General features: G+C 42.6%; 1 protein-coding gene across 1 annotated transcript; it reads left to right on the forward strand.

Annotated features, from left to right (window-relative positions):
- Positions 1-59,682: 59,682 nt before the first annotated feature.
- Positions 59,683-120,251, forward strand: vwc2l (von Willebrand factor C domain containing 2 like; the record flags this gene model as incomplete). Its single annotated transcript, XM_080752707.1, has 3 exons — positions 59,683-60,078; positions 98,622-98,751; positions 120,100-120,251. 3 exons carry the CDS (start codon positions 59,683-59,685, stop codon positions 120,249-120,251), a joined length of 678 nt encoding a protein of 225 aa, XP_080608833.1.
- Positions 120,252-121,896: the final 1,645 nt, after the last annotated feature.

A 121,896-nucleotide genomic window follows, 5' to 3' on the forward strand; every position in this document is an offset into this window, starting at 1 on the left:
TGCTGAGGAGAACGTTAGACAAAATTATCAGATCTACAAGTTCATAACGCATCGCGCTGCGAGGTGCTGTGAGGTTGTAGATCAATTTTTGACAAAGAAGTTTGAAGTAAAGGATGAAAAAGAAAATGGGTGTCGCTCTCCATTCCGACATGTCGCCACTCCGAAAGTGACTTCTTATTGTCGGATTGGCGACACTTCCATAGAGGTTAAGTTTAGGGTAAGGGTTAGAGATAGGGTTAGTGTCGGAATGGAGACATGTCGGAAAGGAGACATGTCGGAGTGTAACCAAAAAAAATAGCAGACTGTAAGTACAGAGTATTGATAGTTTAAGTGGTTAAATGTAATTTACATGAAACATAGTCTCGCGTAGCCAGACAACTATTCCACAATCTCTGAATGCTATATAGAGTCTGGAACAGCAGCTCTCTAACGGCGAGTAATGGAAACGGGCATTACCGTTCAAGAAAATATATTTTAAAATGTCATTTCTGCTAAGCAGCAAGCTAAACATGCTTATATGATTTTTATTTATATAACGATAAATGTGTGCGATGTGAGACTGAAACGGAAGTGACGAGGGGGCTTCACTTCCGCTTCATCTCGCACTCATCGTTTCCATTTCCCTTTACTAGACTGTATGCCGGGAGCATTTGACCACATCGCGGAGGCAACAGTTTGGCCACGCGAGACTACATGAAACATGAATACAACACTGATAGCAGTGCTGTCAAATTAAATCCATTAAAAAGTTTCTGTTTAAAAGTTTCATCTCCAATGCAATTTCATACGATATGTAGTGGGAGTCCCTGCTGCATCTCTCTTTAAGCTAAGGGGTCCTCCTTGGCCTTAAAAACGTTGGAAATCATTCGGAAGAGGAGCCAGCCTCTGTTCCTCACTACTGTCATTTTGATCAGTCTGTTGCTCATATTATGGACAGATGTCTGTTCTGTTCCTGCAGACCACCTCTCCAGGACCATGTGTTTGATCTTCTCTGCACCCCTTTTAGGCCTGAACACATTATGACGCAATATTTTATGCTTTAAATATAAAAAAAATAGCAGATATACAAGCTCACAGCGCGGCACCGAGTGCCGCGCTGCGAGCTTGTAGATCTGCTATTTTTGAAAAATCGTGAAAATTAGAATTTTGACCCGATTCTATGAGTGTCTTTTGAATCCTTCTAAGATTTTTGGAAAGAACCTATGTTTCTATGTCAGCAATCTGGCCAGCCATCTTCAAAGAAAAGGTCCTTTTCACATAACTGGAGCTCAGTTAGTCTGTTCTTGAGAGACTACTATGTCAGTGGTTCTCAATCCTTTTCATGTGAAGGACCCCCAAAATGATATTTATTTGGCCACGGACCCCCATTTCAAAATATCTAGTTCCAGGGACCACCCAGAAGCAAAATTTGAGTTACAAACGTTCGCTTTGAAAATACATATATTCAAAGATTTGCACACATTTTCACGACTTTTTCAAAAATAGCAGATCTACAAGCTCGCAGCGCGGCACTCGGTGCCGCGCTGTGAGCTTGTATATCTGCTATTTTTCACTGGTTAAAGCATTCAATAATTCTAGGCCTAAATGGGTTAATCAGCAAAAGGACCAGAACATGATTCAGACCATCCTCAAACATAAAAAATGGGCCCTATTTTCGCCAAGCTAAACCCTAATCCCTTAAACTTCTTTGCCTTTTTTTTACTGTTTTGAAAAACATTTTTAAATAGTTCAAATAGTTGATCTACAAGCTCACAACATATCGATGTAGATCGGCTATTTGAAGTATTTAATTTTGTATTTTTTTTTTATAGTAAAAAAGGCAAAGAAGTTTAGGGGTTCATGGTTTAGCACGGACGAAAATAAGGCCCACTGTGTCAATTTACAATTTAGGCATTTAGCAGACACTCTTAACCCTGCAAGACCCGAATTAATTTCTACTGGCCAAAAAATAAATACAAAAAATCAGATGGTGTAAGGTTTTATAGCCATAAATCATAAATCATGCTCTAATTTGCATATTGGGGATATTTTTCACAATATTAACATATGCACGTTTTCTAGACATTCTAATGATCACGAAAAAAAAATATTACAGGCATTTTACTTATGTTTTAGTGAGGAATAGCTTCAGTTAAAAAGTGAATGTTGTTCGTCCAGACGCTGGAATTTCAACTTCTCTGGGAGGTGTGAATGTCAGCCTCTGTGGGGGGTATTTATATGCAGATATCGTGGCCAATGGCAATGTAATACTAAACAATAGGATTAAATGGTGATGTTGATGTGAAAAAAGAACAGGAAAACTAATTATAACATTTTTTTTAAATGATTTAAAAAATGTTGCCAAAAAGCAACGCTGGGCCTTGCAGGGTTAATCCAGAGCGATTTACAATAAGCAAGGTAATATATCAATATATCAACATCAATACATCAAATGTATAGAAATAGTAATCTAAGAAAAAACATATACAGTAGGTAGACCAAGCACCTATCAGTAAAATACATTATACAATCAAAAATGCTCTCTAAAGTGTATGTATGGTCATTGAGGGTAGGCAAGTGTTATGGTAAGTGCTATGGGCTAAGGTGGAGTCTGAAGAGGTGAGTCTTCAGACCACAGCGGAAATTAGGGAGTGAGTCTACAGTTCTAATTGCAATGGAGAGTTTATTCCACAGTTTGGGGGCCAGGAGGGGCGAAGAGTCTAGGAGGACATGTCACGTGTGAGATCAGTGGCGTCAGTTCAGGTATATGGCAGGGACGTGCTGGGCCCCTGATTCAGCCCGGGGAAAAGAGTTGGAGAGGCCCTCATTGCGCGCTATAGAGAGAGATCTCTCTCCATAGCGCTGCTGCTAAGATTTGCCATTTCAGATCATGACAACTGACAAGCCAGTGGGCCAATTACATGAGTTATATGTCGTCATTGTCGGGTGGAAACCTTGTATGTCCAAAACTGTTTGTTTTGTATTTATCATTTAAAAAAATAATTAAACTAGTGAAAACAGCCGATCTACAAGCACACAACGCCTCGCGGTGCGAGGCGTTGTGTGCTTGTAGATCTGCTGTTTTCACTACATTTGTGCGACGGCCTCGTATGATGAAGCAGGGCTTTGCTTTGCGAAAAAAATTACACATCTGAAACTTGGAGATACGAGGTTTCTGCCCGACAGTGACGATTTACTTTGTTGGCAAAAATGGAACGAAGGCCGACATTTTATTTTTATTTTTTTCCTAATGGCCGGCCTGGAACGGCCGGGAATGAACCGGCCGTTCGGGAGTTGTCCCGCTTTTCCCAATGGCCAGCACGTCCCTGGTATATGATGGCAAAGATGGGAGTCCTCATGGATAAGAGGCATTACATTTTGTATAACACGGTTACATTGTGAAAATAGCAGATCTACATGCTCACAACACCTCGCAGATGTCTGAAAAAATACAGAATTTTGGCAGTTTTCTCGTTTTTTTACACGGGTTTCTACGGTTTCTGGATTGGCAGTTGGTCTGGATATGGCAGCCTGGAACGGTTGTTCAAGTGCAGCTAAACTTGGCATGTTAGTAAATGTGCCACATAAAATGCATTGCACCTGTGCAGCTGACCTGCAGAACCTGAGAATATACCATTTTGTCAAGATGGGGAGAAGTGTGGAGAATAGTTAAAGTGACCATTCTGTTACATTTTGCATTTGTAGTTATTTTACTGTAATTTAACAACATAATAACCAGCGCAGATAGACAAAGAGACAGTCATGGATTTATATTTAAAAGTAACTTTTATTTTCCCCCCTGGACCCAGGGTATGGCAGCTGCATACCGCTGCCATTCCCAATTGACGCCCCTGTGTGAGATGTACAAATCCAACAGCACACGTATGCCTCTGAAGTAATATTTGATCATCTGAAGTTCAATCATTGTTTAGATGGTGAATTGAGTCTATTTGCAAGTCTGTTGAATAGAGGCATGAGCCTTGTTGTTGTTTATTGTGAGTTTTTTGGTTTTTCATTGTGATGATAAGGAGGATGTGAATAATTAAGTGGCAACGCTGGCTTTTTTTTCTACACAGGGACTGATTTCAATTTCCTTCAGTATCCCTGTGCTCCGACAGACCTTATATTAGAATTCTGTAAATGGTTTGGCATCAAATTATTCTGTGCAAACACAAGAGACGTAGAAGGCCAAAACAGTTATTAAGAATTAATTTGCAGGTTCTCATTTTGATATGCAAATTAAAAGCAGAAATCCACCTGAAAGCTGAATTTGCATTTGGGCAGTCCTAGGCAGTCAGTCTACCATGATTTGCCGATGGAAAATTACTCTTAATATTGAACCGTTGTTCTTTGATTTATTGCTTTGGGTGAGAGCTTTTTCACGCGCAAAATAAATTCAAAGGGCTGTAATCAAAACACTAAAGTGTGTTAATTTGGATCCAGAGATCTTGAAGTTGTGAGAATATCAGCCTCTGTGGGGGGTATTTATATGCAAATATCCTGACCAATGGCATTGTAATACTAAACAATAGGATCCAATGGTGATGTTAATGTGAAAAAAGAACAGGAAAACTAATTATTTAAACTTTTTTTTTTGATAAAACACAAACAAAGGTTAAGACAAAGGCACTGTGCCCCATTGTATATGGCATACTGTTTATACAAGATTATGGCTACTTCTCTGCATTGCCATAATGCAATACCAGGGCTGTTTATAGTAACAGTACGTACGTTTGATTTTGTGTACCTTTGGGGGTGAGAAAGAACGTGTGGTAATTACGTCAATAGTTCCGTATGGTCTCTGTGTTACATACGGTTCAATAAAGCCTATACCGTATCCAATAGATGGCAGTAGGTAGGGAGAGATATGTTGATCTCCCGCAATGAGCAAACGCTACATCGCCTACATTGTTGACAGACGTTTATAGGCATCGGCGCTAGTCGCTGTGCTGTGCTGTCTGGGTATGATATAAAAAAGACTTTACTGGAGAATGGATGAGTGTGGACACGTCCCCTGGCCTGTTCACTGTTCAGCGTGTTGGTGACTTTGTGATTTCTTTTTTTTTTGTTTATGCCCACGGCAATGCGTGACGGCACGTCACTTCCACCTACGAAATGGAGAGTGGAGACCAGAAAAAAGAAAAAAAAGACGAAACATTTCTCCCTCACTACTGCCCCCCATGGTTGACAAAAGTTCGCCACGGGTTGTTATCATGCATACGTACGTTTTTATTGGTTTTAATCCGCCGGGTTGCGTGTTGTCCGTAGGGTACGGACAGAGAGAAAAACGGACAGTCCAACGGACCAAACGGATTAAATCACTCTCTCCCTCCGTTTCTAGTGTAGACTTGCGGTCCTTATGTACTACTTTGCATGGTACTTAACACTCTGCCTGTGTCCTCATTCAGGCTGCCAGCATAAAGTACAGGACATGTGATATTTTTGATATGTGTTGATGCATTGTTAGGCATGGAGACAACCTGCCGCAGATGCCACTAATGTGATATGACTCACATAAGTCACAGTGCACGGTGTCCCTGTTAATTATGTAGATCACTATGCTGCACCTGGGTAAAAGCCATTTGTCACGGCCCCGTTGTCTAGGTTTCATTGTGGGATGCACTCACCAAGAATTAGCCGGCAAGTCTGCAGGAGTAGGTGGGTGTGTGTGTGTGTGTGTACGTTGAAGAAAGCTACTCGCATAAATGGACATGGACATGAATATTAATGGCATCGCAGATGCCAGAAGTGTTGGGCCCTCCACATGAACGCACACACACACACACACACACACACACACACACACACACACACACACACACACACACACACACACACACACACACACACACACACACACACACACACACACACACACACACACACACACACACACACACACACTTTGCTTTTAAACGGGTTTGCATTTCACTTTCAAATGCCGAGCGTTTCTCCTGGAGGTTTGTGTTGCACTGCGGCACACACACACACACACACACACACACACACACACACACACACACACACACACACACACACACACACACACACACACACACACACACACACACACACACACACACACACACACACACACACACACACACACACACACACACACACACACACACACACACACACACACACACACACACACACACAGCCTGCCATGTGCCATAGCAATGTCAGCTCCACCACCTGTGATGACTCCCTCCTCCTCTCCACCTCTTTTAGGCGTTGTGAATATTGGATGAAGGGAAAGAGGGGCGACAAGAAAAGGAATCAGCAGCGCTGAGGCTGATAGAGAAGATGAGAGTCCCCGTGGCAGAGGGGGCTTGTTTCTGCAGTAGTCCCTGTAAGAGAGAAAAATACAGAAGAAGGATGCTTTAGGTCAGTGGTTCTCAACCTGTGGGTCGGGACCCCCCAAATTATTTTGATGGGTCCCCAGATGATTTGCTTAATGTGAAACACCGTTTTCTCACTCAACAGTAAACAAACCGACATACAGTGTAAGTGTATATAGAGGGTATCTGCACATTTCTAAAGTGACAATTTAAGGACTTTTAAGACTCTTTTAATACCTCTAAAATGAAAAAAATATCATTGGCCAATGGCCATATTGTCAAATATTGGAGGCAGAAATTGTGAAAATAGCCAATCTACATGTAGATCTGCTATTTTCACAATAGAACCGTGTTGTATAAAATGTAATGCCTCAACTTTGGTCTTTTTTAAGCGGACCAAAGAACCCTGGTGTGAACACGTCCCCAGTTAAAATATGATTATTTTGGGGGTCATGTCCTGAAAAGGTTGAGATCTACTGCTTTAGGTGAGAGAGAGAGGGTGGGCGGCCACGTGCACCTCAGCCCGCAGTGCTTCTGGCTAACTATCAGTAACAAATAGAGGCACCCAGATGTTCATAATATGAACCTATGAATATTATTCATAGGTATTTTAGCAAGAGGAAAGTTGGCCTATAGCCTACCACAGACATCTGGCATTTGATTTGACAATACAGTATGTTTCATGTAGGGTAAGCTTATGGAATCTGATGTTGACCTTTTTCATCCTTTTCGGTGTCGGGCTAAACACGTACTGTATGTCCAAAACCGTTACTTTTCAGGAAAAGGAAAAGATTACCCGCGTTCCAACGTGGTTATTTTGAAAAATATTTGGAAATAGCAGATCTAACAGGCTCATAATGATACCAGGCTCATAATGAGTCCTGATCAGCATTCTTTACTATACTTTTGCGTGACATTGTCGTACGACCAACCATGTGTAAAAAATATGGTGCCACGTCCATCGTTGACATAATGCATGGATTACTGATTGCAAGGCGATAGGGTTCCAGGAGTGACTGATCCAAATGTTTTTTTTTTTTTTAATAGTTCTTTCACTCAATAGGGACAACTCCCATCAAAAGCAGATGATGTAATTTGTCCATCTGTGGTCCAGCCCTATGGAATGTATGGAATGCATGTGCTAATACAAAAGTATTTAAAGTGTTGTTTTGATGCTCATATTACACTTAATATCCTATATTATAGGAAGAATGAAGTAGTTTTTTAGGTAACACATGCAGGTAGCACATGCATTCCATACTCCATGGGTGGTCGGACCAAATGTGGACATATCAACTTTTTTATGACATAAATGCAATATTTAAGGTGTTTTTAATTTCACATTTTTGTTATATAGGTCAGGGCAAGTATAATGTCCTTAAGTTACTGTATGCGTCTTATTAGCCAAGGATCCTTTTAAACACCATACGCCTGCAAAAGCTGCTTTCCTAACTGGGACTTCCCTTAACTCATTTCTAGCCGATCCCGAGTATACTCGTGAAAAATACTCAAGTATTTAGAGTGCCGATCCCGAGTATACTCGCGAAAAATACTGTATATAGAGTAACGCCGGTTCTCCTACCCAATAGCCTGGCGGAAGGTCCTGGCACGATCGGCCTCGCCGATTCATCATCATCACGGATCCACGTGCACAAAATAGTAATCCCATAACATGGAGGCCGACGGGGAATCTCATCTTTAATGTCCATTTTCTCCAAACAACACTTTTAAAGCCAATTAAAAGGCATTAGATTCTCGCTACAAAAACATAACAACAAAGGCATCGATCGGCCATTTTAGAAACCACATGGTGTGACGACCGCTCCCGTTGTATGACGCCATGACGTCAACCCGGAAGTATTTACGCAATGGACTTCTGGCCTTCAAAATAAGACAATGGAGCGTAATGGAGCCCTGCGAGCGGCACGCTACACATTTAACCCGTTCATGTCTGGAGCACTAAATGGGTTAAAAAAATATATTAAAAAAAATGTGCCCAGTGCCAGCAGCTGCATGCACTGTTTACAGTAGTGTACTGCATGCTCAGCACGTACACAGCTTAGGAAGAATTTGTGTTACCAGTCCAGGAAGAAAAAAAGTGATAAACTAGGCCAGGCCATTTTTGTCCTGGAAAGATGTGCTACAGCCACAGGTACAGGGCATCAGGGGCGTCACACCAAATTCTGTACCCTGGGTACAAGGATTCACTGCGGGCCCCCCATGAATGTTAACTATTGAAAAAAACAGCAGATATACAAGCTCACAGCGCGGCACCGAGTGCCGCACTGCGAGCTTGTAGATCTGCTATTTTTGAAAAATCGTGAAAATGTGTGCCAAGAAACCTATGTTTCCATGTCAGTGATGCTCAAACTTTTTCATGTGAAGGACCCCCCCATCTCAAAATATTTAGTTCCAGGGACCCCCCAGAAGCAACATTTTTGTAACAAATGTTCACAAAAAAAATACATATATTCAAAGATTTGCGCACATTTTCACGACGAAAATAGCAGATATACAAGCTCACAGCGCGGCACTCGGTGCCGCGCTGTGAGCTTGTATATCTGCTATTTTTCAATAGCTAAAGTTACTAGGGCCCCTCCACCTTGGGCCCTAGTAACTCAGTCCCACTTTCCTACCCCTTGTGACGCCCCTGCAGGGCATGCTTACATTTACCTGCTTGTGCATTATTGTCACCCAGTCTACAGTTCCTCCACTTCCATCTCAAAGCTTTTTTCCCCCTTTCTGTAGTACATTGTTGTGAAATGAGCACACTGTGATTTACAACCCCTTTGCACACTATGTACTGTCCATTTGTCTATGTTCATGTAGCTCAGCATGTTTTGTGTTTCCATGAGAAATGTTTTTATTCTTTTTGTGAAGAAGCAGGTCTAACGCCCCAATTTAGGTGATATACTGTGTTGTATGTATTGTATGGCACACATTGGTGCAGCATGGTCTAAAACAGTGGTTCTCAACCTTTTCCACTTGTGACCCCCAAAATAGTCATATTTTAACTGGGGACCCCACCCCCCCCCCCACCACCCTGACGAGCACTAAGAGTTGAGGCATTACATTTTGTATAACACCATTCTATTGTGAAAATAGCAGATCTACATGCTCACAACGCCTCGCGTTGCGAGGCGGTCTGAGCATGTAGATCGGCTATTTTCACAATTTCTTCCTAATATTTGACATTTTGGCTAATGTTTAATTTGTCATTGTAGAGGTATTAAAAAGTCCTTAAATTATCACTTTAGAAACGTGCAGATACCCTCTATACACTTAAACTTTATGTTGGTTTGTTTACTGTTGAGTGAGAAAACAATGTTGCACATTAAGCCAATCATCTGGGGACCCCCCAAAATAATTTGGGGACCCCCCTGGGGGTCCCGACCCACAGGTTGAGAACCACTGGTCTAAAACACAGGATGCAATTGCATTGGGAATGGGAGTGTCTGGGATTGTCGGTATAGGTAAATATAAATTAGACCAATCAGAGCAGCTTCTCCCTTTGGGAAGTCAGAGGAGGCCCGGGCAAGATCGTCTGCTGAGGAAAAGTGAAAGTGTGCAACCACCTAGTAGTAGTAATGATGCGATGTGACTTCAGGAGATGGTGGAATCAAGGAAGTTAAAATATAAGGAAGGGAAACCACGTGACCGCCGGGACCGGCCATGACGCTCCTATGGGTGCCAGAATGATGGAGCCGGCTAGATCAGCTCATGAACAAACCTGGAAGAAACACTATTTGTCATATTATCTGTTCAGGAATATAAAAGAAAATATATCAAAGGTATTTTTACAATCACTTGCTTTTCGATGTGCACAGTGCATCATTAAATAATAATAATAATAATAGTAAATAATAATCGTTCCTGTCTCCGAAGTATTGCGAGATTTGGTTCACAGACAGGAAACGGTGGATAGTCTCGCAATACTGGCACCCATGGTGAGCTTCATGGCTGGACATGGCGTATACCCGTTGTCACGTGATGTCCCTACCTCCTATTTACCTTGGGTGGAATGTGGAAACAAAGAATGCAAAGAATCACACCTTCCTCCAGCAATCTCTCCTTATTTATGTTCAATCAGCTAAATATGGTGAGCTAGCTTTGAAAGCATCTTACCAAGTTGCATTATAAGGCTTTCTCAAAGAAAGAAAGAAAGAAAGAAAGAAAGAAGTTCTAATAGCCATTGAGATACACACTTGTTTGGGACCAAAGAGCTGGAAGGACAAGGTCCATGGCATTCTGCCCCTTTGTTTACAAGTTGTTTGTTTAGTTGCTTGTTCATAATTTTGTCCCCTTTAGTTGTTTTTAATGTGAACTCTGAGGTATCTTGTCTGTGGACATTTTGCCCTACAGGTGGTGCTAGAGGAGAGGCCATAAACGTGTCACCAAAGTCTGCAGGGTTCAACCTCTGGGAATTAAGCATGAAGGTGCACTGAAAGTTCAGTGGGGATTGTCTGGATGATGCAAGCCATATTTATGACCAGTTAAAAAAATATGGTTTCTTCCTGTCAAATCAAATTATATTTTGCCACCTCTAACATTTATGTCTAGTATTTGGGGCTTCTGTAGCAGGCATCTGATCTGTAGCATAATTTGTAGGATATTAAAAAAGAGAATAGATTAAGGAAATATCTGGGAGAGCTCAGTGTGTATTGCATTGATATCGGAACATCACAAGAACTCAATTTAAACCAATTACAAGAATTAAAGGATAATGAACTGAGGAGACATCAAAGGCAGATACAGTAGGCCGTGTAGCAGATACGGTTCATGATATATTTATGACATACTACCAAGAAGATAACTGCTTTAGATGCTTGTCATGGAATCAGTCTGTGTTGTCTATTCAGGAGAATAAAACAAGAATTTGCAAATAAATAAATAAATACATAAAAAACATTTATTTTATATGAATATTTGCCCCGATTACATTTTTATACAGGTTTAAGCCTAAACTACCACTCCGATATTGAATGTTCATGTTCTGTCTGTCTGTCATTCCAAGCCTTTTCAGCTGCAATACCAATCCCCACCCTCCTCAGGTGAAGGGGAGAGTGTTTTTTGCAGGTCTTTCAGTCCGAGGGTATCAAAAATACACATTAAGGTGGAGACAACCTCCCGTTGGTCTGACCAGGTTAACATTCACCAGGTTAGAGTCAGCAGGTTAGCATTCACCAGCGTCGGCAGATTAGCATTTCACTGTGACCAGGCCTGTTCAGACACTCCCATTCAGAAAACCCCTGAAATTAAGGTGAAAGACAAAAAATATATCCACGAGTTTCCAACGCCCCATAGTGCATTGCGCAGACGCTGTACCGAGCTTCCGGCGCCTCAGCCGAGTGTGATTTACAAGCTCACAACAGGCTGCATCTGTGACGCGACGTGAGCTTGTATGTCTGCTGTTAAACCGGAAGTGTGGTGCAATTTTGCAAATAATCTCCAGTCGCCTCCAGCAAACTCCCGTGGAAACAGGTGGATATATATATATATATATTGGGGGTAGAAGGCACAACGGGGAGAACAAAAAAAGTTGTGAGCTTGTTGATGTGCTATTTTCTGCAACTGCTTCCCCTCAGAACAGGGACGCTAGGGTAAGCTGTGACACAAGGTATATCTGTACCTGTATTATACTTATACCTCTTCTCAGGAAATAATGTATTTTTGGAATGAACGATGACATTTGGTTTTTGGTCTTTCGCTCATTTGCAGGTCATATAATTCTTTTAGCTCAATTAACCTGCTGCCCTGGCTGATTGTATACAGTAGGTTGTAAATTTGACAGGTTACTGAATGGGACAGTCTCCTACTCAGAAATATAAGGAGCGGGTGGAGGTTGGTTAAGTGTCAATTACAACCCAACTAGCACATTATTGACATACAGTAATTAACTTTGACAAAGTTGTTATAGCTTAAAGGAGTAGTTCACCCCTTTTTCCTATTGATTACTCACGCCATGGAGACATGAGTTCAATAATATTTTGTGTTTTTTTGTCGCATTCCTAAGACAATAATTTGATTACAATAAATGTACCCCCATTGATTCCAGATGGGGGTCCCCATCCGGAATCAATGCGGGTACATTTACTATAATACATTTTTTGTCTTAGGAATGCAACAAATACAAATGTTGTATTATCGAACTCATGTCTCCATGGCATGAGCAATCAATAGGAAAAAAGTCGTTATGGGGTGAACTACTCCTTTAAGGGGAATTTCCAAATCTTTTGTGATATACTTGTATTGAATCTTGAGTCTGACTGAGCCAATGGAGGTCGTATGCTTACTCTGGTCCCCATTCTGAATGTTTGATAAATAGTGCACAAAGTCATGTATAGCCTATTGTGCAAGCTGTAACCTGTCCTGGCGGCTAGTGGCTATTCTCCCTGATGTCCTGAAGCCAATCTCGCTGGCCTGGCCCCACTGCCCCCCCCCCCCCCCCCCCCCCGTTCCAAGCCCTCAAAGTCATTCCATGTGGCAGTGATGAGAAGAAGGAAGGGGAAGGGTGGGTGGGCCGTGGGAGGCAGTGGCATGTTAGCTGTGGTGTCAAAGGCCATAAAGCTACTCATGCATGATAGCATCGTGTACCTCTAGTGAGCCCACAAAGAGCAAGGTCTTCTCTGCGTCGGCCCATTTTGTGGTCAATCACTCACACGGTAACCGCTGTGGCATCATCCCATTAGTTTGTTACTGTAGCCGACAGCCCCTGCCTGTTGGCTACTACAACACACACACGCCAATCAACATCCATTACATGTCCCGTGGCACCCGGGGTGTCGCACCAAATTCTGGGCCCTGGGTACAAGGATCCACTGCGGGGCCCTTGTGCTTTAACTATTGAAAAATAGCAGATATACAAGCTCACAGCGCGGCACCGAGTGCCGCGCTGCGAGCATGTAGATCTGCTATTTTCTGCTATCATGAAAACCTTTGAATATTTCAAATCCTTCTGAGGTTTTTTGAAAAACCTATGTTTCTATGTCAGTGGAGCTCAAACCTTTTCATGTGAAGGACCCCCCAAAATGGTATGTATTTTGCCACGGAACCCCATCTCAAAATATTGAGTTCCAGGGACACCCCCAGAAGCAAAATTTGAGTTACAGATGTTCGCTTAAAAAATACATATATTCAAAGACTTGCACACATTTTCACGACTTTTAAAAAATAGCAGATCTAAAAGCTCGCAGCGCGGCACTCGGTGCCGCGCTGTGAGCTTGTATATCTGCTATTTTTCAATAGCTAAAGTATAAAATAATTAAGGCCCCTCCACCACCTTGGGCCCCTAGTAACTCAGTCCCACTTTCCTACCCCTTGTGACGCCCCTGCGTGGCACCACCACCCTATCCAGGCCCGGCGCTAGGGGGGCCTGCTGGGGCATTGCACCCTCAGTTGCAAGTTGTGCCCCCTCAGTTTATATTCTATATTTAAAGTCAAGAAAATATCAAAAACAACACAAATATTGTCTGAATATTATTATTGTCATAGAGATTACAATAACAGTATTGAAATACAGTTGCCCCCTATAATCATCTGATTATTATTACTCCTGTCGAATCCGCAATTTAAAATCACCTAAACCACAGCGCAGTAGCATGCGGCTGTTATTTCAGGTCCCAAAAACTGGCATCTGTTGTAGGTATTATAGATGATAAAAAGAAAATTCATTATTACTAGCCTATATAAAAATATATGCCCCCTCGCAATTTTCAACAACCCCCTTAGTCATTTCATCCTGCAGCCGGCCCTGACCCTATCTTACAGTTTCTACAAGAAGGAATCATTATCTCAAACGTGATCAAAGCAAGAAAATCTATGATGAAACAAGGGTATTTTGGATGGATGGATGGATGGATGGATGGATGGATGGATGGATGGATGGTAAGTCTATTCCAAATTCGAAGCACATCACATGTGTGTCTTGGAGTTTCATCCCACATCAAACATATAATTTTCCGAATGTCTGTCTGTCTGTCTGTCTGAGTGTCTGTCTGTCTGTCTGTCTGTCTGAAACAGCGTTTCTCCTCAGTGGCTGGAGCAATTGATCTGAAATCGCATCACCATTAGCATATGAACACACCTAACATAACTGTGAAGCCCGTTTGTCACTTTCTGGCCCTGTTACAGATGTTGTCCAAAAATCATGCAGATCGGTACACAGTATCTCTGTAGCCATTAAACTAAACGGGTATTTCTTACATTGATGCTCCTACATATTATCATGCAAGCACCAGTTAAAGTTACTTTCTATCCCTCATATACTGTGTGCACAGTGCACACCCCATAACCCACACACTGCACATCATTTCGGAGCTCATATCTTTGAACGGGTAAGGGCTAGTCTCTACTAAAAGCCAGAACTGGAGAAAGGCAAATGATCATATGGCTCTATGTTGAGTTGAAATGTGTAATAACTTGCATTTTCATGAAAACCCCAAACACCAGAGGCGTAATCTGAAACAGGACATAAGGATGTAAGGTACCCCAGAGCTTTACCAGCTGAATCAGTTAAAAACACATACACATGCGTTCCTTGAAGGTCATACAGTATGATCAAGGGCAGGTTAGAATATGTATAGCCTACTGCTTTCTACACATACAGCATAACATATTACTGTCGTCTGAAATGTAAATATAAACTCCTTAAAAGAATATTCAGCACATTTAGCTGATCTTATAAATATATTCAGCATATTTGGCTGATCTTGTTCAGTTGTTTAATTACGGTACATCATATGCATACTATTATTGTGGCTACAATCATATTGGTTACTTTAACCCGCAATTCACCATACATGGAGAAAATGTTGGTGACAAAATATAAAGTCATTTACCTGAACACAAAAATAAATTGTGCTCATATAGAGTGCCTTAACGGAGTCATGAAATCTCCCCTTTATTAATCTGTATTCAAGGAGCTCTCTATTTACCAAGTCGAAGGCCTTTGGAAAATCAATATCGGCATGCATATGTTGATTTATTTTCTTGAGGTCTTGGTGGAACAACAGAAGTGACTCAGTAAATAATGGTCAATACAAGAGGATAATAAAGTATCATATGGACATTGCAAAGAGAGGAAAGGAAATAAGGTGCTTCCTCAATTGGTATCTTACTAACAGCTGCTAATTTATTGATGATAATATATGAACCTAGAGCCTTAATGTTGTGTAATCAATATGGCCTCAGACACACGGGTTACTTACCCGGTTAATTGTGAAGACATTGAGCAAAAAAACAGATGAAAAATCTATTTTGAAAACGTGTAATGATTCTCTGACAAGTCAGGGCCGTATCAAGACTCAAGTACAGCTCAATTATCCTGCAGCTGAATATGGAAATGTGATGACTGCATTGGAAGCACTCAATCAATACTGTACAGCGAAGAAGATGCGTTTTAACAACTGTCACCCTGGCGTCCTTAATTTAGGCACGTCATTAAAAGGCTAAGTGTTCGATGTGCGTAAGTCATGCGTCAAACGTGAGGTATTCGCTGGAGGATTATTCTTTTTTTTTTGCCTTCTCCTGTTTGTGGCCCTTGAGGCTGGAGCAGGGAGTAAGTCCACTGCATTTAACCCTGTCTAATTATGGAAGCTTTTTTTCCTGCTCCTGTTATGACTGCTGCACCGTTGCCACGGCAGCAGCCCGATATTCCCCTCCTCTGTGACAGGCTTTAATGAGGTCTGCAGGTCTCCCCCCTCAGTATGCAGAGCGACGTTTCCATTCAATCCGCTCAATGCTCCTAACACCACATCAAATCCTCTCTTGCCACAGGGCTCCCAGGATTATCACGCTGCCTACCTGTGCCATCAGAGACCCTCGAAACAACATGACACGGATATCATCAGGGGGCACTGGTAGCGATGGCGGGAGGCATGGGGAGGCAGGGGGGGAGGGGGGGGGGGGGGGTGGCGTAGTCGATGGGGGTCAACGATTACAGAAGTGGACAGACCCTGATCATTATTATCCGAGGGTTTTCCAGGAATGAGAGAGTGGTTAGGAGAGGGATTTAAAACTCGCTGTTGCAGTGCTAACAGCACCGTCGATATCAGCAGAAGCCTGGGCCTGCTTTTCAGATCATTCCCATTAGGCTGTACTCTTTTACTGTGGAGGAAGCCATGTAGCAACTCCTACAAATGAGTGTACAGTAGCTGCAACTAGAAAAATATTGTTCCTTCGAAACAATTGTGGGCTCGCTTCAAGCCAGAAAACAATGGCTATAAAAGCACAAAATGTCAAGATCGCAGGCAGTGCTCTCTTTGACGTTACTGACGTCAAAGATTGGTCCATTTTGTTCCAAAAATGTGTTGTGCAAAAGTTGACCCGCTGGTGGCGCTATAACAGGCCAATGTGAGAAGGTTGGTATCTGTTCCTTGACCTATTGGGAATGTGCTTGCAAGATTTCACGCACATCCCAGGCTGTGTTCATGATTTGAGGTGTTTTTGGCTTTGGCCACTTTATCGCTGCTTGCAGCTATATTTATTATTATTATTTTATAATTTTTTTGTGTGCACTTCATAGGCATGTTAGATAAAGGTCCTTAGATTGCGTGTAGAATGTTTCATGCAAATTGCAAAAAAAATCCTAGAATAAAAACGGGTTTAAGCGTTTTACAAACTGCTCAAAATTATATAGCGCCCCCCTTTGGCCATTTGGGGTAAGATTGGTTTCAGTGATATTTGAACTAACCCTCTACACTATTTTGTCATGAAAATGTGACTTTGCATGTATGTTTTAGAGGCAGAAGAATAATTTGCATAAAAATGCAATATTGTTTGAATTATTTAAAAAAGCATGTTTCAATGTTAAAGAAATCCGATCTGACAGATCTTTAGATATCGGTCCAAAGTTCACGTAAAAAAAGTTTTGTGCACGTGACGCGAAAATTCCAGAATAAAAGCGGGTTTACGCGTTTTACAAACTGCTCAAAATGGCGGAAAATTGAAGGGCGGAGCTTACTTAACAACGACACATATGTCTTCCGCTTGAGTCAAAGCACGCGTGTAACAAGTTGCATGTCTTCAAACGAAACGAGTCATGACTTATGCCCGTTTGAAGTTTGAATTTTCAGACGCTTCGTATAGCGCCCCCCTTTGGCCGATTGGAATAAAATTGGTTTCAGTGATACTTTGACTAACCCTCCACATCTTTGCCAAATGCCATGAACGTGTAACTTTGCATGTATGATTTAGAGGCCGAAGAATAATTTGCATAAAACCGCAATATTGATTAAATTATTAAAAAATTATATTTCACTTTAAAAAAAATCTGGTTGATCAATCTGACCGTATTGGTCCAAAGTTCATGTGAAAAAAGTTTCGTGCGCGTAACGAAAAAAACCCAGGAGGAGATAGATTTTTACTGTTTTTCATATAATTCCGAATTGTGGGAGACCTAAAGTTCAGAGGTCAAAAGTCAGAGGCTAAAAGTTGTTCGGCATGAGGAGACGCATACGTGTATACAGGTTTCATGCCTGTACCTCAAACACAGCATGAGCTATACCTGTTCAAAGTTCGCACTTTCGAAGGCTTCCTACAGCGCCACCATTTGGCCGATTGCTATAGAAAATAATAGCACACTTCGCCACTGTAAACTGAACACATTGATGTTTTTATTTTCATTTTCTCACTAAGTATGTAGGAGTAGAAAGGAACCGAAGTTCCCGTCTACTGATTGCCTGCCTGATAGATAAATAAACTAGAAAATGTGCAATTTGTGAAATTGCGAGTGTGGTTGCCCGACCCGCCCCAGTTTCACAAGGCGATTATGTTGTCACGTCGCTCCCGAGATCATTTGTGTTTCGTTTTGAGAGGGTCGTTCCCCCTGAAAAACGCGTTTTGGCCTGAAACGGTTACGTTTTGCGCATTTGTGGCGCCCCCTTAGGGTCGAAGTGGAAATGCTTCTTGGGATTTGTTGAATATCCCACCCGCGACTTGTGGTTAAAATTTGGTGTTGACTGGATATTTCGTTCGTGAGTTATGGCTATTTTGTGCGAAACGGGCCCCTCCCGCTAACTTTGGAAGCCTGTTACGGACGAACGGTATGGACTATCCAAATATCGCTTGAATATGTTTATCGCATGGGTCCAGAGATCTTGTGTACCGATTTTTGTGCCATTTGGAGAAAATATGTGGGAAAAGGAGCAAAAAGTGTGTTTTGAAGAAAATTCAAAATGGCGGAAAATCTATCCTGACGCAAATGGGCGTGGCCTATATGGGGAGATGCGTCATAACCCAAGGAATCCAGGGAAAAAATATTTTAAATTTTCCGACCTACGGTTCAAGAGTTACAGGCCAAAACGTAAAGTGGGCTGTTATAGCGCCACCATGAGGCCGAGTGATGTATTTATAATTGGATTAATTCTTGCAATAATTATGAAAATCCTCTCCAAGTTTTGAAACTGTAGCTCCTATGGTTTGCGAGAGAAAAATAATCTAATGTGAGTTTTTGCATTTTCCCATTCAAGTCAATGGGGAAAATTAATTCACTAATAAATTAATATCAATTAAACTATACAACTTTTCTCTTATCGCAATAATAGCACACGATTCCCGATGAAGCCGGTCGATTTGACATATGGCGCGAGTGTCTGGCGCAAAAACTGTGGGCGGTGAAACGCGTCAAAATAAAGTTTATCCGGAAGAAGAAAAAAATAAAGTTTCCCTAGAACTATAGTGTGTTGCCCTGTTAGGGCAACCACACTAACTAGAAAATGTGCAATTTGTGAAATTGCGAGTGTGGTTGCCAGCCCCGCCCCGGCGCGAGCGGCGGGGACGCGCCTCCGGGACCCCGAGGAAAACGCCGGGGCCCGAGGGAGAGGACGTCGGGACGGATACCGTCAGGGCCTATTCTAAAAGGTGCTGTTCGGATCCTGCGTTTGTGATGTAAGGATACGGCGTCTTGTTTTTAAGAAATAGGCTCCTCCCACATGTTTCGCCAAGCAATTACGTTGTCCTGTCGCTCCCGAGATCCTTTGTGTTTCGTTTTGAGAGGGACGTTCCCCCTGAAAAACGCGTTTTGGACCGAAACGGTTACGTTTTGCATGGTTGTGGCGCCCCCTATGGGTCGAAGTGGAAATGCTTTTGGGGATTTGTTGAATATCCCACCCGTGACTTGTGGTTAAAATTTGGTGTTGACTGGATGTTTCGTTTCTGATTTATGGCTATTTTTTGCTAAACGGGCCCCTCCCGCTAACTTTGGAAGGCTGTTACGGACGAACGGTATGGACTATCGAAATATCGTTTGAATATGTTTATCGCATGAGTCCATAGATCATGTGTACCGATTTTTGTGACATTTGGAGAAAATATGTAGGAAAAGGAGCAAAAAGTGTGTTTTGAAGAAAATTCAAAATGGCGGAAAATCTATCCTGACGCAAATGGGCGTGGCCTATATCAGGAGATGCGTCATGACCCAAGGAATCCAGGGAAAAAGGAATTTTAATTTTCCGACCTACGGTTCAAGAGTTACAGGCCGAAACGTAAAGTGGGCTGTTATAGCGCCACCATGAGGCCGAATTATGTAATTATTTTTCAGTTAATCCTTGCCTGCATTATGAACCTCCTCTCCAAGTTTTGAAACTGTAGCCCCAATGGTTTGTGAGAGAAAAATAATTGAATGTGAGTTTTTGTGATTCCCATTATAAGTCAATGGGGAAAATTAATTCACTAATAAATTCATATCAATTAAAGGATACAACCTTTCTCTTAGCAAAATGATAGCACACGATTCCCGATGAAGCCGGTCGATTTGACATATGGCGCGAGTGTGTGGCGCAAAAACTGTGGGCCGTGAAAGGCGTCAAAATAAAGTTTATCCCCCAAAGAAAGAAGAACTAGAAAATGTGCAATTTGGGAAATTGCGAGTGTGGTTGCCGCCCCGCCCCGGCGCGAGCGGCGGGTGACGCGCCTCCCTGAGAACGTTTGTGTTTCGTTTTGAGAGGGTCGTCCACCCTGAAAAACGCGTTTTGGCATGAAATGGTTACGTTTTGCGCGTTTGTGGCGCCCCCTATGGGTCGAAGAGGAAATGCTTTTGGGGATTCGTTGAATATCCCACCCGTGACTTGTGGTTAAAATTTGGTGTTGACTGGATGTTTCGTTTATGATTTATGGCTATTTTTGGAAAAACGGGCCCCTCTCGCTAACTTCGGAAGCGTGTTCCGGACGAACGGTATGGACTATCGAAATATCGCTTGGTTATGTTTATCGCGTGGGTTCAGAGATCTTGTGTACCGTTTTTTGTGACGTTTGGAGAAAATATGTGGGAAAAGGAGCAAAAAGTGTGTTTTGAAGAAAATTCAAAATGGCGGAAAATCTATCCTGACGCAAATGGGCGTGGCCTATATGGGGAGATGCGTCATGACCCAAGGAATCCAGGGAAAAAATAATTTTAATTTTCCGACCTACGGTTCAAGAGTTATAGGGCAAAACGTAAAGTGGGGTGTTATAGCGCCACCATGTGGCCGAATGATGTAATTATTTTTTAATTAATTCTTAAAATTATTATGAATCTCCTCTCCAAGTTTTGAAACTTTAGACCCTATGGTTTAAGAGAGAGAAAATAATTGAATGTGAGTTTTTGCTATTCCCATTATAAGTCAATGGGGGAAATTAATTCACTAATAAATTCATATCAATTAAACGATACAACCTTTCTCTTAGAAAAATGATAGCACACGATTCCCGATGAAGCCGGTCGATTTGACATATGGCGCGAGTGTGTGGCGCAAAAACTGTGGGCGGTGAAACGCGCCGAAAAAAAGTTTATCCCCCAAAGAATAATAACTAGAAAATGTGCAATTTGGGAAATTGCGAGTGTGGTTGCCTGCCCCGCCCCGGCGCGAGTCGTGGGGATGCGCCGCCGGGACCCTGAGCAAAACGCGGGGGTCCGAGGGAGACGACGTCGGGACGGATAGCGCGGGGGCCGTGCGACGCGCGATTAGAAAAGGTGCCGGTCGGATCCTGCGTTCCTGAAGTAAGGATATGGTTTATTGTTTTTAAGAAATAGGCTCCTCCCACGAGTTCCGCAAGGCGATTACGTTGTCGCGTCGCTCCCGAGATCGTTTGTGTTTCGTTTTGAGAGGGTCGTTCCCCCTGAAAAACGCGTTTTGGCATGAAATGGTTACGTTTTGCGCGTTTGTGGCGCCCCCTATGGGTCGAAGAGGAAATGCTTTTGGGGATTCGTTGAATATCCCACCCGTGACTTGTGGTTAAAATTTGGTGTTGACTGGATGTTTCGTTTATGATTTATGGCTATTTTTGGAAAAACGGGCCCCTCTCGCTAACTTCGGAAGCGTGTTCCGGACGAACGGTATGGACTATCGAAATATCGCTTGGTTATGTTTATCGCGTGGGTTCAGAGATCTTGTGTACCGTTTTTTGTGACGTTTGGAGAAAATATGTGGGAAAAGGAGCAAAAAGTGTGTTTTGAAGAAAATTCAAAATGGCGGAAAATCTATCCTGACGCAAATGGGCGTGGCCTATATGGGGAGATGCGTCATGACCCAAGGAATCCAGGGAAAAAATAATTTAAATTTTCCGACCTACGGTTCAAGAGTTATAGGGCAAAACGTAAAGTGGGGTGTTATAGCGCCACCATGTGGCCGAATGATGTAATTATTTTTTAATTAATTCTTAAAATTATTATGAATCTCCTCTCCAAGTTTTGAAACTTTAGACCCTATGGTTTAAGAGAGAGAAAATAATTGAATGTGAGTTTTTGCTATTCCCATTATAAGTCAATGGGGGAAATTAATTCACTAATAAATTCATATCAATTAAACGATACAACCTTTCTCTTAGAAAAATGATAGCACACGATTCCCGATGAAGCCGGTCGATTTGACATATGGCGCGAGTGTGTGGCGCAAAAACTGTGGGCGGTGAAACGCGCCGAAAAAAAGTTTATCCCCCAAAGAATAATAATAATAATAAATAAAGTTTCCCTAGAACTATAGTGTGTTGCCCTGTAAGGGCAACCACACTAACTAGAAAATGTGCAATTTGGGAAATTGCGAGTGTGGTTGCCTGCCCCGCCCCGGCGCGAGTCGTGGGGATGCGCCGCCGGGACCCTGAGCAAAACGCGGGGGTCCGAGGGAGACGACGTCGGGACGGATAGCGCGGGGGCCGTGCGACGCGCGATTAGAAAAGGTGCCGGTCGGATCCTGCGTTCCTGAAGTAAGGATATGGTTTATTGTTTTTAAGAAATAGGCTCCTCCCACGAGTTCCGCAAGGCGATTACGTTGTCGCGTCGCTCCCGAGATCGTTTGTGTTTCGTTTTGAGAGGGTCGTTCCCCCTGAAAAACGCGTTTTGGCATGAAATGGTTACGTTTTGCGCGTTTGTGGCGCCCCCTATGGGTCGAAGAGGAAATGCTTTTGGGGATTCGTTGAATATCCCACCCGTGACTTGTGGTTAAAATTTGGTGTTGACTGGATGTTTCGTTTATGATTTATGGCTATTTTTGGAAAAACGGGCCCCTCTCGCTAACTTCGGAAGCGTGTTCCGGACGAACGGTATGGACTATCGAAATATCGCTTGGTTATGTTTATCGCGTGGGTTCAGAGATCTTGTGTACCGTTTTTTGTGACGTTTGGAGAAAATATGTGGGAAAAGGAGCAAAAAGTGTGTTTTGAAGAAAATTCAAAATGGCGGAAAATCTATCCTGACGCAAATGGGCGTGGCCTATATGGGGAGATGCGTCATGACCCAAGGAATCCAGGGAAAAAATAATTTTAATTTTCCGACCTACGGTTCAAGAGTTATAGGGCAAAACGTAAAGTGGGGTGTTATAGCGCCACCATGTGGCCGAATGATGTAATTATTTTTTAATTAATTCTTAAAATTATTATGAATCTCCTCTCCAAGTTTTGAAACTTTAGACCCTATGGTTTAAGAGAGAGAAAATAATTGAATGTGAGTTTTTGCTATTCCCATTATAAGTCAATGGGGGAAATTAATTCACTAATAAATTCATATCAATTAAACGATACAACCTTTCTCTTAGAAAAATGATAGCACACGATTCCCGATGAAGCCGGTCGATTTGACATATGGCGCGAGTGTGTGGCGCAAAAACTGTGGGCGGTGAAACGCGCCGAAAAAAAGTTTATCCCCCAAAGAATAATAATAATAATAAATAAAGTTTCCCTAGAACTATAGTGTGTTGCCCTGTTAGGGCAACCACACTAACTAGAAAATGTGCAATTTGGGAAATTGCGAGTGTGGTTGCCCGCTCCTCCCACAAATTTTCCAAGGTGATTACGTTCTCATGTCACTCCCGAGATTGTTTGTGTTTCGTTTTCAGAGGGTCGTTCCCCCTGAAAAACACATTTTGGCATGAAACAGTTATGTTTTGCGCGTTTGTGGCGCCCCCTATGGGTCGAGGTGGAAATGCTTTTGGGGATCTGTTGAGTATACCACCCACGATTTGTGGTTAAAATTTGGTGCTGACTGGATGTTTCGTTTGTGATTCATGGCTATTTTTCGCTAACCGGGCCTCTCCCGCGAACTTCGTAAGACTGTTACGGGCGAACGGTATGGACTATCGAAATATCGCTTGAATATGTTTATCGCATGGGTCCAGAGATCTTGTGTACCGATTTTTGTGCCATTTGGAGAAAATATATGGGAAAAGGAGCAAAAAGTGCGTTTTGAAGAAAATTCAAAATGGCGGAAAATCTATCCTGACGCAAATGGGCGTGGCCTATATGGGGAGGTGCGTCATGACCCAAGGAATGCAGGGAAAAAATATTTTTAATTTTCCGACGTACGGTTCAAGAGTTACAGGCCAAAACGTAAAGTGGGCTGTTATAGCGCCACCATGAGGCCGAATGACGTAATTATTTTTCAGTTAATCCTTGCCTGCATTATGAACCTCCTCTCCAAGTTTTGAAACTGTAGCCCCAATGGTTTGTGAGAGAAAAATAATTCAATGTGAGTTTTTGTGATTCCCATTATAAGTCAATGGGGAAAATTAATTCACTAATAAATTCATATCAATTAAAGGATACAACCTTTCTCTTAGCAAAATGATAGCACACGATTCCCGATGAAGCCGGTCGATTTGACATATGGCGCGAGTGTGTGGTGCAAAAACTGTGGGCGGTGAAACGCGCCGAAAAAAAGTTATCCCCCAAAGAATAATAATAATAATAAATAAAGTTTCCCTAGAACTATAGTGTGTTGCCCTGTTAGGGCAACCACACTAATAATAAATAAAGTTTCCCTAGAACTATAGTGTGTTGCCCTGTTAGGGCAACCACACTAACTAGAAAATGTGCAATTTGTGAAATTGCGAGTGTGGTTGCCCGCTCCACCCCGGCGCGAGCGGCGGGGATGCGCTCCTGAGATCGATGTAAGGATATGGTTTCTTGTTTTTTAAGAAATGGGCTCCTCCCACAAATTTTGCAAGGCGATTTTACGTTGTCACGTCGCTCCCGAGATCATTTGTGTTTCGTTTTGAGAGGGTTGTTCCCCCTGAAAAACGCGTTTTGGCCTGAAACGGTTACGTTTTGTGCGTTTGTGGCGCCCCCTAAGGGTCGAAGTGGAAATGCTTTTGGGGATTTGTTGAATATCCCACCCGCAACTTGTGGTTAAAATTTGGTGTTGACTGGATGTTTCGTTTTTGATTTATGGCTATTTTTGGCAAAACGGGCCCCTCTCGCTAACTTCGGAAGCGTGTTCCGGACGAACGGTATGGACTATCGAAATATCGCTTGAATATGTTTATCGCGTGGGTTCAGAGATCTTGTGTACCGATTTTTGTGACATTTGGAGAAAATATGTGGGAAAAGGAGCAAAAAGTGTGTTTTGAAGAAAATTCAAAATGGCGGAAAATCTATCCTGACGCAAATGGGCGTGGCCTATATGGGGAGATGCGTCATGACCCAAGGAATCCAGGGAAAAAGGAATTTTAATTTTCCGACCTACGGTTCAAGAGTTACAGGCCGAAACGTAAAGTGGGCTGTTATAGCGCCACCATGAGGCCGAATTATGTAATTATTTTTCAGTTAATCCTTGCCTGCATTATGAACCTCCTCTCCAAGTTTTGAAACTGTAGCCCCAATGGTTTGTGAGAGAAAAATAATTGAATGTGAGTTTTTGTGATTCCCATTATAAGTCAATGGGGAAAATTAATTCACTAATAAATTCATATCAATTAAAGGATACAACCTTTCTCTTAGCAAAATGATAGCACACGATTCCCGATGAAGCCGGTCGATTTGACATATGGCGCGAGTGTGTGGCGCAAAAACTGTGGGCCGTGAAAGGCGTCAAAATAAAGTTTATCCCCCAAAGAAAGAAGAACTAGAATTGACAGAGTCAATTTTGACAAGTGTGCCTGCAGCTCGCTAAACGCGCGACCTCGTGCGGCGGTTCGGACCGTGAGACCGTCCGCCGAGTCGTCCGCGTTTCGTCGTGAGAGGGTCGGTCCCCGTGAAAAACGCGTTCTGGCACGAAACGGTTACCTTTTGCGCGTTTGTGACGCCCCCTAGGGGTCGAAGTGGAAATGCTTTTGGGGATCTGTTGAGTATGCCACCCGCGACCTGTGGTTGAAATTTAGTGTTGACTCGACCTTTTGTTTGTGAGTTAGGGCAATTTTTTGCCAAACGGGCCCCTCCCGCTAACTTTGGAAGCGCGTTACGAACGAACGGTATTGACTATCGAAATATCCTTTGACTATGTTTATCGCGTGGCTTCATAGATCATGTGTACCGGTTTTTAAGACATTTGAAGAAAATATGTAGGAAAAGGAGCAAAAAGTGTGTTTTGGAGAAAATTCAAGATGGCGGAAAATCTATCCTGGCGCAAATGGGCGTGGCCTATATGGGGAGATGCGTCTTGACCCAAGGAATCCAGGGAAAAAAGAATTTTAATTTTCCGACCTACGGTTCAACAGTTACAGGCCAAAAGGTAAAGTGGGCTGTTATAGCGCCACCATGAGGCCAAACGACACTATTATTTTTTATTTAATCCTTGAAATCATTATGAACCTCCTCTCCAAGTCTTGAAACTGTAGCCCCTATGGTTTGCGAGCGAAAAATAATTGAATGTGAGTTTTGGCAATTCCCATTATAAGTCAATGGGGGAAATTAATTCACTAATAAATTCATATCAATTAAACTATAGAACCTTTCTCTTAGCAAGTTACTAGCACACCATTCCCGAGTAAGCCGGTCGATTTGACATATGGCGCGAGTGTGTGGTGCGAAAACTGTGGGAGGAGTAGCGTGCCAAACTTTGGGGAAAAGCATGGACATACATACATACATACATACATAAATATGAGCGATTGCAATAAGTTGCCAATGCTATGCATAGGCACACTTAACTAGAATTGACAGAGTCAATTTTGACAAGTGTGCCTGCAGTGCAGCTCGCTAAATGCGCGACCTCGTGCAGCGGTTCGGACCGTGAGACCATCCGCCGAGTCGTCTGCGTTTCATTGTGAGAGGGTCGTTCCCCGTGAAAAACGCGTTTTGGCCCGAAAGGGTTACGTTTAGCGCGCTTGTGACGCCCCCTACGGGTCGAAGTGGAAATGCTTTACGGGATACGTAGAGTATGCCACCCCCGACCTTTAAGTGAAATTCGGTGTTGACCCGACCTTTTGTTTGTTATTTATGGCTATTGTTTGCGAAACGGGCCCCTCCCGCTAACTTTGGAATCGCGTTACGGACGAACGGTAAGGACTATCGAAATATCCCTTGAATAGGTTCATCGGGTGGGTTCATAGATCATGTGTACCGCTTTTTGTGACATTTGAAGAAAATATGTGGGAAAAGGAGCAAAAAGTGTGTTTTGGAGAAAATTCAAAATGGCGGAAAATCTAGCCCTACGCAAATGGGCGGGGCCTATATGGGGAGATGCGTCTTGACCCAAGGAATCCAGGGAAAAAATAATTTTCATTTTCCGATCTACGGTTCAAGAGTTACGAGGCAAGTGGTCCGTTATAGCGCCACCATGTGGCCGAGTGGAAATGCTTTTGGGGATTCGTTGAGTATGCCACCCCTGACCTTTGGTTGAAATTCAGTGTTGACTCGACGTTTTGTTTGTGATTTATGGCTATTGTTTGCGAAACGGGCTCCTCCCACTAACTTTAGAAGCGCGTTACGAACGAACGATATGGACTATCAAAATATCCCTTGAGTATGTTCATTGTAAGGGTTCATAGATCATGTGTACCGCTTTTTGTGCCATTTGAAGAAAATATGTTGTAAAAGGAGCAAAAAGTGTGTTTTGGAGAAAATGCAAGATGGCGGAAAATCTATCCTGGCGCAAATGGGCGTGGCCTATATGGGGAGATGCGTCATGACCCAAGGAATCCAGGGAAAAAAGATTTTTAATTTTCCGACCTATGGTTCAAGAGTTACAGGCCAAAAGGTAAAGTGGGCTGTTATAGCGCCACCATGAGGCCAAAAGACACTATTATTTTTTATTTAATCCTTGACATCATTATGAACCTCCTCTCCAAGTCTTGAAACTGTAGCCCCTATGGTTTGCGAGAGAAAAATAATTGAATGCGATTCCCATTATAAGTCAATGGGGAAAATTAATTCACTAATAAATTCATATCAATTAAACTATAGTACCTTTCTCTTAGCAAGTTGATAGCACACGATTCCCGCGTAAGCCGGTCGATTTGACATATGGCGCGAGTGTGTGGTGCAAAAACTGTGGGAGGAGTAGCGTGCCAAACTTTGGGGAAAAGTATGGACAGACTTAAGTAAATATGAGCGATAACAATAAGTCTGCCCATGCTATGCATAGGCACACTTAACTAGAAAATGTGCAATTTGTGAAATTGCGAGTGTGGTTGCCCGCTCCACCCCGGCGCGAGCGGCGGGGATGCGCTCCTGAGATCGATGTAAGGATATGGTTTCTTGTTTTTTAAGAAATGGGCTCCTCCCACAAATTTTGCAAGGCGATTTTACGTTGTCACGTCGCTCCCGAGATCATTTATGTTTCGTTTTGAGAGGGTTGTTCCCCCTGAAAAACGCGTTTTGGCCTGAAACGGTTACGTTTTGTGCGTTTGTGGCGCCCCCTAAGGGTCGAAGTGGAAATGCTTTTGGGGATTTGTTGAATATCCCACCCGCAACTTGTGGTTAAAATTTGGTGTTGACTGGATGTTTCGTTTTTGATTTATGGCTATTTTTGGCAAAACGGGCCCCTCTCGCTAACTTCGGAAGCGTGTTCCGGACGAACGGTATGGACTATCGAAATATCGCTTGAATATGTTTATCGCGTGGGTTCAGAGATCTTGTGTACCGATTTTTGTGACATTTGGAGAAAATATGTGGGAAAAGGAGCAAAAAGTGTGTTTTGAAGAAAATTCAAAATGGCGGAAAATCTATCCTGACGCAAATGGGCGTGGCCTATATGGGGAGATGCGTCATGACCCAAGGAATCCAGGGAAAAAATAATTTTAATTTTCCGACCTACGGTTCAAGAGTTACAGGCCAAAACGTAAAGTGGGCTGTTATAGCGCCACCATGTGGCCGACTGATGTAATTTTTTTAAAATTAATTCTTACAATTATTATGAATCTCCTCTCCAAGTTTTGAAACTGTAGACCCTATGGTTTGCGAGGGAAAAATAATTGAATGTGAGTTTTTTCGATTCCCATTATAAGTCAATGGGGAAAATTAATTCACTAATAAATTCATATCAATTAAACGATACAACCTTTCTCTTAGAAAAGTAATAGCACACGATTCCCGATTAACCCGGTCAATTTGACATATGGCGCGAGTGTGTGGCGCAAAAACTGTGGGAGGAGATTCGCGCCAAACTTTTGGTTACACTATAAATAAACCGATCTACAAAAATAACCGATCTACAAGCTCACAACGCCTCGCAGTGCGAGACGTTGTGAGGTCTGCTATTTGTGGCTAAAGTTCTCAGAATATGGATGCTAGGGTTCAAGTGGTTGATATAGAAATGGAGAAAAAAAGCAGGCTCTATGTGCCTTGTCCCACCCTGGTTCTGCCTTTTTATGTTGAATTTGCTAAAACATAATTTTTGAAGAAGAAATAAAAACATAAAAACATGCTGACTTGCTGAGTCACTATACTGCCACTGAGCAGCTTCTGCCTTTTTATGTTTAATTTGCTAAAACATAATTTTTGAAGAAGAAATAAAAACATAAAAATATGCCGAGTCACTATACTGCCACTGAGCAGCTCCATTTTACTGAAACTGAGTTTGAAATTAGAATTGAACACACAGAATAACAATACGAGCAACTGAATTAAAATGTCCACTACCAGTGGATGGAGTGTCCCACCAAGACACAGCAACCAATGGGTGTGAAGAGGGGCGGACTCGGTGGGACTTGACAAAGATTGAATTACAATTTAGGCATTAAGCAGTTTCTTATGTACAATTAGCAAGGTAAACACATGCTGTTTAAAGAATGCTGAGTGACAGTAGTGCATCTAAAAACTATGATCCCAGGCAAACAACACATCAAAACCTATAGACTTTAAAAATTACACTACACACACACACACACACACACACACACACACACACACACACACACACACACACACACACACACACACACACACACACACACCACACACACACACACACACACACACACACACACACACACACACACACACACACACACACACACACGATGGGACAATTACAGCTTGGTGTCCTGAACATATCAGTAGGAGTTTTAAAAAAAAAACATGATATTCTGGTGGTGCTCTAAGGCAGTGGTTCTCAACCTGTGGGCCGGGACCCCCAGGGGGGTCCCCAAATGATTTTGCGGGGTCCCCAGATGATATAAGGCAGACACCTCTAATGTACCGTCATGAAACTGTACCTTTTCCTATGCAAACTTCTAATAAAGTCTTCAATCAATCAATCAATCAATCAATCAGACAGACAGACAGACAGACAGACAGACAGACAGACAGACAGACAGACAGACAGACAGACAGACATTGTGAAAATAGCCGATCTACATGCTCACATTATCAAATATTATCTAATATTAAGGCAGAAATTGTGAAAATAGCAGATCTACATGCTCACAAAACATGAAGCGTTGTGAGCATGTAGATCTGCTAGATCTGCTATTTTCACATACATGTGTTAGACAAAATGTAATGCCTCAACTCTTAGTTCTCGTCATGGCGGGGGGGTCCCCAGTTAAAATATGAATATTTTGGGGGTCGCAGCCTGAAAAGGTTGAGAACCAATGCTCTAAGGGGCCCATGTGAAACATTTAAAAATTACACTACACACACACACACACACACACACACACACACACACACACACACACACACACACACACACACACACACACACACACACACACACACACACACACACACACACACACACACACACACACACACACACACACGATGGGACAATTGTAGTCAATGTTTGTTTACCCTGCAGCTTGGTGTCCTGAACATATCAGTAGGAGTTATGTAAAAAAAACATGATATTCTGGTGGTGCTCTAAGGCAGTGGTTCTCAACCTGTGGGCCGGGACCCCCAGGGGGGTCCCCAAATGATTTTGGGGGGTCCCCAGATGATATAAGGCAGACACCTCTAATGTACCGTCATGAAACTGTACCTTTTCCTATGCAAACTTCTAATAAAGTCTTCAATCAATCAGACAGACAGACAGACAGACAGACAGACAGACAGACAGACAGACAGACAGACAGACAGACAGACAGACAGACAGACAGACAGACAGACAGACAGACAGACAGACAGACAGACATTGTGAAAATAGCCGATCTACATGCTCACATTATCAAATATTATCTAATATTAAGGCAGAAATTGTGAAAATAGCAGATCTACATGCTCACAAAACGTGAAGCGTTGTGAGCATGTAGATCTGCTAGATCTGCTATTTTCACATACATGTGTTATACAAAATGTAATGCCTCAACTCTTAGTTCTCGTCATGGTGGGGGGGTCCCCAGTTAAAATATGAATATTTTGGGGGTCGCAGCCTGAAAAGGTTGAGAACCAATGCTCTAAGGGGCCCATGTGAAACATTTGGGGCAGTGGTTCTGCTGTAGCATCCATGGAGTGTGTGTGCACTGTCATTGATCAGTGACAGAGATTAGCGGTTTAAAGAATGCTGAGTGACAGTAGTGCATCAAGAAACTGATCCCAGGCAAACAAATCAAAACATATAGTTGAGTACTGGAGTAATTTTTCAAAGTGTATGCTTTAAAAATTACACAAGTATTATATAGGCTACATAGAAATATTTGCCAAATATTTGTAGCTGCCATAAAATGTGTACAATGCATTTTTATCACCTGGCTGCAGTGTACCTTTTCCTATGCAAACTTCTAATAAAGTCTTCAATCAATCAATCAATCAATCAGACAGACAGACAGACAGACAGACAGACATTGTGAAAATAGCCGATCTACATGCTCACATTATCAAATATTATCTAATATTAAGGCAGAAATTGTGAAAATAGCAGATCTACATGCTCACAAAACGTGAAGCGTTGTGAGCATGTAGATCTGCTAGATCTGCTATTTTCACATACATGTGTTATACAAAATGTAATGCCTCAACTCTTAGTTCTCGTCATGGTGGGGGGGTCCCCAGTTAAAATATGAATATTTTGGGGGTCGCAGCCTGAAAAGGTTGAGAACCAATGCTCTAAGGGGCCCATGTGAAACATTTGGGGCAGTGGTTCTGCTGTAGCATCCATGGAGTGTGTGTGCACTGTCATTGATCAGTGACAGAGATTAGCGGTTTAAAGAATGCTGAGTGACAGTAGTGCATCAAGAAACTGATCCCAGGCAAACAAATCAAAACATATAGTTGAGTACTGGAGTAATTTTTCAAAGTGTATGCTTTAAAAATTACACAAGTATTATATAGGCTACATAGAAATATTTGCCAAATATTTGTAGCTGCCATAAAATGTATACAATGCATTTTTATCACATGGCTGCAGTGTGCCAGATATTTTGGAAATAGCAGATCTACAAGCTCACATTAAGTGGTTAAACTTTAACTTGGAACCAGGGTTCTTGATGCCAAATACCAGCAAATAATAATACATTTTATTTATATCACACTTTACATTTGAAGCAAATCTCAAAGTGCTACATTAAAAGGCAAAATGGAAGAATATTAAGAAAATAGTCTAAAGGGCCATTCTCACTGGTCCAGATAACAGATAAAAAAATGTCTTTTCTCCAGATATTTTTCCATTCAAAGTGGATGGTAGATACAGATACAAAAAATGTCTACCACAGATATTTGCCACAGATACTTTGATCTGTGGCCAATATTTTTTTTATCTGTATCTACCTTCCACTTTGAATGGGAAAATATCTGGAGAAGGATTTTTTTTATCTGTTATCTGGCCCAGTGGGAATGGGCCTTAAGAAATAAAAACAAGAAACAAAGAAATGAATAAGGTCAGAACGTTGTTCACCTATACAAAGCTAAGAAAAGGTTTAAAACACATGGGGCATCTAACAGACTTGTTAGGGCAAACGCCTTGTTAAATTGAAATGTCTTTAGTCCCCGCAACAAACACACACGCGCGATGAGAACACGCATACATAGCGATATATACCAACTCTGACATACGCACGTGTTTTTGTTTGCATAGTCAGAGTATTTTAATTTGAAAGTTGAACGGGATGTTCAATGTGTTTTTTAGCCCCATATAGAACCTCACCCGTCGCTGCGTCCTGTTGTGCTCCGAGATGAGGTCCTAGAAACATGGCCACCGGAATCTTGCGACAGCCTCCACATCACAGTTGGAAAACACACAAACCGAAATTTTGTCCAAAAAGTAACGGCAGTTCCGAGCTCCCAGGTTGTGAAAACCTAACAGCGGTACATAAAACTTGAACCGCGGCATGAAACAACCCCTTAAAATCGCTAGTTTTGTCAGCCGGTAATGTTTACAAGCCTGGAAGTTGCAGCCGGAATGGCAGCATTAGCGGCCCCTCTGGTCGAATGTCTGTTCGAATGCAGCGACGGTTGGGGCTACGTTTGACCAGAGAGGCCGCTAATGCTGCCATTCCGGCTGCAACTTCCAGGCTTGTAAACATTACCGGCTGACAAAACTAGCGATTTTAAGGGGTTGTTTCATGCCGCGGTTCAAGTTTTATGTACCGCTGTTAGGTTTTCACAACCTGGGAGCTCGGAACTGCCGTTACTTTTTGGACAAAATTTCGTTTTGTGTGTTTTCCAACTGTGATGTGGAGGCTGTCGCAAGATTCCGGTGGCCATGTTTCTAGGACCTCATCTCGGAGCACAACAGGACGCAGCGACGGGTGAGGTTCTATATGGGGCTATGTGTTTTTGTGTGTTAAGAACACTGACCAGCACGCCGTGTCGCTGTGTTAAGTTACACAGGTTTGTTTGGGCGGAAACGGTGCCGTCTTCCACAATAAGGCACACCGGCGTTTAATTCAGTTAACCCGTAGCCGTCAAAAAGTACCTTTTCAGTCGTTTTCAACGCTAAACGCGGGTACGCAGCCCAGTGCATGACTCAACTTCGTAACAAACAAGAAAACTAAGCTAACGTTAGCATCGATCATACGACAACAAGCCATGTTGCTTTCACTAATGGCCGGTAGCTAACGATAGCTTAAACACGACAGCGTCGTAGAAAACAAAGGATCGTGTTACGTAAAGTTAATTACCTGAGTGTTGCGAGGTCCTGCAGGGGGGAAAAAGATGAGATAAAAAGTGTAACAATGTCAAAATAAATCAATGGAATCGCTGGAAAATAGCAGCTACAGCTCTCGAGTATTGTTGTCTCAGCTCACAAGCGTACACAACCAGTCACCAGGGTGCCGTAAAGCAGACTGAGGGGGCGGTGCCAGGCGTGCTATTGGACATGCCCAGAGACATGTCCTGACAAGCCTCCTAAAGCTAGGGCTGTAATTGGACAGAACACCAGAAGCCGCCTACTGTTTCCTGGAAAACACACACACATGTGCACTGTTTAAAACATGAAAAAGTATTTGTACTTTATTTGTCCAATTTCCAATACTTTTACTTCTACTAACTCCACTACTTCTCGGATCCAAATATTGTACTCCACTACAATTATTTGAACACTTTAGTTACTAGTTACTTTGCTGCAGAAAATAAACCATAATATTATAAAACATACATGAACCACTAAAACCCTATTTGAGCTTGTACTTTTACTTTTGGTACTTTAAGTACATTTAATATTGTACTCCACTACAATTATTTGAACACTTTAGTTACTAGTTACTTTGCTGCAGAAAATAAACCATAATATTATAAAACATACATGAACCACTAAAACCCTATTTGAGCTTGTACTTTTACTTTTGGTACTTTAAGTACATTTTCATGCCAACACGTTCATACTTTTACTTCAGTACATTTTGAATTCTGGACTTTAACTTGTAACGGAGTACTTCTACATTGCTAAAGTGGGCGGAGTTAAGCCCCGAATTTTACTCGTTGTCATAACTGACAAGATCAATTGATACTTTTACTCAAGTAAAAAAATGTGAGTACGTTTTCAACCACTGCAAACAATTACAACGTCAACGTTTATCTATCAACAAAAACAACAACAACAACAACAACAACAACATTAGTATTCACGCAATTTGTGTGCACCCCAAAGAAACTATTAACCACGTTATCGTTTGTAATGACTTGATTTTATAGGTGGGACGTTCGCGAACGAATCGAATCTTTTGAACGGCTCTTTGAAGTGAACGATGGGATCCGGTTGGCGCAATAGGTGGGACGTTCGCGAACGAATCGAATCTTTTGAACGGCTCTTTGAAGTGAACGATGGGATCCGGTTGGCGCAGTAGAGAGCCGTTCATTTGGGGAAGAGACGCCCCCCCCCCTCCCAAATTCAACATCTCCTTGTACTCCACTGAGTAGCCTACTGACTGAGTAGGCCTACAGTGATTGAGTGAGAGAGGAGCCAAATGTGCCAGTCTTTTGAACGTCTGAGCCATAAATCCCACCTCTACTTGATTTGATCTGGAAGGGATTTAATTGATTTGATCTGGAAGGGATTTAATGAGTTATTTAATAGATACAGCTGAGCCCCGTGGACTTCAGGTCTGTGATTGGCTTACCAATAAATAGCCATTGAATTATTTAAAAAAATCGCTTTTTAAATACATTTTATTTATGATTAAACAGACTTTTTATTTTATTTTGACACTTTCACAAATCGTATGCTGTATATTAGCATTTTTATGGTGTATCTATTCTGCATCTAGCATGAGGCATATCTATTCTGCATCTAGCATGAGGCCACATTTGTAACCAAAACTTGATTTGATCTGGAAGGGATTTAATTGATTTGATCTGGAAGGGATTTAATGAGTTATTTAATAGATACAGCTGAGCCCCGTGGACTTCAGGTCTGTGATTGGCTTACCAATAAATAGCCATTGAATTATTTAAAAAAATCGCTTTTTAAATACATTTTATTTATGATTAAACAGACTTTTTATTTTATTTTGACACTTTCACAAATCGTATGCTGTATATTAGCATTTTTATGGTGTATCTATTCTGCATCTAGCATGAGGCATATCTATTCTGCATCTAGCATGAGGCCACATTTGTAACCAAAATCTTTGCTGGCCCGGTGGTCCCCAGAAGAAAAAAATCAGATTGAGATGGGGTCTGCGGCCAAACACATATCTTTTTGGGGGTCACTCTGCACATAATTTGAAGCACATATCTTTGAACGGGTAGGACTAGTTACATATATTCATGAATTGAATCCATATGGATCAGAATTGAAACAAGCCACAGCTGGCTTTTTAGTGTTTTCCTATTAATGTACAGGGGGCACAGTGGTGCAGTCAGTAGCGCTGTCCCTCACAGCTATAAATGGTTCTGGGTTCGATTCCCGCTGTGGACGCTGTGGGGGCGGTGGGGGCGTGGTCTCTCCTCTGCGTCATCAATGTCCATACCCTAGGTGGTGTTGGCAAACTTTATCTGTGAAGTTTGCATGTTCTCCCTGTGCCCCCTAAGGTACCCTCACAAAAATATGCAAAAATCCTGGTCTCTCTAATGCCTGCCCCTGGCCATATGGAGGGGAAAGGAACGTATTGAAATAACGTGTTCCTTCCATGTGCTCCGTCCAACCGTTCGGGGGCGGTGGGATGTGCGATTTAAAACGGTGGTCATTGAATGTGAGTTTTAGCATTTTCCCATTCAAGTCAATGGGGAGAATTAATTCACCGAAAAGGTGGCGTTCAGATCCTACGTTCGTTAAATAAGGATATGGTTTCTTGTTTTTAAGAAATAGGAAATAGGCTCCTCCCACAAGTTATCTGTGAAGTTTGCATGTTCTCCCTGTGCCCCCTAAGGTACCCTCACAAAAATATGCAAAAATCCTGGTCTCTATAATGCCTGCCCCTGGCCATATGGAGGATCATTTGTGTTTTGTTTTGAGAGGGTCGTTCCCCCTGAAAAACGCGTTTTGGCACGAAACGGCGACTTTTTGCGCGGTTGTGGTGCCCCCTATGGGTCGAAGTGGAAATGCTTTTGGGGATTTGTTGAATATCCCACCCGCGACTTGTGGTTAAAATTTGGTGTTGACTGGATGTTTCGTTTCTGATTTATGGCTACTTCTTACAAAACGGGCTCCTCCCGCTAACTTTGGAACCCTGTTACGGAAGAACGGTATGGACTCTCGAAATATCGTTTGAATATGTTTATCGCATGAGTCCATAGATCATGTGTACCGATTTTTGTGACATTTGGAGAAAATATGTAGGAAAAGGAGCAAAAAGTGTGTTTTGAAGAAAATTCAAAATGGCGGAAAATCTATCCTGACGCAAATGGGCGTGGCCTATATGAGGAGATGCGTCATGACCCAAGGAATCCAGGGAAAAAGGAATTTAAATTTTCCGACCTACGGTTCAAGAGTTATAGGGCAAAACGTAAAGTGGGGTGTTATAGCGCCACCATGTGGCCGACTGATGTAATTATTTTTTTATTAATTCTTACAATTATTATGAATCTCCTCTCCAAGTTTTGAAACTGTAGCCCCTATGGTTTGCGAGAGAAAAATACATGAATGTGAGTTTTTGCGATTCCCATTATAAGTCAATGGGGAAAATTAATTCACTAATAAATTAATATCAATTAAACTATACAATTTTTCTCTTAGCAAAATCATAGCACACGATTCCCGATGAAGCCGGTCGATTTGACATATGGCGCGAATGTGTGGCGCAAAAACTGTGGGCGAAGAAAGCCGTCAAACTTTTGGTTACCCTAGAAAGAATAAAGTTTCCCTAGAACTATAGTGTGTTGCCCTGTAAGGGCAACCACACTAATAAATAAAGTTTCCCTAGAACTATAGTGTGTTGCCCTGTTAGGGCAACCACACTAACTAGAAAAATATTGTTCCTTCGAAACAATTGTGGGCTCGCTTCAAGCCAGAAAACAATGGCTATAAAAGTACAAAATGTCAAGATCGCAGGCAGTGCTCACTTTGACGTTACTGACGTCAAAGATTGGTCCATTTTGTTCCAAAAATGTGTTATGCAAAAGTTGACCCGCTGGTGGCGCTATAACAGGCCAATGTGAGAAGGGTGGTATCTGTTCCTTGACCTATTGGGAATGTGCTTGCAAGATTTCACGCACATTGCAGGCTGTGTTCATGATTTGAGGTGTTTTTGGCTTTGGCCACTTTATCGCTGCTTGCAGCTAGATTTATTATTATTATTTTATATTTTTTTTGTGTGCACTTCATAGGCATGTTAGATAAAGGTCCTTAGATTGCGTGTAGAATGTTTCATGCAAATTGCAAAAAAAATCCTAGAATAAAAACGGGTTTAAGCGTTTTACAAACTGCTCAAAATTATATAGCGCCCCCCTTTGGCCATTTGGGGTAAGATTGGTTTCAGTGATATTTGAACTAACCCTCTACACTATTTTGTCATGAAAATGTGACTTTGTATGTATGTTTTAGAGGCAGAAGAATAATTTGCATAAAACTGCAATATTGTTTGAATTATTTAAAAAAGCATGTTTCAATGTTAAAGAAATCCGATCTGACAGATCTTTAGATATCGGTCCAAAGTTCACGTAAAAAAAGTTTTGTGCACGTGACGCGAAAATTCCAGAATAAAAGCGGGTTTACGCGTTTTACAAACTGCTCAAAATGGCGGAAAATCGAAGGGCGGAGCTTACTTAACAACAACACAGATGTCTTCCGCTTGAGTCAAAGCACGCGTGTAACAAGTTGCATGTCTTCAAACGAAACGAGTCATGACTTATGCCTGTTTGAAGTTTGAATTTTCAGACGCTTCGTATAGCGCCCCCCTTTGGCCAATTGGAATAAAATTGGTTTCAGTGATACTTTGACTAACCCTCCACATCTTTGCCAAATGCCATGAACGTGTAACTTTGCATGTATGATTTAGAGGCCGAAGAATAATTTGCATAAAACCGCAACATATATTGAATTATTAAAAAATCATTATTTAACGTACAAACTTCTCACCACATAGCCTGTGTAGATATAGGTTCAAAGTTCATGTGAAAAAAAGTTTCGTGCACTTGACGCGAAAATCCCAGGAGGAGATAGATTTTTACTGTTTTTCATATAATTCCGAATTGTGGGAGACCTAAAGGTCAGAGGTCAAAAGTTAGAGGGTAAAAGTTGTTCGGCATGAGGAGACGCATACGTGTATACAGGTTTCATGGCTGTACCTAAAACACAGCATGAGCTATACCTGTTCAAAGATCGCACTTTCGAAGGCTTCCTACAGCGCCACCATTTGGCCGATTGCTATAGAAAATGATAGCACACTTCGCCACTGTAAACTGAACACATTGATGTTTTTATTTTCATTTTCTCACTAAGTATGTAGGAGTAGAAAGGAACCGAAAATCCCGTCTACTTACTAGATAAACAAATAAATAAATAAATAATGACAATATCTAAAGTGTGCTCGCCAGGTACTGGCGAGCCCACAACTAGAAAATGTGCAATTTGGGAAATTGCGAGTGTGGTTGCCTGCCCTGCCGCCCCCTATGGGTCGAACTGGAAATGCTTTTGGGGATTTGTTGAATATCCCAAATAAAAATTTGGTGTTAACTTGATGTTTCGTTTGTGATTTATGGCTGATTTTTGCAAAACGGGCCCCTCCCGCTAAATTTGGAAGGCTGTTACGGACGAACGGTATGGACTATCGAAATATCGCTTGAATATGTTTATCGCATGGGTCCAGAGATCAACTGTACCGATTTTTGTGACATTTGGAGAAAATATGTGGGAAAAGGAGCAAAAAGTGTGTTTTGAAGAAAATTCAAGATGGCGGAAAATCTATCCTGACGCAAATGGGCGTGGCCTATATGGGGAGATGCGTCATGACCCAAGGAATCCAGGGAAAAAATAATTTTAATTTTCCGACCTACGGTTCAAGAGTTACAGGCCGAAACGTAAAGTGGACTGTTATAGCGCCACCATGAGGCCAACTGACGAAATTATTTTTTAATTAATCCTTGATATCATTATAAATCTCCTCTCCAAGTTTTGAAACTGTAGCCCCTATGGTTTGCGAGAAAAAAAATATTGAATGTGAGTTTTTGCAATTCCCATTATAAGTCAATGGGGAAAATTAATTCACTAATAAATTAATATCAATTAAACTATACAACTTTTCTCTTAGAAAAGTAATAGCACACTATTCCCGATCAAGCCAGTCGATTTGACATATGGCGCGAGTGTGTGGCGCAAAAACTGTGGGAGGAGATTCGCGCCGAAAAAAGGTTACACTAGAAGTCAAGAATAAAGAATAAATAAAGTTTCCCTAGAACTATAGTGTGTTGCCCTGTAAGGGCAACCACACTAACTAGAAAAATATTGTTCCTTCGAAACAATTGTGGGCTCGCTTCAAGCCAGAAAACAATGGCTATAAAAGCACAAAATGTCAAGATCGCAGGCAGTGCTCTCTTTGACGTTACTGACGTCAAAGATTGGTCCATTTTGTTCCAAAAATGTGTTGTGCAAAAGTTGACCCGCTGGTGGCGCTATAACAGGCCAATGTGAGAAGGTTGGTATCTGTTCCTTGACCTATTGGGAATGTGCTTGCAAGATTTCACGCACATCCCAGGCTGTGTTCATGATTTGAGGTGTTTTTGGCTTTGGACACTTTATCGCTGCTTGCAGCTATATTTATTATTATTATTTTATAATTTTTTTGTGTGCACTTCATAGGCATGTTAGATAAAGGTCCTTAGATTGCGTGTAGAATGTTTCATGCAAATTGCAAAAAAAATCCTAGAATAAAAACGGGTTTAAGCGTTTTACAAACTGCTCAAAATTATATAGCGCCCCCCTTTGGCCATTTGGGGTAAGATTGGTTTCAGTGATATTTGAACTAACCCTCTACACTATTTTGTCATGAAAATGTGACTTTGCATGTATGTTTTAGAGGCAGAAGAATAATTTGCATAAAAATGCAATATTCATTGAATTTATTTTAAAAAGCATGTTTCAATTTTAAAGAAATCCGATCTGACAGATCTTTAGATATCGGTCCAAAGTTCACGTAAAAAAAGTTTTGTGCACGTGGAGCGAAAATTCCAGAATAAAAGCGGGTTTACGCGTTTTACAAACTGCTCAATATGGCGGAAAATCGAAGGGCGGAGCTTACTTAACAACGACACAGATGTCTTCCGCTCGAGTCAAAGCACGCGTGTAACAAGTTGCATGTCTTCAAACAAAACGAGTCATGACTTATGCCCGTTTGAAGTTTGAATTTTCAAACGCTTCGTATAGCGCCCCCCTTTGGCCGATTGGAATAAAATTGGTTTCAGTGATACTTTGACTAACCCTCCACATCTTTGCCAAATGCCATGAACGTGTAACTTTGCATGTATGATTTAGAGGCCGAAGAATAATTTGCATAAAACCGCAATATTGATTGAATCATTAAAAAATTATATTTCACTTTAAAAAAAATCTGGTTGATCAATCTGACCGTATTGGTCCAAAGTTCATGTGAAAAAAGTTTTGTGCACTTGACGCGAAAATCCCAGGAGGAGATAGATTTTTACTGTTTTTCATATAATTCCGAATTGTGGGAGACCTAAAGGTCAGAGGTCAAAAGTTAGAGGGTAAAAGTTGTTCGGCATGAGGAGACGCATAAGTGTATACAGGTTTCATGGCTGTATGTATAACACAGCATGAGCTATACCTGTTCAAAGTTCGCACTTTCGAAGGCTTCCTACAGCGCCACCATTTGGCCGATTGCTATAAAAAATAATAGCACACTTCGCCACTGTAAGCTGAACACATTGATGTTTTTATTTTCATTTTCTCACTAAGTATGTAGGAGTAGAAAGGAACCGAAGATCCCGTCTACTGATAGATAAATAAACTAGAAAAATATTGTTCCTTCGAAACAATTGTGGGCTCGCTTCAAGCCAGAAAACAATGGCTATAAAAGCACAAAATGTCAAGATCGCAGGCAGTGCTCTCTTTGACGTTACTGACGTCAAAGATTGGTCCATTTTGTTCCAAAAATGTGTTATGCAAAAGTTGACCCGCTGGTGGCGCTATAACAGGCCAATGTGAGAAGGTTGGTATCTGTTCCTTGACCTATTGGGAATGTGCTTGCAAGATTTCACGCACATCCCAGGCTGTGTTCATGATTTGAGGTGTTTTTGGCTTTGGACACTTTATCGCTGCTTGCAGCTATATTTATTATTATTATTTTATAATTTTTTTGTGTGCACTTCATAGGCATGTTAGATAAAGGTCCTTAGATTGCGTGTAGAATGTTTCATGCAAATTACCAAAAAAATCCTAGAATAAAAACGGGTTTAAGCGTTTTACAAACTGCTCAAAATTATATAGCGCCCCCCTTTGGCCATTTGGGGTAAGATTGGTTTCAGTGATATTTGAACTAACCCTCTACACTATTTTGTCATGAAAATGTGACTTTGCATGTATGTTTTAGAGGCAGAAGAATAATTTGCATAAAAATGCAATATTGTTTGAATTATTTAAAAAAGCATGTTTCAATGTTAAAGAAATCCGATCTGACAGATCTTTAGATATCGGTCCAAAGTTCACGTAAAAAAAGTTTTGTGCACGTGACGCGAAAATTCCAGAATAAAAGCGGGTTTACGCGTTTAACAAACTGCTCAAAATTGCGGAAAATCGAAGGGCGGAGCTTACTTAACAACAACACAGATGTCTTCCGCTTGAGTCAAAGCACGCGTGTAACAAGTTGCATGTCTTCAAACAAAACGAGTCATGACTTATGCCCGTTTGAAGTTTGAATTTTCAAACGCTTCGTATAGCGCCCCCCTTTGGCCGATTGGAATAAAATTGGTTTCAGTGATACTTTGACTAACCCTCCACATCTTTGCCAAATGCTATGAACGTGTAACTTTGCATGTATGATTTAGAGGCCGAAGAATAATTTGCATAAAACCGCAATATTGATTGAATCATTAAAAAATTATATTTCACTTTAAAAAAAATCTGGTTGATCAATCTGACCGTATTGGTCCAAAGTTCATGTGAAAAAAGTTTTGTGCACTTGACGCGAAAATCCCAGGAGGAGATAGATTTTTACTGTTTATCATATAATTCCGAATTGTGGGAGACCTAAAGGTCAGAGGTCAAAAGTTAGAGGGTAAAAGTTGTTCGGCATGAGGAGACGCATAAGTGTATACAGGTTTCATGGCTGTATGTATAACACAGCATGAGCTATACCTGTTCAAAGTTCGCACTTTCGAAGGCTTCCTACAGCGCCACCATTTGGCCGATTGCTGTAAAAAGTAATAGCACACGTCGCCACTGTAAGCTGAACACATTGATGTTTTTATTTTCATTTTCTCACTAAGTATGTAGGAGTAGAAAGGAACCGAAAATCCCGTCTACTTACTAGATAAATAAATAAATAAATAATGACAATATCTAAAGTGTGCTCGCCAGGTACTGGCGAGCCCACAACAAATAAATAACTAGAAAAATATTGTTCCTTCGAAACAATTGTGGGCTCGCTTCAAGCCAGAAAACAATGGCTATAAAAGCACAAATGTCAAGATCGCAGGCAGTGCTCTCTTTGACGTTACTGACGTCAAAGATTGGTCCATTTTGTTCCAAAAATGTGTTGTGCAAAAGTTGACCCGCTGGTGGCGCTATAACAGGCCAATGTGAGAAGGTTGGTATCTGTTCCTTGACCTATTGGGAATGTGCTTGCAAGATTTCACGCACATCCCAGGCTGTGTTCATGATTTGAGGTGTTTTTGGCTTTGGCCACTTTATCGCTGCTTGCAGCTATATTTATTATTATTATTTTATATTTTTTTTGTGTGCACTTCATAGGCATGTTAGATAAAGGTCCTTAGATTGCGTGTAGAATGTTTCATGCAAATTGCAAAAAAAATCCTAGAATAAAAACGGGTTTAAGCGTTTTACAAACTGCTCAAAATTATATAGCGCCCCCCTTTGGCCATTTGGGGTAAGATTGGTTTCAGTGATATTTGAACTAACCCTCTACACTATTTTGTCATGAAAATGTGACTTTGCATGTATGTTTTAGAGGCAGAAGAATAATTTGCATAAAAATGCAATATTGTTTGAATTATTTAAAAAAGCATGTTTCAATGTTAAAGAAATCCGATCTGACAGATCTTTAGATATCGGTCCAAAGTTCACGTAAAAAAAGTTTTGTGCACGTGACGCGAAAATTCCAGAATAAAAGCGGGTTTACGCGTTTTACAAACTGCTCAAAATTGCGGAAAATTGAAGGGCGGAGCTTACTTAACAACGACACATATGTCTTCCGCTTGAGTCAAAGCACGCGTGTAACAAGTTGCATGTCTTCAAACGAAACGAGTCATGACTTATGCCCGTTTGAAGTTTGAATTTTCAGACGCTTCGTATAGCGCCCCCCTTTGGCCGATTGGAATAAAATTGGTTTCAGTGATACTTTGACTAACCCTCCACATCTTTGCCAAATGCCATGAACGTGTAACTTTGCATGTATGATTTAGAGGCCGAAGAATAATTTGCATAAAACCGCAATATTGATTAAATTATTAAAAAATTATATTTCACTTTAAAAAAAATCTGGTTGATCAATCTGACCGTATTGGTCCAAAGTTCATGTGAAAAAAGTTTCGTGCGCGTAACGAAAAAAACCCAGGAGGAGATAGATTTTTACTGTTTTTCATATAATTCCGAATTGTGGGAGACCTAAAGGTCAGAGGTCAAAAGTTAGAGGGTAAAAGTTGTTCGGCATGAGGAGACGCATAAGTGTATACAGGTTTCATGGCTGTATGTATAACACAGCATGAGCTATACCTGTTCAAAGATCGCACTTTCGAAGGCTTCCTACAGCGCCACCATTTGGCCGATTGCTGTATAAAGTAATAGCACACGTCGCCACTGTAAGCTGAACACATTGATGTTTTTATTTTCATTTTCTCACTAAGTATGTAGGAGTAGAAAGGAACCGAAGATCCCGTCTACTTACTAGATAAATAAACTAGAAAAATATTGTTCCTTCGAAACAATTGTGGGCTCGCTTCAAGCCAGAAAACAATGGCTATAAAAGCACAAAATGTCAAGATCGCAGGCAGTGCTCTCTTTGACGTTACTGACGTCAAAGATTGGTCCATTTTGTTCCAAAAATGTGTTGTGCAAAAGTTGACCCGCTGGTGGCGCTATAACAGGCCAATGTGAGAAGGTTGGTATCTGTTCCTTGACCTATTGGGAATGTGCTTGCAAGATTTCACGCACATCCCAGGCTGTGTTCATGATTTGAGGTGTTTTTGGCTTTGGCCACTTTATCGCTGCTTGCAGCTATATTTATTATTATTATTTTATAATTTTTGTTGTGTGCACTTCATAGGCATGTTAGATAAAGGTCCTTAGATTGCGTGTAGAATGTTTCATGCAAATTGCAAAAAAAATCCTAGAATAAAAACGGGTTTAAGCGTTTTACAAACTGCTCAAAATTATATAGCGCCCCCCTTTGGCCATTTGGGGTAAGATTGGTTTCAGTGATATTTGAACTAACCCTCTACACTATTTTGTCATGAAAATGTGACTTTGCATGTATGTTTTAGAGGCAGAAGAATAATTTGCATAAAAATGCAATATTGTTTGAATTATTTAAAAAAGCATGTTTCAATGTTAAAGAAATCCGATCTGACAGATCTTTAGATATCGGTCCAAAGTTCACGTAAAAAAAGTTTTGTGCACGTGACGCGAAAATTCCAGAATAAAAGCGGGTTTACGCGTTTTACAAACTGCTCAAAATGGCGGAAAATTGAAGGGCGGAGCTTACTTAACAACGACACAGATGTCTTCCGCTTGAGTCAAAGCACGCGTGTAACAAGTTGCATGTCTTCAAACGAAACGAGTCATGACTTATGCCCGTTTGAAGTTTGAATTTTCAGACGCTTCGTATAGCGCCCCCCTTTGGCCGATTGGAATAAAATTGGTTTCAGTGATACTTTGACTAACCCTCCACATCTTTGCCAAATGCCATGAACGTGTAACTTTGCATGTATGATTTAGAGGCCGAAGAATAATTTGCATAAAACCGCAATATTGATTGAACTATTAAAAAATTATATTTCACTTTAAAAAAAATCTGGTTGATCAATCTGACCGTATTGGTCCAAAGTTCATGTGAAAAAAGTTTTGTTCACTTGACGCGAAAATCCCAGGAGGAGATAGATTTTTACTGTTTTTCATATAATTCCGAATTGTGGGAGACCTAAAGGTCAGAGGTCAAAAGTTAGAGGGTAAAAGTTGTTCGGCATGAGGAGACGCATAAGTGTATACAGGTTTCATGGCTGTATGTATAACACAGCATGAGCTATACCTGTTCAAAGATCGCACTTTCGAAGGCTTCCTACAGCGCCACCATTTGGCCGATTGCTATAAAAAATAATAGCGCACTTCGCCACTGTAAACTGAACACATTGATGTTTTTATTTTCATTTTCTCACTAAGTATGTAGGAGTAGAAAGGAACCGAAGTTCCCGTCTACTGTCTGACTGACTGATAGATAAATAATGACAATATCTAAAGTGTGCTCGCCTTATAGGCGAGCCCACAATAAATAAATAATGACAATATCTAAAGTGTGCTCGCCAGGTACTGGCGAGCCCACAATGACAATATCTAAAGTGTGCTCGCCTTATAGGCGAGCCCACAATAATGACAATATCTAAAGTGTGCTCGCCTTTAGGCGAGCCCACAATAAACACAAGGTTATGGTCAGGGGCGTCACAAGTGGGGGGGGGGGGGAAGTGGGACTGAGTTACTAGGGTCCATGGTGGAGGGGCCTTAATTATTTTATACTTTAGCTATTGAAAAATAGCAGATATACAAGCTCACAGCGTGGCACCGAGTGCCGCGCTGCGAGCTTGTAAATCTGCTATTTTTGAAAAGTTGTGAAAATGTGTGCAAATCTTTGAATATTATGTATTTTTTAAGCGATATTTGTAACTGAAATTTTGCTTCTGAGGGGTCCCTGGAACTAAATATTTTGAGATGGGGGTCCGTGGCCAAATACATATAACTTCACATGAAGAGGTTTGAGCACCACTGACATAGAAACATAGGCTTTTCAAAAAACCTTAGAAGGATTTGAAATACCGGTATTCAAAGACTTGCACAAGTTTTCATGATTTTTCAAAAATAAGGGATCTACAAGCTCGCAGCATGGCACTCGGTGCTGCGCTGTGAGTTGTATATCTGCTATTTTTCAATAGTCAATGCACAACATAATGCGTAATAATGCGTTCCCAGTCTGTACCCAGGGCCCAGAATTTGGTGCGACACCCCTGGTTATGGTTCCTATAATCATGCATTGTCCAGTTGGTGTGCATTTTGCCCGTTAGCACGGCCTTGGGTAAAGTCAATTCCATAACCAGCGTGACGCCGACATGTTCTCCCCTGGAGCGCAGCACTGAGCATCATTGTCTTTAATCAGTGACCTACTACAAAGTGTGCAACAGTGCATTCACGCTGTTCGGCAGGTGGACTGGACTTACAAGGAACAGGCCTTTAATCAGACACAAGCTTTGAGATTCATGCAGAGGCGTGTGCACTGTGCAGTGCACATCATCAGATGATGCCTTCTCATTACATGCAGTTAGGTATGGTGTGGCTTGCAGCAGCTAGCGGCATCCGAGCCGCTACAGTATCAGACTGGAAAGGCCATGGTTCAGCGGATCGACGTTCCCAGAGGGTTGAATCATTGAAGATACAGTAGATACCCCCAGAATACATTACACAGAACTGACAGGCCATCCACGGCCACGCTATGTGTAGTGACAATCAATCTCATCTGCCTGCTGAAATGTCAGAGAACATTCCAGCTCCCACCTGTCTCCATTGTGCCTGGAGTCTGATGAGGTTCTCACCGAGTGCTTGGCACGCTGCTAAAGACATCATGAGAATCTAATTCAAAGCTAGACGATTTGTGCTTTATGCTGCCCTAAGACCAATGCACCGGTTGTGGTTGCTTTACTGTACTGTAGGTGTATAGATGCATCATGATTGATTTGTATCCTGTAAGTGAAGATGACAATAAAAACCCATAACAAGAAGCGCTGACATGCAGCTGCACTCCACAATGCAGTCTGTGGAGCACACTTTACTAGTGGTATACTGTAGTGTACAGTAGTGTGTTCATGAAAGCACTTCAGTTGTGCGTTATCAAGCGGAAGTGGTTACACTGAAAATGGATTAAAATAAAATGTGGAGGAAATGGATCCTATTGAAGATGCAAAAATATATCAAAATATAATCATTTCTTCCATTTCGTGTCATTTCGTACAGTTGTTCAGCAAAGTTGGCAAGAAACCACACATTACATCATGAGGTATTTTGTACACAGGCAGCCTAGTCAGAGACCTCCACCTTGTCTACAGACAGACAGACAGACAGACAGACAGACAGACAGACAGACAGACAGACAAAACAGGTGCACAAATATAAAGTCCTTGGCAGAGGTAATAATCTTATAAACCAGTAAGACGCCTAAGGGTGAAAAGCGACCTCACCCTAAAGGGCGACCTCGCGCCATCTGTCTTGGCCATCTGTCTTGGCCATATACTATGGATTATGTTAGTGTGGTTCTCCTAACAGGGCATCATCTGGGATACAATCCGTTTTATGCCCATATATGGGGATCCCTAACAGAATCTTTTATGCCCATATATGGAGATCCCTGATCTGAGTATCTGACATCACTAATCCCTTTTATGCCCATACAGTATATGGAGATCCCTAACAGAATCCCTTTTATGCCCATTTTATGGAGATCCCTACTCTGAGTATCTGGCATCACTGCGATGTCACCTGTGATGTCGCAGTGATGTGTCAAGGGAATCACGGTGTCAGGCGTTACAAGTATACACATATACATACAGTCAAGCTGTGAAGGTTTTCATAGTAAACTAGCTCCCTATACGGTCGCAATAATATTTCCTATGCGGATAAAAATGTTTATACTGTAGCATTCACAAATGAAGACATGTCGTCCTCGGGCTGCTGTGTCTCTTGTTTGTTTTGTGTCTTGGGTTTCTGTACATCTCACCCCATGTGTGTTACACAGAAACCATCCCAGATTCTATTTGATTCAGACGCCAAAACGTACAGTATATCCCTGTAGGTCTTCTCTCTCTCTCTCTCTCTCTCTCTCTCTCTCTCTCTCTCTCTCTCTCTCCCCCCACTTTACATTTGTATGTTTAACCCATTTAGGGCCTAAAATTATTGAATGCTTTAACCAGTGAAAAATAGCAGATATACAAGCTCACAGCGCGGCACCGAGTGCCGCGCTGCGAGCTTGTAGATCTGCTATTTTTGAAAAAGTCGTAAAAATGTGTGCAAATCTTTGAATAATGTGTATTTTCAAAGCGAACGTTTGTAACTCAATTTTTTTTAATCTGGGGGGTCCCTGGAACTAAATATTTTGAGATGTGGGTCCGTGGCCAAATAAATATCATTTTGGGGGTCCTTCACATGAAAAAGTTTGAGAACCACTGACATAGTAGTCTCTCAAGAACAGACTAACTGAGCTCCAGTTAAGTGAAAAGGACCTTTTCTTTGACGATGGCTGGCCAGATTGCTGACACAGAAACATAGGTTTTTCAAAAAAATCTTAGAAGGATTCAAAAGACACTTATAGGGTCAAAATTCGGGTCAAATTCTGGTCAAAATTGAAATTTTCACGATTTTTTTCAAAAATAGCACATATACAGAGATACAAGCTCGCAGCGCGGCACTCGGTGCCGCGCTGTGAGCTTGTATATCTGCTATTTTTCAATAGTTAAAGCAGTCAATAATCCTAGGCCTAAATGGGTTAAAGAACTGGAGTCATAAAAGAAGCAACACACAGCAGCAGCGGCAGCAGCAGTGCTCTGTGCCTCCCCGAGGTGGTGCGGCGCCATCAGCCTTTGGAGAAAGCAAATTAGAGAGCAGCTTCTACAGGTCCTCCCTGGGGAGCCAGGAGGGCTCTTAGCCTAACTTGGTGGAAAATGCCAGCACCCACAGGGGCCCCGTAACACGCAGCCACATGCAGGCTAATAAGGATCACACCGAGATGCAGACGTCCTACTGGTGAGACGAGACTAGTGGCAGTGGTCTAGTCTCTGTGGGGACCCCCCACCACACATGATTTTTTCTTTATCTGGGGGGGGGGTAACCCCAGACCTTTTTAATACCTAAAAAAATATCAATTTCTGCACCAAACTGGTCATACAGTACATAGGCCAAGAGGCAAACATTTGATAAATAGCCGATCTGCAAATTACAAGGTGGTCCTTGGGAAAATACCAATACTTTTCAGGAAAATGGAAAGAAGAACATGATTGTGTGGAACAATGGATCTACAGTAATGTAGTTATTCTTCTTTAGTCACAAATGGGCCTGGTTAAATATAAACACCCACGGACAGACTTAACCCCGTTTCAACATGCAGTCCATAGTCTGGGTAATGTTTTGCTCTGTTTCATCAACCAGCAATCGCATTAGAATTCATTTCTTATACGTATTTAGGATAATAAAGAGAGGAGTCGCCTCGCGGCACTCTTGTCATTTGCCAAATACAGGACAGTTCTATCAGATTTAGCATTATGCAGCATAAAGACTGGAGTAGATGCACCCTGCATGGGAACCACGGGACGCCTCCAAATAAGCACGATGACTCATCCACTTAAACCCATTCAGAACGGGTACACATTATTGTGTATCATTATTTTATGCTTTAACTATTGAAAAATAGCAGATATACAAGCTCACAGCGCGGCACCGAGTGCCGCGCTGCGAGCTTGTAGATCTGCTATTTTTTTTAAATCGTGAAAATTCGAATTTTGACCCGATTCTATAGTGTGTGCCAGCGGCTACGTCATTGTAGACCTTAGCGGCCATTTCTTGGGACAAAACACAGGTGTTTCAATTGTTTGATTGCATAGAACTAATGCTATAGTCTAATCAGAACACCTGTGTAAGGCTGTGTTTACCCAAGAAATGGCCGCTCTTAGAACTACATTTGGCACACCCTATAAGTGTCTTTTGAATCCTTCTAAGATTTTTTGAAAAACCTACGTTTCTATGTCAGCAATCTGGTTAGCCATCATCAAAGAAAAGGTCCTTTTCACTTAACTGGAGCTCAATTAGTCTGTTCTTGAGAGACTACTATGTCAGTGGTTCTCAAACCTTTTCATGTGAAGGACCCCCAAAATTATATTTATTTGGCCAAGGACCCCCATCTCAGGATATTTAGTTCCAGGGACCACCCAGAAGCAAAATTTGAGTTACAAACGTTCGCTTTGAAAATACATATTCAAAGATTTGCACACCTTTTCACGACTTTTTCAAAAATAGCAGATCTACAAGCTTGTATATCTGCTATTTTTCACTCGTTAAAGCATTCAATAATTCTAGGCCCTAAATGGGTTAAACATTCATCATAATAAGATTGCTAAATTACTTTAGTGACTCAAAGCGAAAATCGGCGGAAGACTTTTTTTTTCTTTCCCTACACAGTGGATAAGCTAGAGAGAGGCATGAATTGACTATTGTTATGCAGTCAAAACAGCAAGGGATTCCAGCAGCTCATGCCACGGATTAGATTTGTCACAGTTAAATTCTACTACTAGCCTTAATTGAAGGGCAAGAGGAGAATATTTAACTACCTAGAGGTGGTCTGTCTTGTTAAATGGGAAAGTCTCTGCTAGGGGACCTTGGTGCAAAGATATCTCATTAACCATAGCCTAGTTTTCACGGAAGAGGGGAAACTTCATGGTCCGCTCCCACCCAAGTCTCGAGCCACTTCCAGTCAGACACCCCCCCAGACTCCCCCATTCCACTCTCACATCTCCAGGGACGTGCTGGGCCCCTGATTCAGCCCGGGAAAAAGAGTTGGAGAGGCCCTCATTGCGCGCTATAGAGAGAGAGATCTCTCTATAGCGCTGCTGCTACTCAAAGATTTGCCATTTCAGATCATGACAAGTGACAAGCCAGTGGGCCAATTACTGTACATGAGTTATATTTCGTCGTTGTCGGGTGGAAACCTTGTATGTCCAAAACCGTTTGTTTTGTATTTATCATTTTAAAAATGATTTAAACTAGTGAAAACAGCCGATCTACAAGCACACAACGCCTCGTTTTCACTACTTTTGTGCAACGACCTTGTATGATGAAGCAGGGCTTTGCTTTGCGAAAAAAATTATACATTTGAAACTTGGAGATACGAGGTTTCTGCCCGACAGTGACGATTTACTTTGTTGGCCGCCCAGCCCCCAAAATGGAACCAAGGCCGACATTTTATTTTTTCCTAATGGCCGGCCTGGACCAGCTGGGAATGAACCGGCCGTTTGGGAGTTGTCCCGCTTTTCCCAATGGCCAGCACGTCCCTGCACATCTCTGTTTCTTTCTCTGTGTCTATTTGTTCTCTCTCCCTCTCTCTGCCATTTACTTTAATAAGACAGCGTGAATAGCTGTGACCAAATACAATGCCTGGGACCTGCTAGCGGTCTGTGAATGCAGCCCTAATGGCAAAAACCATTATAACATTTGGGACATGTCTCCACCATGGTGGATGCACTGCTGGAGGAAAGTGGAGGCTGAGGATGTGGGGGGGGGGGTGGTGAGGGGGAGTAGGGGGGGGGGGGGGGGGGGCGGGGGGGACAGCTGCCTCTCCATTAGCTAATTGAATTGGAATCACTCCCGTGGTCCGGGTTTTGCTCCCTTCACTGCAAACACCGAGAGCACGACTGAGATGTAAACATATCTGTTAGCGCCTCAGAAATATGACAGTCTAAAAGAAACACACAATAGCGTAATAATATACACCAAAACAAAAACACTCCATCCATCCAACCACCCTATTTATAGCAGCAGTAGTTGCCCCCCGGTACATTTCTCAATACCGGGGCTGTTTGGTTTCATCCAGTCCGTGTTTTTCGTGAGTTAGAGTGAAGGCCTAATGGACCATGCCGTGTGCTGTAGTAGCTGGCTGTCTGAGACAACACATCCCACGTTAAAGCCCCAACATGGACCCAAGTGCGATGTCAGATTTAATAATTGATATATCCTTGTTCCGGCTTGGTGCCTTCCCCATAGCTAAAAGTAGGTGCAAGAGGAGGGAAAGGAAAGATAGAGGCTTCACAAACCATCAGTGTTGCCACATACACATGCCAACAGCCTGGATGCTCTGCGTGGAAAGGCTGGGGCAGAGACATGCTGGGCCCCTGATTCAGCCCGGGAAAAAGAGTTGGAGAGGCCCTCATTGCGTGCTATAGAGAGAGATCTCTCTCTATAGCACTGCTGCTACTCAAAGTTTTGCCATTTCAGATCATGACAAGTGATAAGCCAGTGGGCCAATTACATGAGTTATATCTCGTAGTTGTCGGGTGGAAACCTTGTATGTCCAAAACAGTTTGTTTTGTATTTATCATTTTAAAAATGATTTAAACTAGTGAAAACAGCCGATCTACAAGCACACAACGCCTCGCACCACGAGGCGTTGTGTGCTTGTAGATCTGCTGTTTTCACTACTTATGTGCGACGGCCTTGTATGATGAAGCAGGGCTTTGCTTTGCGAAAAAATCTACAAATTTGAAACGTGGAGATACGAGAATGGAACGACATTTTATTTTTATTTTTTTTTCCAAATGGCCGGCCTGGACCGGCCGGGAATGAACCAGCCGTTCGGGAGTTGTCTCGCTTTTCCCAATGGCCAGCACGTCCCTGGGCTGGGGTGTATGAGGATGTTGTGATGCATAGTTGAACGTGTGCTATATGGTGTGGTGTACAAGGCAAAGCCTGCCTCTCAGTCAGAGGGCGATCTCTTTTGGAGGCCGTGGAGGCCCCGTGTTCAGTCTCTGCAACGTCTTCCAAAGTCTGACAAGAGCCACATCCGTCCGCGGCGAGGGGGAGTGACCAAAGTGAGAAACCGGTGCCAGACAGACACCGCACTAACTCAACATCCCCTGTGGAGGAAGTGGCAGAAGGAGGGAGAGGAGCTATACGCCAAACAACTTGCAGAAGTCTAGAAATTAGATCATGCTCATTACTTTTGAGAGAATAGAAAGTTATAAGGGAGAATAAATGCTACAACAAAACGCATCAGACTGTGAATGAATTGCATGCACACACACCCCTTGCTTCTGCATTATTCAGCCGAAGAGAAAAAGTTATCGGTAGCCCACGACCTCACGTTGCCCTCCCACGTACATTAGCCTGCTAGATGTTTGAGCTGACACTGTAATTATGCGCTTGTCGCTTGTCGCGGAGAGTTTGACAAACCACGGCGAGGCCACGGCTGTTGTTGTGATTGCAGCCTAGAAAATCTCTGCATTTTCAGACACCACACCTGTCACCTTTTAGAGAGAAACCAAACTCTGCCTGATCCCAAACAGCGTCGGAGGTATTGTCTCGGGGTCTGATCAACTTAATGCTGTGCTCACATTGTACAATATATCATTACGTGTAATTACAGAGGTTGCATGCAGCAACCATGCAGTATAACTATATGGCCTCCTGCTTGTGGAGCCTTTAGCAGGAACTCAGGAGCCAATTAGCAGAACATAGTTGACAGCGCCACGTTAACGGGTCACTACCTCGGGGAAAGAAAAAGTGAGAAAATGTGTCTCAATTCCGGAGAGTGAATGTCATCAAGATAAGGATCTCTGGTGTATTTGATGTTGAAGTGACTTGACAAGTGATGCTGGAGACGACACGTGTTGCGCGCCTTCTGAACATACAGCCTGGCTCAGTACCATTTTCCTGTTTCTGATGCGGTCTGTTTAGAACCAATACCAGGCATTCCTCCAAGGTGCAATGTCTGGTGACGCGAAGTTTCTGAACATATGAAGGGATGTTAGACCTATGATATGCCCATACATTATCGAGCAAATGTACTGTAATAACCTATAATATACATGCAATTATGTATATGTCCCTTTGTGTTTTTAAATCTTTATTAATTTAAAGACCCAATTCTTCTCCCTGGCTTTTAATACTGCTTGACCATGGAAGCCATGTATTTTTTGTTTCGATTTACTTTGAGAAGTTGTTTTGATTTATTGCTGTGTTTTTTTATCTGTTTTTCTTTTCTTTTATTTATTGTTCATCAATTTAGTTCGATCTTAGTTGTTGGAAATGTGCTCTATAAATAAAGTTATATTTGATTTGATTTGATTTATATGGACACATACACACACACACACACACACACACACACACACACAGAGCAGCTCAGTGGCCATGTGGTTAGAGTGTCCGCCCTGAGATTGGGAGGTCAGGTCGGGGTTTGATCCTGACCTTCCAAGATAGACTACAAAAGAATTCTTATAGCTAAAGCCTACTTACTGTATGTGCTCATTTATAGCCCACAGTGTGTCTATAGGAGTACCTGGTTGTCCAAGTAAGATAAGTAGCCTAGTAGACTTTATTGACTACCAGTGAAGTAGAAAACAATACATACAAATGGAAGGTTTTTATTGTATTTGTTTGACTCTCAACTGAACATTTGCATTACACAAATGTGAACATGTGGAGCAACAGACATACATAATGTGGAGGTAGAATGGGAAATAGAAACATGTGATGTGTGTATCAAAGTTATCTGTTAAGCCTCTGGTAAATTGGGTTTCCATTCTAAAGAGTGGCATGCGTTTGAAATGTATTATTAGCTCCAGGCCTATACTTAAAATATGTTCCAATCATCATTACATCATCATTACAACAACTAGCTAGTAGGCTATTTATCCAAGGCAGTCCCCAAGGTTCTCTTTGATAATATTGGTGCCGTTAAGCTCAGGGATCATTCACATCAAATTCTGGGCCCTGGGTACAAGGATTCACTGCGGGCCCCCCATGAATGTTAACTATTGATAAATAGCAGATATAAAAGCTCACAGCGCGGCACCGAGTGCCGCGCTGCGAGCTTGTAGATCTGCTATTTTGGAAAAATCGTGAAAATGTGTGCAAGAAACCTGTCATGGACCCCCAAGATGATATGTATTTGGCCACGGACCCCGATCTCAAAATATTTCGTTCCAGGGACCCCCAGAAGCAAAATTTGAGTTAGAAATGTTCGCTTAAAAAATACATCTATTCAAAGATTTGCACACATTTTCATGACTTTTCAAAAATAGCAGATCTCGGTGCCGCGCTGTGAGCTTGTATATCTGCTATTTTTCAATAGCTTAAGTTACTAGGGCCCCTCTACCTTGGGCTCAGGGATCATTGATTAATATATGGCCTCTGTCTGTGGGTGATAATCATCTGAATGTAGGCAGGCAGTGGCCTCTATGGGCAATCTCCTGTAAGATGAAATGGACATTTCTGTTGCTCTGCATGCCACATTGTATTTTTGCTGAGGCGAAAAGCCACTTTCACCAACGATGTAACTTTGTATAATACAAATGTGGTCAAATTAAAAGCAATATGTTGCAAATGAGTGAGACAGGTGATCATAGTGCACGCACAAAACCGTGCGCGCACACACAAACCTACATACATATACACACGTGCAAGCACGTACGTATTCTCTGCGCACTCGCCCGCACACACACAACAATTCCTGGTGCATTTGTTTTAATCCCTGTCCCTGCACCCATCAGTTGTTATAGGCTTATTTTTGTATCCTCTTTGCACTCATATACTTTCTGATAATTATACCACCATTAAACGTACTCGTTACCTAACAGAAAAGGGCAGCGGTGTGAATGGAGGCGCACGATAAGACGTGCTGTGCTGTGCTGAACAGCAGCTGTGCTGCGGACAGTCGCTCTCCGTGGTCCTGAACAGCAGCTGTACTGCGTGGACACTGGACAGTCGCTATCCAAGGTTCTGATTAGAAGCCGGTCACTGGTGGTGCCGTGGACCGTCGCTCTCCAAGGTGCCAAACAGCGTGTAGTGTTGCCGTGGACAGTCGCTCTCCAGGGTCCTGGAAGTCGGCGCGCGTCCTCCTCACTCGCAGAAGGATGATGACAATACAACGTGCTCCGTCCGCTTTCGCATCAGTGGCCGCATTCGGACTTCTTGAATCGCATATGGTTATTTTCAAGCCCGAGGGATGTCCGTAAAAAAACACTTTCAAGCTCATCATGGTGAGCTTTCGCCGAAAACCGAGCACCAATAGCGCCGCATATCTCTTTAACTGCCCTTCTTGAATATTTTTTTCGACTCTGTACAACTCGAAGTTGTACAGTAGGCTATATTGTCTGGATTTTGTCTATTTTTTTCTGTGTTCTATGCAAAGTACTGGATGTGTGCAACAAGGACCGAATGCCGTTTCATACACCTGCATCTTTTGGAAATATTCTAATGACTCTGGGTGACCGATTGCTCTGGGAACAATTCATAGGATTTCTCTAAAGGTTTTCCCCCATTTTTCTATTTCCCCATCGCGCGTTTTTCTTTTCTTTCCTCCTTTTTTCCACATTAGCCTATACTGTTATCATGCTCATCACTCAGTGCGTTCCCAGGAAAACCATGAATCAGACCTAGTTTTTACTTGGATATCAATTGGCTTGCAGTGGAACGGGGCTATCCATGTCTACGAGGGCTGGTGTTTTTAATTGCTTTTAAGCAGAGCCGCAAAAAGGGAGGATTATTACGCTATCTTTTTTGTCGGAGCCTGGTGAATTTACCCCGTGGATAAACTCGAGGTGGCTGGTCTTCTATCAGCTCTACAGCCAATGCCAGATTCTGTTGCTTCAGAGATGAAGTGGAATCAAACAATTTAACGCGGTGAGTTCGCTGTAGCCACATTTCCTACAGCTTACAGTAACTATACCGTTACCTACTGAAACACAATCATCATCTGGCTAATAATACCTCACCCTGCTTGCCGCTGACAGTAAGTGACATTTCAATGCATTTCGATTCCAGTGAGGAAAATGCCGTCAAGGGAACCAGAGAAACAACAACCTTTAAGTGTTAACAAAGTCTATGCAGTTATTGTGCTCTTTGGTTCCCCCCCCCCCCTCACAGGAGGGCGATGCACTTGGATTAAAGCCCATTGCGCATTTAACAGTGAATCGAATAATATGGAGATGACAGGTTTGATAATAGGTTAACAGCCTACTAGCCTATGTCACATCACAATATATAGCCTATTATTAACCTATTGGCTTTGTGTGCATCATTTGTAGGGTAGCCTAGTCATCAACGTATAGTCAGTCTAGCAGGCTACCTGTTGTTCAGTGCCACTCACAATGGATTTTAAATTGTACAAATATAATGAATTGTTTGATTGGACGTAAGTGGAGAAAGATAAAGCGAACGGCCCACTCCATCCACTTTAAATAATGGCCCATGTTGACCTTTTCATAGCATAAAGCCTGATGGTGGGAGAAGCATGTTGTCATGACTTTGAATTATGGGCCTTGTATTGAAATTACACTCACTCTATTCTCTCTCTGCCCCCTCCCTCTGGCGCGCACAGGAACACAAAGACACACGCACTTAAATCTTGCATAAGCACGCACACGCTCACAGGCGCGCGCGTGCGCCCGCGCGCACACACACACACACACACACACACACACACACACACACACACACACACACACACACACACACACACACACACACACACACACACAGTAGGCCTAAGTAACTAGTTACTAGTAATATATTACTGTAATATTATTACTTTAGCCAGTAACGAGTAGTGTAAGGGATTACTCTGCCAAAACGGTAAATATTATACAATATTAAAAATGTTATATTACATGTTACTCTGGTTTTGTTGGTAGCCTCTTGAAAACATTTCATTTAAAGGAGTAGTTCACCGCCAAAATGACTGTTTTTTTTTTTTTTTTAATTGATTACTCACACCATGGAGACTGAGTTCGATAATATTTTTTAGTTTTTTGTCACATTCCTAAGACAATAATTTGATTGCAATAAATGTCCCCCCATTGATTCCGGATGGGGACCCACATGCATTTGGGTCCCCATCAGGAATCAATAGGGGTAAATAATGACATCAAGTCTCCATGGTGTGAGTACTCAATAGAAAAAAAGTATAATTTGGGGGGTGAACGTGATTACTGCTATATTTTATAGCCATTTTGATTATTATTCCCCAAAATGTGATTAATTTCTAAAATACTGCATCTCTTCTTTCTTTTCTTTTTTTGCTGTGAGTGTGTGAGTGTGTGTGTGTGTGTGTGTGTGTGTGTGTGTGTGTGTGTGTGTGTGTGTGTGTGCGTGCGTGCGTGCGTGCGTGCGTGCGTGCGTGCGTGTGTGCGTGCGTGTTACATGTAACGGCCGGACTACACCAAGCCGTTTCGCGCGCGTCAGTGCGTATGCGTGCGTATGCGGGGCGCGCGCGCGTATGCGCGTTTTGGATAGATCCAATATTTATCAATTCAGCCGGCTACACCAGGCGTACGGATAGCGCGAACCACGGATACGCATTCCCTAAAAATAGGATCGGTTCTATTTTTTAAGCAGGCGTATGCGTTTTGTACACAGACTATATGGTCTTCCTCACATATAGATCCCTCCTTGGTGTAGCATGGAGCGTTTACGCATACGCGAGCGTCTTCACGGACAGTACGCGCGTATGCACGCATTTTTGGTGTAGTCCGGCCGTAATGTAATATATTACTCTCGATTCCAAGTAGTAATACTGAGTAATATTGCCCAACACTGTCGATAAATAGATTTATTCTATTATGTGATGTAAAAACGCGATTAATTTCCCTATATATGGTCTGTTGTTTCGTTGTTCCTGTGAAGCGCAGGACATAAGGCGAGTTGGACGACAGGGTGCCTAGAATGACATCCAGACCCTCTTGTTGAATGCAATAAGGAATACCGCAGGCGAAGGACATGGGCCCTTTCTTCCCAACGACCTGTGTCGTCCTGCTCGCTCTGAACGCCGCCGTCTCTCCGGCCTCCGTCAGTCCCGAGGAGGATTACCCTGTGGCCCCGGACGAGGCGGAGCGGACCAACAATGACAACATCGTCTTCGACGACTACCGGGGCAAGGGCTGCGTGGACGACAGCGGCTTCGTGTACAAGCTCGGGGAGCGCTTCTTCCCGGGACACTCGAACTGCCCGTGCGTGTGCACGGAGGACGGGCCCGTGTGCGACCAGCCCGAGTGCCCCAGGATCCACCCCAAGTGCACCAAGGTGGAGCACAATGGATGCTGCCCCGAGTGCAAGGAGGTTAAGAACTTTTGCGAATACCGAGGGAAAACATACAAGATCTTGGAAGAATTCAAGGTAAGGAGCCATGCACTTTTTGTTCATATCAAGGTCCCTTATTTATTCTGTCCACCATTTGATGAGATTGGTTGGTACCATAGGAGAGATAACAGCCCAACGTTGATCAAATTAACAATTCTTCTACATTCTCTAATTGACTTCTTTGTAAATTAAGACAAGTAATGCAGAAGTTTAACAATAACTAGTAAGACACCTGAGGGTGGAATGCGACCTCAGGGTGACATGCGACCTCGCCCTAAAGGGTGAGGTCGCGCCAATTCTTGCCAATTCTATCTGGCCAACCACAGCGTTTCTCTTACGATTCTAGTTGTTGTCATTCTGGGGGAAGTTTGTTCATGTTTTTGTGAGGGTATCAACCCTAGGAGACACGGGGAGAACATGCAAACTCCACACAGAAAGGCCCTATCGCCAACCCCACCTAGGGTGTGAGCGATAGGGCCTAAACATGGAGATGTGGAGAACACTATATATGGAGATAGTCCAGTCCATCATGTCATATGGGACTACCGTCATAGACAGTAGCCATTGTTAGGCCGGAGTCAATGGCTGTCTGTCTGTCTGACTGTCTGTACAGGAAGTGATGTCACATGACATACTTTTTATGCCCATATATGAGTCATTCTGTACCACATCTCCATGTTTAGGCCAAACAGGTTCGCTCCATTTCTCCATGTATAGGTGCAAATGCTCAACGTCGAGCTTGACAAGGAGGATACCGCACATTGTACCTCATCCACCCTTTCTTCTCTCTCCTTTTGGTATCTTTATCCTCCTCCTCCTTTTTTTCTTTTTTATTCTTCTCTTTTTTTCACAGCCGCCCCCATATTTACTTTAGAAAATATATATTAAATTCTAAGAACGTTTCGAGTAACAGTTTGATACAAGAGCGAATAAGCGCTACACTTCTGGAATCCTGTGCGTCGACTTAAAGTCGGATCCAGGCCTAATAACTTTATCTAGCCGCCCCGTTGCCACCTCCTTGTTACATTTTTGGTATCTTTATCCTCCTCCTCCTTTTTTTGTCTTTCTTAGTCTTGTGTATCCTTCTCTTTTGGCTACTGTCTATGACGGTAGTCCCATATGACATGATGGACTGGACTATCTCCATATATAGTGTTATCCACATTTCGTGTAGCTGCCCCGTACAGGAAGTGATGTCACAACTTGCTGACATCACACTGACATCACTCCCGTACAGAAGGAAGGTTACGGAAGGAAGGTTACGGAAGGAAGGAAGGAAGGAAGGAAGGAAGGAAGGAAGGAAGGAAGGTCACGGTCGCAAGGTTGAGAACTGGTTTAGAGCCAATTCAAATAATTTGCTTCATTGGTGCATTTGGTTCCATTGTGTGTCCACCGTTCACGTATAGGCCTATGAATGTATGAAAAGATTATTTAGCTTAAAGGTCTCGAGGTAGCAAACGAGACATATTTTATGCCTGAATCCGAAAGTAAATGTAATGGTAACGATACAAATAGTCTCGCTACTCCTGTCCATGCTCACATAGATCAACACACAGAGCTCACACAGATCAACAAGCACACAACGCCTTGCACCGCGAGGCGTTGTGTGCTTGCAGATCGGCTGTATCGGCTTGTATGATGAAGCAGGGCTTTACTTGGTGAAAAAACGTACACATGTGAAAGTTGGAGATACAAGGTTTCTGCCCGACAGTGACGATATGGTCAATGTCACACAATGTTTATTACTTGTGCCAGCAGAGCGCGTAAGGACTGTGTTCGGTGCCGTCTGTTTCCGGGTGTCTTGTTTCCGGCCGACAGTACAAAGGCAGGGCTAATACTGTCGGCCTTTAGCCGAGGAGGGGGAAGCATTCTCGGTGACGTCACCACCAACAAGTGTGACCTGACATACTAAACTAGAAATAGGCCTACCGTTCCTACAAAACAGTGTGGGCTCGCATGGAACACCATGTATGGGCACAAAGATCTACCCTCCTCATTGGCTAAGGGCCCTGCCTTTGTACTGTCGAGGAGAACTTAACTGATAGATGAATAATGAAGATAACACACGTCTGTGCTCGCTTTCAGCGAGCCCACAATAACCCTCGCTCTAGATGTGAGGTCATCGAGTCGTCACACACCCAGCACCGAACACACTACTTGTGTGCTCCGCTGACGCACAAGTAGGCCATACATGGCCACGAGTGCACAAGGCGCAAGGTGGCACCTCGACAGAGTGCGGTCTGGTTGTGACTGTGACTCATTGGAGGTTTTCAAACAGATGGACTTAGACTGCTTATACGGTACATTATGTAGTCTGTGTGTGTGTGTGTGTGTGTGTGTGTGTGTGTGTGTGTGTGTGTGTGTGTGTGTGTGTGTGTGTGTGTGTGTGTGTGTGTGTGTGTGTGTGTGTGTGTGTGTGTGTGTGTGTGTGTGTGTGTGTGTGCGTGCGTGTGTGCGCGCGCGCGTGTATGTGTGTTTGTGTGTGTGCGTGCGCGCGCTCGAGCGAGGGGGGGGAAGGTTGTGCAAGAGCACTGCAAAATGTATTTGACTAAAGATTGTTGTTGATGTTGTAGAGATGGTCGGTTGGCATACTGTGAAAACAGTGGATCTCAAAGTTTTTCATTTAAAAAAAAACCAAATGTATTTGGCTGCGGACCCCCATCTAGAAAGATTGTGTGCCTGGGATCCCCATACAAGATGTGTGCTCAATAAAATGTCAAGATCTTTTAATGAATGTTGTGAGCTTGTAGGTCTGCTATTTCCAAATGGCCGATGTGCATATATAAGTGGTTAAACAGATGCTGATGCTATATTAATACATTTAGCTGCCCCCAACCCCTGGGGGTCCCTGGACCCCACTTCAGACATGCACTGCTAAATCCTTGTGAGTGACAATTTAACACTTAAATAATGGGGAGTGTGAAGAAGACATCTGTTTGTGTAGGAGTTACACATAATAATGATGGCTGCCTCCTTGAATGACATCACTTGGATCCTCTGCTGCCCCCAGTCATGCCACCATGTATCTATCATTTTAAAAAAACGATTTAATCTAGTGAAAATAGCGATCTACAAAACGCTTTGTGTTGCGAGGCATTGTGTGCTTGTAGATCTGCTATTTTCACTAGTTTTGTTTCGACAGTCTTTTATGATACAAATGTAAAAAATGTAAACTTGGAGATACAAGGTTTCTGCCCGACAGTGACGATTTCTAAAGTCCCAAAATGTTGCAGTGCTGATGTTTGGAAACCTTTGCTCTGTGGAGGATCTGCTGACTTCAAACCAAGAAGCGTGCGTGTGCGTGCGTGTGCGTGCGTGCGTGCGTGCGTGCGTGCGTGCGTGCGTGTGCGTGCGCATGAGTGAGTGCATGCGTACGTACATGTATTTGTGTGTACAGTATGTGCGCTCGTGCATGTGTGTGTGTGTGTGTGTGCGTGTGTGTGTGCAGCTGTGCTCCAAGATAGTTTATCTTTCTGGAACATGCATGCATGTGCGCATGTAAACCTTGGGCTGTTCCTGATGGAAATCGGTAGCCTTTCAACGCGTACAACTTACAGTTTAGGTGTTTAGCAGATGCTCTTTTCCAGGGAAGTTCAAGATGGGAGAAAGCAGCTTTAACCTAAAGTAATAGTCCACTGGTCCTCCATGTGAGGTCCTTGAGGGAGATCCACGGGGGTCCCCACAACTAAATGATTAGGACTTAGGAACCAAGAGGACCGTTGTGGTCTGGGTCCACTCTACTCAGAGAATGAACCAAATGGATGGACACTATTTTGAGTATTTTGGGGGTCCCAGATATATATATATATATATATATATATCAAATGGGGGTCCGTGGCCTAATGCTTATCAAACTGGAGATCCTTGAAATGAAAAGGGTTGAGAATCCCTGCAACAACAGGTTAAATGGTAAAGTAAATTACACAAAGTGCCAAGAAAATACAATTCACAGAGTACACAAAAATAGACATCAAAGCAATAGTATTAGAGCATACTATTTTAAATATAAAAGTGGCAACTTGGCAACCAAACAGCAGAGCATACACATATCTAAATAGCAAAAATAGAACGTACAACATTCAAAAATACATCGGTATAACATACTGCAACCAAAGTAGCATCAACCTACACAGGCAACAAGTTAATCTGAAAAGGCATGGAATAGTCAGAAGAAGTGGATACAGTATAAGTGACTCTTGGCCTGTAGCTATAGCTAGGCCAACAACTTTGTTAACAAACACACTTGTTGAACAAATGAACATAAAAGATTGAATGTTTCAAGATTTAAGATTCAAAAGTCCATCCATCACATCCGTGGCGTCAGTTCAGCAAAAGCTAGGGTATGGCAAAGATGGGAGTCCTCATGGAAAATAGGCATTACATTTTGGATAACACGGTTCTATTGTGAAAATAGCCGATCTACATGCTCACAACGCCTCGCGAGCATGTAGATCGGCTGTTTTTTACACAGGTTTCTACGGTTTCTTGGGCTGGATATGGCAGCCTGGAAGGGTTTTTTAAGTGCAGCTAAACTTAGCATGTTAGTAAACGTGCCACAAATAACAATAATGCATTGCACCTGTGCAGCTGACCTGCGGAACCTGGTAATATACCATTTTGTCAAGCTGGGGAGAATACAAGTGTGGAGAATATAATTATAATACCTTGTTAAAGTGACCATTATGTAAAATTTTGCATTTGTAGTTATTTTACCGCAACTTAACATAATAACCAGCGCAGATAGACAAAGAGACATTCATGGATTAATATTTAAAAGTAACTTTTATTTTCCCCCCTTGGACCCAGGGTAAGGCAGCTGCATACCCCTGCCATACCCAATTGACGACCCTGCATCACATAGTGATAGAAAATGTCCTGTGGATTATCTGTCCACCTGGCCAGTGTCACACCACGACACCGGGCATTAAAGGTTATGACAATGTTTAGCAATGATACTATGAGCAATGTCAAACACAGGCTGTGTTCCAACCACTTATGGGTTTAGCTCCTCTCCTCTCTCTCTACACCATACATGGGCAACTGGCGTCCCGGGGGCCACATGCGGCCCCCACCTTCACTTAATGCGGCCCGCAGGTTAATACCGGAATACTGATGTATTATTGATTTCAGCTTATATAATTCCAAACATGACCTGCTTTAATTCCTTCAGTCTTTTTTATGTCCAATGTATTTGTATTTAAGTTCATAAAGATAACATGAGTATATAATTAAATGTGTTTGAAATTAAATCAAAATGTTACATTTCAGGATTCCAATTCAAATTAACAACAAAATTATTCAGGATTCCAATTCAAAAGAAGCCAAAAATAGCCGATCTACAAGCTCAAAACGCATCGCGCTGCGATGCGTTTTGAGCTTGTATATCTGCTATTTTTTGCTTCTTTTGTATGAGATACTAGAATGACAAAGTAGGACGTAGGCCCTCTGGAGTCAAGGAGGAAATATAGTGGCCCTCGCCATCATCAAAGTTGCCAACCCCTGCTCTACACCAAATCTCTTTGCGGAAAATAGACGATCTACAAGCTCACAGCACGTCACGCTGCGGCACTTTGTGAGCTTGGAGATCAACTATTTTCAACCCAGAACACAGGCACGCTAGGGATCATGTTGTTGTTGTTGTTGTTGTTGTGCTGCCAATGAGGTTCAAACAGCTTCATCATGTGTGGGGGCTGTGGGTGATTGAGATGAGCTCATGACTCAACGTCGCCTATAAGGAAGCGTTGCTGTACACAACATTGCAGACCACTTTGGTCGAAATTATTTCCAGAAAAGAAAAGGAGCTTTAACTCCAATATGCAAGGGTGGCACCGTTCGCTGTCGCCTCACAGCCAGCAGGTCCCGGGTACGATTCCTTCCGGGGACGCTGTGGGCGTGTTCTCGCCTCCACATCATCAGCACCCATATAGACCAGTCAATCTGAGGTTTGACCCAAAAGAAATTGCAATAGTAATGGTTCAAGGTTTTTTATGATCCTTAGGGTCATCCAAAGAATTCAAGGGGTTCAAGTTTGGGTCCCTTCACTTATTATACAGGAAAAAAGACCCCCCAAAAAATCTTCTTTAAGTAGCATGTGAGGGGTCTAACTAGGGTTTTTTCATGATTCTGAATCCATTGCATTTGTTTTGCATGAAAAACATTCCTCGGGCAAAAAATGGGCCCCAAAAAACTGAGCTGACCCCAGAAAAGGGATGACCATAGTTTGTGGGTCCATTTTTAGCCCAAGGAATGTTTTTTTTTTGCAAAACAAATGCTTGCAATGGATTCAGAATCATGAAAAACCCCTAGTTAGACCCCTCACATGCTACTTAAAGAAGATTTTTTTGCTGTCTTTTTTTCCTGTATTGTAAGTGAAGGGACCCAAACTTGAACCCCCTGAATTTACCTTGATTAGATTGACTGGCCTAATACCCTAGGTGGGGTTGGCGAAAGGGCCTCCCGCCCTCCCTGTGTCCCCTAGGGTAGGTACACCCTCATAAAAAAACATGCAGTAATCCTGGTCTCTATACTGTCTCCTCCTGACAAGCCGGGGTGCCTGATGGAGGGGAAAGGAACTGGTTGGAATAACGTGTTCCTTCCACGCATTACATCCTACCGGTTAAACTCCCTCCTGTCAGGTGATAAGAAGCGGCCAGCTCACTCCTCCTCATGCATTGAGGGAAGCAGGAGCTCAGTTCAGGGCTCTCCCCAGGTTGGCAGAGGGAGAGTAGCGCCCAGGATTACAGTTTAGGCTATTGGCACTGGATGAAAAATGGGTTACAAAATATTTTTTAAAGAACTCCAATAATGCAGATATACAGTATTTATTCATCTTTAACCACTAAGCCCTACATGGTGCCAGCTATTTTCACTAGCCTTTGAAGACTTGGAGAACCTGCGTGACAAGCCCAAAATAGGGATGCGAGTGTTCACGCAGTTAAGTTACCAGTTAAGATTTAGCATGATGCACTAATTTATTGAGAGTCAAAAAATAAATCAAAATAACATTAATAACCCGTTTAAGAATCCCATTACTACTATTACTATAAATCCCACTACTTGTACACATTTTTTTTTTTGAAGTAACACAAATTGGCTTTTGAAAGTGGATCATGTAAATGTAGTCTGTTGCGGGTTGAATAATTAGATTGAGGTTGGAATGAGAGCTACTCTAAGAGTAAATGAGGCCTTAAATTAAGCTTCCATGTTGAACTTCAGATTAATGGTGGTCGGTGGCAGAGTAGGAGACAAGGCGATGGCAGCAACAAGGACCAGCATGATGCACAGCAAAATCCCTAACCACTTAAACCAAATGTACTTTAGTTGATTGAGGGCGGCCCCCCAGGGGTCTACACTAGGTCCCCTTCTTTTTACCCAGTGCGTTTCTACAGTTTAGAGTCTACACTAGCCGGGGAGCCACTGTGCCAAAATGAGAGAAGACCTGTGATGTCATGACATGCTCCAAATTTTCGTTTTTCCTATTAATTTGGTCAATAAGGTACACAGAATGAGAGGCCTGCTCTGCCGGAAACACTGCGAAAAAAAGTTTCCCATTGACTTCACTATACTGGAAAAAAACACACCAAAAAAAGTAGCATACGAGGGGTCAAACTAGGGGTTCTTGATGATTCTGAATCCATTGCAAGCATTTGTTTTGCATGAAAAACATTCCATGGGCTAGATTTCAGCCTCTCAAACCTGTGAAAAGTGATGAGTCATCACTTTTCACCGTTATTTTGGTCCGTCTTCTAGCCCAAGGAATGTTTTTCATGCAAAACAAATGCTTGCAATGGATTCAGAATCATCAAGAACCCCTAGTTTGACCCCTCACATGCTACTTAAAGCATATTTTTTTGGTGTGTTTCTTTCCTGTATATTGAAGTCGATGGAGTGAATATACAAATAGCCATAACTTTTTTTCGCAGTGTTTCCGGCAGAGCAGGCCTCTCATTCTGTGTACCTTAATGACCAAATGAATAGAAAAAACACAAATTAAAAGTATGTCATGACGTCACAGGTAAAACCCTATTCTTTGAGCTTTTGGGCCTGTGGCTCCCCGGCTACACCCACTCTCTTTGCAGCAGTGTTCATTTTGTCGACTAGAAATATGACGAAAAACCTTTGCTGACTAACTTTTTTCACTGACAAAAACAAAATAAAAACTAACCTATGATGACCAAGTAACAAGAAGATCTTGTGAAATAAAATGTCTTCAACCAATCAACAAGGACGATGATACACGAAAGAAGAAGGCCAAAACTAAGACTAAATATATTGTCAATGTTGTAGCAAAATAAAATCAACAAATACAGACTAGACTAAACTGTTATGCAGGGACTAGTGGAGAAGAGATCCAGTAGAACTAAAAGAAAAGACAATTTATGTTTGGTTGACTAAAACTAAACTAAAACTCCTCAGATGACTAAAATATGACTAAAAATTAAATGTTATTCAAAAGACTATGACTAGCCTAAATCTGCTGTCAAAATCAACACTGCTATGTACTGTAGAAAATAGCCGGTCTACATGCTCACGTTGCAACGCGTTGTGATCCGAATGTTCGCCTGCCCAGAATAGGGATGTCAGGATTCATGTGGTTAATTTAACTCTGAGATGTCTTCATAAGCTTGAATATTGCTTTAAAAATGTTGGATTTAGCTTGCTTACACAAGAGATCATTTTATCATGTCTTTTGTTATGGTAAAACTCCAAGTACATAATAGCCACTTAAAACATTCAATCTAAGTTCAACTACATTCAGAGTATTACAGTACTTCATTTTGTCTGGCTCTGGAGTCACATTGGACTGTGCAAAGCACTTGATGAGTGCTATCACACACAACTGCAAATCCACTTCAATATATTTGTTTTGGAACTAATTTATGTGCCCGTTTGTCAGGGCTAATACAAATATAACTTGAAAGCTTCTCATATCAAATGTTATTTGAGGAAACATTTTTAAAGTGCCCTGAAAGGATACATTTTTATACAGAGATACATTTACAATCTGGATTCTCTGTGTAGGAGTCAGAAATAGCATTTCAAGCTTACAACGTGTTGCTACAAAATCTTTAAATACCAGTAAGACTCCCTAATCGGGAGATAAGCGACCGTAGGTGGCTTATCTCCACAAATAGGGCAAAAATTAGTTTTTCCAAAATCTTCCTGATCCATGTTGATGACATGAGTGTAGACATGCTGTGTAGTGATATTCGTGATTTTAGGGCAAAAACTGTAGGAGCAGTGTCCAAAAATGTGTTTTAAAAATCGGCCTGAAGGTGGCGCTAGAATAGGGCCATGTGAGAAATGAGGGGTGGGGTCTCCGCGTTGCCTTGGCGGACGAATAGGTACCGGCCCCGGCTCTCCCGGACGCTCCTAGCCCGAGTTACGGCATTTTATGTGCGCTGCAGTGGCAGGGGGTCCTCCACTGGGGGCGCCACCACTTTTGCATCCGTTCTGGAGCACCAGGAGTCGGTGGTCCCCGGGAATTCCCCGTGAGCAGCCCCGTTGGGGTGGTCATTTGGTCATTTTTGCACATTTGGTCATTTTTTACATCTGGGGGTCCCCCAGGGACCTCCGGGGGTCCTTGGAGGTTGTAGTTTGGCAGGCAAGGAGTGTGTGTGTAAAATCTGGCATGAATCGGGTCAACGGGTGCGGAGATATAAGCAGGGAAAAAGTGTGACATGTGACGTGTGAGCACATTTGGTCATTTTTTTTACATCTGGGGGTCCCCCAGGGCCCTGGGGGTCCCTGGGGCTCCGGGGGTCCTTGGAGGTTGTAGTTTGGCAGTCAAGAAGTGTGTGTGCAAAATTTGGCATGGATGGGGGCAACGGTTGTGGAGATATGAGCAGGGCAAAAGTGTGACGGACTGACTGACGGACAGACAGCCGGTGGAGGTTTTGGTAGTAAATGCGACCTACGGTCGCAATTAGATATTTTTGTTTTGCAAGCATTCGGATATTTTAACCTATAACTAGTAAGACGCCTCAGGGCGACATGCGACCGAGGTGGTGCCAATTCTTGGCCATCTAGCCAGTGATGTATATCGGACCAGTTACCCATACTGTATATGGAGACCCCTGGTACCCATATATGGAGATCCATGTACTGTATATGGAGATATGCTGTAAGAGCCCAAACATGCTTACTCAGTTATTTGTTATGTGAAAGTCCTATGATGTCTATGACATCTGACATCATACCCTTTTATGCCCATACATGGAGATCCCTGTCTGTAGAACTAGCCGTTAGTGTGGTATGTGGCCTCCATATATGGCCATTCCCATACGAAGTCCTTCTTTCTTTCGTGTATCATCGTCCTTGATGATTGGTTGACAGCATTTTATTATGTCAGAGCGGCAAACCCATTCTGTTAAGAGTGGTTCCCCTGACATCACAGTGACATCAGAGCATGATGTCAGAGCGACAAACCCATAGAACCACAGTGTCAGGCCAGGGGCATAGTTCCGCCGATTTAAAATGACTCCAACACGGAACTAAAACTTCCTATGATTGGCCGCTAGTTGCGCTGTTTTTCCCCCCGGCCGATCGCAAAAAGAATTGTTCTCCATTGGACCCCATTCATTTTCCCCTTTCGTTTTCTAACCTTAATTAACATTTTCATAAATACTTTATGGTTCCTATCGCCAGTTAAAAATTGCCTTTCAATCACGATTATATGCGTTTTGTGAAAATAAGGTCCCATTTATGTTAAAATTGATGATAAAGTTGCGGGGGGCGTGGCCAACTAAACTAATACTAGCCGGCTGTGTTCTTCTTCGTGTGCTGTATTTCGGGAGGCTCCGACCACATTCTCCCATATCTCTGCAGTTGCACGTGACCGTTGGCATCCTCTGGTGCCTTTACAATCTATGATGGCAACACCCATGCCAAGGACCCATATTGTGTCATTTGCGCTGCATAGAAACCAATGGCTTCGCTTTGTCCATATCTTTTATACAGTCTATGTGTCAAGCGTGACAGAGATACATACATACCGTCAAGCTATGACCGTTCACATACTAAACTGCGACGTACGGTTGCAATCACATTCCCAAAATAGGGGACATGTAAAATCAGCCCTTTTAAAGTCCATGTAGCTAATCTTATGTGACCAGCATGTTCTTCCAACATCAGCCTCAGCTCTGCATTGGGATGCATGCCCACACTCTCCCTGCAAGCATAAGCATGTGAGCATCTCAGTTTTGAGTCCATCAATAGCGCATCTCACCCTCACGGCCACGCTAACCTTGAATGGCGTGGCCGGTAAGGGAAGGACATTTCACGGCACTCAAAAAACGATTCATTTGCTGCTATTGATTTTTCCAGCGGTGAAAAAAAAGACATGACAGCTCTAAAGAGATGAGGAAATCGTGGCTATGAATGGCCACCCGCTGTTAATCAGCAAGAAATAACATATTACCCAACTGGTCAGGAGGCACAGAACTGCTCGCGCAAGGCCGCGTGGATTACTCTCAGTAAGTCTTTGTCAAACACAGCAGTATCCCAACCTAAGGGCCGAGGTCCCTAAAGGAGATTCCAAGGGGTCCCCAGACAATATGCTCTGGGAAGAAGTGTGTTATATAATTGTCAATGTCTTAAATAGTACCGGATACTCAAACTTCTGAGTCTGTGGGCCACATTACAACAATGTCAAGGGGCCGCGGGCTGGGTGACAAATGATATTACTTGATAACTCCTCTCTTTTATTTGCTTTATTTCCACTTAACATATTCTGTCAATGATACAATTTGTACTAGTAATTTGATACCTTACCGTAATCAAAGTAATTTGATACGTTTTCTCTCTTTAATAATTCTGTGCAATTAGCATATTCCACACAAACACCAAAAACGTACTAATGTACATGTGTCTGCTATTTGTCTGTGTTGTCGTCTATCTGTCTGCTTGCAATCAAGGTAAAAAAAATAAAATAAAAAAATAGGTCGGTGAAAATCTGCGATTTCAATGGCCGCTTTCAATATGTTTTGTCCATTACAGTATCTCTGGAATGGAAGGTCCAATCTGCTCAGTTTAAAGCTTGTTGGATGCGTGACTTAGAGCAGGGGTTCCCAAACTTTTTTGTCTCAGGGCACCCCATAAATATTGTTTTAATCCGAGGCACGTCTACATTATAATTTTCACTCCCAGCACCTTATATTTATAGCATATCGTCGTTGTCAGGTGGAAACCATGTATGTCCAAAACCGTTCGTTTTGTATTTCTCATCTATAAAATGTACTAAACTAGTTCAAACAGCAGATCTACAAGCACACAGTGTGCTTGTAGATCGTCTGTTTTCACTAGTTTTGTGTGACGGTCTTGTATGATGAAGCAGGGCAAAAGATTTACACATTTGAAACTTGGAGATACAAGGTTTCTGCCCGACAGTGACGATATTTTAGACAATAGCCATTTTGGTTAGAGCTGACTGAAAATAACTTTGTACTTCAAGTTTAAAATTATACTAAATAATATTTTTGTGTCCAAATAAATTCCAAGTATTATCAACTTATCTCGCGGCACCCCTGGACTGCTGTCACGGCACCCCAGGGTGCCGCGTCACCCACTTTGAAAACCCCTGACTTAGAGGACATTAAGCTGGTGGGCCAGTCAAAATTGTGCCGCGGGCCGGAAGTGGCCCACGGGCCAGAGTTTGAGTATCACTGGGCGTAGGCTACATAAGACAGTTATGAAATAACAACATCTTATAAGATGGGGATCCCTGTGAATTTAAGCTTATCAACTGGCCTGAACACTTTTTGCGAGTCTGAGCGATGCCAGCTCTTTTTGTCTTGTTTTTCCGCTCCTGATTTAGGAGAGTTCTACACCTAGACCACCAGTTACCGATGCTTTGACCGCTTTGACCGACATTTTGTAATCAATTTGAAAAAGGTTAATTTGATTAAAGATATCAACAACATTTAACTTATAAGAAAACAATGTACAAAAAATACTAATAAGTACATTTCGACATGTACAGTACAGTATGAATTTAATTAATCATGAACAAGCAAACACGTAAATATATTATCTTACACAAAGCCTAGGTACCGAACATTTGTTTGTAGTGGTTTTAACCACTACAAACATTTCAAAAATAGCCGATCTACAAGCTCACAGGCAGATCTGCTATTTTAGAACTTTTTTGAAAAGGTTTGAACACCCCCCCCCCCCCCCCTTCCTGGATTCCTACACAAATAGAGACGAGAAGGAGAAGGAAGAGCGAGAATCTAGGAGGAGGGAGGACGTTGGGGTGGGGGAGGATGAACTTAAACACAATGAATGGCAGAAAGAGCCGATCTACAAGTGCAGTACCCACAACCCATGTTTGGTCTGCAGTGATGCAGAACAGTAGCCTGGCGGGGCCTGACGTCATACTGCGTTCACTCACTCATTCCTTCCCCAGTATAACGTCTGGCCTTCGGCCTATTGGCAGCTTGAAAAGTGGGCGGGAGTACTTGCCTTGACAGACAGTCTCCTCTAACCAATCAGCGTAGCAAAACATCTCTCAGCCAGTCGGAAGAACGGCAAACAAACACGTCTTTTCGGCCGATGGACTCCGCTAGCGCATCCCCCTTGTTCCTTTTTAATTGTTGTAATTGATTCCAACTCTGAAATAACTGCACTTATTGCTTGTTTTATCGTTAGAGCGTTAACTGTTACACTTGTTGCATCGCGAGGGCAGCCACTGTTGTTTTGAAAATGCTGAAGCATGCATATACGTCACCGTCTACACATGGACCAATCAGGGAAAGCTTTTCACTTGTTGTCAGGAAGACTATGTTTGTTGTGCGGACAGCAGTCACAGATTGGCCCTGATCAGAAAATAATCAGAATACTCGCTGCCTATACCCGGAATGCCAGACGTTAAACTGGGGAAGGAATGAGTGAGTGAACGCAGTATGACGTCAGGCCCCGCCAGGCTAGCAGAACAGAGCAGCTGATGGAGAGAACGCATGCAGGTGTATTTATAATGTAGTGAACAGGGATTGGCTGTGGTGAGTGGAGGCATCTTGGATACGGGTGTGGTAGATTATGAACGGGGAGTGATAAGCAGAGGGTGGTCTCCACTCCAGAACCGCTTGATTTGGAATCGAGTTCTGGGCAGGAGCGCTTGTTTCCATTGACTATGACAGAGGTGCACCGTCTCAGGCGACCTTGAGCCACGTGAGACACCACCGAGCGAGCGAGCGAGCGAGTCGCCGCGTCGAGCGTTGCGAAGGTCGCATGAGCCAACTCAGTGCCTTCCGAGTTATGTACACTGGGGGACAGAATAGCACGGTCCAAGCGATCACAAAGGAGCGCTCTCTAGCTCCGGTTCAGCCAATCAGACGCTTCCATGGGCGGGGTTTGCCCAGAACTCATCTACGATTCCAAATAACGCCTCCAGAACCTGCGTTGTATACAACTCCTTTAGGGCATTGCAGTGGCAGCCATGTTGTGGTGCCTCAGACAGAAAACCCATCCATTTATTTCCCATAGAGATTTCTGGAAATATTAATATAAATTATTTTAAGCCTGGAACCAAGGATTCTGTGTCAGAAAATATTTGAAAACTGCAACAAACTAAAAGAGGTTATTTATATAAAATATAATACTAGTAAGACGCCTCAGGGCGACATGCAACCTCGCCCTAAAGGGCAGTGACAGTGAAGCCAGAGCGTGATGTCAACCATTCTGTTCAGAGTGGTTCCCCTGACATCACAGTGACGTCAGAGCATGATGTCAGAGCGACAAACCCATAGAACCACAGTGTCAGGCGTGACAGAGATACATACGTACATATGGACAAGCTGTGACCATTCACATACTAATCTGCGAACTACGGTCGCAATAATTAAAAATTCAAATATTTTTTGACAGAATCAAATCATGCTTCACATGCATCGGTCTGGCCCATAATGTGGTGGTCCTTGACAACCAAACGGCTGTGGATACGCAGCATCCAGCGACAGCCTGGAGGAGTCAGGAAATGAACGGCCTGGCACCCTGCGGTGTTCAAGGAAATCAAACGCTCCCACAGTGTCTGAGAATAGAGAGCCAATTAAAAGATGCCGACAGGTTAACCTTTGGTACAGGCCTCGTGGCATTTCTTTGGTCGTGAATCCCGGTGAGTTGTGTGCGGCTCTGTATTTGCATTCGACAGCAGGAGAGAGGACCTGCATCGATAGATGAACTCGGAAAAAAACAGAGACAAGAAAAGGACCTCACATAGGTCACATATCGTCGTTGTCGGGTGAAAACCTTGTATATGTCCAAAAGCGTTCGTTTTGCATTTTTGATTTTAAAAATGATTAAAACTAGTGAAAACAGCCGATCTACAAGCACACAACGCCTCGCACCGCGAGGCGTTGTGTGCTTGTAGATCTGCTGTTTTCACTACTTTTGTGCGACGGCCTTGTATGATGAAGCAGGGCGTTATTGCGAAAAAACATACACATTTGCAACTTGGAGATACGAGGTTTCCACCCGACAGCGACGATATAATATAATATAATACAGCCGTGGTTCTCGAACGGTTTCATGTCAAGGACCCCCAACGTTTTAAGTATTTGGCTTCAAACGTTTGTGAGTTTGTGCCGGGGACCCCCAAAAGAGAAATTTCGAGATCTCTCACGACGCAAGCCTTTAGATCAGCTTTTGAACAGCCAAAATGATATAAAAGGGTTCAACTGACTTGGACGCTAAATGTTAGCTGCATGGGAACCCATTGGAGCCCTCTCATGGACTCCCCGGGCTCCACTTTGAGAACCACTGCAATACAGCATTGCCCTCGCTCCAGTGCCATCATCATCAGTTGAGTCTCATCATCACATAACAGCACAGAAAGGTCAGTCATTAAGTGCTGCTTACGTAATGCAGTGAGCAGACATTGTGTCGGTGTTGACAAGGGCCATTCACTCCACGCATAGCGTTTGACTGTGTGAACCTCCATTGGTATAATTCCAAGCCTGGTTTGCCTCACACATTAGCAGCATAGGAATCCTTTTGTGTGAAGCAATGTCGTCTATACTTGTTGTCTGACAGTCGAGTCTCATCACATAACAGAAAGGTCAGTCATTAAGTGTTACTTACGTAATGCTGTGAGCAGACATTGTGTTGGTGTTGACAAGGGCCATTCACAGGGGTCATCGCCATGTTGGATTGTGGTGGTGGTGGACAATTTGGTCAAATTTTGCCACGGACATACAAAATGAGCGGACAATACTATTACCAGAAACATAAAGAGATAGCCCTGAATGACCATGTAACTCTGAGAGTGTACACTCACCTCACCGCTACTCACCAGTTAAGAGTGGGGTGGCTCAGAGTAGATGACAGAGTACAGCAACTTGCAATGGGCCTGGTGTACAAGATACACCACTAAGATACCCATGTACCTGACAAAATACTTTATAAACGTTAAGGACGTCCACAATTACAACGCCAGAGGCAGCGCCACAGATCACGTTCAACCCAAAGTCAACTCAAACAAAGGGTCAAACTCGTTCTTCTGCTATACAACCAAACCTACCGAAGGCCTTAAAGGAGTGTGGTTCCCTAGCATCCTTTAAAATCGCCCTGAAAAACCACTTACAGAAGGCAGCTATTGGCAACTGGCAATAACAAACCTAGCCCAGCCTCCCCTGACCCCTCTTTGTATTTACCTACTGTATATATTTTTTGCTGTACTGTATTTTATTTTTATTTACTTTTTTTTTTACTATATCTATTGCATAGTACTGTGTTCTATCCGTCTGTCATTCAATGTTATATGAGATACTTCAATGGTTTCCTATGGAAATAAGCTTAGTCTTTTCTAGGATCTCCTTTTAGTTGACCTTGTACCAGTGAACTGTACCGTCATGAAACTGTACCTTTTTCTATGCAAACGTTTTCAATCAATCAAACACATGGAACCAAATGGACCCTTACGAGTCTATTTGGTTCCATGTGTACACAGTCAGGGGCCTTTTCCACTGGCAAAGAACCAGTTCGGGTTATTTCTCCCGCCTATGGGATGGCAACTTTCTTGGAACCTTGGTTCGTTCTTGAGAAACGGGCACGAAACAACTAATACGCCATAGTGCCATGGTAAATCAGCGTCATGCATAGATTATTGTGAAGAATATTTAAAAATGTGAACATTGTAATCGTGTGTAAAACAGAACATCTAGAATTTGCCACGGCCAAGTCTTGCCACAGACACATATGTCTGTGTACGGACATATTGTTGACACTAGGGCATTCACGAATAGTGATTTTTAGTATTCCAATTATTGGACCTCAAAGTATTCGAATATATAATAGGACTGGCCAAATTGTCAAATATTAAGCAAGAGGCGAACATTGTGAAAATATCCGATCTACATGCTCACAACGCCTCGCGTTGCGAGGCGTTGTGAGCATGTAGATCTGCTATTTTCACAATATTTATCTGCGGAACCGAGTCACATTAAATGTAATACCTACAATTCCAAGTGCTTGTCAGGGTGGGGGTCCCCAGTTCAAATATGTTTATTTTGGGGGTCACAGCCTAAAAAGGGTTGAGAACCCCTGGTATAGAGCATTAACACATTCATCCACCAGGGGCATTGACAACTCATTCTTATGACTTCCTATCTAGCCAGGCTTTATAAACTATATATTTCTTAAAGAGAAAACAATAAAAAAATAAAAAAAAATAAGCTAATATTCGACTTCGGTGAACAACGTTGAATAGTGACTTTGATATTCGAATATTCTAATATTTCGTGAATGCCCTAGTTGACCCCCTACATTCGCTCAATGCACAGTGCTTGACTGTGTGGTGCATTGTCGGACTTCCATTTGTATAATTCTAAGCCTGGCAGCAGGCATAGGAATTATTGTGTGAAGCAATGTTATTGCAACCGTCAGGTCGCAGTTACTATCAAAACCTCCACCGGCTGTCAGTCTGTCCATCAGTCACTCAGTCTGTCAGTCTGTCCGTCACGTCACACTTTTGCTCTACTCATATCTCCGCCACCGTTGCCCCTATCCATGCCAAACTTTGCACACACACTCCTTGGCTGCCAAACCACAACCTCCACCCCTCATTTCTCACATGGCCCTCTTCTAGCGCCACCATGAGGCCGACACATTTTTGCTCCTACAAATCTTGCCCTAAAATCACGCAAATCGGTACACAGTATGTCTAGAGTCATGTCATCAACATGGATCTGTCCTATTTAGCACCACCATCAGGCCGATTTTTACATGCTACCTGATGGCCGCTTATCCCGATTAGGGAGTCTTACTGGTCTGTACTTGTCTGACAGGTCTTCAAAACGGTCTCTTTCAAGGGGGGGGGGGGGCAGTTGACGGCTCAGATGGCTCTGATGAGCACACAGGGGAACTGTCAGTTAGAGGTTAAGTGTCTTGCATAGGGACACTTTGACACATACTGTAGACTGGGCGAGCCCAGGGTGACTTTCCAGGTCCCAGATGGCCTATATATACCCATTCATCTACAATACAGAACATCCACACTGTACCAGTAGTGATTATGTGACGTCTTGCTGTCTTTTACTTCCCTGGCTGAGAGAGCTATACCACTCACTGCTGGCAGGCAGTTCACAAACAGCAGCTGGGGGTCTTCAACAGGGGGTCCGGGACCCCTAGGGGGTCCTCAGAGTTACTACAGGGGGGGCCGCCAAATCTTTGTGTGATAGGATCGTTGTTTACATTAAGCACTTGAACCCTAGCATCCCAATTCTGAGGAGAACCTTTGACAAAAAAAGCATACTGTAACAAGCTCACAACGCCTCACGTTGTGAGCTTGTAGATCAACATGAATCCAACATACACTGATGATAGGGCTGTCAAACAAGTCTATTTGTCTAACAATCTATGGAAAAGTTTTTTTGTTAATGCCCTACTTCAAACGCCACTGAGCAACTTGCTCAGTGCCCAAGGTGGAGGGGGCTTAATTATTTTATACTTTAGCTATTGAAAAATAGCAGATTTTCTATTTTTGAATAGTTGTGAAAATGTGTGCAAATCTTTGAATATATGTATTTTTTTAAGCAAACATTTGTAACTCGCACTTTGCTTCTGGGGGGTCCTGGAACTGAATATTTTGAGATGGGGGGTCCATGGCCAAATACATATCATCTTGGGGGTCCTTCACAGGTTTGAGCCCCACTGACATAGAAACATACTGTAGGTTTTTCAAAAAACCTTAGAAAGACATGAAATATTCAAAGACTTGCACAAATTTTCACGATTAAAAACAAAATAGCAGATCTATAAGCTCGCACTGCTATTTTTCAATAGTTAAAGCACAGCATAACGCAGTGAATCCTTGTCCTGTGTGGGGGCCCAGTCCAGCCAGTTCGAAGTGGAGCAGTGAATCTGAGCAGATATACCCTGTGTGTATACTGTAATTACTGCACTGTACTGTACAGTACCTTACTGTACTTTACAGTAACTTACTGTACCTTACTGTGCTGTACTGTACTGTACCTTGCAGTACTGTACCGTACCTTAATGTACGGTACTTTACTGTACACTACTGTACCTTACTACTGTACTGTAACTTACTGTACTATACTTTACTGTACTATATTGTACTGTACTTTACTGTACTCTACTGCACCTTACTGTACCTTATTGTACTGTACCTTACTGTACTGTACTCTACTGTACTCTACTGTACTTTACTGTACCTTACTGTACTGTACTGTACTGTACTTTACTGTACTCTACTGTATCTTACTTTACTGTACCTTACTGTACTGTACTTTACTGTACTCTACTGTACCTTACTGTACTTTACTGTACCTTACTGTACTTAAATGTGCTTTACTTTACTGTGCTCTACTGTACCTTTTACTGTACTGTACCTTACTGTACTGTACTTAACTGTACTGTACTGTAACTTACTGTACTCAACTGTAACTTACTTTACTGTACCTTACTGTACTGTACTTTACTGTACTCTACTGTACAGTACCCTACTGTACTCTACTGTACCTTACTGTACTGTACGTTACTGTACTGTACTTTACTGTACTCTACTGTACAGTACTCTACTGTACTCTACTGTATCTTACGGTACTGTTACTTTACTGTACTGTACTTTACTGTACACTACTTTACCTTACTGTACTCTACTGTATCTTACTGTACTGTACCTTACTGTACTGTACTTTACTGTACACTACTTTACCTTACTGTACTGTACTCTACTGTACCTAACTGTACTGTGTGGTGCCCCAGTGTGGCCCTGCACTGCCTACAGTATACTGTGTGGTGGCCCAGTCAGGCCTTTCGGTGCCTATACTGTGTGGTGCAGTGTGTGAGCTGAACCCCTCGGAAGCACTTAAACCCTAGTATACTTCATTGACCGTGGTTCCCGGAGGGTCTGTACTTGCCCCCACCCCCCTCCTCTCCTCCTTTTCTCCCTTCAACGGAACGGGTGCACAACTAAAAAGCATTCTCAGCGGTGCTGAGGCCGCGCATGCTTCTTTCTGCACAACAACAAAAAGAGCGACCCCGAAAGAAGGTGCTGTGTGTGGTTGGTGGGTGGGTGGGTGGCACCACCAGCACTGGCCAGCCCTTGGCTTATAGGCCTTTTATGTTTATGCCTCTGAGAAAAAGGGATCGGTCTAGCGTGTCTGTTCGGAAAACCTCTGGCCCCAGCCTATAGCTTCATTCAAGAATGAAGAGATAGTGGGCACGGTGGCGCAGTTGGTAGCGCTTCACAGCTAGAAGGTCCTGGGTTCGGTTCCCACCGGGGGATGCTGTGGGTGCTGGGGGCGTTTTCTCTCCTCCGTGTCATCAGCGCCCACACCCTAGGCAGGGTTGGCGAAAGGGCCTTACATGCATGTTTCTGTGTGGAGTTTGCATGTTCTCCCTGTGTCTCCTAGGGTAGATACCCTCACAAAAACATGCAGTAATCCTGGTCTCTATACCACCTCCCCCTGGCCAGCCGGGGCGCCTGATGGAGGGGAAAGGAACTGGTTGGAATAACGTGTGCCTTCCACGCGCTAATACAATATATTTTTTTTATTGCAACTATCCTAAATTATAATACACTATAATGGATTATAACTGTGATTATAATACACTATACAATATTAATGTATTACTATGATAATTATAATACACTATAATCTATCTATAAATGCGAGAAGTCTCTGCGTGTCTGTCTGTCTGTCTGTCTGTCTGTAATCCGCGTATCTCGAGAACCGTTCGTCCCACCGGCTTCAGATTCGGCACGCGCGTTCCCTCATATATGGATATCTCCATATATGAGAATAAATGGACACAGGCAAACAGATGGTCAAAGATCTCCATATATGGGCATAAAATGGACGCAAAAAGACAGATACAGATATCTCCATATATGGGCATGAATGGACACAGGCAAACAGATGGTCAAAACGGGTCCTATGACAACAGGTATAATGGGGTTTGCATTAGGGGGAACCAGCACTGTGTCTGCAACACAGTCGGAGGCACAGACAGATACAGAGATCTTCATAATGGGCATAAAGGGACACAGACAAACATACAGAGATACAGAGATCTCCATATATGGGCATGAAATGGATGCAGACAGACAGATACAGATATCTCCATATATGAGCATAAATGGACACAGGCAAACAGATGGTCAATACAGGTCCTACAGAGATCTCCATTTATGGGCATAAAATGGACGCAGACAGACAGATAACTCCATATATGGGCATACATGGACACAGGCAAACAGATGGTCAAAACGGGTCCTACAGAGATCTCCATATATGGACATAAAATGGACGTAGACAGACAGATATCCCCATATATGGGCATAAATCGACACACGCAAACAGATGGTCAAAACAGATCCTATGACAACAGGTATAATGGGGTTTGCATTAAAGGGCGGGGCATTCATCCCCTATTTACATTGTTCCCGAGTTGGCCAGGGTGCCGACGAGCTTCTAGTAGATTATATTAGTGGTTATAACACAATAGAATCTATTATGTATTACAACTATATCCTGGTGGTCTAAATGAAAAGTCAGTGAGTGGTCAGTCATTATGAAGTGTTTGGCCCTGTTTGGCCTAGCTCAGACCTACTCTAGATTAGATACTTTTTAGTACCATGTTTAGTACCACTTTCACACCACTCTACCCAGTTCCTTGTAGTGGAAAACCTGGCACAAGTGGGCGGTGTGGTGTGGAGTGGTGTGGTGTTGGGCCTGTGGAAAAGGGGCTTTTAAGAGACGCATCCCCTTCCTATGCAAAGGGAGATGGACATTGTTTAAGGTGTTTTCTGCGGAGAAAGCATCCTGAATAATTCCTCATTTGAAAGCTACCGATTCATGGTTACAATAAGCTAACTGTCGAAATCTGCCACCTCAATACTTTAAGTCTACTCCTCTCCCTCTCTTATCTTTTTCCTAAATCTTCGGGACACAGATCCTAATTTATTCAGTCAGTGTCTAAATGTGGTGAAAAATATGGAGGAAAGAAATATGACTTTTTGAACCACCCAAGCCAGATGTAGCAATAGTCTGTATATATGAATCTTGTCATACAGTCTCCGAAAATTACTTGTAATTGTGAATTAAAAATGCTCACACAGCTTTGCATAACTTGACATGATTGCTGAAAACCAGATTAGGTGAAAGCACAGATGTGCACGTGTGCACACTGCACACTCATACCGGTATAACCAATTATGGGGTGAACCGCACGCACGTACATGCACGCACACGCACCCACACACACACACACACACACACACACACGCAGCAGTAATTAGTTACTCTGCTTTTCATCAGTGACACCTTTGAGAGGAAACGGCTATAAAAAGCAGCAGAGATGCGTTGGCAGCTCAAATTGATTTTTTTCCTATCCAATCTGCCTAAAGGCAAAAGAAACTGTCTTAATTTGGGAGAAATGATCAAGAGCAAAACAAGTAGGCCAGCAGCAACTTTTCAAGACAGTTTTTCCCCTCGTCACAAACCGAGACGCGTCTGAAAGCGGTCCTTCCCAGCCAAACCGTTTTCTTCCTCTTATAACCCTCAAAGACATGCAGGGAATGTGCCCGCGTCGAATGTGCCATTATTTTATGCTTTAACTATTGAAAAATAGCAGATATACAAGCTCGCAGATCTGCAATTTTTGAAAAAAAAAAAACGTGAAAATGTGTGAAAGTCTTTGAATATCTTTAACCCGACTTCTAAATCCTTCCTCTGAATCAGTGGTTCTCAAACTTTTTCTTGTCAAGGACCCCCAAAATTACGGGTATTTGGCCGCAGACTCCCATCTCAAAATATGTTGTTCCAGGGACCCCCCAGAAGCAAATATTTGAGTTACAAATGTTTGCTTTTAAAAGGATATTTTCAAAGACTTGCAAAAAAAATCTGGATTTTTCAAAAATAGCAGATCTTCAAGCTTGCAGCGCGGCACTCGGTGCCTTGTATATCTGCTATTTTTCAATAGCTAAAGCATTCAATAATTCTAGGCCTAAATGGGTTAACATCTAGCAAACACTTCCTTCCCCCCCGACGCGCTTAACTCCCTGACTGCTGATAAGACGCGGCTCTGACACGGGTGACACCAGCTTCCAGTCTGACTGTCAACCCATTAACCACCAGCCCCCACCACACACACACACACGCACGCACGCACGCACGCACGCACGCACGCACGCACGCACGCACGCACGCACGCACGCACGCACGCACGCACGCACGCACGCACGCACGCACGCACGCACGCACGCACGCACGCACGCACGCACGCACGCACGCACGCACGCACGCACGCACGCACGCACGCACACACACACACACACACACACACACACACACACACACACACACACACACACACACACACACACACACACACACACACACACACACACACACACACACTGCCTTTAACATTTTCTGTTAGCTGCCTGCAGGGGTGTCACACCAAATTCTGGGCCCTGGGTACAAGGACTCACTGCGGGCCCCCCATGAACGCATTATTACGCATTATTTTGTGCTCTAACTATTGAAAAATAGCAGATCTACAAGCTCACAGCGCCGCGCTGCGAGCTTGTAGATCTGCCATTTTTGAAAAAATCATGAAAATGTGTGTCTTTGAACATTTCAAACCCTTCTAAGGTTTTTTGAAAAACCTGTGTTTCTATGTCAGTGGTGCTCAAACTTTTTTCATGTGAAGGACCCCCAAAATGACTGGATTGTATTTGGCCACGGACCCCCATCTCAGAATATTTAGTACCAGGGGACCCCCCCAGAAGCAAGATTTGAGTTACAATTATTTGCTGAAAAAAAACATATATTCAAAGATTTGCACATTATTTTCACGGCTTTTCAAAAATAGCAGATCTACAAGATCTACAAGCTCGCAGTGCGCTGTGAGCTTGTATATCTGCTATTTTTTCAATAGCTAAAAAATTAAATAATTAGGGCCCCTCCACCTTGGGCCCTTGTAACTCAGTCCCACTCACCCCCCCCCCCCCCCCCCTCCCCCCCTTGTGACGCCCCTGAACACACACACACACACACAAACCCACACACCCCCTGCCTTTATCATTTCTGTTAGCTGCCTGCATGAGCTCCCTTTGACCATGTTGTCTGGCTTCAGCGTACTGTTTACTCGCTCGAAGGTTGTTTGGCTTTTTAGCGGTTCCTCTGCCTTCTCATCCTCCAGTTAAGTCGGAGTGAAACCGGAGGGGCGTGACAGCCCACCAGCTCATACAGTATGCCGGCACGAATTTGGGCAGTCGGGGGGATGAGAGACTAGCACTGTGTGTGTGTGTGTGTGTGTGTGTGTGTGTGTGTGTGTGTGTGTGTGTGTGTGTGCATCACCAAAACATCCTGCGGCACTTCTGAATTCGGTGTCGGTGTCTGGGTTGCTTTTATGACCCCGGGGCTGAGGCATGCATGACTGGCACAAAAGTTTGCATTAAAGACGCAGCCGCCACTGAATACGTACCTTGAGTTGAGCGAGGGACAGCGAATACAATTTCCGGCACCGGCGGTTGCCCGCGACAGGTGCCGGACCGTTACCTAACATTATCCTTAACCCTAACCCTAAGCTCAGTAAAACTATACCTAACCCTAACCCTGGTCGGACCTGCCGGGTCGGACCTGCCGGTCCTGTGCTGTGCCTGCCGCGGCAATTCCGCGGCAGGTGCCGGTGATTGTATTAGCTCCTTCTGCCTTGAGATGATCGCTGCAATGTATCACAGGTGCAAGGTTGATGTCTTCATTGTTTTATTATAATTATTCAACGCGAACAAACAACGCACAAAGCATCACGCGCAACACGTTATGACCTTGTACAGTTAGATCGTCCTTTTCTATTGACCACTGGGCCATTTTCACCTACAGTAGAAAAAACACAGGGCCCAAAATAGGGACACCAGAGTGAAAGTGTATATTACATGCATATGGTGTAGTAGAGCAACCCACCCAATACATTATCAAGAGGAACATCCCTAGACTTCAGTTGTGAAACGTAGGGCTGTCACAATTATTACATAATCGTCTAATCGCAATTATTTGACATAATCGCGATTATTTTTCATAATCGTCATAACCGTTTCCATGTTGAAACATTTTCATATATTTTTTTCAAAGTAAAAAATAGTGGAGATAGCCGATCTACAAGCTCACAACACGTCACGTCGCGATGCGTTGTGAGCTTGCAGATCGGCTATCTCCACTATCAATGTTCTTTTTTAAGTATAAAGTTGTCAAATATGTCAGTCATTTCTTTGTATATTTAGGTTATGTGTCATATCTACCATGTGCAACTTCAAAGCCTTAAAAGCCAAACAGTAATGTCAACGACAAAAACACAATTAAATCGTTAATCAACAATTATTTGAGTGACAATTAATCGTCATGTAAAATGTCATGATCGTGACAGCCCTAGTGAAAGGTTTTAACCACTTTCAACTTTCATTGGGCATGTCATTATAGGAGGAATTTACCAAAAGTGTGCAACCTGAGCTTGTACATGGTTTATTTTGGCCATTCGTCATGCGACAAAGTATATACTGTAGGAAGGTTTAGGTGGTTTATCTTTGTCCCTTTTAGTTTGGCTATTTAAAGCTATACTATGGAAGTTGCTCAACTACTGGTCAGTAGCGCCGCGGTATTGTTTTTTCGGCCGTTTTTCGTCCGGGTCGCCGCACACCACCGGAGCGGGGGGCCACGGACCACTGTGTCCGCCTGCGCCTCGCCGAGACGCATCCGTAAAGGGGTCTCGCGTCCCTCTGCGACCAGGCGTTGGGGAGTAACAGGCTAGACTCCTACACCAGAGTAAACACTGCTGTTGAGGCAAGCTACTTCCTGAAAAGACGGCAAGACGCGCTGTGGTTGGCCAGTAGTGTATGATCCGCGCTGTGATTGGCCGGTAGTGTATGATCTGGAAGAATGCAGATGACGCAATTTTGCCGCGAAAAACAACCCCCATCACGGCTCAGTAAAAAACATATAAAGAAAAGGCTTTCGGAGCTGAAATTCACGGAGTGGGTATTCTAAAACTTTAGCGATTTAATAGTTAGGACAATTTTAAGATTTGTTTTATTGGAAAAGTTACATAGTATAACTCTTCAGGTTACCTGGCCGTGGTCTATCTGGTGCTCTAATTTGCAATGCACATGGATATCACAGAAAAAAGTCATGAAAGAGAAAGAGATGTTGGATTGTTGGAGTTCAGACAAACATAAACAGACAGACATAAACCATAAGAATAACAAGTAGTACGTTCTCACATTTAGCGGTATAGACCAGGGTTGCCCAATTAGTTTTCCCCAAGGGCCGAATTATGTCTAGGGTACCAAGCCGAGGGCCACAACATTGCAGGGGGTGACGGTGGCGTTCCCACTACTCCAGCGACAGTTCAGAAAAAAAGGTGAAAATCTTGTATGTCCAAAACTGTTTGTTTTGCGTTTATCATTTTAAAAATAATTTAAACTAGTGAAAACAGCCGATCTACAAGCACACAACGTGCTTGTAGATCTGCTGTTTTAACTACTTTTGTGCGACGGCCTTGTATGATGAAGCAGGGCTTTACTTTGCGAAAGAACATACAAATTTGGAGATACAAGATTTCCACCCGACAACGACGATATACTAGTGTTGTTGCTGCTCTTATACCATCATTATTACTGGGGTTGGTGGGGGCCAGACAGTAGCCCCCCGCGGGCCGCAAATGGCCCGTGGGCCGCCTATTGGGGAACCCTGGTATAGACTGTCACCAGTGCCTTTACTGTCGCACTTTACGTGGCAACACTATTTGACAGAATCCCCCCACTAAGGAAAACAAACGATAGCTTAAGCAGGTTTAGTCATGCATCACTAATGCATATATAGTCCTCAAGGACTATATATACAATAACTCATTTTCTCTCGCTTTTTTTAATGTCTCTCTAAAGATTGTAATGCATCTTCTGAGGCGAAAAATGTTGTCTCCGTTTGCCAACTATAGATTTCAAATGAAAGCATGCCTTAGTGTTTTCAGTTTTCTGCACGTTTTATAGTGATTCCCTCCTCCATGGCTTCTTTGGCAACTGGTCAAGTATTAATCAAAAAATAGAGTTAGTTGGATCCATACCATGCATTTAACTAATTATTGTACCGCCTGGCACTCCCATTGTGAGTTCATGTTTGTAAAGTGTCTTCTCCCATAATTAGCTACTTTGGACTGACGTGTATCTGAGCTTGGGCATTAACGAAAATGTCGACAAGTCGACTGAGTCGACTTCATAACACAAGTCGACTCCCACCAGAGAAAGTCGAGAGTCGAAGTTGAAAAAAAAAAGATCCTTTGTATTTTTTTCTATCGTTATATTTGCTCCGTGTGTGCGTCTGTACATCATTCAAACAGTAGGATTGCTTATTGTCAAGAACGGAATGATCCAATATGACAGTGCTACATTACATTTGGTACTGTATAACATGGTTCTATTGTGAAAATAGCAGATCTACATGCTCACAACCCCTCGCGATGCGAGGGGTTGTGAGCATGTAGATCGGCTATTTTCACAATTTCTGCCTCTATATATTTGACAATTTGGACAATGTTTAATTTGTCATTTTAGAGGTCTTAAAAAGTCCTTAAATTGGCACTTTAGAAATGTGAAGATACCCTCGATATACTTAAACTTTATGTTGGTTTGTTTACAGTTGGGTGAGAAAACAATGTTTCACATTAAGTTAATCATCTGGGGACGTGCATGATGCATGATGTGATGACGTCATCAAACGATAGTCGACTTCAACTCAACTTTTTACTGAGTCGAGTCGACTTGAAAAAATCACAAGTGACAAGTCGTTAATGCCCTAATCTGAGTAGGGATGGGTATCGTTCACCTTTGAATCGATACGATACGATACCCTTTTCGATACTTTTTATTTAAGTTTAACAGAGGTGATGATGACGATCACACAGTGTAGCGGAGCAGAGAGTATAGACATTGGATAATCATCATAATAATAAACATTAGAGGCTATTGTCGGCTATTTTCCACAGTATCGAGTGTAGCCTACCAAAGCAGTCATTAAACTCTCAGTAGCCCAACTGTTACAGATGCGACCGGCCAGGGGTGCGTTCCAGAGTATCGAAACGAGGTATCGTTCGTTTTTACGTGAACCGATACCCGATAGTATCGATGTCGTGCAATCGATACCATTAAAAGTATCGCAGACGATACCCATCCCTAAATCTGAGCATCTGGTAATTCCTCGGCAATGGCATTCTGCTCATCAATTCTACTGTCTGCTGATCAAATAACTTCATCGCATGCAAGGCACAGTACAAACTAATAGGCATTTTACCAGGCTCAGGTCCAACATAACACTAAATATAATTCTCAGCCATAACTCGTTTCTGTGTGTCCTAAGACACATCTGTCTCAATAACGAGATAGAGATTCAGTGCTTCTAAAGGTGCGTGAACAGATTATGTTCAGCTATAGCTGTCACAGATTTATGAGTGAAACATATATTTTAGATCAGACCTTCATTTGTAATCATACTCATACTAATCGTTTCCATAAGCTACAGTATTCTTATTATAATTCCCTGACAAGGCATATCTGCCCGTGACTCGACATAATCTTGATTGAACATGGGTTTTGGGCCGCTGGCTGTTCCGTATCAGTACAAAGCGCAGTTGTGAATGTGATTGTTCTCATATTTTTCGCAGACCCAAAGCTCCCTGATTTCACTCGACAGGCAATCAGTCTGGCCGGTAAGCCCCTGGTACAGGCAGTACTGTAACCTAACCACACACACACACACACACCTTCCTTTGTCCTGCGGGATAAGTTCCCCAAACCTCGCCGCCTCAGAGGGCGGACCGCGCTCTCGCCGAAGCAAAGGAAGCAAGCGAATCATTATAGTTTTGAGATAATCCCAAAACACAGCAATTACACCGTATTACACGGTTTAACCCATTTAGGCCTAGGATTATTGACTGCTTTAGCCATTGAAAAATAGCAGATATACACGTGAGCTTGTAGATCTGCTATTTTTGAAAAAGTCGTGAAAATGTGTGCAAATCTTTGAATATATGTATTTTCAAAGCGAACGTTTGTAACTCAAATGTTGCTTCTGGGTGGTCCCTGGAACTAAATATTTTGAGATGGGGGTCCATGGCCAAATATACATATAATTTTGGGGGTCATTCACATGAAAAAGTTTGAGAACCACTGACATAGTAGTCTCTCAAGAACAGACTAACTGAGCTCCAGTGAAGAGAAAGGGACCTTTTTCTTTGACGACGGCTAGCCAGATTGCTGACATAGAAACATAGGTTTTTCAAAAAAAATCTTAGAAGGATTCAAAAGACACTTATAGAATCGGGTCAAAATTCAAATTTTCAAGATTTTTCAAAAATAGCCGATCTACAAGCTTACCGTGAGCTTGTCTATCTGCTATTTCTCAATGGCTAAAGCATAAAATAATAACACACGATAAGGTGTACCCGTTCTGAACGGTTTTAAACGCCTCAGACGCAGGGAGGGTCTCGCTTCTTACCCCTCGGTGCTCCTTTTATTGACCCTGGTTCCCACCCTCTCCTCCTCGGCCCTCGCAGACAGGGGCGTCACAAGGGGGGGGAAAGTGGGACTGAGTTACCAGGGCCCAAGGTGGAGGGGCCCTAGTAACTTTAGCTATTGAAAAATAGCAGATATACAAGCTCACAGCGCGGCACCGAGTGCCGCGCTGCGAGCTTGTAGATCTGCTATTTTTTGAAAGAAGTCGTGAAAATGTGCGCAAATCTTTGAATACATGTATTTTTTAAGTGAACATTTGTAACTCAAATTTTGCTTCTGGGGGCGGGTCCCTGGAACTAAATATTTTATCCTTCACGTGAAAAAGTTTGAGCATCACTGACATGGAAACATACTGTAGGTTTCTTGGCACACATTTTCACGATTTAAAAAAAATAGCAGATCTACAAGCTCGCAGCGCGGCACTCGGTGCCGCGCTGTGAGCTTGTATATCTGCTATTTTTCAATAGTTAACATTCATGGGGGGGCCCGCAGCGAATCCTTGTACCCAGGGCCCAGAATTTGGTGTGACGCCCCTTCCCCCGCAGACACAGCCTGTCAGGCTGACAGGCGGTCAGGCTCTCCTCCATATGCATGAGTCAATATCTTGCTGTTTTAATTGGCATGCCGGCGTGCGCCCGGCCGAGAGGGGCAGCAACCTGGAGTGATGTTAAACGCTGCAAATTGGAGAGCATTTCCTCTGCATTTTGCTGATGAAAGAACGCAGTTGGTGTTTTAACTCTTTGGATCACTTAAACCAGGGGTCTTCAACAGGGAGTCCGGGACCCCTGCGGGGTCCTCAGAGTTACTACAGGGGGTCCTCCGAATCTTTGTATGATAGAAGCTTTTTTTCTCCTTTTTTATGTTAACCACTTGAACCACATATTCTGAGAACTTTGGGCAAAAATAGCAGATCTAAAAGATCGGCAATTTTCGGCAAAGAGGTTTGGTGTAGAAGGGGAAAAGAGCAGACTAGGTACAGAGTAAAAGGTCAACTTTATTAAGTATTGACGGCTCAAGTGGTTAAATATCTGAAAACACAAATTGACATGAATCCAAAATACACTTATGATTGTGCTGTCAAACGATGAAACTATGGAATCTATGATGAGGTTGTGGGGGTCCCTGCTTCATCTCTCTCTCAACTAAGGGGTCCTTAGAAGGAAAACGTTGAAGACCCCTGACTTAAACCCTGTATACTTCTTTGAATGGAGGGGTCCATACTGTACGTAGTGCTCAATTGTTTTTCTGGTAATTCAAATGGTGGCAATTAGATCAACTATTGTAGTCCGGGCATGTGGAGGAAAGGGAACAGAGGAGATGGGGATGTGATGGGTAGGCCTGGTCTTATTTGATTTTGATTTGATTTGATTTTATATCAGCACATTTTAAAATACAAAAAAATATTCCACAGAAATAGAAAACAATTAAAGTGCTAGGAGGAGGCAAGAAGCCCAAAGGGCTTATACGAGGCCTCTACCTATACTACAACAGATGAAATAACATGTATCGCAAATACATGTTATTTGTTATACACATACTTACATAATATGCATACAACATTATAGGGAGTTTGCATGTTCTCCACGTGTCCCCTAGGGTAGGTACTAGCTAGGGATGCAAATAGTCAATTAATTCATGAATTGATAGTTGATAACCTTATCGATCGATTGATCGATTAATTGATTAGCGGCATTTGTTGGGGTCCAAAATGAAAATTCTTGTCCGAAACCGAAAATGAGTGCAGAAACATAATTGCCTTGATGTTTTTAACATCAGTGAGTGTGAACAAACTTCAGCCAGACGCAGAAAAAACACACTGCAGTGCTCTATGGCAGTGGTTCTCAATCTGTGGGTCGGGACCCCCAAGGGGGTCCGCAAATTATTTTGGGGGGCAATGGGCAACATTGTTTTCTCGCTCAACAGTAAGCAAACCAACATAAAGTTTAAGTGTATAGAGGGGTGTCTGCACATCTCTTAAGTGACAATTTAAGGACTTTTTGATACCTCTAAAATGTCAAATTAAACATTGGCCAAATTGTCAAATATTAGAGGCAGAAATTGTGAAAATCTACATGCTGTATCTACAAATTGTGATGCTCACAACGCCTCGCAAACAGTCAGAGGATGGAAGGTGTACTTCCAAGCGGCTGATTGCGACTGTTAGGTCGCAGTTACTATCAAAACCTCCACCGGCTGTCAGTCTGTCTGTCAGTCTGTCAGTCAGTCTGTCCGTCACGTCACACTTTTCCCCTACTCATAACTCCGCCACCATTGCCCCTATCCATGCCAAACATTGCACACACACTCCTTGGCTGCCAAACCACAACCTCCAGCCCTCACATGCCCCTCTTCTAGCGCCACCATGAGGCCGATTCTTGCAAAATAATTTGGACACTGCTCCTACACATTTTGCCCTAAAATCACACAAAGCGGTACACAGTATGTCTACAGGCCTATTTGTGTATACATGTGATGTGTATGCATGTGACCTGACGGTCGCTTATCTCCAGATTAGGGAGTCTTACTGGTGAATGAAGAAAATGTACAGAGTTGTATTAACCAGGGGCGGGAATCGCAGTGAAGGCAGGCAGGGGACGCTCCCGCGCGCGTGCAACATTTTTCTTCTTTTTCAGATACGGGCGGATACATGCGTCTTTGAATGACAGGTGTTGCAATAATGTTACTGTAGCCCTGATCTCCTGATTCACCTCAGCACATTGATTTATTACTGTACTGGAGCCTTCCAGTCAGTGTTGGTCAGCTCAATTTGTGATGAATTCAAATCAGCTGTAACGACAACACACACACACACACACACACACACACACACACACACACACACTGCTGATGCTGTGAAGTTACTTCACAGCATCAGCACACAGACAAAAGGCTATAATAATATATATATAATATAATAAACGTACCATTGTTGTTGGCAACTTGGCACGGGCTGGCCTATATTCCTCATTCTGCGTTCTTTCCCTTTTTTGTATTTACCGGTATTGATAAATCCATTCATAATCCAATCCGTTACACTTCCGTCCGGTTAGTTTCCCTGAAAAGTAATGGTTGACGTTGTCTGGTTGTGTTGCCGTCCAAGAAGCTTAAACTCTTTAATGTCACGAAACACGAAACTGTTTTAATGTCAAGAAACAAGTTACTGTGCTTTTACTGTTGTTTTTAGTTTTCTTCCCCCACACTGTTGTTGGGGTTTGTTAGTGATGTTTAAAAAGTGAGATGTTGTTCGTCCAGACGATGGAATTTCAACTTCTCTGGGAGGTGTGAATGTCAGCCTCTGTGGGGGGTATTTATATGCAAATATCCAATGTGGCCAATGGCATTGTAATACTAAAAAATAGGATTTAATGGTGATGTTAATGTGAAAAAAGAACAGGAAAACTAATTATAACATTTTTTTTTAAATGATTAATTTTTGCAGGGTTAAACCAGGGGTCTTCAACAGGGAGTCCGGGACCCCTACGGGGTCCTCAGAGTTACTACAGGGGTCCTCCGAATGTTTGTATGATAGAAGATTTTTGCTCCTTTTTTATATTAACCACTTGAACCCAAGTGTCCATATTCAGAGAACTTTGGGCAAAAATAGCAAACAAGAAACAAGTTACTGTGCTTTTACTGTTGTTTTTAGTTTTCTTCCCCCACACTGTTGTTGGGGTTTGTTTGTGATGTTTAATGTGAAGCACTTTGTAAACTTGCTTTTGAAATGTGCATGCTATACAAATAAGGTCTATTATTACTAGTAAGACACCTCAGGGCGACATGCGCGCCAATTTTTGGCCACCTGGCCAGTGATGTATATCGGACCAGTTACCCATACAGTATATGGAGATCCATGTTCTGTATATAGTACCTCCCTTACATGGAGATCCCTGTCTGAACCAGCCACACAGATATGGGCTGTCTTCCTCCATATATGGGCATGGGAAGAGAGACTATAAGTCATTCAAAAGGCATTGTGTTTGTTTGGGAATAAGTATTTTAATATTCTTATTATTCTATCTAAATGACTCCTAAATAAGCTCTGGCAACACATCTGACTCCCAGGCCAAGGACCCCTTAGTTGAGAGAGAGAGAGAGATGAAGCAGGGACCCCCACAACCTCTTCATAGATTCCATATAGTTTCATCGTTTCACAGCAGTGTATTTTGGATTCATGTCAATTTGTGTTCACAGATATTTAACCACTTGAACCGTCAATACTTATATAAACTTGACCTTTCACTTTGTACTTAGTCTGTTCTTTTCCCCCTCTACACTAAACCCCTTTGCCTAAAGTAGCCGATCTACAAGCTCACAAAGCCTCGCAGCGCGAGGCGTTGTGAGCTTTAGGATCTGCTATTTTTGGCTAAGGTTCTCAGGGAAAAAAAGTTTCTATCAAACAAAGATTGGGAGGACCCCCTGTAGTAACTCTGAGGACCCCCTAGGGGTCCCGGACCCCCTGTTGAAGACCCCTGCCGTGGACTATTCGCAGGAGACATTATGATATGTAGTGAGAGTTGCAAGACAGACTATGTGTGCTTGAACGAGAGAGAGAGGACAGTGAGGATCCGATGCAAGGAGTAGAGGTGGAAATTGAAAAGGAGAAGGAGTTTAAAAACCTGGGTAAACTAACCATGTAATGGGGAGTGCGTGAAAAGGAGTATGGAATATAAAAAAAAAACTGTTTGGTGCTTAGTGTCACAGGACTCCTGTTGTCATGTACCTAATTTGGTACAATACTGTTTCTTCAACACACACTGGCATTTCCAGCATTTGTGTTCCCCCTCTGGGTAATAATGTGTTGCGTTTTGGACAAAAGCTTTAGTAGCAAGTTGTGTTTCTGAGAAAATGTGAAATGACATGAAAATATAGTTAGGTGGAAATGTGTGGCCTATATGGGGAGTTGCATCATGATCCATGGAATCCATGGGAAAACAAAGGTTGATAGTGCGACCTACAGTAACCCTGCAAGCCAAATGACGTCATTATGACCTTATGATAACGTCCTCCGGTGATGTTCAGAACTAGGCCAGATCACAGCCCATATGGGGATGATCTTGACGTCATTACCAGGACGTCATATGGACTATATAGGATTATTGTTATTGTTTGTAATGTGAGTTGAAATATGAGCATGTAAGGTTATATTCTGGGACATATCTGAATAGTTATTTATCTTGCCTCGATCGGACCCTCTCTGATTAATCCAGGACGTCCGTTTTCATGGGCAGGATTTATGTTGGTTGAAATCAGGTGTTATTCTAGGCCAGATCTGACTAGTCATGGTTTGACTTGTTCTGACCCCAATCGAGACGTCACTGATTGGTCCAGGTCCTGACCGTGCTTGCTGGGTATGGTTCAAGAGTTATAGGCCAAAGTATTTTATTAACCATGGGTTTAATAAAATAAAATAAAACGTTGGGTAGTGTCTTCCTTGGCTGTGTGCACAAAAAAGTTTGGCGCCGATCGGTCCAGAAGTTTGCGAGATTAGCTGCACAGACAGACGGGGCGAAAACTAATCGCTGCCTCCCAGTGATAATAATATTACTTAGCGTTAAAGTCTATACCAGTGTCAGTTAAGCCTCGCTGAGAAACCACAGAAAGTCTGGTTTAAGAAACTCAAGCTCCCACAGAGAGCTTAGATCAAATGAAACAAAAAGACTTAAAAAAAGAAAATCCTTTCACAGTTCAGTTGAGATCGAATGCTCTCTCCCGTTCAAATGAAGCGACGAGCGGGGACAACAGTGACATCACTTGAACTGGAGGAATAATGGAATAATGTGGGGGTAACCGTGTCACACATTCGCTTCTCCATCTTATTTTCCCCGGTGATCTGCTGCTGCAGACGCCTAGCTTGCTGCTCGCTCTCTCTCTCTCCTCCCAGCTGGAATTGTGAACAGAAGAACGGAAAGGGGAAATGAGCAGAAAGGTAGATGTGATAGCACAGAATGTGCTGCTGGAGCTCGCATGAGTGCAGCTGGGACCAGGGGCGTCACAAGGGGTAGGAAAGTGGGACTGAGTTACCAGGGTCCAAGGTGGAGGGGCCCTAGTAACTTTAGCTATTGAAAAATAGCAGATATACAAGCTCACAGCGCGGCACCGAGTGCCGCGCTGCAAGCTTGTAGATCTGCTATTTTTGAAAAGTCGTAAAAATGTGCGCAAATCTCTGAATATATGTATTTTTTAAGCGAACATTTGTAACTCAAATTTTGCTTCTGGGGGGTCCCTGGAACTAAATATTTTGAGATGGAGGTCCTTGGCCAAATACATATCATCTTCGGGGTCCTTCACATGAAAACGTTTGAGCACCACTGACATAGAAACATACGTTTCTTGCACACATTTTCACGATTTTTCAAAAATAGCAGATCTACAAGCTCGCAGCACGGCACTCGGTGCCGCGCTGTGAGCTTGTATATCTGCTATTTTTCAATAGTTAACATTCATGGGGGGCCCGCAGTGAATCCTTGTACCCAGGGCCCAGCATTTGGTGTGACGCCCCTGGCTGGGACTGTCGATGGCAAGACTAAGAGAAGAGATAAGACAAGAGCTAAGATAAGATAAACCTTTATTGATCCCTGGAGGGAAATTCGGGTGTCATAGTAGCAACAGCACTAAAGAGTGAAACACGGGAGAGGTACAGGTACTAGCTGCATGCAGCGAACAAAGACTTTCCAAACAAGAACGAGATGTCAACTCGTTATCATCGCTGGCAAGAAATGACGAGTTATTGAGGTCTCATCTTAACACTTATGTTGCAATGATTTTTTCTCTTCAATGTCTCGCGTTGCCATGGTTACCATAGACTTCCATGTAATTGTGCAATTGTGTAAAAAGTGCACGCCCATGCCTAGATGATGCACCACGTGTGTAGATGCTGTTCACAGCTTTCAAACAAAAAAATCCGCTTGGAAATCCGTTCAGGCATTCATGATTTATGGGCCATTATGTTTTCTTCAGATGTAAACAAACATGGCTGCCATGTTTGAAAGAATGGGTTGGTATGGGGGTTAAACATGCAATTTCGCGATCGCGATCATGCCTAATACATTTCTGGAGGTCCAAAATTTTTTTTTGAAAAGTTTTTTTTTTTTCAAAAACTTTCCAAACTCGGGAAACTCGGGGTTGGCACAGCGTTGGTATCAATACAAACTCGGGAAACTCGGGGTTGGCACCAGATGTGTTAAGACTTCTGCGTACTACAGTAGACTATAAGCTGCGGCTTATACAACGCTGCGGCTTATATAGAGATTTTTACAGCTAACGGCCAGGTAGTTAGTTTTACAATCGTCTTTAACAAGGATTTATATATAGATTTTTACAGCTAACGGCCACCAAGGGCGCTCTAGCAGGAAGGACACCTGCGGCTTATAGTCAGGTGCGGCTTATATATGTAAACATTAGTTTTTAGTTCTAAATTTAGCTGGTGCAGCTTATATTCAGGTGCGGCTTATAGTCCAGCAATTACGGGTAATACATTTCTAATACCGGTCATGAGTTGCCTTCTCTTTCCAATTTGCTGGAGGGGAATATACAACACTTTGTAGCACCAATGTTATATAATTCCTATTTTCTCTGCAAGTGCAGACCCGTCGCATTTGTTGACAGAGGGCACGCGTTGCACGACATCTCTCCGAGGAGGTCCTGCTGATGGCCGAGCGGTCGGAGAATCTGGAATGATGATGAGCCGTTGACCTTTGGTGCGCTGTGAACAATGTGTATTTTTCCACCCCATGTAATTGCATTACAGTTAATTTTACGCTCAAAAGACTTTGTTCAGATGCAGTCGCGATGCACCAGTGCAGATGGGACGACAGCACTATAAAAGAGGCCCCCAAGCCCAGTCTGGAGGCACAATGCAACAAAGTGCAACACACTGTGAGCTAACTGAATGACTGGAAATGTACATGTCGTCGTTGTCGGGTGGAAACCTTGTATGTCCAAGTTTCACATGTGTACGTTCTTTCACAAAGTAATGCCCTGCTTCATCATACAAGGCACGTTGCACATGAGTAGTGAAAACAGCAGATCTACAAGCACACAACGCCTCGCGGTGCGAGGCGTTGTGTGCAGCTGGGACCAGGGGCGTCACAAGGGGTAGGAAAGTGGGAATGAGTTGTGTGCTTGTAGATCGGCTGTTTTCACTAGTATAGTTCATTTTTTTTTAAATGATAAAAACTAACGGTTTTGGACATGCAAGGTTTCCACCCGACAACGACGATATTCTATAATACACAGCTTGCTCCTAACGCCTTTGTTCAACGTTGGCTCGGGGCTGTGCCTCTGCACAATACGCACACAGACCTATTTCTCAAGCTGGACATTACTTGCATATAAATGGCAAATTTGTATTAGACAAAGATCAGCACAAAGGCATAAAAGGAGCTGCAGGAAGACGTGCAAGACTGAGTCACAGTGATCTGAAATATGGCTGCTTACTGTATAGGCACTGGAACTGCACTTCAATAAGGGAGGTGAACATGTTGAGTCATCTAACCCATTCATTTCTCTCTCTCTTTCTCTCCATCCCCATCTCTCTCTCTCCCTGCTCCCGTAGCCCTCGCCTTGTGAATGGTGCCGCTGCGAACCAAATAATGAGGTGCACTGCGTGGTCTCGGACTGTGCCATTCCCGAGTGCGTCAACCCCGTGTACGAGCCGGAGCAGTGCTGCCCCATCTGTAAAAACGGTAAGTGGCCCCGCATCCTTTGCAATGCCAACGCGCCTGTAGCATGGGAAATGCATTCATTATTTCAGTATTAATTATTTCATGTATCATTTTCATTTGGCACATTGTGAAGTTGTATTTACCTGTCCCCCTATACTAGGCAGGTAGGAACTAACGTGAACACAAAGAGGGCACAGATTAACTCATTCGTAGTTTACGGCCGAGGAGCCCGAAGATTTTTCAATGTCTTTCACTGCTGGCTTCTCCTACCTGTTAACGCGGGCAGCGCCGGGCACTCATCCAGTTCCCATCGTGCGTGATCGGACACTGCTATGCATCGTGTGTTCGCGTATTTCCATCAGCTTCTCAAATCCTTTTAAATTTTTCCAATTGATCAATAAGTTCTCCGTCTGTAAGCCGCGGAGTTTACACAGAAAGCTAACGGGCCAAAATAGACGACGGACCATCCGCTTCCGGTTCACAGCCTCAATGTTAACTGGTCCGCTCAATAATGTGTCCGTGTAGAAACCGATCACGGAGCATTAGTTCTGGCCTATTTTGGTTCCGCTTCGATAAATTATTTCTTTTTAATTAAAGCTTATTAAATCTTCAGGTTCCTCAGGCATGGCAGGGAAGGGGTACAAAGGGGTATTTTTTTTGGCAGAGGTTGAGTTAATACAACTTCACAATGTGCCAAATGAAAAATGATACATGAAATAATTAATACTGAAATCATGAATGCATTTCCCATGCTACAGTAGTCTGTAACCATTATTTTTTATCAAATAGGTAGCGTTCTCCAGTCCTTATAGCAGCAAGAGCCGTTGGCCGCCGCGTCCACGTCCATGGACGCGGCCGCGAAAAAAACGTCCGTGGACGCGAGGCCGCGTCCACGGACGCAAACGGCCGGCCGTCCCGGCCGTGGACGCAGACGGCCGGGGACGCGGCCGTGGACGCGGCCGTGGACGAGGCCGCGGCCGTGGACGCAAACGGCCGGCCGTGGACGCAAACGGCCGGCCGTGGACGGGTCCATGGACGAGGCCGCGAAAAAAAGGCAGCGAAAAAGAAAAAAAAAGGTGGCTATTGTATGTATTTTTTGATGGAGATTTCAAATATGACCTTCTTTTTTGCATAGGACAACTCTAACCTGCATCAATTGGTATTTTATAATTGCCAATTGTACCCCATCCATCTAAAAAACAAATTGGATGTCTATTGTATGTATTTTTTGATGGAGAATTCAAATATTAATTTCTTTTTGGGATAGGACAACTCTAACCTGCATCAATTGGTATTTTATAATTGCCAATTGTACCCTATCCATCTCAAAAACAAATTGGATGTCTATTGTATGTATTTTTTGATGGGGAATTCAAATGTTACCTTCTTTTTTAGATATGACAACTCTAACCTAAATCAATTGGTGCATCAACCTACTTACTATCTATCTATCTATCTGTCTGTCTATCTATCTATCTATCTATCTATCTATCTATCTATCTATCTATACTTCACCTTTAGTCCAGAAGAGAGTTCAGCCTCAGGAACTTGCACACATGGAACTGTGTCATGACTGTGTCATGGAGCTAAAACAGAGCTATGTTAAATACTCACAATGACTCTGATGGACCAATCAGGGTGGTGGTGGGGGGAGGGATCAACAATAGACAGAAACTGGATAATGCTTTGTTAACTGTCCCACCTAAGTCCCTGCTAGTCTGAACAAACATCACCTTCCCTCTCATAACACTACTACTACTACATTTATATAAAGCTGCTCTTGCATTTGAATTCAAGTCTGACACAAGTTAAGGTTAACTTAGGTAGTATTTCATTTCGCTGGCTTTTAGGGTCTGTGTGAGTGTGTAGGCTCACAAATTATTATAATTGTCATTAAGTGACTCTGAGATCTATCCATCCATCCATCCATCCATCCATCTATTTATTTATACTTACTGTTTACATTTTCTATAAATATTTATTTCTATATAAAACTCAGTTGTGTGGAGTTATTGTGTGCCCTTTCTTGTTGCTAAAGAGTCCATTTGTTCACTAGACATTAAGTCAAGGTTACTATTTTGAGTTGAAGCTAAGTGTTTTATTGCTTTGTGGTTTAACATGATTTAAAAGGCAAATTCATTGTTATGGTTACTTTAGAAGACTGCTTTTGCATTCATGAGTTAAGAGAGCCAAGCTAATTCAAAGAGTTAGGTTAAAGGAACACAAAACATGACCTAACTCACAGCTGCCATTGGACAGACAGTTACAACATACTCTTATCTTTCACAGAACAGACAATTATCATTTATTTTATCTATTTGAGACTATGTAGCTGCTCTAGGGGAAATAGAGCATTATATCAGCCTATTCAATTGATAATGACCAATGGGTGCCAGTTTCTAAGTAGTTAAAGCATATTAACATAACAATATATGTGGCCTAGACATGGATATTGCCCAATCAACTCGTAATCTACAGAAATGTCCACCACATCACACAGTATAAAACCTAGTAGGCTTAGTGGATTACCTATGTTAAATCATGTCAGGTTAGTTTGGTTCAAGGTTCAAGTATAATAATTTATGAGCCAAAAATGTGCACAAATGTACAATCACATCTAGGCTAGAATGATAACATAAAGTCCTGACTACTCCTTGTTATTGTGGTCCTAAATACTACAATGATTAGTTTGGATGCATTGCTTCTATCATGTCCAATTAAAAATAAATACATTACATATACAGAAATCTGCCTTCTCCTGTATTGTATTAGTGACATTCATTATAAATAGTAAAATAACAGGACAGAGCAAAAAAGGCCTCTGCAAAAAAGGCCTCTGCAACTAACCTAACCTAACACACACTATGTGTTAATGTTGATCAATATAATAATGTAAAAATACAAAGTTAAGTAGACCTAAGTAAGAAATAGTAAATACATTGTAATAATACATTGAAGGGGAAATGTAGGAAAACAAATGCAACTCAGCATTGAATTTATGGCAAACATTTTGCTACTCAACCCTTTCCAAATAATATACAATTAAGAAGTGGGATGTTCCACTTAGTAAGAGAAAGAATTAATGACATATATATTTTTTTAAAAGCTAGAAGACTCACCTATTATAGTAACCATGTGAATTGCTAATAATGTTATGGGTCAGATGTGTAAAGATCTATCACATTGTATTGTTCTTTTCAGACTCAACAATAATAATGATGATGTTACTTAAATGCTGATCAATGTGTGAATCTGGCTCTTATCAGGTGTGTGTTTTCTCTCCCTGTCCTGTGCTGTCCTCAGTTAAACCAAGACAGTACTGTTGTGACCAATGTGGAAAAAGCCTTCAGCTCAATTTATTATCTCAAAGTAGACCAGAGAATTCATACCGGAGTGAAGCCATTCAGCTGTGAACAATGTGGGAAGTATTTTGCTCGTCTGGACAATTAAAAGATCATAAGCGTTCACATACTGGAGAGAAACCTTATTGTTGTGACCAGTGTGGGAAAAGATTTGTTCAAAAGGGGATTTTAAAAGAACACCAGAGAATTCACACTAGAGAGAAGCCCTATTGCTGTGACCAGTGTGGGAAAAGCTTTACTCGATTGTCTTATCTCAAAATACATGAACGAATTCACACAGGAGAGAAACCGTACAGCTGTGTCCAATGTGGGGAAAAGTTCAGTTTAACGGCTGCTCTGAAAGTACACCAGAGATTTCACACCGAAGAAAAGCCTTACTGCTGTGAACACTGTGGCAAACGTTTCACTGTAAAATCTAGCCTCGTACAACACAAGAAGATTCACACTTGAGAGAGACCTTACTGCTGTCACCAATGTGGGAAAAGGTTCACTCTGAAGACGGCTCTGAAAAGACACCTGAAAATCCACACTGGTGAGAAGCCATATACTGCTGTGTCCAGTGTGAGAAAAGGTTCAGTGATATTCATCATCTCAAAGCACACCAGAAAAATCACACTGGAAAGAAACCTTATTGCTGTGACCAGTGTGGAAAGAGCTTTCCTAGACTGGAACATATCAAAATACACCAACAAATTCACACCGGAGAGAAACCTTATATCTGTAACCAATGTGGGGAAAACTCTGTCAGGTACATGTCTACCGTTAGAGGCCACTGGCATGAGTGCCTTTTTAGCTCTGTTGGGGCTTGGTGAATGTACTCTGTTGTTGTTTTTTTAATTATTATCTTTGTAATGTATGGTCTTCTTACCCTGTGGGCCTTGAGCCTGTAATAAAGTATTGCTGTGCAGTGTGAGTGTCTGATTGCATGTGATCAGATAAAGACACAACAGAGGCCTTTTTTGCTCTGTCCTGTTATTTTACTATTTATAATGAATGTCACTAATACAATACAGGAGAAGGCAGATTTCTGTATGTATGTAATGTATTTATTTTTAATTGGACATGATAGAAGCAATGCATCCAAACTAATCATTGTAGTATTTAGGACCACAATAACAAGGAGTAGTCAGGACTTTATGTTATCATTCTAGCCTAGATGTGATTGTACATTTGTGCTGTTTACATTTTTGTCTCATAAATTATTATACTTGAATCTTGAACCAAACTAACCTGACATGATTTAACATAGGTAATCCACTAAGCCTACTAGGTTTTATACTGTGTGATGTGGTGGACATTTCTGTAGATTACGAGTTGATTGGGCAATGTCCATGTCTAGGCCACATATATTGTTATGTTAATATGCTTTAACTACTTAGAAACTGGCACCCATTGGTCATTATCAATTGAATAGGCTGATATAATGCTCTATTTCCCCTAGAGCAGCTACATAGTCTCAAATAGATCAAATAAATGATAATTGTCTGTTCTGTGAAAGATAAGAGTATGCTGTAACTGTCTGTCCAATGGCAGCTGTGAGTTAGGTCATGTTTTGTGTTCCTTTAACCTAACTCTTTGAATTAGCTTGGCTCTCTTAACTCATGAATGCAAAAGCAGTCTTCTAAAGTAACCATAACAATGAATTTGCCTTTTAAATCATGTTAAACCACAAAGCAATAAAACACTTAGCTTCAACTCAAAATAGTAACCTTGACTTAATGTCTAGTGAACAAATGGACTCTTTAGCAACAAGAAAAGGCACACAATAACTCCACACAACTGAGTTTTATATAGAAATAAATATTTATAGAAAATGTAAACAGTAAGTATAAATAAATGGATGGATGGATGGATGGATGGATGGATGGATAGATCTCAGAGTCACTTAATGACAATTATAATAATTTGTGAGCCTACACACTCACACAGACCCTAAACGCCAGCAAAATGAAATACTACCTAAGTTAACCTTAACTTGTGTCAGACTTGAATTCAAATGCAAGAGCAGCTTTATATAAATGTAGTAGTAGTAGTGTTATGAGAGGGAAGGTGATGTTTGTTCAGACTAGCAGGGACTTAGGTGGGACAGTTAACAAAGCATTATCCAGTTTCTGTCTATTGTTGATCCCTCCCCCCACCACCACCCTGATTGGTCCATCAGAGTCATTGTGAGTATTTAACATGGCTCTGTTTTAGCTCCATGACACAGTCATGACACAGTTCCATGTGTGCAAGTTCCTGAGGCTGAACTCTCTTCTGGACTAAAGGTGAAGTATAAATAAATAGATGGATAGATAGATAGATAGATAGATAGATAGATAGATAGATAGATAGATAGATAGATAGATAGATAGATAGATAGATAGATAGATAGATAGATAGATAGATAGTAAGTAGGTTGATGCACCAATTGATGCAGGTCAGAGTTGTCATATCTAAAAAAGAAGGTAACATTTGAATTCCCCATCAAAAAATACATACAATAGACATCCAATTTGTTTTTGAGATGGATAGGGTATAATTGGCAATTATAAAATACCAATTGATGCAGGTTAGAGTTGTCCTATCCCAAAAAGAAGGTAATATTTGAATTCTCCATCAAAAAATACATACAATAGACATCCAATTTGTTTTTTAGATGGATAGGGTACAATTGGCAATTATAAAATACCAATTGATGCAGGTTAGAGTTGTCCTATGCAAAAAAGAAGGTCATATTTGAATTCTCCATCAAAAAATACATACAATAGACACCTTTTTTTTTCTTTTTCGCTGCCTTTTTTTCGCGACCTCGTCCATGGACCCGTCCACGGCCGGCCGTTTGCGTCCACGGCCGGCCGTTTGCGTCCACGGCCGCGGCCTCGTCCACGGCCGCGTCCACGGCCGCGTCCCCGGCCGTCTGCGTCCACGGCCGCGTCCACGGTCGCGTCCACGGCCGGGACGGCCGGCCGTTTGCGTCCGTGGACGCGGCCTCGCGTCCACGGACGTTTTTTTCGCGGCCGCGTCCATGGACGCGTCCACGGTCGCGTCCATGGACGTGGACGCGGCGGCCAGCGGCTGTCTCTCCCTTATAGGTTGGTGGGAATAAGCGGGCTACAATTGTACGAACAATACTCTTCTTTATTCAGCTCGAACCAACACAGCAGCAGTACTTGAAAACACGTGGGTTAACCAACAACACTGAACTGCGTAACCCCTTTACCTGTCCCCCTATGCACCTAGGCAGGTAGGAACTAACGTGAACACAAAGAGGGCACAGATTAATACAACTTCACAAATGAAAATGATACATGAAATAATTAATACTGAAATAATGAATGCATTTCCCATGCTACACGCCCACTCTCCAGAAGTAATTAAAATTACATTAACCACTCTAACCATATATAATTAGTTGACTGGGGTCGCCCAGGGATCTGTACTAGGCCCCCTCCTTTTTTCCCCTCTACTCAAAAAAAGCGTTGACAAAAATAGCCAATCTGCAAGCAAGAGATCTTCGGCAGGTCCAAGATCCGAAATTACCCGGGATCCGACCCGGTCCGAGCCGGGTACTGGGGCCATTTATGAGCAGTGATGTCGGGGCGGGTGCTGCCGTTATACCGTCTGCCCTGGGTCTTCGGTTCTCTGGCTGTAGAGCGGCGGTTCCATGATACCCAAATTGGCTGCCTTGCTACGTCACGTGACTTGTCAGGAAGTCCTTAAACACTAGTTTTAATGATAAACAATAACAATACTGCGACATCAATTAACAGTGGATTATCATTAACAACGGGCGAGCAGAAACATGCAGCGGTAAGAAAGAAATAATATTTACACCTCTTCATAATAACGTTGACATTCGGTCATTTCGGATCTCGGCTCCGGATTCCGACATCTCTGCCCGGGTATCGGATCAAATTTTTCTAATAACAGGCGGGGCCGTTCGGATCGGCTCCAGCAGGTCTCCAGCAAGCTGTGCGCTTGCTTGTAGATCGCTTATTTTCAGAAAATGGTCTCCCCCAGAATGGAGACATATAAGGACTCGTGTGGTTAAACCGACGGCATCTGTGGCACGGCCATTCGAGGCCCGAGCCATCAGAGGACGAGGACATAATTGATGTTTTATGAATTTGAAATCATTACCGTAGGCCCGCTGGTCACTAATGAGTGCTACTAGCTTTAATTATAAATGACACACTAAGCAGAGTAAACATTGGCCCATTGATTAAGGCCAGAGTAGGAGGGGCTAATGGGACCCCGGAGAGCCCTTTATCTCCCAGTGCCCCGATGCCCTTGTCACACTCGGCCAATCCCCAAATTAGAATTATAGGATTCCGATGGCTCATTGGCTATTTACAAGGTGGGATGGGAGATTTCCCTGAGCCCAGGGGCGTCACAAAGGGTGGGAAAAGTGGGACTGAGTTACTAGGGGCCAAGGTGGAGGGGCCTTAATTATTGTATACTTTAGCTATTGACAAATAGCAGATCATATACAAGCTCACACATGCGAGCTTTTAGATCTGCTATTTTTGAAAAGTCGTGAAAATGGGTGCAAATCTTTGAATATCTGTATTTTTTAAGCGAACATTTGTAACTCAAATTTTGCTTTGGGGGGGTCCCTGGAACTAAATATTTTGAGATGGGGGTCCGTGGCCAAATGCATATCATTTTGAGGGTCCTTCGCATGAAAATGTTTAAGCACCACTGACATAGAAACAGGTTTTTTTAAAAACCTTAGAAGGATTTGAAATATTCCAAAATGGCAGATGCAAGCTCGAAGCGTGGCACTCGGTGCCGCGCTGTGAGCTTGTATATCTGCTATTTTTCAATAGTTAAAGCACACAATAATGCGTAATACTGCTTTCCCATGTCTAAATGGGTTCTTCCCCCTATGAAGAACATTCATTTGGGGGGCCCACAGTGAATCCTTGCACCCAGGGCCCAGAATTTGGTGTGACGCCCCTGCCTTAGCACAGCCCCCAGTCCTGTTTGGGCAGATGGAGCTTTATGACTGAACTACACTAACCACTCCTTCTGAACATGGGCCCTGGAAAGGTCCTGGGAATGATTAACTGCAAGAAGTGCTTAGAGTACATAACATCGAATGCAGTCGACAACAATGTCTCGATATGCGAGAGATTTATAATCAGCCATTTTGCATGTGAGAAGTTGTGGCAGGCAGTACTGATTAGAAGACTGATAAGGCTGTTAAACCTCCAGGATTAAATTCAAAGGAACCCCTGATAAGCGACGACAGGAGCGCAGAGGATGAGCGGAAGGAAATGCAAATCCGATTGTCTTCTCATTTTGTTACTGTGTCGCAGCCAAACGTAGAAATTGCTTTTGATAATTGCGTATAGGATGTAGATGATCGTGCAGTATGGTGGAAAGGTTTTGAACGTTTTGAAGGTTCCATTGACAACTGCACTTTTTTTTTTAAATGAACAAAGATATTGGTGCCCTTAACTTGGAGTAAATAACTGCCATCAAGCACTTTCTGTAACTCGATAAGATTTCTTCATTTCACTGGTACAGTAGCTTTTGGCCCGCTCTTCATCAAACTGACGGGTGCCATCACCCAACAGCTATAGTTTCAGCTCTTTTCACAGATGTTCAAAGTAGAGGTCTTCACGGGTCCAATTTTAGCTACCCAAACCCAAATGGACCCGCCTGTTATTAGAAATATGAGAACCGTTACCCGAGCAGCACCGAGACATGTTGGAGCCGATCCGAGAGGAACCGGCTATGATCCGATACCCGGGCAGAGATGTTGGAACCTGAGCCGAGATCCGAAATGACCGAATGTCAACGTTATTATGAAGAGGTGTAAAAAATTAAATAGGACTTTTTCTTTCTTAGCGTTGCATGTTGCTGCTCGCCCCCTGGACATTAACATATTTCCCAGTCAATGCGGACAGGAACAATAAATCCACGTTTTCTTTAGATGTGTAATCTTTCTTCTTAGCCATTGTTAATGATAATCCACTGTTAATTTATGTCACAACAGAGCATATTGTTTTGTTTATCATTAAAAGTAGTGCCATAGTTCCTCCTGACAAGTCACATGCCGCAGCAAGGCAGCTCGCTTCTCACTGACCGAAGGAGAAAAAAGGGGGGGTGCGGGGGTGATTGACAGATGTAACAGCCAATCGTCGGGTCCATTCGAGTATCAATGGAACCGACGATCTCACGGTCAGAGACCCGGCTCGGTGCCGGGTCTGATCCCAGGTAATTTCGGTTCTCGGACCTACCCGACATGCATTCTGGGAACGTCCAGTATGACTTTTTGTGCATTCAGACAGTGACAAATGGTGCGACAACTGTTGTACCTTGAACCTAAAAGACCAGCGTGATCTATTTTTAAGTTTCCCTTGCTTTTTCCCCCTCACCCATTCAAACAATCTTTCTTTTCCATCTTGGGCCAATTTTCCTCTTGCGACCACATTCAGAGATGCTGGCTAAAGTCCCAGGGGCCTTAAACGTAATACTATTGGCAACAGTGGTCACAGGACCATCAAGCACTCGGGAGATAAGTCTTGTAACCTTTACATTGATCATGTTTGGCTACTACATTTTTTTCCTAATCTCCTCGTCAGGCTACTCTCAGCTTTTTCTTCTGTTTTCCATGTTCAATACGAATGAACACAAGTGGCACAAAACACCAATTAATTAATGTTCTCCTTTTAAACTGGCTGCATGAGTGATTAGAGGATTGAAAACACCTGTGATCCTAATTAAAACAAGAGTAAGTTTCTGTATTTTTGGAACCTTTGTGTATTGTTCCGCAAACTAAAGACAGACTTGTATGCATAATAAAATGTATTGTAATTCCAGCACATTTCAGGAGAAATTGTACATTATGTCATAATAATTCATAAATGTGTGTGTAAGCCAAATATGCTCCTATAGCAGCAGAAAGAGGAGAGTTAAGCCTAATGTATGCTTTGCCGCACGATTGTGGCGCGTGTCGGGAATAGCAGCGATGCCGTAGTGCCATTGTTGTTGGTGTTTTTTGGGGGCTGGGGTGCCTTTATTTGATAGTGTTGCGAAGAGTCAGGAAACAGGGAGATAGTCGCTGAGCAGAGTTGCCAGATGTACGATAATTATCGTATTTGTACGATGATTTGACCCTCTGTACGATCAATAATTCCAAAAATGCCGAAATGTACGATAATTTCGGCATATCACCAAAAAGAGCGTGAATTCACTATTTTCCCTGGCTGCTGATCTGGGATCTGGTTTGGCTTCTCAAAATAAGCCAGGAAATCAGTCAATCTGACCCTAGATCTGTACTTCGAAGCATTAAAAACACCGGTTGCATCTTTCCAGACCAGTTTCAGGCTTTTATTTGTGTAAGCTCCAGGAGGTTGCCTGCCTCCATGCAGCATATCTGATGCGTTTTTGTCACACAGGAGTCTCAAACAAGGTCGTTTCTTACACTAAAGACGCATTTTTTGGTGAAATTACGTTTTTACGCGAGTGATTTCTCTTTTTTGGCTGTGTACGATAGTTTCATGTAATATACGATAATTCTGAGCCTCCGGTAAGATAATTCAACATTTCCCATCTGGCAACACTGTCGCTGAGTGACATGCAGCAAATCCGCCGGCGGGCTCCGCCGAGTGGAGCGCAGGACACGCCGTCAGGCATCAAACCTTACGTGGTGGTACACGCCTTAACCACTCGGCCATCAGCACCCCCGGAATCAGCCTTTAACCCATTCAGGCCTATAGAATTATTGAACGCTTTAACCAGTGAAAAATAGCAGATATACAAGCTCACAGCGCGGCACTGAGTGCTGATCTTTGAATATATGTATTTTCAAAGCGAACGTTTGTAACTAAAATTTTGTTTCGGGGGGGGGGGGGGGGCTGGAACTAGATATTTTGAGATGGGGGTCCGTGGCCAAATAAATATCATTTTGGGGGTCCTTCACATTTTGTGGTTTGAGAACCACTAGACATGGTAGTCTCTCAAGAACAGACCAACTGAGCTCCATTTAAGTGAAAAGGACCTTTTCTTTGACGATGGCTATAGCCAGATTGCTGACATAGAAACATAGGTTTTTCAAAAATCCTTAGAAGGATTCAAAAGACACTTACAGAATCGGGTCAAAATTCAAATTTTCAAGATTTTTCAAAAATAGCAGATCTACAAGCTAGTGCCGCGCTGCGAGCTTGTATATCTGCTGTTTTTCAACAGTTAAAGCACAAAATAATAATACACGATAATGTGTACCCCGTTCTGAATGGGTTTAATGCGAGCAGACATGACACCCTCACGACAGTGGCATTTTGGGGAGGCCTGTTGCTGTGTCTCCAGGGCCCCCAGGGGAGACCGCTCCAGCTCTGGCAGACAGACGGTAACTCTCTGAAGGTGGACAGCTGAGTGGTGGTGGGGGTGGAAAAAAACACGCAGTGTAGCAGAGCTTCGCTTAGCCATGGGACGGGAGCAGCCGTGAGAGGGAGGAAGCCATCCACTCATGTACTCCGGATGGGTTCTTGGTGGGCCTGGTGTACAAGATACACTACACCACTAAGATAATTAGGGGTGTAACGACATAGTAACTGTATCGAATTATCGTTTTTAACTTAAAAAATCAATGTATATCGAAATGAAAACAGCTAAAATCGAATCGGATCGTTTTATTTTGTATTGTATCGAATCGGCAGTGCAAAGAATCAATTGTATCAATACTACCTACTTGTGCATTGTATTTAGCATTTTTAAGAAGAAAAATGTTAAAGGAGGGGTTTAATTACTTTTCCGTTCAAAAGAGCTACACTGGTCTATCGATAAATGTGTGTAATCTCTGGGTTCATGTCAAGGTGCAGGTTTGTCAATATACAATGTCGTATTTGGCAGATAATCACTGTGTTTACTTATTTATATCCATAATAATACATGTTTCCCTTAAAAACCTGCACTATCCACACCTTTCACACAGATTTAATGTCTTTGCTAAATAGTTACTATATCGATTTTAAATCATTGAATCGTATCACCATGAATGAACGTCCATGTATCGTATCGTCAACCATGTATCGTGATATGTATCGAATCGCTATTAAAATGTATTGTTACACCCCTATAAGATACCCATGTACCTGACAAAATACTTTAAAAACGTTAAGGACGTCCACAATTACAACACCAGAGGCAGCGCCACAGATCACGTTCAACCCAGAGTCAAGTCAATCAAAGGGTCAAACTCGTTCTTCTGCTATACCACAAAAATGTGGAACGCCCTACCGAAGGCCTTAAAGGAGTGTGGATCCCTCGCATCCTGAAAAACCACTTACAGGCGGCAGCCGTTCGTAACTGGTAAAAACAAACCTAGCCCATCCTTACCCTCCTCTGTCCCTTCTTTGTATTTACCTACTGTATATATATTGTTTTGCTCTGTTTTTTTCCTGACTATATCTACTGCATAGTACTGTGTTCGATCAGTCTGTCATTCAATGTTAGATGAGATACTTCAATGGTTTCCTGTGTAAATAAGCCAAGTGCTTTTCTACGTAGGATCTCCTTTTAGTAGACCTTGTACCAGTGAACTGTACCGTCATGAAACTGTACCTTTTCCAATGCAAACTTCTAATAAAGTCTTCAATCAATCATCCAATCAATGCTTCAGAAGACTCTGGCTTGTCTTTTTTCCCCTCTCTTTCTTCGCCTGCTCCATCCGCAACGAGAAAGTAGAGGAAGAGAGAGAGCAGGGGCGTCAATTGGGTATGGCAGGGGTATGCAGCTGCCATACCCTGGGTCCAGGGGGGGAAATAAAAGTTACTTTTAAATATAAATCCATGAATCTCTCTTTGTCTATCTGTTCTGGTTTTTATGTTGTTAATTACAGTAAAATAACTACAAATGAAAAAATTAACAAAATGGTCACTTTAACAAGTTATTAGAATTATATTCTTCACACTTGTATTCTCCACATCTTGACAAAATGGTATATTCCCAGGTTCCCCAGGTCAGCTGCACAGGTGCAATTCTTTATTGTTAATTGTGGCACGTTTACTAACATGTCAAGTTTAGCTGCACTTGAAGAAACTGTAGAAACGGGGGGAAATTTAAATGGACTTCTTAAAATAAATGTATCATGCCTGTTGCTTTTTCTGAACTGACCCCACAGAGAGAGAGAAATGGGTGGAGGCTTTAGACCCAACGGCTTCCCGAGATTGGACACTCGGCCATGGAAGGGGCTCTTTACGCATGGCCAGATACAACTCTTAACTAAAGCATTCTGACGGAAAGACAGAGACATCAGGCTCAGAACAGATTCACCCCGGGCCAGCGGAAACTCAAGAAAATGTATCCGGCCTTCACATGTCAGAACAGAATACTTATGCAAAGTGCCCCCGGCCAATTTAATTAGCAAGTCAAAAAAAGTGGCCAGTGTTATTTGTGAACTCACAGAGAGGCTGAATCATTTACAGCTATGCCAGCCCTTGTCTCTGAAGATGTGGCCACTGTGACATGCCGTCAGTCTGTCACGCAGTGACACAGAGGTGACTAAAGCCAGGTAACACTTATTCCTACTGACACTTTGACAGCGTATCATGGACAACCGACAGTGACACGAGACTTGGGGTATAGAGGGTATGCACGTCCACTGGGACCCGCCCCCTAATCTAGACTGAGTGGCAAAACATTGAGCAGCATGGAGCATTGGAGTTTGGAAGTGCTAGTTGCGAATCACTCAACGGCCCTGCATAACACCCGTTTATAAATTGCACATAATGCAGAAGGCAGCAGGATGCTGTGTTGTTGAAAACGAGCGCTTCCAAACTCTGACACTTGGAAAAATAAGCCCCTGCACAGAATGTCTTGACAGAAAGTAGCTCATAACATGCCTATGGTGGACTTTTATGAAAGAAAAACTTTGCGGATAGAAAGAGGATAATTCAAGCTTTCAGTACAGCCGCAATGTTGGTGAGTTTAACTTTAATACAATCAGAAAGGACTTTTCTGTTTGGATGTATGGGCTGTCAATGGCAGAAATTAGTTTTTTGCCACTCAGTAGGCGTTCCCACATAACTTCCAGCAACAGTGATTTCACGCGCATACCCTCTATACACCGGGTAACGTCATATACAGTAGCCCAGTGGTTCTCAACCTGTGGGTCGGGACCCCCAGGGGGGTCCCCAAATTATTTTGGGGGGGGGGGGTCCCCAGATGATTGGCTTAATGTAAAATGTTGTTTTCTCTCTCAATAGTAAACAAACCAACATAACGTTTAAGTGTATAGAGGGTATCTACACATTTCTAAAGTGAAGTGAGTTCGTTGAAACATGATTATTTAGCGGGTCGTGGCCTGAAAAGGTTGAGAACCACTGCTGTAGCCTGCAGGCGCATTTCTTGCCTCGAGGCAGGGGCACTACAGCGAATCGACTTGGAACAGATTCCAACTGAAACCATGATATACACTACAGCCGTTAGAGAGTAAGCGATCTGAAGCGACAGCATGGACACTGGGGGAGAATCGGGGCTGGCTTCCCTGAAACTTTATGGACCATAAACCCCCAGCGAGAGCCTCGGACCACTGGCATCCGTTGAGCGCTGACAGGTAGCGGAAACCGTGTCCTTGTGCCTTGCAGTCGGAGCCGATCTATCTGGCCATAAACAATCACACTTGGCAGCCGCCGGCGGTCGCCCCCCTTTTCCTCATCAACCTCCCCTGGGTTCGTCCTGTAACCTGTGCCAGCTGTCCAGGGGCAGATCTATGAGAGTTAGGACTTGGCAAGGCTCTCTCAATGTCTCCTCTAACCCTGCAAGGCCCAGCGTTGCTTTTTGGCAACATTTTTTAAATCATTTTTTTTTAAATGTTATAATTAGTATTCCTGTTCTTTTTTCACATTAACATCACCATTAAATCCTAATGTTTAGTATTACAATGCCATTGGCCACGATATTTGCATATACATACCCCCCACAGAGGCTGACATTCACACCTCCCAGAGAAGTTGAAAGTCCAGCGTCTGGACGAACAACATCTCACTTTTTAACCGAAGCTATTCCTCACTAAAACATAAGTAAAATGCCTGTAATATATTTTTTCGTGATCATTAGAATGTCTAGAACATGTACATATGTTATTATTGTGAAAAATATCCCCAAAATGCAAATTAGAGCATGATTTATGATTCATGGCTATAAAACCTTACAAAAACATTATTATTTTTTTAACATCATTTTCCGGTGATTAGGACTCCTACAACAGCATCTGATTTAAAAAAAAAAATTTGGCCAGTAGAAATTAATTCGGGTCTTGCAGGGCTAAGGCCACATCGAATGGCTTTTATCATGTCCAAATAGTCCATGGGACTCGTCTTTGCCGAGGGAAGGCATCTAGGCTTAGGACTTAGGAGGTTGCCAAAGATTGCTTTTTTATGGCTTTCATAGTCTCGGCCGTCTGGTCGGAAACCTTGTACTGTATGTACAAAACTGTTACTTCACAGGAAATGGACATTTTGCATTAAATGTCATTGCGAACATTTTCAAACTTTTTCAAAAGTAGGGAAAATAGCAGATCTACAAGCGGATGCAACATGTGAGCTGTTTGCGCAACACTGTTGTAATAAGTCTAAAAGCATAAAGTGACCAGTAGCATTAAACAAATGAAGCCGTTGTCTGGTGGAAACCATGTCCAAAACTGTTTGTTTTGCGTTCACCATTTTAAAAATGATTTAAACTAGTGAAAATAGCCGATCTACAGCGCCTCGTACCGCGCGCTTGTAGATCTGTTATTTTCACTAGTTTTGTGCCACAGTCTTGTATGATGAAGCAGGGCTTTACGAAAAAATCACACCCAATGTGAAGTGAGCGGTGGTCGTGCTTGCATAACGTCTTTTGACTAGGATTTGAGTCTAGGATGTACAGGCTATGCTACACACACACGTTTTGCTATGGCAAAACGCTGAGGAAAAAGGCTACAGACATACGACATATGACATCACTAGACAAACATGATGCTACGTACACACATTTTGCTATGGCAAAACGCTGAGGAAAAAGGCTACAGACACACGCACAGCCACTCTATGGAGCGGTTTACCACCACTCAAAAACGTATACATTTTAAACTAGGAGATACGAGGTTTCTGCCCGACAATGATCTGATACAAGGAGATACAAGGTTTCTGCCCAGCAGCGATAGTGTTCAGTGCCTGCTCACTTAGTCTCGCATGGCCAGACTGTTGCCTCCGCGATTTGGCCAAATGCTCCCGGCATACAGTCTGGCAAACCGGGGAAGAAACGATGAGTGCGAGATAAAGCGGATGTGACGCAACCGCTCCCTTGGTGCAGTAGCAGTCCCTCTGGTGTTGTTGGTGTTACTTCAATGATGTTTTCAAACGTTTTCTTAAACTATACACTCATTACAATAATAGGCAGCTCGAATGACTTTGTCTGAGCTATTGTGTTTCTGTTATGTTTCCAATGGGACTACAGTTCAGTGCAGCACTGGCTACTTCTGACACTCGCCGTTCGGGAGCTGCTGTTCCAGACTCTATATAGCATTCGGAGATTGTGGAGTAGTTGTCTGGCTACGCGAGACTACTGCTCACTGCACCCCAGCTCCACTCATAAACAGGAAGCAGTGGCAGGAAGTTGAACCAAAGGAGAGGAAAAGTGATTTTGAATCCAGTCTGATGCGAGTACAAGCAAAAACAACACAGATTCTCACTAATGATGGTCCCAGGGGGGCTGCATGCGGACGGCTTTGGAAGGCCCTGCTCTTGCTATAATGCTAATCTCTGAGTTGAGTCGACATCCTGGGGAAAAAAGAATCAGAGACCGATGCCAGATATTAAGATCCAGTGCAGACACCGATGTAGGAGATTCTAAGGCCCAGCGATGCTTTTTTGGCAACATCAAAAACATAGTTTAAACAATTTGTTTTCCTGTTCTTTTTTCATCTTAACATCCTATTGTTTAGTATTACAATGCCATTGGCCAGGATATTTGCATATGAATACCCCCCACAGAGGCTGACATTCACACAACTTCAAGTTCTCTGGAGTCCAGAGTCTGGACGAACAACATCTCACTTTTTCACTGAAGCTATTCCTCACAAAAACATAAGTAAAATGCCTGTAATAATTATGTTGGTGATCATTAGAATGTCTAGAACATGTACATATGTTATTATTGTGAAAGATATCCCCCAAATGTAAATTAGAGCATGATTTATGATTTATGGCTATAAAACCTTAAACTTTTTTTTTCTTTTTAACATTACATTTCCCTCTCCAAAGTAGAGCCTATTCCTACAACACCATCTGAAAGGTTGGAAATGAATGTTGCAAGTAGAAATTCATTTGGGTCTTGAAGGGCTAGACTGATTTTTTAAAAGATATTTTGGGTCGTTTTCTGCCTTTATTGATACAGTAGTGTGAAGACAGGAAATGGGGTTAGAGTGACGGGGAGTGAAACACAGCAAAGGTCGTCATGATCGGGTTTTGAACTCGCGACAGGCATTGGAGTGTAGCGGGCCCTAGATCACTGATTACCATACCCATGACTGATACTGTGTCAAAAAGCATCGAATAAATTTGAAAAACTTAGATTCGATTTGTTAAAAAAGAAAAAGAGTAAAAAAAAAAAAAACCCCGATCTGCATTACAAGCTTTTTTAGATATATTTTTGAAAATAGTAAATAATAATAATTAAAACGTTGAATGTATTCTCCGACATTGACACACCCAAAATAGTTCACCATCGGCTGCATAATTGCAGATAGCAATAGTCATCATAAAAGTCAAAAATGATAGGCTGGGGGGGGGGGGGGGACAGGTTACATCTGAATATTAATACACAATATTAATAATTTAATATACAAACACTGTTCAATTTCTGTCTCAGTAATAATGTTATTAATAATTATAAAAGATCTAATATACTGTATAAGCACGGTAGTGTTTATACAGTATATTAGACTGCACTAATATAACTTAAAGGGCCACTTCACCTCTGGGACAACCCTATCTTATTTTATTGTTGTTTGGGACACGATCAACACAACTCAGGATTGTGTCGATCGTGTCCTAAACAACAATAAAATAAGATAGGGTTGTCCCAGAGGTGAAGTGGCCCTTTAAGCGTAACTTGTACGTAAATACGTAAATAGTTCGATATATGATGTGCGTGAAAAATAATCAGCAAATCCAGTGTCCCCTGAGGATTCATGGGTTTCTCAGTGTCACAAGCGGAGGCACCGAGTCTGGCAAGTTTCACTGAGCTAAACGTATAAGCGACAAATCCAAAGTCACCGTCACACTAATTGGGCTACTGATTCATTTCATTTAAATGATTATAATTGGGACCAATCCCTGGCACAGGGCCGCTCTTCTGTCTTGGCGTAGGGATGGAGACATGTGGCCGTCTTGGATCTTGGCTCAGCCAGAGGCTGTGTGAAACAATAACAGAAAGATCTCGATCACGCCGTTTGTACATTTTAGTAAGGTCCATGCATTTTAACGAAAGCAGGGTTGATTTCCTCGACTAAAACTATGACGAAAAATGTTCGTCGACTGCCTTTTTTCACTGATGAAAACTAAATAGAAACTAAATAAAAACTAAGCTATGATGACTAAAACTATGACTAAATATATTGACAATTTTGTCAACAAATGAAAACTAGACTAACATTTCACGGTAGGGACTAGTGGAGAAGAGATCCAGTAGAACTAAAAGACAAGTAATTTTATGTTTGGTTGCACTCGAAAATAGTTGCACTTGAAAATAGCAGATCTACAAGCTCACAACGCGTCGCGATGCGACGCGTTGTGAGCTTGTAGATCGGCTATTTCCGGAGTGCAACCACGTGTGTAAAATCAGCCATTACGACACCATCAAGGCCCGCCAAAAATGTTTTTTGTTGACAAAATCAACTGTACATTGAGTTGAGTCAGTCGACTAAAATATTATGATATGACTATCATGACTAAAACTAAATCGCATTTCATTCAAAAGACTGGAACTAAAACCAAATCAAAGATTTGCTGCCAAAATTAACACTGAACAAGAGTGACACCGATTTGGCGTACGAACTGCAGATACATCCGATGGTAATCCTTGTCCATCAGTATTAAGTTAACCGTTACAAAGACACACACATACTGATAAATATATTATTTGTAAACAACAACACCTTCTTATTCCCCTATGAGATACAATAATCCATCACACAGAAATAAGACTGGAGAGTGATCAGAGTGAGAATGGAATGTTTTACTATGGAGAGAGAGCATTCAAGACAAAGGTACAACAGAATAATCAATGGTTCGTGCTCTCTCTGACAAATTATGTTTTGACACGAGTTTATGTATGGTCATTTGGTCAGTCAGTATAGATGACGTTTCAACAGTTCATAGGATAGGTTTCTTGTCCACGAATGACAAGACAAAGAGTCCATATACAGTAGGTTACTGGGGGGAAGAGATGTCCTTCTAGATGACACCAGATGTCCCAAGCTGAGCCTTAGAATACAAAAACAATTCTCATTGTTTAGGTACAGGCTACAGGCAGTTGATAAGGCCTGATTTCTACCAGACGGAGACCTTGTGTGTGTACTGTAAATGACACAGTCACTGTGTCACTGGTCATCAATATGTATTGATAAAAAGATGATATGAACCATAACAAAATACCTATCACATACGCTCCACAAATCAGAGAATTCACCACATGAACCTTAGCGTAACCCCATTCTGGGCATGTCATAATAAAGGGGAAAACAGGCCTACATTCTATTTGACGAACAACAAAGTATGGGATTTAAGCGGTTAAAGGGACCAGAATCATCTTATCGCCCGAGACAAATCCACGGAAGTAAATCTTAACCGCATTTCACAGATAAATGCGACTTCACGCCTTATCAGTTCAACAGTTCTCTACAGTTTTGGACCACGGCACAGAAAAGGGGCGTCCGGAGAAATTGTGTGTGTGAGCGTGAGGAATTTCTAAGGAGTCTGTGGCCTTTTCATGCAGACTGAAGTGATTAACCCATTTAGGCGTAGAATTATTGAATGCTTTAACCAGTGAAAAATTAGCAGATATACAAGCTCACAGCGCTGCGAGCTTGTAGATCTGCTATTTTTGAAAAAGTCGTGAAAATGTGTGCAAATCTTTGACTATATGTATTTTCTAAGTGAACGTTTGTACAGTAACTCAAATTTTGCTTCTGGGAGGTCCCTGGAACTAGATATTTTGAGATGGGAGTCCGTGGCCAAATAAATATCATTTTGGGGGTCCTTCACATGAAAAGGTTTGAGAACCACAGACACAGTAGTCTCTCAAGAACAGACTAACTGAGCTCCGGTTAAGTGAAAAGGACCTTTTCTTTGACGATGGCCGGCCAGATTGCTGACATAGAAACACAGGTTTTTCAAAAAATCTTAGAAGGATTCAAAAGACACTTATAGAATGGGGTCAAAATTCAAATTTTCACGATTTTTCCAAAAAAATAGCAGATCTACAAGCTCGCAGCGCGGCACTCGGTGCCGCGCTGTGAGCTTGTAGATCTGCTATTTTTCAATAGTTAAAGCATAAAATAACGATACACAATATCGTGTACCCGTTCTGAAGTGATTAACACCATCCTCTCTGCTGCCTCTCAAAGCAGCTTTCTCTCTCCCTCTCTCTCTCTCTCTGTGTACTCCAACATCGCTGTACTGCCAAGCCAGTGCCTGGCAGCCTTCTCTGCTCGCGGCTGCATTAGGATGCAAAGCGCTCCACGTCGAGGGAGAAGGGGAGGCTAACAAAAGCGCTTTAGTGTAGCAAAAAACAAGCCCATCGGTGCATGCCCCGTGAAAAGATCTGTGCGTCTGCTCCCACTCGCCCCACTCCCTGCGGCTCTCACGCGGAAAAAAAAGTGGGAAAAAATATAGATATATAAAAAAAAAAAAAAACAGAATCTCCTGGGAGAGCCTAACTCAATTTATTCTCCCCCCCTCATCTTTCTCATCCCTTCTTTCTCTGTCCCTCTCCCCCCCTCCCTCCCTCCCTCCCCATCCTCACGCGGCAGGTCCAAATTGCTTTGCCGGAACGACGATCATCCCAGCCGGCATCGAAGTGAAGGTGGACGATTGCACCATCTGCCGCTGCCACAACGGGGACTGGTGGAAACCGGCGCAGTGCCTGCGGCGGGAGTGCCTCAACGGCCAGTCGTTGTCATAGAGACCCCGTCGGGTGGGGGGGGAAGAGGACGGCGGCAAAAGCAACGGGCGAGAAGAGGGCCCCGCCCACTGCGCGCGTGTGCCATTTTGTAATGATTGACAGGAAGCGGAGCACAATTCCTTTGGCGACCCGAGGCTTGCGCGGTGCAGCCTGAGAGAGACGCTTTCTCGCGGGCTTCGAGCGAGAGAGGCGGCGGATTGTGGGGGGCCACTGCCGGACGGAACGAAAAAGGATGGAAGTTTGTCTCGAGACTCTTTTCACCCTTTCCAATTTTAACCGTTGCTATATCTTTTTCCAGAGATCGACTTGCTTGACCTTTGCTGCTCTCTCACACACACACTGAAGTTTATATCTTTCACAAACTCTTTCCTAACCATTGGCACTGATGAAATGCTCTGTTGATTTCTGTGTGTACGTCATCCCCGCGCGTTGTTGTCGCCGTCACGATCACGCAGGTGTTGTAAAAAAAAAAATACACAGTAAGCACACAACCGTAAGCGTTTCTTTCTTTACTGGGAGGACCGACCAATAGAGATGGGAACGGGACGCTGCAAAGCTTCGCTAATTGTCTCACAACTTTAGCTTTGAACCACTTGAACCCCTAGCATTCCTATTCTGGGTGGGGGGGGTGGGGGGGGGAATTCACATTCAAACATTTGTAGATCAAAACATCTCACAGCGCATGGCGTCGGCGACCACGCCGTGAGCTTGTAGATCGGCTCTGTTTGCCGAAGAGATCGGAAACGGAGACCAAGTACACGGCCAACCCCAGTCAACTAAGTATTGGTTTACTAGAGAGGGTTCAAGTGGTTAAGAGCTTGTTTACAAGATGCACATAATCACACACACTGACAAAACATTTGTGTCCTCCTCATATGGCTTTTTTTTTGTGCTTTCCACTATGGCAGCCTTGGCAGGAAATTAATCCTTAGATGCTGCTCTGTATTCTTGTTATCAAACCCAGCAATGTGCATACGGTAGGGCATTCACCAAATATTCTAATATCAAAGTCACTATTCTATGTTGTGCACCGTAGTCGAATATTCGCTTATTTTTATTATTTTATTGTTTTCTCTTTAAAAAGATATATAGTTTATAAAGCTTGACTAGATAGGAAGTCATAAGAATGAGTTGTCAATGCCCCTGGTGGATGAATTTGTTAATGCTCTATACGAGGGGTTCTCAAACCTTTTTAGGCTGTGACCCTCAAAATAAACATATTTGAACTGGGGACCCCCACCCTGACAAGCACTTGGAATTGTAGGTATTACATTTAATGTGACTCAGTTCCGCAGATAAATATTGTGAAAATAGCTGATCTACATGCTCACAACGCCTCGCAACGCGAGGCTATTTTCACAATGTTCGCCTCTTGCTTACTTAATATTTGACAGTTTGGCCAGTCCTGTCGAATATTCGACTATTCGAATTCTTTGAGGTCAAATATTTTGAATACTAAAAATCACTATTCGTGAATGCCCTAGCATACGGTACCATTATGATGTGTGACTTCCATCAACCATGATAACATAGTTTCAAGCCCAGCCTGCATGTGGAAGGGTAACCAAGGCCGACGAAGTGGGTGGAATTTGACAAAATGACAGGAAAGATTTAGCCAGCCAGCAACCATCACAAATCATCTGTG

The sequence above is a fragment of the Nannobrachium achirus genome (genome assembly GCF_963921795.1).
Source record: "Nannobrachium achirus genome assembly, chromosome: 22".
NCBI lineage: Eukaryota > Metazoa > Chordata > Actinopteri > Myctophiformes > Myctophidae > Nannobrachium > Nannobrachium achirus.